Source organism: Pinus tabuliformis, chromosome Q (assembly GCF_031772625.1).
Source record: "Pinus tabuliformis cultivar Carrire ecotype Pingquan chromosome Q, CPIR1, whole genome shotgun sequence".
In the NCBI taxonomy this organism is placed as follows: domain Eukaryota; kingdom Viridiplantae; phylum Streptophyta; class Pinopsida; order Pinales; family Pinaceae; genus Pinus; species Pinus tabuliformis.
The window spans coordinates 489,731,682-489,875,860 of NC_142296.1; positions in this window are offsets into that span (position 1 = coordinate 489,731,682).

The window sequence follows — 144,179 nt, forward strand, 5'->3', positions numbered from 1 at the left end:
GGTGGAAGACTCACCGAGGCGTCCGAGGTAGGACTGATGTTCGTGTTGTCCGGTGGAGTGTTCTGCAGTTTTCTACTCATGGATTTGGGGTGGATGGTGGATCAAACTTCCTCAACAGTAGTCTCATCTTTTCTTGTGCTTCCCCAAGTGTACGGGGAGCCCCTTTACTCCTAGTATTTTAACTGTCATTTTGCTTTGGGGGATGTTTCTCGGTGTTCGTCTTCAGCATAGATTGCGAGCACTGATACATGTTCACAACATGCCCAGAACTTGATGTTTCATCAGGTGCAACATCTTTGTCATTATCTTTGTTTTCTGGCTACTCCTGCATACTGTTTTCTATGTTAAATGTATGACTGTATACAAATCTTGCAACTCGCTTCCATTCTGAACAAGAGTTCTCGGGGTGATGTTCTTCGTGGAATGAATATAAATAAGAATTTATGCACTGATCGAGGTGAAACATAGAGCTCTGTGTAGTTTTTGGAGTGTACCGGTTGCTGCCTGATGATGTGATTCCTTGTCTCTGTCTGGGCCGATGGTTTCTTGCATATGTGTCCGTTTTTCGTTGTTTAGGCTCAAACACTTTTTTTGTCAAGTTCTCGATAAGGTGAGTGAGGGTTTCAATATCATTTGTTTCCTTGTCTCTACCTTTGATCGCCATCGCCTAGGACTTTCTGTTTGCGTCTTTGGAGTCCTTTGCTAATTCATCATCTTTGATGACTCCAATCACGTGCAGGTCTTTCTCAACAATAATAGCCTCTTCGCAGTTTTCTAATAGAGTTGGTTTCGCAACTTTCTTGATGAACTGCGCAATGTTGGTTGACAGTGCGGACGTGTAGTAATCAACAGTGATGGAGTCATGAGGTTTGGTGATCGCTGCAAACTTGTTCAATATGCGTGTAAGCCTTTGATTGAAGTCTCTTACCTTTTCTTTCCCCTCCATCTTTAGGCTTCCCAATTCTTTGAGCAACATAGCTGGGGTCTTGTCATAAGCAAACTTTTCAAGAAACATGCATTTGAATGCACACTAGTTCTTTATGGAGTTTGGTGGAAGGCTGTGATACCATGCAATTGCACCACCGTCCAAGGTGCATGGAGACAATGTACATGGTACGTCGTCATATAGTGCCTCAAGCGTCTGCAGTTGCAGGTAGAAGTTGTCCAAATCATATTTTCCTTTTATCGTTTTGTTAGGGTTTAACTTGATGTTCATTCTCTCCGCTCACTTTGGCATCTTGTGCAAAGCACTCGGGAGAGCTAATAGTCCCTAAGTCATCCATTCTGGATTTTGGTCAGCCATCTCTTCTTCTTCTTCTTCGTCCTCCTTCTCTTTTTCAGAATCCGATGGTCATGAATCTGAGTCTATTGGTTCGTCTCCACCTCCGCATCCTCCACTGCCTTGACCTCCACCTCCTATACTGGAGTCTGATCTCGAGATCAAAAGGGTGTTTTGTTCCCCTTGTTGAAAGATCGGAGGTTCTCCATCTTCAATAGCTTCTTCCAGATCTTCAAGTGTGGAAAGAACTGCTTCTTCCACTGACGATACAACAACCCTTGTGGGAGTAGCTTTTGGCTTCCTTGATGTGTATGGAAGATGTTGTATTCCTGGAACCAATTTGACTACTTTCACGAACTGGCGAGTGATGGGATGAATGGAGCGAAGGTGATGATATGGAATTTCTTGTTTAGTCCTGGGAGGTGAGAAGTAACCAACTGCAGAGTTGCGCGTAGGTGAGAAGGAGTGTGAGTAACTACCTTAACTAGATGGTTGATGAGTGGGTGTGAGAGGACGTTCAACCATATACAACGAGAGGTTCAATCCCTCCTTCTAGCACCAGAAATGTTGATGGTTCTGGACCCACCAAAATTTAGGGAATCACCCAGGTATGAAATCCCAAATAGACCTCACATCGTTTGGTGTGGGAGTCCCATCCGGTATGATGGCCCAGTTTCCATTATCTTAAATATTTTCCTCAGCTCTTGCTTGTCAGCACAGGAGAGTGGTATTCTTTGTCTTCGAGTAGTGAGGTTCATGTGCTTGGTGATTGCCAGTGTTACTTGTGTCAAAGGTTCTTTCACTGTAGAGGGAGAGGGTGGGAGTGAGTCCCAAGTCAGATGGGAGGAAGCCCCAACTCTGTTAGGAACACACAACACAACATGACATGCGCAACTTCCATAAGAGCAGTCCACACAGATGTGACAGTCACAACACACAAGCAAAGATAACACTTACAACACACAATGGAAGAGTCTGCGTGAGTGTGATGGTTGTTATAGAAATTTTACATGAAAGGTCTGTCTGATGTCTGGGGAGGTAAGAAACACGGGAAAGACAATGTTAACAACCCATACAACACATTTTCGTTAATATATATGTATTACAACAAGTGAATGAGTTCAAGTGTTAAACACAGGTTAAAGCAACATGCATTACAAGTGTTCTGGATCAGTCTTACAACAGTTACAATACATGTTTGAAAATGTGTTGGCCTGTTAGTAGGCTTTTGAATTAAGTGAAAGTTACAAGACACATCGTTACACCATACATCACTAACCCCATGGGCGGGGCCTTGAAGCCACTACTTACTCCTCAAAGAAATTATTACAGTCTCTCAAGGATATGTTGGAGGAGCCGAGGTGAAAATTCCTTTACATGTACAAATGAGGGGGTATTTATAGCCAAGGGTGAAAGTGATCCTTGTGGCTGTTCGAATACCCTCATGATTGTTTGACTTCCATGGCCTTTCAATTTTACATGACTCTTCATATGAAAAGTGGGTCTCTTGGACTTCCACGTTACATTACATTGATTAACAGTATGGCCCATAGTAGAGATGTGGACGACATGACTCATGACAAGACTCGACATGATAGTGCTAGTACATTCATGCTACTGCTAGTGTGCATGTTGAGCTATAGTGTTGTTAGGTGTTGGATGCCCTATGGGGTGTCACAGCTTCACCTCCGCATGGAAAAGTGCACAAAGTCTTCGATGGTCATTGGGTTCACTTGATGTTTCCTTTGCAAGTTGCTCCTTGCTTGCATGTTGGCATGCTTGATAGGTTCTCCCATTTGTGAAAAATGCATGCTCATCTGCCCATCCATCTGTGAACACATCTTGCATTTTCACTCGTCCGTCCATCCATGAATACATCTTTGCATGATTTTCTATTTGCAAGCACATCTCTTTGCATGCATCATTTGTTAGTTTGTTGGCGAACATGTCCTTATGCATGTACTCCCTTCGTTGATCCCATCCGTCGTCGCGCCATGTTTGTTCGTGTACCTGTATTTACAGTCACTCATGACGAGACAACATCAAATCCATAAACCTCCTAGTCTACCATGATGCATGATCACTTTGGATGTAGGTGACAAGGAGAGGAGACAAGACTGTGAGGTGTGAGCTGGGATGGAGGCTCCGGGTACTACTGGTGAAAAGTGTGTAGCAGTCACTAGGTGATGGAGATGGGCAATTCGGATCGACGGTGACTTTCCACGGGGTCTGGTTGAGTTGTAGGGAAAAACTGCTTATTTTTTGAGAGGAGCAGTTTGGGCTACAAGAAGTCTTGGTAGACAAAATCTACACAATTTCTGGAAGGAGCAGGCAGCGGGAGCCTGGTAGCCAAAACTACGCAATTCCTGGAGGGAACTGGCAGTTGGTTGCTGGGACCTTGGTAGAAAAAACTATGCAATTCCTAGAGGGAACTGGTAGTCATCTTCTGGGACATTGGCAGCAAAAACTACTCAATTCCTGGAGGGAACTAACAGTCCGTTGCTGGAGCTTGGTAGCTAAAACTACGCAATTCCTGGAGGGAACTGAAAGTTGGCTCCTGGGAGCTGTTGGTGGGGAAAAATGCGTTGATGCTGGGAGGATGGGTTACTGATCACCTCTACACAATTTCTAAGTTGAGTGGACTGTTGGGCAGCAGGGGGCTTGCTCATGAAAACTACGCAATTTTCTGGGTGAGCAGCGAGTCGACTGGCTAGAGGGCTTGCTGGAAAAACTGCGCAAATTTTTGAGGGAGACAGGGATGGGCACTAGGTTTCTGTCCAGCCTGTCTTCGAAATTTTCTTAGTCATTGGAGTGGGCAAGGTTTGTAGCCTCTGCGCAATTTTTTGGGGCATCAGTCTCGGGGTGATTGCCGGATCAAATTATCTGGTTAACCAATAGGAAGGTTGATTGATATACTTGCAGGAAGCACAACTTGAAATGGATTGCTTGGTGCTTCTGCATTTTTCTGGGTGACATTTGATCATGTTGATGGTGGGGTGAAGGTCTGGCTATTAGAGGGGAATCCGGTCATCAGAACTTCAAAAAAATGACTAAGTGTGTGAATGAGTGAAAAGTTGCACATGTGATATTGCAAACACACACTTACATGACTTGATGATGAGATGACTCAAACCATGCAGACACATATGCTCAACATGACTAACCGACGGTGTGAGAGACAAGCGCGATGCTTGTGATTGATCATTGGTTGACCGTGACGGCGCTTGCGTGACAGTGTATTTGACTCTGTGTGTGAGAGCGAAGAATGTTTACATAGCAAACACAACATGTACACACGAAGCGAGGACCTTGTGTATGACCAAAACATGGTCGCAAGCATGACATTGACATAGAAATGAAAAAGTTTTTAGTGGAATGATCAAGCAAGGTGGGTGGGAAGGCTCACACGAGCTCTTGGAGTGAACTCAAGTGTGTGAAGTCATCAAGTAAAACTCTCAAAGGAGGCTTTGAAATTGGATGCAGGCCAAAATTTTGGAGGGTGTTGCAGCCAATACAATAGGAGATCACTCAGATTCCCATTCTTAGTTGTTAATGAGGTAGTAGTGGCCAAGTCAGACACAACAACAAGATGGAGAGCCATGTAGAGGTACACTCAGGAAGTGTGGAAACATGCAATAGAGGTAGAATCAAGCACACTGCATCAGAGGAAAAAAAATTAGGATTTCCATTGAGCAACTAGGGGTATGCAAAATTGTTTAGAGAGCAGTGTGGAGAGATCTATGTGTTAGTGCACTGATGGTGTAAGGCTAAGTGATCCAATTCTACAGAGAAGAGGTTGAGAGTGCCTATGTAGAGAAAAGATACCCTGAGAGAGAGTGTTACTGTGTGAGAAAAGACAAAGGTGTTTGTGTAGAGAGAGAAGGGCGAGAGAGCCTGTGCTATGGTGTAAGAGGCCAAGAGAGCTTGAGGAATAGAAGGCTGAGAGATAAGTGTATGCCGATGAAGAGTAGAGAATATAGTGTTGCGTGGGATGTGATGAGTGACTGGTGTTGACCAGATCAGTTGGCTGCTATAGAGTGAGAATAGAATAGAGTTGATATCAAGCAGAGTGGCTACCAATTACAGTGAACATTGAGTTCTTATTTGAGTGTGGGTTGGATCTTGCATACAGGAAGTTGGTGCTTCCATATCTAATGGGTTCTTGAGAAGGCTAGGGAGTTGGTGCCTCCTGCAAGTTGGTGCTTCACATGGTGCTTCCAATAAGTTGGAAATGTGTCTACAAAAGGAGGGAGTTGGTGCTTCCTACTAGTGGGTGCTAAAAAATAATCAAAGGGAGTTGGTGCTTCTTGTGAGTGGTGGTTCACAAACATATTGATGTAATAGAGTAGGTGCTCTTATTTTATATTAGTAACAACAACAAGATTTGGTGTTTTTCTTTTGAAAGGGTTTCCACTTAAACCCTCTGTGTCTCATGCGTATCCTACTCATGGTGTGTGCTTGTATGTTGATTCCATATTGCTGTCACTTGATGTGTTGTTGATGGCTATATGGATGGTTGCCAAGTTTGAATAAGAAATATAATTTGGCATAAAAATTTAAAATTAGTCTTAAGAAGAGAAAGAATAAGTCAAAGAAAGCATTCGAGAAAAGAGATGCTGAGAAGACTGATCATGTTCCTCTTAATGCTCAAGTTGCTTCTCATTGCTCTTAAGATGATGATGAAAAATCAAAAGAGAGGCTAGGTTGCTATAAAGGTAAGCTATTTATTTCTGATGAATTTAAAGAAATAGGTCTTTCATTATCTAGATGTTCATGTGAATCACTTGAAGATAGAGATATCCATTCATCTAGTAGTAGTAATATAGATAGACCCACTTAAGTAGCATGTTGACGGTGCTGGACCCGCCAACATGTAAGGGGATCTCCCCAGTAATAAGTCCCAATTACACCTCATCCTGTTTGGTGTAGGAGTCCTAGCAATGGGTCATATGGTAATGTTTTTACTGCGATTTCACATAGAGGCAAGTAAGATGTCTTTGTTGGTAGTAAGGGTGTGATAGCTGCAGCAAGCCAAGGAAGGTGCATGAGAGGTTCTAACACACTAAGAGTGAGGTGAGTGCACCCCTTGGAAACTTGTAATAGTATGCGTCTTGGAAGGGAACACACGAGCGAAGATGCATCACAAGATGGAAAGAAAGTTAGCGAGCAATACAAAGTGATGGTTAAACCAACAACACATTTCAGAAAGATTCATGCGTACTTATACAGAATAGTCCATACATGCATGCGTAAGAAAACAAATACATATATCATTTAGAGTAAACCAGATAGCATAGAATACAATACAACATATGCATGAAATGTGTTGGCTCTGTTATATTAAGTGTAAGTTCCAGTCATACAATACATCCATGTCCAACCACTAGTTCCAATAGTGGAACGTTACAGCCACAACCGCCTGCTCCTCCAAAGAGATGTACTAGCTTTGCGCAGTGGAGAAGCCAAGGCTCGTTACAATACTGTCCAAGATTTCTCTAAGATACTCCTATCAAAGCTTGGCTAACCAAAAGCCTTTAAAATGAGTTATGAGGTTCTATTTATAGCAAAGGGTGGGGTGACCCTTGACATTCCCCTTTGTGACAGTTCATCTACCCTCATGACTCTTCATCTATTCTATGATTGTTACATCCAACTATTGAGACTTGAACTTCCACTTGACACGAAGTTACATTACAGTGCACATGTGCTCATGTGAGACAAAATGGATTGAGCAAGCCATGCAAGACATCAATGACACTCAATCCGTTGTGGTGAGACAAACTCTTTGACATGCTTGTGATGGTGAAGGTGGTGAGATGATGCCAAGCTTGTTCATCCATGATGGTGTGCATGCACCCCATGGTGATATATTTATGAAGCGAACTATTGCCTTCGTTGCATTCGGGTGCATTGGTGTGGCTCCTTCATCCAACTCGTCTGCTAGCATGCGCATGATCTTCTTGGTGCAACCGAACCGGAAACACATTGATGCATAATGTCCATACCGATCTTCCAGTGTGTGCTGGTGGTCATGCGCATCAATCGTCAATTACATGCTTATCTCCAGTCAGACTTGCTTCTTGTATTTGCCTTGGTGAGTGTGATGAATGGGTTGGATCGCATGCATGCACACAATGACATGCATGCTGCTGAATCCCTTGCATGTGATCAACAACACTGCTCACCATGTTTGCTCCGTGCCAGCTACTGGGATGGATCTATAACTTGTACAATCGCAGTTTCATCCGTAAGTGCATGTTGTGCCCCCTGCTATTTTTGTTCCTACTGCAACTCATTCGCTTGTTTGTGCAGTTCATGTTCTTCCTTGAGTTGTTGCTTCAACACAGGCAACTACTTCTTTGTTCCATTCTCTGTCTTTGCATGATCGCATCGTCACCTCATAACCTAAGTCTCCAAAGTTGCTTTCATCATTAGTGGATCTGCTTGAGCTTGCAACTTTGTTCCATCTCCGTGTTGTCAACAACCTTCCTCTTGCATTCATTGCATCTGGTATCCTGCCTTCAGCTATTGTTCATGATGTTGCTTGTTGTGATGCTGCTGCCGTCATATCTTGATGTCCTTTTCAAAGAAAAACTTGATGTCTTCGTGAGTGGGAAAGCTTATAGACACTTGATCGACATCTTCGCCAAGTGTGATCTTAATGGTGTCTTCGACTCTACTTTCCTAGAAACCATTATACCTGTGCTGTTGAGAGGCAGATGAACACCTGCGATACCTGGAGACATGGAAACACTCATGGAAATCAACCTGTCAGTCGAAAACCAAAATGCACTTGAGAACTAACTTGAAACATACTTGTGTGACTGATCATGAAGGTCATGCAATTTTCACCGAGAGTTTAGGAGATTGACTGCCAAGATTGTGTAAGGAACAGTCTAAGCTTCTGGGAGGCTGACTGATTGCTGGAACTGTGCAATGCATAGTCTAGTCTGGTTGCTGACTACTAGAATGGATCAATGTACAATCTTAGCTGGCAATGGTTGCAGGCTCAATGACTTCATTGGGCAATTTTCTTGCCAACAGTCACTATCCCTCAGAATTGTGCAATGCAAGACTGGAGGACAGTCACTGGGTAGAAATGCACATTTCCTGAGAGGAAGAAAAAGCCTTCCCTCTCAGGATTGCGCAATGCTGTGTTGGTGAGGCGGAGTCCAGGCCAAGGCTGCCCAGACTCGCCGATGGGCAACTGAAAGCGAAAGTGAATGTAGATGCATGGTAATGCTGAGTGTAAGAATAAGTGAATTATTGTGCATGAAAATGGTGAATGACAGATTCAGAAAACAAAACAACATGCATGTGAATAAGGCGAGTCGTTGAACCAACAACCATTCGTGAAAAAAAGTTTCATGCATGTGACAACAATGAGATGTTAATGAAAACTGAAACGGTGCTAGTACAAGCTAGTATGTATCAAAATGACAACAACGCTCATTGAAATCAAGCAAACAATGCTCATACGAAGTGAAACACAAAAACTGCCAGAAATGCAACACAAGACATGGAAAGCAGGCTTACCCCAAAACAACTAAGATGAATGTGCCGATAGCTCTTAAATGCGATGTGGGATGTCAGAGCTACAAGGTTGATGTGAGGAATGAGCTCTGCAGCATCTGGTTGATGAGTTTTGATAAAATCAAGGTTGTGACGCACATGCCACAAATCTAGGGAAAGCGACACTTGGTGGGAGGTTTCTAAAATGATCCTTGCATGTAACCTCCAAATGCCAAAAATAGATCCCTGAAACAAGGGATGCCTTTGCATGCTACCTTGGGAGAAGAAGCCCATGCATGCAAGTCTGTTTTGCTTGGTCTCGGAGGGAACCTGTTAACTTAGCTACATATGCAAGAGGCTGCTCAATTTCTGGGAGAAAATACACATTTCTGGTTGGGAGCTGGGCTGGCTGCTTAGAATATTTGCATAATTCCTGGGTAGAGCAGCTGACTGTTGCCCAGATTTGTGCAAATTCTAGGCTGAGCAGCCCAGTTGGGAAGGATTGCACAATTTTTTGGGTGAAGCTTGCTCAACAGAATTGCACAATTCTGGGGCCCAACAGGCTGCCAGTCAGGATTACGCAATTTCTAGAGGGAAGGCTGGTTTCCCTCCAGATTTGCACAAATTCTTGAAGGAGCTATTCAGCTTGCTGTTGGACTAAGTCTGGATGAACAACCTGTGAGGGGAATGCATCAAGGTTTGATTGGCAGGCTGTCATTCTGCAAGAAAATCACTGAAGCTTGTGTACTTTATGAAGCAAGACATGCTACTGTGAAAGGTTGGTAGGGAGGATCCAAAACAAAGCTAAGGAAAAATTTTGGAGGGTGGTTGTAGCTGCTACAAGACTTGGTGACACACTAGTAGAACTCTAGCTCTCTAAATGGACTTTGTTCATGAAAAACAAGTCTAACACCTCCGGAAGTATTGTTTAGTCCTCAGTTCGTCTTGGTTTCCACACTTGCTTGATTGTAAGATGTAGTATCTACCATGATCTTGGTTGATTGACACACATTCCAAGCCAAGTCAACATAGTTGTTTCAATTGGGGTTGAGGGGTATATTGGTGCACAAGAAATATAGTCGTAAGAGTCTTAGTTTCATCTCTGGTGTTGCTCTGCTGCTAGCAGGCCTGGACAGTACCCCGACGGAGTCACATAGGAACCCAAACATGGCTTCACTGCCAATGAGCCTGGTCAGTACCCCGACAGAGTTACTTGTATCACCTATCTGTGCAGGAATCCTTTCTCTTCTTTTGTCTTATTCATTTTTCATATTTTCAAACTTTTTTCACTTTTTCATTTTTTTCATTTTTCATCTTCATAACTGTGCTTAACACTTATTTATTTCAGAGGTGAAAGAGGGATCCCGACTTATTGAGAGCAGAAGAAGTTGTTCCTGTAGAGAAGTAGTTTATTATGACTCTGATGTGCCTATTAAGGTTTTCCCCTTCACCTTACTCTACTTGACTGAGCTGACAAGGATTAACCCAAAAACAATCGACTAGAGTAGGTGATACTAGTGAGCGCGCAAGCATTGTGTTTTCACCAAGGTTCACTTCAAATAGGATGTAGTTTCCTTCGACGTATCATGGACTAAAAGTAACAAGTTATTCATAAAGAGGAAAGATGACAAATAACCAAGTAGTGATAGCTACACAAGGCCTCTTGTACTTTACCCAACTTGTTTCAAGAGTCATACATGGTTTCATGCGAAACTAACCTACGAAAAAAATAAGCAAACAAACAACAAAGAAAAGCAGAAGCATAATCAAAAGCAAAAGCAAAGCGAGTAAGCAAACAAGAAAGCAAGCGAACAAACCAACAAAGCAAGTAAGTAAACAAGCATGCAAGAAAATAGACTAAAAGCAAACACTACTCCTACTCCTAAGCTAATGGTGCATGGGCCATCTCACATGAAGTGATGCTTCCAATGCAGCCACCAACGCATTGGTTGACCCATGTTGGTGAAGGCATGGTTTGCGAACAAGATAGCTATGAAAACTAGAAAACAAGAAAGATATAACAGTGAAGACAAACACACTCCGAGTTTACAAATGACCATAGAACAAAGATGAGTGAAAGCGCATGACATGCACTTTGTGGAGATTCCATGGTGCTGTGCTACACTGCATTCAAATGTTGAGTATGTGCATTCTCTTGACTATGACATGCAAGAAAACATGAGAAAGGTAGACCACTTATGTTTTGCATGTCTACTTGTTGTGTAATATTCCTCCAACGCATGAGCGATGGGATCGTGTAGTTCGAGTGGAGGAAGTGAAATCTGGGTGTTTGGTTGATCTTTAATGCAAGCAGAGAGTAATGAGGAGCCTTGAGTGTTTTAACAATTTCCTGATCAGAAGTGAAACCAACCTTAGGACATTGATGACCTGACATAACCTTCAGCTCAGGCTGAAGTGCCTCGACAATCTGTAGTGTTTCGAATTTGTTAACAGATAGATCATTGTATACTAGTGTCTTAGATACATTAACAATGATTGAATCAACATCGTGATCAGATGAAGAAGTAGAGAGACCATGAAAACCAAGATCAGAAAATCTAGGATGTTTTTTGGCATCCTCATGATTTGATGAATCAGGAAGATGGGTAGATGAGAAGCAAATATGTTCACCCTCTATGTTTTTAGAAATGACAAATGACAGATTGAATGGATTTTCAGAGGAAGACGTGTCCTCTCCACACTGTGATGATAGACTAACATCCAACTGTTCCTATGAAAGATAGGAATTAGAAACATCTGGAAATGGGTTTTCACAAGGGAAATCAACAGTGGTAGAATCACAAGGGATGTCAGGATGAAGTGGATGAGGTGCGACTGGAAGGGAGTCATCCTTCACCATGGGTTCTTCTTTAGATTTCCACACACACTCATCATGAATGATGGCACAGATTGGATACATAACACCAAATTCGTCGACAACTTGATCCTCGTTCACAACAGGTGAGGAGTCCAGAATGGAAGAACACAAGAGAGTACAATCTGGAGGATCAACAGAACGTGAGGACAGAGGTCAAGGGAATGAATCTGCATGACAACCAACATGCTTGCAAGCTAAATCTGCGCAGCTATCAAGAGAAGGTGGGGTGGGAGGATGAGACAGTTCAACAAAGGTATGTGCATGATTTCCCACATCACTCTACGGTGGTGGACTTGTTTGATGAGGCGAAGGCAACAATCAATTGTGACAACGACTGTGCCTGCTCGTGATTGTGCAATCCCATTACTAGAGTATGAGCGGGATTCGCGCGATTTCAAGAATTGCAGATTTTCAGATATGTAAAGAAGATAATCAAATCTCCCATCGAGAAATTCCCAATTAATATCGTCTTCAGGGAATCGGTATGCATGATTACAAAAGTGTGTGTGAAACTTTTCAATGGATTCATCAGGTGCTTTTTGTAATTTCAGAATTTCTTTGTGGAGTGCTTCACAGTCAAAGTGACTGAAAGCACGATCTATCTTTGTGACCAGATGAGCAAGAGAATGAATAGATTTTTTGGGCAGCGTGGCACACCAGTGCATTGGGTGCCCTCGAAGCGTGTAGACGAACAACGCACAACTCATGTATTCTTCAAATAATCCATGTCTTTTGCATGAGCCTACAACACCGCCTGCATGCCTAACCAAGGCTACGTGGCCTCCACCATCACATGTTTTATGAGACAAGTTATCTGAGAGATTTTCCGAGATAATGAAGTTTTTTCCATAAGACATGCACTCCAGAAGATCAACTCGGTAGTTAATCATGATAGATATGTAGAGATTCAAAATAGATGTGAGGACTTAGCTTGCCATCTGGCCCTCCTTCTAGTGCCAAAATGTTGACGATATTTTACCCGCCAACATGTAAGGGGATCTCCTTGGTAAGAATTCCCAATTAGACCTCAAACCATTTGGTGTAGGAGTCCCAGCAGTGGGTCGTACGGTAATGCCTTGACCACGATTTCACACAGAGGAAAGTAAGATGTCTTTGTTGGTAGCAAGGGTGTGACAGCTACAGTGAGCCAAGGAAGGTGCACGAGAGGTTCTAACACTCTGAGAGTGAGGTGAGTGCGCCCCTTGGAAACCTGTAATAGTACGTGGCTTGGAAGGGAACACATGAGCGAAGACACATCACAAGATAGAAAGAAAGTTAGCGAGAAATCGAAAGTGATGGTTAGACCAACAACACATTTTAGAAAGATTCATACATACTTATACAAAATAGTCCATAAATGCAAGCGTAAGGAAACAAATACATATATCATTTAGAGTAAACCAGATAACATAGAATACAATACAACATATGCATGAAACGTGCTGGCTCTTGTATATTAAGTGTAAGTTCCAGTCATACAATACATCCATGTCCAACCACTAGTTCCAATAGTGGAATGATATAGCCACAACCACCTACTCCTCCAAAGAGATGTACTAGCTCTGTGCAGTGGAGAAGCCAAGGCTTGTCACAATACTGTCTAAGCTTTCTCTAAGATACTCCTATCGAAGCTTGGCTGACCAAAAGCTTTAAAATGAGTTATGAGGTTCTATTTATAGCAAAGGGTGGGGTAACCCTTGACATTCCCCTTTGTGACAGTTCATCTACCCTCATGACTCTTCATCTACTCTATGACTATTACATCTAACTATTGACACTTGAACTTCCACTTGACATGACATTACATTACAATGCACATGTTCTCATGTGAGACAAAATGGATTGAGCAAGCCATGCAAGACATCACTGACACTTGTTCCATTGTGGTGAGACCAAATCTTTGACATGCTTGTGATGGTGAAGGTGGTGAGTTGATGCCAAGCTTGGTCGTCCATGATGGTGTACATGCACCCCATGGTGACATCTTACTAAAGCGAACTCTTGCCTCCGTTGCATCCGGGTGCGTTGCATCTGGGTGCATTGGTGTGGCTCCTTCATCCAACTCATCTGCTAGCATGTGCATGGTCTTCTTCAGGCAACCGAACTAGAAACACATTGATGCATAGTGTCCGTGTTGATCTTCCAGTGTGTGCTGGTGGTCATGCACATCAACTGTCAACTACATGCTCAGCTCTAGTCGGACTTGCTTCTTGTCTTCACCTTGGTGAGTGTGCTGAATGGGTTGGATTGCAGAATGGGTTGGATTGCATGCATGCACACAATGACATGCATGTTGCTGAATCCATTGCATGCAATAAACAAAATTTCTGACCATGTTGGCTCCATGCCAGCTATTGGGATGGATCTATAACTTGTACGAGTGTAGTTTCATCTGTGAGTGCATGTTGCACCCCCTGCTATTCCTGTTCTTGCTCCAACTCATTCACTTGTCTGTGTAGCTCATATTATTCCTTGAGTTGCTGCTTCAGTACACACAACTCCTTCTTTGTTCCATTCTCTTTCTTCACGCGATCTCGTCGTCACCTCATAGTCTGAGTGTCCAAAGTTTCTTTCATCATCAGTGGATTTGCTTGAGCTTTCAACTTTGTTCTGCCTCTGTGTTTTCAACAACCTTCCTCTTGCATTCGTTGCATTTGGTATGCTTCATTTAGCTATTGTTCATGATGTTTCTCGCTGTGATGCTGCTGCCATCATATCTTGATGTCCTTGTCTATGAACAACTTGATGTCAATGTGAGTAGGCAAGCTCATAGACACTTGGTTGACTGCACCCCCAAGTGTGCTCTGAATGGTGTCTTCGACTCTGCTCTCCTGGAAACCATTGTACTTGTGCTGATGAGAGGCAGATGAAAACTTGCAATACCTGGAGACATGGAAACACTCATGGCAAGCAATCTATCAATCGGAAACCAAAATGAACTTGAGAACTGACTTGCAACATACCTGTGTGACTGATCATGAAGGTTGCGCAATTTTCGCCGGGAGGTCGGGACACTAACTTGCAAGACTGCGCAAGGCACAATATGGGTTTTTGGGAGGTTGAATGATTGCTAGAATTGCATAATGCATAGTCCAATATGGCTGCTAACTGTTGGAATTGCGCAATGAGAAATATTTGCTGGCAATGGTTGTAGGCTCACTGACTGCATTGCGCAATTTTCTGGGCCAGCAATCACTGTCCCTCAGAATTGCGCAATGAAAGACTGGAGGACAGTCACTGGGCATAAATGCGTATTTCCTGAGAGGAAGACAAAGGCTTCTGTTACACTAAAATTTGTCACCATGACTATTTGCAGTTAGTATGGCTCCATCAACTATCATACTATCCTCCTTGGCAAGCCTCATACCTCTGCTCTCCATGTCAAACTTCAAGAAAGAGAGAAAGTCATTAAAAATCTATATATCTCTGGGTGCGCAGTTTCTCTTAGCCTTACCTGCATGTACGCACTTCAAGTTCACAATACCTGCATACTTGTACGCTCTGTATGTAAAGCAATGGGTGCGTACTCCTGTAAAGGTCAAAAGGCGCAAGTTTCACTCCAAAAAAGTTACTTGTGGTTATTTCTAGAGCCTTTTAGAAGCTTGTTTGATGTGTATGAAGCGCCTCCAGATGGTTCATGTATCCCTATAGAAGAGGAACTTATCCCATCAAGAGGGGAGCTAACCCACCCAAAGAGGGGCTTATCCCATTGATGGTGGACCTAATTAAGTTCCTCTAGAGCACTATAAATACAGGCATTGGGCCAGAAGGAGGGGAGGTTGAAAGCTGAATATTCCTAAGGGTAGATGCTGCTGGAATTAGGACTCCCTTATAGAGCTTGAGAGGAGAGATTCCCATCCTTTCCTAGCCTTATTTGGAAGTGGGTGAGCTGATCAAAGTAAAGGAAAACTCTTGCTGGACCCTAGGAGGGACCTGCACAACACCAAGGCCCAGGTTGTAATGGTTTCTTTTGTTTCCACTTAATGCAAATAAACTCATTTTTCTCAACAGATTGTTATTCATGATTTGTTTCATATACTCCTTGGTCTGTATGATGAATATGTTTTATTTTATAAGTTTATCAGGTGCTATGTAATCTTTTGGCTTGTTAGTGAATGCAGGTTTCGAAGAGAAGGAGGAGCTCATCCGGATTGGCGAGGTTGGACTACTACAAAGCGTTGGACTAAAGGTATGTTATAAACACCTGATTACTTGTATTCTAAATGCATATTTAGAGAAAGGTAGTGTTTACTTGTCTTGTTTGTCACTAGAAAGCCTTAGCTTCTAGGGAGGTCGGTTTTGTCCGCAAAATTGACTCTTTCCGCATGACAACTTCCCTCTCAGGATTGCACAATGTTGTCTTGGTGAGGCAGAGTCTAGGCCAAGGCTGCCCAGACTCGCCGACGGGCAACTGAGAGCGAAAGTGAATACGGATGCATGGCGATGCTGAGTGTAAGAATAAGTGAATGATTGTGCATGCAAACGGTGAATGATAGATTCATAAAATAGAACAACATGCAGGTGAGTGAGGTGAGTCACCGAATCAGTGACTGTTCGTGAAAAATAGTTTCATGCACGTGACAGCAGTGAGATGTTAATGAAAATTGAAATGGTTTTAGTACAAGCTAGTATGTATCAAAATGACAGCAAGCGCTCACTAAAATCAAGAAGAATGTGCTCAAACGAAGCAAAACAAAAAAAGTGCCAGAAATGCAACACAAGACATGGAAAGCAGGTTGACCCCAAAACAACTGAGTTGAATGTGCTGAAAGCTCCTAGATGCAATGTGGGATGTCAGAGCTATAAGGTTGATGTTAGGAATGAGATCTATAGCGTTTGATTGATGATTTTTGATAAAATCAAGGTTGTGGCGCACATGCCACAAATCTAGGGAAATAAAAACTTGGTGGGAGGTTTATGAAATGATCCTTGCATGTAACCATCAACTGCTAAAAATAGATCCCTGAAACAAAGGATGCCTTTGCATCCTGCCTTGGGAGAAGCAACCCATGCATGCAAGTCTATTTTTCTCAGTCCCGGAGGGAATTGGTCAACTCAGATACATATGCAAGAGGTTGCTCAACTGTTGGGAGAAAATGCGCATTTATGGCTAGGAGATGGGCTGGCTACTCAAAAGATTTGCCTAATTTCTGGGTAGAGTAGCTGACTGCTACCCGAATTTTCACAAATTCTGGTCTGAGTAGCCCAACTGGGAAGGATTGCACAATTTTATGGGTGAAGCTTGCTCAGCAGAATTGTGAAATTCTAGGGCCCAATAGGCTGCCAGTCAAGATTGCACAATTTCTGGAGGGAAGGCTAGTTGCCCTCCAGATTTGCAAAAATTCTTGAAGGAGTTGTTCAGCCTGCTGCTGGACCAAGTCCAGATGAACAAACTGTGAGGGGAATGCATCAAGGTTTGATCGACAGGCTATCATTCTGCAAGAAAATCACTGAAGCTTGTATACTTGACGAAGCAAGACATATTACTATGAAAGGTTGGCAGGGAGGATCCAAAACAAAGGTAAGGCAAAATTTTGGAGGGTGGTTGTAGATGCTACAACATAGCAATAGAAAATGAGGGATCCTTTGAAGAAGAAGAGAGTATATCCCATGAAGCGAATAGGGGTAACACTAGAAGTGATGAAGATAGAATACCCCTTAGGCCCGTGGAAGCATCCATGGACATAGATATGGTTTTAGATCTCCGTGGTGACTTAGATAACACCATTGATAGTGAAGAGGAGGACCTGAATGAAAGGATCTAATTTAGGAAAAAAATGATCTCTGCTCTAAAGGAGATCAAGGACCTATTAGAGGAAAATATCAAGCAAAAGGAGCAACTTAAAATTTATGAGCTTGAGAATGAAAAGTTGAGAAAAACAATAGTAAATTTTAATGCTCAATAAGAAGAGGCTAGCAGGTTGAGTGGCATGTTGACTAATCAGTTGAGTAAGAAGGAAGGTTACTGTGAGAGACTACAAAATGAAGTAGTCTCATTGAGACATGAATTAAAAAAGTCAAATAAAGAGTTTTCTCAATATAAGAAGCTTGAGGAGACCACAAAATCCTTGGATGAGATGCTTGCTAAGCAAATATCCCCTCTCATTAAGGTTGGTTTGGGTTTCAAAGAAGAAACAAGCTCTAAGAAGGAAAAGGTTGAAGGGTCAGCTTTCCAAGTAAGGGTAGTTGAAGGTTCCAACAAAAACAAGGGAAAAGAGGTTGTTGGATAGCATCAAAAATAAGGAAAACGTCAACAATAAGAGAAGAAAAAGTAGCAACATAAGGATAAGAAGAAGCAACAAGTAGAGGAATAGAAGAGAGATAGGTAGCTGCAAGAAAGAGCACAAGGAAACAATGCAAACTATCATAGAAGGCACATGAAGAACCAACAAAGGTCCTTTCCTCCTCAAGGACAAAGCCCTCAAAGAAAATGTATCTTCAGTCCTCAAAAGCATTTTCATGGTTATTTTTGTTCTTGCAACAATTTTGGACATAAAGCCATAGATTATAGATGGCATGTAAGGAAACAAGTTGTGTTGGGTATAATCAACCCAAGAATGCAAAAAGAGGCCTAGAAAAGGTGTGTTTGGAGTAGTAGAGGAAGTGACAAGAATGCTGGTAGATATGGTAATTCCTCTACCCCACTAAGCCATATAAAATGCTACAATTGTTGCAATCTTGGGCACAAGAGAATAAGCTGCAAATATGAGAAGAAAAAACATGCATGAAAATATTTCAGCTTGGGATTTGAAGACAAAAATAAACAAAAGAGCAAAGGATTATGAGTTTGTATTCAACGCTTAGTATCAAAAGGACTTGCAAAATAAAGGAGGAAGAAATCCCTTTGTAATCACAAGTTATAATGAGCGCAAGCTTTAGGTAAGGAAAGGGAGCAGAAAGAGAATTTTGGTGAAGAAAGATGAATGAAAGGAGAAGATTCCCCTAGCCATGTGTAGCCAAGAGAAAGCCCAAACATGGGAAAAGAAGAAGATGGAAAAAAATGCTTCTGTCGGGCCTCGACTTTTAAAATTTGGAAGAAGAAGGAGGATGATCTGGTCAGGGGGAGTAGATCCTCTATTTCTCTTCAGTGAAAGAAGAGAATGGCCTTAAGGGAGGCTGAATGAGTCACATGATGGAAGCTAGAAGGCAAAGACAGAGAGGTGCATCTGATTGTTAAAGGTATGGTCGAGTCCCCTTGCTGATTACAATGATGAATTTGATTATTTTGAATATATCAATATTGCAAGAGAAGAAGAGAGTGCAACCAGTTTTGTTTCAGGGGGAGTACACAACAATATCTTATGTTGTGGAAAGAAGAAGGTAAGTTGCAGTAAAACAATGGAATGACAGGAGGCCCAAAGCCAAGTCAGGTCCACAGGATTAGTCCCCAAGTGGAAGCAAGGATGCAGATGCAAGAGATCATAGAGCATTGGCTTAGGGGGAGCTTCTTTCATTAGTAGTAGTAGGAAAAAATTGTCAACCCCAAGAAGAAATATTTTTGAGTAAATGAAAGGTTTGCACCTTGGGTGGAATACTCTTATTTCTTTTAAGTTGTTAATCTGATTATGCCTAGTAGTCTTATGTTCATAAACAAACTTGGTATAAGTTGTGCGGGTACATTAACTTTCAACTGGTATCGCTATGTCAGTTGATAGTTTGAGTTAATATGGAGTAACCTTTTGTGCAAATGGGCATTTCTTTTTGAGAAAAATATATTTGATTTTTCATGGTACATAACATCCAATTTGTATCAATTTCTTGGTGAAATTGGTATTATTGAAGCTACAATCCCTATTGTAGAAGTGATTGAGATGCTCAAGAGAAGTAAGCATAGTCTTGGCAGCAAAAAAAAAATGGAGAGGAAGCTCAATGCATCACTAATGATTGGTATTTGCAACAACAATAATACCATGAGCAATATAATTGGTATCAATTCCTTTTAAGTGATACAAATTATGCATAGGTGGAGAGAGTATGTAGCCAAAAAATTAAGGGATTTAGAAATGGAGGCATTCAAATTAGAGGCAATATATGTTCAGGGGGAGCATATCACATATGTCCAGTTTATAGAGAGGCATATAGATCCTCAATGATTGCATGGGGAAGAAAGAGGTAGCTTGTAGCCCTTTTCCATTGATGTCAAAGGGAGAGGGAATTTGTGGAGAAGTTGTGATGGTCCATGTTGAAAGAGAGAAAGCCATTAGTGGCTCATTCTTGGAGAAGTGTTGAAGCAACATGAGAATTTTCCATCAAAGTGAAGTGATGAGGTTGACGTGTTGCCATAAATACCAAAGGGGGAGATTGTTGGATAGTTGGCATTGTTTGGATGGCTAGTGGCTGCATGTGTTTTGGAATTGATGTCAACAACCATGCTAGGAGATGTGTTGAGTAGTTGGGTTTGTCTGAATGTTAGCAAGAGTGTTTCCATTGATGTAAACCATATTAGCATGGAGGTTTGTGGTAATAGATGTTGTCCTTGATGTCCCCTAGCCTAGCTGTGATGGTCATTGGGCTAGTTTGATGTACTTGATGTGTCAAGCTCAGGGGGATTCCTATGGTTGTTGCACTCTCTGGTAGAGAATCACCATAGTAGCAGGCTTACTGGAGAAGCCATAAAATTATGACTATGGTAGTTGTGAGTCCCATAATTCCTCTGAAGAATAGGTTCTAGGCACAAGAAGAAGGGTTAAGGTGCAAAGAAAAATAAAGATATTTCAGCCATTTTATAGGTAGAATATGGGATCAAATCCTACATTGGACCTTCCCCATTGAAATGTGCTATAAAAGAGCTTTCCAATGGTATGAGGAAGTCTTCAAATGGCCTCCTGGATTAGGAGTTATTCCCAGTCAAAGTTTGGTGACTTAAGCCAAGAAAGCAGAATTCAAAGGTACTTGGAGAAGTCTGGGCACATAGCCAAAGTTGGCAACACTACCAAATTTAGTGGAGATGGTGGTGAAACCTCGGAAATTTGGAAGGCTCCAAACCTCGGGACCTTGAAACTTTGTAATTGTAATGTAATTCCCCTTTAAGAAAGTTATGATCGATACCAGGGCAGTAGGGCAGTAGGGCAGGAAACACATCAGAGGTCAGAGCCTTAGGACCTCGGAAGGTTGAAACATCTGGACCTCGACAGTTTACTTAAAAGGGACTCAAGATGGCATGGAACCAGGGCAGAAGGAGAAATTTTGGAAGGCCGAAATATTAGAGGTCAAAATTTCGGAGGGTCGGAGAAAACTAGAACCTCGGAAGGACGAGATCATCAGAATCTCATAGTTTCATAAGTCCTTATAAATTGGATTCTTTAAATGTTGGTATCAGAGAAGGTTTATAACATTGAGACCTAATATCATAAGGATTGAGCATATCATATCAGAACCTTAGATCAACAAAATATCAGGAAGCAAGCAGAACTCGAAGGTTCAGAACTTCGAGCTTTCAGAACCTTGTAAGTTCTTATGAATGCAATTATTTGAAAGTGCCGAGGGATGAAAAGCATAGATTTATAAATACATTTGTGTGAAAAACAAAAGAAATAGGGACCCTATCTGTCTCCTCCAATAGGACACATGGAAGAAGGTGATTGGCCCTGAGAAGGAGAAGAGTCAGATGATGTCGTCATGACGTGGCAGTGCGAAGGACACATGGCAATAAATTTTGCATTTTGGGTGGACGAATGGAGAAAATCCATGTGACAAGTGTCCCCACTAAGGAGCTGCCATGAGGAGTTGATGACATCAAAATGAAGTCATTTCGGAATTTAGAATGTCGAAGGATGAATTTTTCATAACTCCTATCTAATTGTTTTATGGGAAATTTTTCATCCAGTGTGGAGCCCCTATGAGACTAGCACATGGTTGTGGGAGACCTAAAGGACCAAGGGAACAAAGTGGTGTTAGCACCTAAGTGCTATGAATAATTTCAGAGCTCATATTTCATAACTCTTGTGCAAATGATTTATGAAAAACTTCCAATGAAAGGGGTTCCGATGTATTGGCACCTGGACGAGGAAACCAATAGAAGCAAGGGTTTAAAGTAGGCATAACATCTAAGTGCTATGTGATGCCACATGGGAAGTACTTGGGAGGTAAGAATTTCGAAACTCCTCCATAATTGAAATTTGAGAAAAGTTACGAAATGAGCAGCTTTCGATGTGTAGGAATTTAATCTTGAAAGAGCCAAAAGAACCAAGGGAAAGAGAGAATATACAAGTAGATAGGCCCCCGATAGGATCCTAAAGGCCTTATCACCTAAGTGTTATGCCCTTGGTCACAACACCCAATCCTATGGAGGAAATGTGATAACGGGCTAAACAGAGGGAGCTAAAATCCAATCGGGACTTTGTGATGTCATAAGGTATTTTTAAATAAAAGTTATGATATGAAGGGGCTTCGATATAACACTACAATGGTATATGAAGCTTCCAGTCTGTTGAAGACCTGAAAATTGGGTCTACAACAAGGGGGATACCCATTTGGTTCGGACCTTGGTTAGCAGCTCCTTTTCTGTTTGGTGTAGTGGGTCCGACTGGGGATATGGGACTAGTTTCCCAATTTATGTGTGTGTGTGTGTTGAGAATTGATATTTCTTTCCTAATAACTTATAAGTAAAATTCTTTTATTCTAAATCTAATTTAACAACATGCAATTGTATTCTAATGAACATAAATATCTAATTCTAAACTAACCGAGGATTTAATCTTTCAGTTATGCGATCTAAAATAATTTCTAATGGCAATTGGTAATAAATATCATTCAATTGCTATGAGAAAAGAATTCAATAAAGATAAATTATTTAGTATAAAAAGTTAAACGAAATGATTGTGAAAAACATATCGCATAATAAGTCACTCACATATTAAACATAAATAAATGGCTATCACCATACAGAAGTGCCAAATGATAACTCAAGCATTCAAGCATTCATACATAAATAACTGAACATGAATATCACCTTAACACGTAAGCAAAAATTGTTAAGAGATAAAAGTACCATTTATAACGAGTTCTACTCATGAGCTCTAGCAATAATGATTTATCTCTTCTTAATTCAACGTCTACTAAGAGTACCAAAGTGCAATTTCAGTAGCAGATATTAAACACAGATGTCAATAAATCTTGTTCCATTCATTCATCAAAACCTCCTCGGAGGGTGCAGAAGTGCATGTTCTGAGGACAATTTTTTGATAAACTTCATGACCTTTCTCTAAATGCATGAGAAGGGTTTAAATACTACTAACTAAATCTAAAAAATAGTTTATTACAAAAATATAGGAGGCGGTTTAAATGTCCGTCCTCATTTCAGGCAAAAATAAAGCAAAACTAAAACTAAAATTGAATTTAAAAGTAAAACTGGCAATTAACTATCATGTATTTGTTCCTTGTAGTCGCAAGCATCCAGCATTGGATTGAGGAGAGTTGGCTCGCCGACCTCTGACTTTAGCTGTCCTACGAAAACGGAATCGACAAGTGCTGGCACCATCTTCTCGACAGAATTAGTGAGACATTTGAGAGTCATGCACTGACTGTGTGGTTTAACCAAGTACTACCAGTAAGAATCCCAATTTAACTTGGTTAACCTTTTGATGGATTTTTCTCTTTCTTGAGCCTTTTGTCTCCAGCTTGTTCGTAGATGCTGCACATTTGGTATAAATTTACATACCACTTGAAGATATCCCTGATAAATACCACTGGTTTTTATAGCTCGGTTTTTGCCTTTCGCCTTTGGTACTTTTTCCTACAATTTTCCGGGCTTATAGGTGACTGGGTGATTAGAGGCTTTCCTTTTCAAGAGGTTTTTCTTGGTAATGCATGATTAGTGCTAAGCGTTAATCACACATTGGAAACTGCCTCTGTTTCTTGATCCGAGCTTCCCTGGTGTTATTTTTTCGCCTCTTGCGCGCTTTTTGTTGGAGGATGTAAACCTTAAATTTTGTGGAAAGAATGACTTCATGAGTTCTTAGCTCTAAGTCTTTAAACTATCGATCTATTATCTCAGCACTATCCATTACCCATTTGACCATGTTTGTGTATGGAAGAATCTTGGGCCTCGCCGCTATCCGATGCAAAAACGAGCATGCTAGTTCTGTAGTTGATGCCTCAGACGACCCATGTGAGTCTGCAGTAGCTGTAACCTCCATTACTTTGGGATTTTCTTCCTCGAATAGAATGTGCATGCCTTCCCAAGTAGTAACACCAGCATCTCTGTTATAGGTGGTGTCTGTGTATAAGGGCATCATTTCTTTGTCTTCAAAACTTAGAGCCTTTCCTTTCTTTCCCATAATATTCTAAACACTGCTATGTATACCTCTCTGCTTTTCACTCCTGCAATTTGCAAATGAGGAAAGAGTAATGATAAGAAAAAGGTGATGGGAAAGCTTTAAATGCCGAAATCATATAAAATATATCATCTTATGTGAAATGGCTCTTTGATCAGATCGAAACCATTTTTCATTAATGATTACCAACTAACTCATTAAATTAACATTATCACGCATAATTGGGCATCAATTTGTGGAAAATCTTTTTTGAAAGACGAGCCCTGCAGATCTGCGATAAGGCGATTTTGCGATTTGTCTCACAATATCGCAGATTGCAATATTGTAGATCCGTTACGTGTGGCAATCATCCATTACCATATGTTTTCTGCGAAATACGATTTGCGAGACGCGCCATCACATATCAACGGTTTAAGGTGTTTCACTTTAAGTGATACTTGAAGCACATGAAAACTACGATGCGATGAATTTCTTTAGTATGTGCTCGCATCGTGATTTCACAATCTTAGGATTCTGTTTGTAGGAAAGAATCTTTTACCTTTTTGCGATGCGACGCTTTTTACTAAGAGAACGATTGTGTTTGAACTTATCATAAAACTTAAGTCTTTTTTAGATTTTCGGGTATTCTCTTAAGTTTATGATAGTAAGATTTATTCAAAAAGGGAATACAAGTCCTAATTTATTTTTTTAAATTTTATGGATAAGGGTCCCCACTTATTTAGTATTAGTGAGAAAAGTAAATAAGAAGGGGGGGTTGTTGTTGGCCACAACATAGTCACATCTCTCAATCCCATGGTGGAAGAACAAGTGATAAGGGCTAAGGATAAGAGGGGCTAAAGGCACTTCAAAATACTATGATTTCATAACATCTCTTTAATAAAAGTTACGATAAGTTGTGGCTTTGAAATTGCACTATGGTGTAAAATCTCTGAAATAGTAGCACAAAGTTGTATGGAAGATGGATGAGTCGGCAATAAGGACCGCAGTCTTACAAAGGAGTTGGTCATTGGAGTCAATGATGACTAATGAAGGTAGAAGATAGAGATAGAGATCTCTTAGTCAAGGAAGCGAGGACCACAATGTGTAGAGAAGCCATTCTAAAGTACCAGTTAAGCTCATTGAGCCATGAATAAGCATGGACATTGCCTGGTTGAAGTGAGTAGGTGGAATGATAATTAATTCTCAATATGGAGATCACTTAGATGCCCCTTCTCAATGGTTAATGACGAAGCAATGGCCAAGTCAAATGCAATAGCAGGATGGAGAGCCATGCAAAGGTACAATAAGGCAGTGTGGAAATAGGCAACAGAGGCAACATCAAGCTTAGTGAATCAGAGGAACAAAACTTAGGATTGCTATTCAGCAACTGAGGGTATGCAAAATTGTCGAGAGAGTAGTGTGGAGAGCTATATATGTTAGTGCACTATTGTGTGAGGCTGAGTGAGACAGTTCTGTAGAGAAGAGCCTGAGAGTTCGTATGCAAAGAAAAGAGACCTCGAGAGAGAGTGTTTTTGTGTGAGAAAGGACAAAGGTTCCTATGTAGAGGGAGAAAGCCGAGAGCTAAGTTTATGTGGATGAAGAGTAGAGAAAAGAGTTCTACGTGGGATGTGATGAGTGAATGTTGTTGATCAGATCAACGGGCTATTGTAGAGTGAGAAAAGTGAGCAGAGAATAGAGTTGATATCAGGCATAGTAACTACCAATTACAATGAACATTGAGTTCCTATTTGAGTGTGGGTTGGAGCTTACATACAGGAAGTTGGTTCTTCTATCTCTATTGGGTGCTTGAGAAGGCTTGGGGGTTGGTGCCTCTTGCAAGTTAGTTCTTTCATAAATCCAAGGAGTTGCAAGTTGGTGCTTTCAAGGAATACTTGAAGTTGGTGGTTCACATGGTGATTTTGGTAAGTTGGACAGGTGTCTACAAAAGGAGGGACTTAGTTCTTCCATCTATTGGGTGCTAGTAAAAAATTCAAAGGGAGTTGGTGCTTCTTGTGAGGGGTGTCTCACAAACAAATTGATGTAATAGAGTGAGTGCTCTTATTTTACATCAATAACAACAAGCTTTGGTGGTTTTTTCCTGAAAGGGTTTCCATGTAAAACCTCTGCGTCTCATATGTATACTGCCAATGGTGTATGTTTGTATGTTGATTTCATATTTTTGCCACTTGATATGTTGTTGATGGTTATATGGATGGTTTCCAAGTTTTGAAATATAAATTGGCATAAAAAGTTAAAATTAGCCTTAATACTAATTCACCCTCCCCTTTCTCAGTATTAACATTGTTTCCAACAATTCATAGATGAATTTTCTCACAAACGTTGGATACATTTCATGAAGAAGAAAGATGAGGTGTCTTGAAAGTTTTTTAAATTTAAAGCCTTAGCTGAAAATGAGTCTGGAAAGAAATTTAAATCCCTAATAAGCATTAATGGAGGAGTATGTGTCTAATTCCTTCAAAGAATTATGTGGCAAGGAGGGTGTTAGAAGGGAGTTGATTGCACCTCACAACCCACAACAAAATGGGGTTGTAGAGAGGAAAAATAGAAGTATTGTAGGAGATGATAAAGAAAAGTTGCATGACCAAGGATTGCCATAATGCATGTGGGAAGAAGCTTGCAATACAACTGTTTACTTGTAGAACAAAAGGCCTCACAAAATTCTTGGAATTATTACACTTGAAGAGGATTTCATTGGGAGGAATACAGATGTCTCCACTTTGGAATTTTTGGATCCATAATCTATTTTTATGTCTCCAAATATAGCTAGAAAAAGTTTGAGCCCACAATAGAGATGAGGATTTTTGTATGCTATTCTGAGACACCTCATGTTTACAGGGTGTACATGTCCTCACTTAGGATGATTTTTATGAGGAGGAATGTTAGATTCGATGAGGATAAAGCCATGAGGAGATCTCTAGAGTGAGAGTGTAGCATACCATCAAAGTAGGAGCTTCTAGCTCTAAAGAAGGAGCCTTAGTTAGATATTTTTCAAAGGAAAGAGGACATTTCAGGAGGATGATGTGGAGAACCACATGTGAAGGAGCAGAGAGAAGGCTGAGTGGAGGCACACATTCACACAAAACTTTGAGAGAAGGGAGGAGAAGGACTGGGATGGTGAAATATTGGTGTAGGAAGCTCAGTAGCATGTTGGAGTTCCTATCTCCTTGCAAAAAATGAGGAGGTCAACAAAAATATATACCAGATATATGACACTCATGTAAGATTTGATTGATTATGAGCCATTTTCTTTTGAATAGGTTTTTTCCTAGCAGGTGTGGGTAGATTCGATGGTGGAGGAGTATGAATCCATCATGAAGAATGATTACTGGGAGGTTGTGCCTAGATCTGAGAGAAAATATGCTATTAGCTCTAGGTGGGTGTACGGGTGAAACATGTAGTTGAGAGTAGTGTTGAGAAGAACAAGGCCATATTTGTGGCTAAAGGCTTCTCACAGGTGGAGGGGATTGATTATGAAGAGAAATTTGGCCCTGTGGCAAGATACTCATCTATCAGGAACATACTTGCATTGGAAACACAGTTTAGGTGGAGGATCCACCAAATGGATGTTAAGACTGCCTTACTCAACGAAGTGGTTGAGGAAGAGATCTACGTTGAGCAACCCGAGGGGTTAGATACATTTAGTAGAGAGAGACACTTGGCTCAAGAGAGACCTCTATGGTCTCAAGAAGTTACCTCATGCTTGGTACACTTGCATAGATTCTTATCTCAGTGGATTGGGCTTCACTAAGAGTGAAGCAAATACCAATCTCTACTAGAATATGGTGGATGGTTTTTAGCTCATCTTAGTCCTTTATGTGGATGATTCGATACTTATAGGAGATAACAAGTTGATCCATTCTTTCAAGGATGACCTTGCAAGAGAGTTTAAGATGAAGGACGTGGGTTTCATGCACTACTTCCTTGGCTTGGAGGTGTGGTGGGGAGATGGAGAGATATTTGTTGGACAGGGGAAGTACACCTCTGAAATCCTTTAGAGATTCCATATGCAAGATTACAAATCCATCGATACTCCTCTAGGCACTAACTAGAGGAAAGAGGATGCTTCTACAGGGGAGGTAGTAGATGGAACTATCTACAAACACTTGGTGGGGTCCTTGATGTACTTGGTGAACGCAAGGCCTGGTATTTGTTTTGTATGGAACCAACTTATTCAGTTCACGGTGTAGCCTACCAAGCTTCACCAGAAAGAGGAAAAACATGTTCTCAGATACCTCAAAGGCATAATACACTTTGGTTTATGGTATACGAAGACTGATGGAGTGAAGATCCAAGGCTTCACAGATGCAGATTGGGAAGGGAGTCCCTTAGATAACAAGAACACATTGTGAGTAGTCTTTAGTGTTGGGTCAGTAACAATTTCTTGGTACAACATGACGCAGAGATTTGTGGCACTCAACTCAACAGAGCCTGAGTATATGGATTCTAGTTAAGCATCATGCAAGGCTATTTGGATGAGGAAGACCTCGGTTGGTCTCTTAAATTAGGGAATGGAGCCTACATTGATCCATTGTGAAAATCAAAGTTGTATAAAACTCTCTAAAAATCTAGTGTTTCATGATAGGTCCAAGCATATAGACACAAGGTACCTGTTGGAAATAATACTGAGAGTTGCGGAGGGGGGGGGTGAATCAGTATTAGTTAAGTCAATAATATTTTTCTTTTCATACTCAAAATTTGTATATGCTACTTCCATGTGGGTAACCTGTGTGTACATGCAACCGTGCTTAAGGAAACAAGCGTATATCCAGGAGACTAATGATTCAGTTAATTCATCATATGTTGATCTTTAATCTATGCATTAGTATTTTATTAAACATTAAACAGTAACCATATGTAGTTAATAATAGAGTGAACCATCACACATAAGAAACACACATGAACACCAAGATTTAAGGTGGAAACCCAATGTGGGTGAAAACCACCTACTGCTGTCATCTCTGTCTTCTTTTAATAATAAGAAAATATGTTTAAAACATTGTATTGGTGCAAACTCATACCAGTACGTAGGCTTCTACCTGCAGAAGGCTACAACCTTCTTTTGTTTTCCAACTTCTACTGGAAGGGAGCTACAACCCCCTAGCTCTTGTACTAGCCGATAGGTTTACTAGTACATAGGCGCCGACCTACAGAAGGCTACGACCTTCTTACTTCCTCTAGGGACCTCATTTCATAAATTTTCATACGGGATACTCCTGGAACACAACATCACACTTTGCAGGCCACGTTTCATCCAATTTTCATACTGGACCCATCAACAACGTTGAAGCTCAAATCAATCACCACTGCAATATAACCATCAAATATATCTGCATCAACTAATCACTGAAAATTAATCATTACTTTCTGAATCAACCAAACTCAATCAATCATTGACAACCTCTGAACCTCTGACACAACTAAATCAACCATTCATTCATACTTTAATCAACTTCAACAAATCAACTGGAACAGAGAGATCACTGTAACCAGTACACAAATTTGTACCTAGAACACTGCATCATTAATCAGAACCAGCTATAACCTCAAAACCATGCATCAGAGTGTATACACAACTTTGAAGAGCTAAACTAGCATGTATACGCAACTTCATCAAAGCGAACCAGCATATAGATCTGCAAATACTTACTTATAACTTCGCTGCACTTCCCGACTTCAGACATACCCAGATCATCACATATAAAGGATAATACATGTGTTAGCAACCAGATCTAGCCCATCAGATCACATAATGATAAGTCATTATGATTCTGATCCATTATTAGATCTCATCCATCATTACTGAAGCAAATCACAATCAATCAATTTGAACACTGTTACCAGAATGCAGTCACTAGAACATAAAGCAAAACCCAGATCTCTGCATCAACAACAAGAACCAATTGCAACTTCAAAAATCATAGTTCACAAGGTATACGCTACTTCGATGTGTAGAACCTGTGTGTATATGCACTTTTACCAAGGTAAACTAGCATATACATATGTAAATATTCATTCATAATTTTGCAGCTATTCCAGACTTCAGTTATAACTAGATCATAATATTTACAGAACAACACATGCATCAGTATACAGATCTAGAATAAACATGATCAAACCATATAAATATTATTCATTCCAAGCCTTAAGATCCCGATCCATCATTAGATCTTGTCCTCCATCAACTGTTAAGGCTCCTCCTTGGTTCAGATCAAGCAGAGCATCATAAACCCATAACCTGCATACTGGATCTCACACTTCATCAGATATTAAAAAATGCTTGCCCACCTTGGTCTAATGATCTTCTCCTCCTTATATAGTTTTAGGCCTTTCTCAATACCATGGACCAAAACCACTTAGGACCAATACCTTGGACCAAATACTTAGGGTCAATACTTCCCATCAGATACCTTGGACCAATACCATGGATCAAAATACCATGGACCAAATACATCGGACCAGAAACTTAGTTTTCCAAGGTATACACACTTTTATTTCTGTGAAAGTGCGTGTGTACGCTATACGCTCCTTTTGTTCTGTTAACTTTCATGTATACACAGCTTGGTTAAGGTGAACCTATGTATACCTCTTTTTCTTCATTCTTTGTAGTCTAAAATGTTATTCTTTGTTGTTGTCATGCTGTATTCTGATCTTTCATTAGAGTGAGTTGCCTTTTGAACTGATTCCTTAAAACTACCCTGCATTTCATCACATTTGTAAACACTACTGTCATGCATTTTGTCACATTTGATATTTATTTTGTAGATTCATCTAGTTACCATATACAAGTAAGTTGTTCTGCTACAAGTAGGTTGCCATCAAGTACAACAAATGCATCATAATTCCAACAATCTCCCCCTTTGGACTTGATGGCAACTATGTTGGTGTTGATTACCACAAGCTGTAGAAACTGTTAGAGATAACAAGCAACACCAAAATACTCTCCCCCTTTGACATCAATGGAAAATGGTGGACCACGATATTCTCCCCCCTTTGATATCAAGGGAAAAGGGCTGACCAAAAAGAATACTTCCATATCTGAACAACTGAATATAAACATTGATCAATCTCCCCCTAAGGACATGCTGAATTTTCTGATTTAACTCCCCCTTTGTACATGATGAGATGCACTATATCATCCATGCCCCCCCTGAGTACATGCAGAGTCTGAAAATATTTTCAAGAAAAATAACATGACTCTATAACCCAACTATGTGAGTTTTACCTTCCTATAACTAATGGCTCATACATACATTCATTCTCCCAACCAAGTGGGGATATACCAAACTTGACTCATCCACCCAACCAAGTGGGGATATACCAATTGTTTATACATGACTAAAATATTACATCATCCTTCCCATGCATAGTGGGGGTACAAATTACATCTTATGACCAAAAGAGACTCATCAAAAAACTACAACAGACAGAGACAAATTAATACATCATGGGTCTTGATATGACCTTTACATCGAATGATATACATGACAATTATAACAGAGACCAAATATCTAAACAAGACCATGATAGTCATCAAAAACTATCATACACATGTATGATCTACTCCATAAGAATCTGTCAACAACATCTAAACCAGCAACCTGTATATGTCCATGACAGTGTAAATATCATCAACCTGTGAAAAAGTATATCCGCATATAGATATCAACTTATCCTCTTGATCTCATCAAGATCAAAAGATCCTTCCATAAATCAACTCAGCATATGTCATATCTCCAAGCAGTAACACAAAATTATTCACACCTTATCATACGTGAAAACACCATAGTCATCACATTATGATCTTTCACATCATCATCAAGAACTGTATGATCTTTCCACAAGAACCTTCAATATATCAACCATGTATCATCACTAGGGAACATCCCACATCTGATAAGCATCAACCATAATAGTCAACATATGTGAGTATCAACTTATCATCATAAGATAAGAGCTCATTATGTGATTAAGTAAGCCATGTCTTCGAATATCCATGTCTTCAAATAGCTATGTCTTCATGCGACCTGCAATAACACCATTCTCTTGGCCAACCAACAATGTGAAACTTAAGTAGTCATCCATGTATCCATCATACTATATATCCATCAAAGAGATATCAATATGTATCTAGCAAGCCATGAGCTCATGATCATTTGTCAAGCTTTCTTGATATCATCAACAACAACAATCCTCAACCATGTGAGAGCCAAGAACTATAGAAATCATAACTATACCATATGAACTTTATGCATCTTTGAAGGCATGATGACAGCAGCATAAAGGAAATGAGTGGCTCATCATCAAATAATGAAGTTGTGTACTCAAGCTATGTACTTCTCTTTGTCCTTATGAAGATAATAATGTAAGAAACATATATGTACTATATGCATCATCAAAGAGTCATCCACAATCATCCATAAATCTGATCTGAATACCAACTATGTGACCCCAAGAATCATATGAGATTTTCTCATGGGCAACTCATAACCGTAGTATAGAAAGATGTATCATTTAGCCATATAAACATCATTATCATTGATTAGGTACCAAAAACATAATGCCAACAATGCTTTATTAGAAGCATAGCATGTTCTCCCCCTGAACCTGTTCTGCCTGTTCACTGTCAGATCTGATCATTGCATATATTAGTAAAAATTATCAAGGCATCATCATCAATTAGATATACATCAAGTTATCAACAACTTGTGAGGATCACAAACACTTCTAAATGACATCCACAGACTGTAGTGATCTATCATCACGACAGAAAAGATAATTGATAATTGTCTGAACCATATCAAATTAGTTTTTCTGAGTCTGTCCCACTGCATTTTTCTCAAACCAAATATACGTGACTGTGCAGCTTTGAACTCGCGTATATATGTGACTTGTCTTCATGAAACTTGTGTATGAGATTTAGAACATTGAAGTTTCACACTTTCAGCTCCCCCTGAATCTGTTATGTCTGTACACTGTGTCATGGCACATTTTTCTGGCTATACTTCCTTCTTCTTCCATATCTTCGAGTGTGATGATGTTTTCTCCTTTTGGTATGGTGCCCAAAATTTTGTCTTGAATTCCTTTGCTATATGTCCAAACTTGTTACATGCATAACATCTTACATGTTTCATATTTCTTCTATAACAGTCAATGGCTTTGTGACCAAACATATTGCAAGAAAAACAATATCCCTTAAAGTACTTGGAAGCTGATGCTTTTTCTATGTGATGGTCTTGAACCATTGTACTTCCACATCTTGCTGCAACATGTCCAAGAATATGACATATAAAACATTCAACATTATTCATTTGAGGAAATAACTGACTATCACTTCCACATTTAGGAGTAAAATATTTTCTTTGAAGATTTTCTTTCCTTGGTTGTTGATGGGATTGACCTCTCATCTCCTTGTTGAGCATTTCAGGTTTTACAGTAGAGTTCCTTGCCTTAGCTTGTGAGCTAGATTCACCTTCAATAGATTCATGGAAACCAAGACTAGATTTGATGGCAGGAGACCTTTGGCTACTAAGAATATCATCCAAAATCTTAGTACTATCTTGAAATCGTAAAAGCTTATCCTTTTCTTCTACCTTTTAGGATATTTACCTCAACCTGATATTGCTCTTCCTTTTCAAGATACTGCTTCTTCATGATTTCTTTAGCTTTTCTTCCTTCTTCCACTTTTTGCCTTAGTTCAAGAACTTCGTTTTCTTGTTCTTCAAGAGCTTGGAGTAGTTATTCATTCTGCTTATTTGATTTTTCAAGATCTTCTTTTAGAGAGAGGATCTTAGCTTCAAGACTTTCATAGTAACTGGATCTATCTTTGAGTTTCTTGATTGTTGTGCTCCTTTTATTTACTTCATTTCTTAATGATGTTACTTCTTCCTGTAGCTTTTGACATTGATCTTCCTTTTCCTTGTTTCCTTCCTCTAGTTGAGCTTTTATATTGGTAGCTTCTTCTTTGAAGGCACATTCCCTTTTGTCCAATAGATCTTGTTGATCTCTAATTTTGTCTGTAGGCCTTTTAAATTATTCCTCTATTTGATATCTTTCTTTCTCACCCATAAGAGCAAATTTAGTTGTTTCGCTATCGCTTTCATCATCTTCAAATGGATGGAGAAATGTATCACCAGAGGATAACAAATTCATACCTAATAATTCTTTTGCTTGTTCATCTTCATTCTGAGGAGATTCTGAATCTGAAGAGTTGCTTCCACATAATCCCCAATCGATTATCCCACTGTCATAGTTCCTTTGAGATGTATTCTTCTTCTGAGGTGATTTTTTCTTTAAATTCTTTCCCATTGTTCTACGGATCTGCTTCAAGCAATCAAGCTTCTACCAAAGGACCTGCTCTGATACCAGTTGTTGGAAATAATACTGAGAGGGGGGGGGGGGGGGTGAATCAGTATTAGTTAATTCAATAATCTTTTTCTTTTCATACTCAAATTTGTATATGCTACTTCCATGTGGGTAACCTGCGTGTACACGCAACTGTGCTTAAGGAAACAAGCGTATGTCCAACAGACTAATGATTCAGTTAATTCATCATATGTTGATCTTTAATCTATGCATCAGTACTTTATTAAACATTAAACAGTAACCATATGTAGTTAATAATAGAGTGAACCATCACACATAAGCAACACACATGAACACCAAGATTTAAGGTGGAAACCCAATGTGGGTGAAAACCACCTGCTGCTGTTGTATCTATCTTCTTTTAATAATAAGAAAATCTATTTAAAACATTGTACTGCTGCAGACTAATACCAGTACGCAGGCTTCTACCTACAGAAGGCTACAACCTTCTCTCATTTTCCAGCTTCTACTGGAAGGGAGCTACAACCCCCTAGCTCTTGTACTAGCCAATATGTTTACTAGTACGTAGGCACTGTCCTATAGAAGGCTACGACCACCTTACTTCCTCCGAGGACCTCGTTTCATAAATTTTCATACTGGATCCTCCTGGAACACAACATCACACTTTGCAGGCCACGTTTCATCCAATTTTCATACTGGACCCATCAACAACATTGAAGCTCAAATCAATCACCACTGCAATACAACCATCAACTATATCTACATCAACCAATCACTGAAACTCAATCATTACTTTCTGAATCAACCAAACTCAATCAATCACTGACAACCTCTGAACCTCTAACACAACTGAATCAACCATTCATTCATACTTTAATCAACTTCAACAAATCAACTGGAATAGAGAGATCACTGTAACCAGTACACAAATTTGTACCCAGAACACTATATCATTAATCAGAACCAGCTGTAACCTCAAAAACATGCATCAGAGTGTATATGAAACTTTGAAGAGCTGAACTAGCATGTATACGCAACTTCATCAAAGCAAACCAACATATAGATCTGCAAATACTTACTTATAACTTTGCTGCACTTCTCGACTTCAGACATACCCAAATCATCACATATAAAGGATAATACATGTGTTAGCAACTAGAATTAGCCCATTAGGTCACATAATGATAAGTCATTATGATTCTAATCCATTATTAGATCTCATCCATCATTACTAAAGAAAATCAAAATCAATCAATCTGAACACTATTACAAGAATGCAGTCACTAGAACATAAAGCAAAACCCATATCTCTGCATCAACAACCAGAACCAATTGAAACTTCAAAAATCATAGTTCACAAGGTATACGCTACTTCGATGTGTCAAACCTGCGTGTATACACGCTTTTACCAAGGTCAACCAGCATATACATATGTAAATATTCATTCATAATTTTGTAGCTATTCCAGACTTTAGTTATAACCAGATCATAATATTTACAGAACAACACATGCATCAATATACAGATCTAGAATAAACATGATCAAACCATATAAATATTATTCATTCCAAGTCTTAAGATCCTGATCCATCATTAGATATTGTCCTCCATCAACCGTTAAGGCTCCTCATTGGTTTAGATCAAGCAGAGCATCATAAACCCATAACTTGCATACTGGATCTCACGCTTCATCAGATATTAAAAAATGCTTTTCCACCTTGGCCTAATGATCTTCTCCTCCTTATATAGTTTTAGGCCTTTCTCAATACCATGGACCAAAAACACTTAGGACCAATACCTCGGATCAAATACTTAGGGTCAATACTTTGGATCAGATACCTTGGAACAATACCATGGATCAAAATACCATGGACCAAATACCTCAGACCAGAAACTTAGTTTTCCAAGGTATACACACTTTTATTTCTGTGAAAGTGCGTGTGTATGCTATACGCTCCTTTTGTTCTGTTAACCTGCGTGTATACGCAACTTGGTCAAAGTGAACCTGCGTATACCTCTTTTTCTTCATTCTTTATAGTCTGAAATGTTATTCTTTGCTATTGTCATGCTGTACTATGATCTTTCATTTGAGTGAGTTGCCTTCTGAACTGATTCCTTGAAACTACCCTACATTTCATCACATCTGTAAACACTACTATCATGCATTCTGTCACATCTGATATTTCTTCTGTAGGTTCATCTAGTTACCATATACAAGTAAGTTGTTTTGCTACAAGTGGGTTGCCATCAAGTACAACACATGCATCATAATGCCAACAGTACCATAACTTGAGAGATTGTGTGCAGAGATGGATTGTTATGTTATAGTGCATTCCCACAGAGGAGCAAGATGTGGACATTTTGACAAAGGCCTTTGTTAAGAAGTAAGTTCGAGTTCCACAAAAACAGGATTGGGGTTGTTCATAAAATTTTTCTTGCAAAGAGGGAGTGTTAAATTGTAGCAAGAAAAGGATTCATTTGATTTGTGCCTTAATAAAATGGATAAATATGAATTTCCACCTCAGTAGGATGAGTTTGAAGGCAATTAGTAGAAGTGACATGGCCAAATCACTTAGTTAAGTTAGCCAATTCGAGTTTGCGGGCTAGAAGTAGAGTTGTGTGCAAGTTGGTGGCTAAAATCTAGCTATCTAGAGGTGTTATCTTTAGTGAAAGTCAGTTATTTGAGCTCTAATATATAATAGAGTCAAATGAGTTAAATTGAGTAATTGTGACTATTTTAAACTCAACTAACTCTTAGTTAACTATTCAATTTACTAAAAATATCCCTAGTCATGCATGCAATTCGAATCGCCTAGTGAAGTGGAGGAAAAAGGAATAATTTTAATCACTACTGTGTAATAGTGAGTGTACATAGTTTGCATGTAGTAGGTGATCCATTTCACTTTGGATATGCGCAAGGAAATATGATTTTCCCTATTATTTAGGAGAAGGAATTGCACAAGGAAATAGGATGAAGTAGGAGGCCTATTTTGGCTAAGTATTGGCCAGAGCAGACTCGGGAGGAGATCAATATTGCAGTGCAGGTTGAGCTTAAAGCATTCAAGTATTCATTTTAATAAATAATTGTTCTGAAGCAATTTAAGCCACTAGAATTAATGAATGATTAATTTGTAGTAAAATTAAAATTGTCCAACGGGAGGAAGCGATGGAGGCGGTGAGCGAAGCTAGGGTTTCAGAGTTTCTGATATGCGCCGTCGCGGATACAGCAGATTTGCATTGCTTTGGAATGGATGGATGCTGGATCGATGAAGACCCAAAACTCGAAGCCTCTCCTTGGTACTGGGCCAAACTGCTGCGTCAAAAGCTAATCGAGGTAGGCGATCTGAATATTCTCTCTGCCCTAGATCCAAGTACTGGTTATTGTTTCTGCAGAGCCCTGCTAGCAGCTGCAGTTGGCTCGGCGATTCATGCAAGGGCCGAAGGAAAACAAGGGTACGGAGTCTCAGTAAGAGAAGACATTTTCGATGCAGGAAAGGCTCACCTCGTGAAACGACGCAACAAATCGATCCAAAACTTTCCAGAACAATGTGGCAGCGCATCTGTGGAGTTTACAAGCTCAAGGATCTACGTTTTCTGTAAAAATGACACACTGCTCTTAGAGATCAGGACGATCAAGGTTCAGATCGAATGGAGCAAAGGTAGGAGGGGCCTGCAGGAGATAGATCTGCGCCCTCTCTCAGATCTGCGATTTCTCGTTGCAGATCACGTTGAAAATGTGTGCTGCCGCACAGATCGAGTTTTATCCTCTCTGATCCATGGCAATAAATTGAGATTCAGACATGGGACCTTAACCCTGAAGCTTGAGATCCCCTCTGCGCAGGAAGGATTTGGGGAACTTCAGAAGAGAGGGCAGAAGCAAAAGGAAGCTTCACAAAATAATACTTATTCAGATCCAGAGTACAAATCCGAAAATCGGGATTTGAGCAAGGCAGACACAGTAGATCTGAAACAAATCTTCATCAGATCTACAGAAGGAAAACACATTTGCCTGCAGATCTGGGAGCGGATGAGTATTTGGGAGCTAAAAAAAGAGATACAGGTCAGATTAGGCATTCCAGTGGCACTCCAAATCCTAATATTTTCTGGGGTATGCATGCAGGATCAACACACCCTCCAACATTACAGGGTTGCAAAAGATTCAACTGTTATCCTCAATCTTCGGCTGCGAGGTGGATCCAAGGGATCCACATCAAAATCTACAGGATCCTACAAAGACGCAGCAAAAGGGACAGAAATCCCAAAGGGGTAAGAACATGCAACTGTTAATATCCCTCCAGGGCAGTATATCGTGGATGAAGTACCAGAGAGCCCCTATCTTCAGTTGGATACCCCAGAGGTAAAGGGCATATTCACAGATCTACAAAAAAACGCCGTTATTTGTAGATTTAACGGCTTTTGGCCTAGATCGGATGCTTTGTATCAATGGATACACACGGCATGGACAAAAAACTGCCGGATCCACCTTTGCTCGAAAGGATTCTTCATAGTAGTCTTTCGCGTTGAAGAAGAGAAGGAAAGAGCTCTTACCGAAGGACCATGGTTTTGGGGCAGTGCGGGACTATTTGTTACTCCCTGGTTTCCGGAGTTTGATCCAAACACCATGGTGGTGTCAAAAATGCCGGTATGGGTAAGGTTACATAATCTTCCGATGCATTTTTGGCACTTTTTTTCCTTAGCAGCAATAGGGAATACCCTCGGAAGAATGTTAAAGATTGATACAGAGAGACATTTAAAAGAAATCTTTACCTTTGCTAGAATTTGCGTCGAGGTAGATCTCAGTCAGGGGTTACCAGAAAGCATCATCCTGAATTTCAACAATACTCAATGGAAACAACCTCTGGATTATGAGAACACAGCATTCAGATGCAGGGGATGTCAACAAACAGGCCATCTGTTCAATGCATGCAAAAGCCTTAACAAGAACAAGCCACAACAAAGGAAGCACAAAGGATGGCAGAATATAGACAATGTCATAAAGAAGAAGGTCGCGGAAAAGAAAGCCCCCACAGTATCAGAAGACGCAGAAACAGAAGCAGAGGAGGATGATACCACCATAGAGGAGGTTGATCTAGAGACCCAGAAGGAAAATACAGCAGCCAACAAGGAGATACAGCCTCATTCATCTCAGGCAGAGACCCAGCAAGACCAGACAGAGACGAGAAGCGTGGATCAAAGCATGGGAGGCATCAAACGGCAGCATCACTCAGATACTTCAGATTCAGATAAAGAAACAGGACAACAGAATGAAACAACCCAGTTAGTCATTGCCTCGACCGAGCCCACTGTGGGAGAGTGGCGCAAGGTTGAAAAGAAAAAGGGGCGAAAAACCTGAAGCGTGAGCTTCTCTCACTGCCGGAAGTCAGGTTTTTTCCCTTTTTTTCGTTCTCTTTTCTCTTCTCCTGCTTATTCTTGTTGCACGTTAGTTTACTAACGCTGCGAGCCCATGTGGCATCATACTGAATGCTTCATTGCATGTGCTAGTGTAACTTTTCATTAAATTTTTAATAAAAGGTTACCGTTTTTTTCCTTGGAAAAAAAAAAAAAAAAAAAAAAAAAAATAATTGTTCTCATTTGATATAATACAAAAAAAGGAGGGGTTTTTCCCAGTTGGGTTCCCCAGTAAAAACTTTGTTCATTGTGATTGAATGATTGCATGTTTTTATAGTGTATTTTTTCCCTTCTGCTGATTGAGTAGAAGGAATTTGTGTCTATTGTTTTCAGTCTGAATTTATTAGCAGTTGAAAATTTCAAGTTATTTCTACATGAAGTGGCTTACTATATAGTCATTGATCTATCTTTTGTTATGTTTCTATGTCATTTTGATATAGATACATAACATTTGGTATCTGAGCTCTTGATCCTAAGGTTTTTCTGCTTCAAATAGATCATTGTGGCATTTTCACTATATTTTTTTCCCGTGGAGCTTCAGATTGTGAAATTTTTACCATGTAGAGGTGAAACTTGATGAACATCTGTTTAAAATTTCATACCTTGGTTCACTATAGTTTCTAAGATATGGTCCAAGGAAGTTAGGGTTTCTGCATGCTCCAAAATTTAGTCTCAAACAAGTGTCCTTGTGAAAATAATCATAAATTTATCTTCGAGAATTAGATTTGAATTCTGTAAAAAGTGACTGAAATTGCATGGGCCGTAGTTTTTCAGGTACAAGTTTAAGGTTCGAAGGTTAAAAAAAACAACACGTGGCATCCCATACAAGTTCACTATACTGAACCAGTCGATAATTAGGCCATTGTAGGAGATTTGGCATAACTTTACCTTGAAAAATCCAATATTAGTCTAACTAGTGGGGTTGGAAGGAAGAAATATAGAGCTACCTAAAGATGAAATTTCAGATCTTGGGAGGCCAAAATCATAGAGATACAATAGTTCAAGGTTGGCCAAATCAACAAGCTCAAAATGAAGCTCTTAAAAACAAAAAAAGGTGCGTATTTTTAAAATTGTATAACTTTTGTTTGAAAAATGAGTTTGAAGTGATTAAAAGCTCATACAAAAGCATAGATATCACTATTTGGTTCCAAAATGACTGAAAAAAATAATTATACACCCATTAATCCCTCTAAAGCTCTACTATGATGCATGAAAAAGAGGAAGAAATGCAACATGATATATCAAAATTACAGGAATAAGTGAAACAATTTTCGCTCTCACAAAGAGAAACAAAAAATTAATTTGAAGCGATGACGAATGTTAATAAGGATGGTTTATAAGAAAAAATAAAAAGGGACATGGAAGGTTTGAAGGATTCTTTAAAATCAAAAATGGAAGGTTTGAAGGAATGTTTGACAAAGTTACCACAAGAAATGCTTCCTAATAGTGACAAGGTATTCCATGAAACTCATGATGAAAAAAAAGAGAACCTGAATCATGATTTTAGAGACTATAACTATTGGGTGAAGACAAACAATATTCCAAATATCAATATGAGGAAGTTTATGGAAAGGATCTAGTAAAATGGATACTACAAATGGAGCAGTTCTTTGATCTACATGATGTACAACACACATAAAATGTACAGATTGCATATTTATATTTAGAACCCAATTAATTTTTGTGGTATTGATGGCTTTGTTCTCTTAAATCACTTGTCGCTTGGACAATTTTTATGGACGAATTGATAGCACATTACGAGGATACAAGTAGAAATACCTTCTTTAGCCAATTTATAAATCTCAAACAAAAGGGTTCAATGGAAGATCACATTGAGTACTTCTAAAGATTGAATTTCAAGGTAACTAATATTATAGAGGAGAATCTCATTGATGTCTTAAAAAGGAATTTAAAGGATAACATCCAACATGAGGTTTTCCTTTGGAAACTAATTCATTGGAGAATGCATTTAAGGTGGCAGGAAAAACTGAAAGAAAAATTATGGCAACAAGGAGGTCTACCACTCATAACTATAAAGATGGAAGTGTTGTCACTTTTATCCTCCCACAACCTACAAGGTTGACACCAAAAAAACTTGAGGAAAAAATAACAAAAGGGATTTGTTACCGTTGTGATAGAAAATACGCTAAAGGTCATAAGTGTGTTGAGAAGGAAATATTTTACATAGATTGTGAAGAGGAGGAAGATAAGGAACACAAAACATAAGAAGAAGAATATATACACTAGTAACCGACCCTAAGAGTTGAAAAATAAGAAATGAATCTAACCATTTATTGTAATGCATTGGCTGGAATTAACACTCCCTAATCTCTCAAGGTAGAAGGATATATCAAGAAGAAAAAGGTAATAGCAATGATTGATTCAAGTAGTACCCATTATTTTATTCATTGTAAGATAGATAAGGATATGAATTGATTTCTATACCTAACAATAGAGTGTCAATTAATGGTTGTAGACGGAGGAACTATAAATTTCTTAGGGAAGTGCCATAATATCAATATAACCATGGGGAAATATGTATTGAATAGTCCAATTCTTTTGGGAGGTGTTGATGTTGTATTAGAAGTCCAATGGTTACAATCTTTAGGGAAAAAAACTTTTAATTTTCAAGAAATTTTCAAGAAATTTTTCTGGGAAGGAAAATAAATTGAATTAAGGGGTATTCCAAAGAAACCTAGGAATATAATCATCTCTAATTGCATGAAAAATCTTTTGAAGAAGGAACAATGAGGGGTAATTGCACAATTATGCTCACTAGATGTTCAAACACCCAGGTCATCCATTTCTCTAGATCTCCAAAGAGTTCTTGACAATCATTCCAAGGTATTTGAGACTCCCAAAGGTATCCCACCTATTTGCTATCATGACCATGTTATTCACTTAATTCCATGAATTTTTATTCCAAGCATCAGACGTTATAGAGATCCCTATCCCTAGAAGAGTGAAATTGAGCGTATGGTTGTAGAAATGCTAGAGCAAGTTGTATTAAACATAGCCAAAGTTCTTTCTCTTCTCTAGTAGTATTGGTGAACAAGTAGGATGGATCATGGTGTATGTGTTCAGATTCTAGAGAGATCAACGAGCTCACTATTAAAGATAAATTTTCCATTCCCGTCATTAATGAATTGTTTGATGAACTACATGGAATAATTTACTTCACCAAGTTGGATCTTCATTTAGGATATCATCAAATTAGAATGAAGAGAAAAGACATTTTGAAAACAACATCCATAACTCTTGAAGGCCATTATAAATTTTTGGTCATGCCTTTTGGCCTTACTAATGCACCTTCCACATTTCAAGGTTTGATGAATTCCACTTTCAAACCCTTAGAAAATTTGTCTTAGTATTTTTTGATGATATACTAATCTATAGCAAGTCTTGGGAAGATCATGTTCCACATCTTAATAGGGTGTTCAAACTATTGGGGGAGAAACAATTGTATGCAAATCCCTCCAAATGTTTCTTTGGAGTACAGGTTGTGGAATATTTGGGTCATATTGTATCTCATGATGGTGTTAAGGTAGACCCTAAGAAAATTAAAGCCATCAAGGAATGGAAAATCACCACAACCTTAAGAAATCTTCAAGGATTTCTTGGGTTGACAGGGTATTATTACAAGTTTGTTAAGAATTATAGGAAAATAGAAGCACCTTTAACAACATTGTTGAAGAAATATGCAATATTTTTTAACTCCAAAAGAAATTAAGGCCTTTTAACATCTTAAATAGGCAATGTGTTGAGCTCTAGTCTTAACTACACCAGAATTCACAAATTTTTTTTATTGTGGAATATGATGACTCAGTAAATGGCATTGATGTTTTTTCAATGCAAGAAGGAAGCCTCCATTTTTTTTGAAAAACATTCAATCAAGGGAAAGTATTTACACAAACCTATTTATGAGGAGGAAATGTTGGAAATAATACATTCCCTAAAGCAATGATGCCCTTAACTAATGGGAATACACTTCAAGGTAAAAACAAATTATGATATTCTTAAATACTTCGAACAAAGAATATCTTCAAAAGAGCAATAAGAATGGGTCACAAAGATGTTGGGTTATGAATTCGAAATCATTTACAAAAAAGGGAAGAAAAATGTCATTGCATATGCACTCTTAAGAAGGGATGAGGATGTGGAGACATTGCTATGTGCCATTTCTATTATCCAACTTGATTGGATAACTGAATCAAGGGATGGATGGAAGAATGATGAAGAGTTGTAGACACATTCAAAAGTTGCATCAAGATCCTAGTGCATTTGATACATTTATCTAGAAATTTGATTCATTGTGGTACAAAAATCGCTTATATCTAAGCAAGAACTCCCAAATAAAACAAAAGGTTCTTATGGAATTGCACACCTCTCCTATAGGAGGGCATTGCTGATTTTTAAAAACTTACCATAGGGTTAAGAAGATTTTTTTTAGGGATGGATTTAAATATGATATTCAGAAGTTTGTGGCAGAATGTTTGGTTTTCCAACAAAACAATGTTGAGACAGTTAAAACCCCACCACTTTTACAACCATTAGCCACTCCAAGTTAGCATTGGGAGGAGGTATCAATGGATTTTATCACAAATTTACGCAAGTCCAAAGAGAGAGTGTCAGCATGGTGGTATTTGATAGACTTACCATGTATGAACACTTTTGTGCATTATCTCATCCTTTCAAAGCTAATACAATCACTACTACATTTGTGGAAACAATTCAAAATATACATGGAAAGCAAAATATTATTGTAAGTTACAAATATCCCATTATCTTTGGAAATTTTTGGACAAAATTAGTGTTTTGTCTTGGTACTCAATTAGATCATAGCTGATCTTATCATCCTCAATCTGATCGGAAAACTAAGATAGTGAAAAAATGTTTGGAAGACCATCTTTGTTGCTTTGTATTTAATAAACAAACACAATGGTCAAGTGGTTACCTCTGGTAGAATGGTGGTATAACACTTCCTTTCATACCACAACAAAAATGACCCAATTTATGGTGCTTTATGAATATCATCCACCATATATCACATTGTCTTTAAGATAAAATTATAAGGTTAAAGAAGCAGAAGATCATAATGAGCATCAATAACAAGTTCTCCAACTATTAAAGGATAATCTGACTCAGGCACAAGATCAGATGAAACAATAGGCAAATCAACATCGTAGTAAAAGAAGTTTTGAAGTGGGAAACCGAGTATTTGAACGGCTACAACCATACAAAGAAATGTCCCTCAAGCAAGCTAAGAAGGATAATAAATTATCGCCCAAGTACTATGGTCCTTATATGGTGCTGCAAAATATTATAATACAAATTGGAGCTGCCTGCATCTTTGCAAGTACACCCAATTTTCCATGTTTCATGCTTAAAGAAGGTTATAGGTGAAAATCTCCCAATTGAAACTATATTTAGAAAACTTGATGAGTAAGGAAAAATCATATAAGAGCTCGAAGCAATCATGGAAACAAGATTTTGATAGCTATGAAATCAATCAATTTCAGAGTATCTCATTAAGTGGAAGAACTTACTTGTTGAAGATTCCACATGGGAGGATGAGTATTTTATACAGAAGCATCCAAAATACTCAAGCATTGAGGACAACACTTTTTTGAAGGAGAGGGGCATGTTAGGTTCCTATAATACTAGTGTAACCCCATATTGTTAACAATGTAAACTTTGAAATGGGCACTGATATGATTACCCGTTTCGTTGAGGTAGCAAAAAAGTCAACCGATTTTGAAAAGTGGTGATGCAAAATACATATATTTTTTTTCGGAGCATATTTTTGACACTTTAAATTTTCTTATGTATCAAATATAAATATTTGCTTTTAAATGTTAGTGATTTTCATGCTGATTTTGAAATGTGTTGATGCAACATCAACCCATTTTTTTAGAGGGCTTATTTTTGACACTTTATATTTTCTACTGTATTCACTGTGGATATTTTTTTTAATGTTACATTTTTTGGCACTTTAATTTTTTTTTTATGTCTAATTGTTTTTTAAATGTTGATTACTTAACAAATTTTCTAGTTGTCTTATTTCTCTTTTTTTAAATGTTGATTACTTAAAAAAACAAATACAAAAAAGATATAAAAAAAAAACAAAAAAAAACCATAAAAAATGTATTTTTTTTTTAATCTTGTAAACCATAAAAAATTGAAAAAAAACCAATATATATATATATATATATATATATATATATATATATATATATAAATAAATCAATATACAACCATTTTAAGAAACTATTAAAAAAAAAAACTAAAAACTAAAAGAAAAAAGTTAAAAACAAACCATTTAAAAAAAATAAAAAATTAGCCAAAAAAAAAAATCATAAATAATTTAAAAAACAAAATTAAAACCAAACATTTTTTTTTTAAACTCTTAAAACTAAATTTAAAATTTTAAAAAACATAAAAAATGTAATAAACCTAATAAGATATATATATATATATATATATATATATATATATATATATATATATATATATATATATATATATAATCCTTAAAAAATATTAAAATTTTTTTATTAACAAAATTAAAAAAAAAAATCGAGGTAGCCTCGCCCAAGGGCTTGGGGGTTGCGACCCTGGGCCCCTAGGTGGGGATGAGATGCACATGCAGCTCCACCCGCCCAGGGTTGCACCACCTCGGGCCCTTGTGCAGGACTGAGATCCGATTCTGAGAATTGGATTCAGCTCCGCCCAGGGGCTTGGGGGGGATGCGACCCTGGGCGTGGCTGCCTCGTTTTTATTTATTTATTTATTTAAAATTTGTTAATGATTTTTTGAAAGTTTTTTTTTTTTTTTAAGAGTTTAACATTGTAGTTTTAAAATTTTTAATTATATTGTTTTTTTTTTAAGGTTTATTACATTTTTTTGTTTGTTTGTTTGTTTTTTTTTTCTTTTTAAAATTTAGTTTTAATAGTTTTTTAATTATTTTTTTAAAATTATTTAAGATCTTTTTAATTTTTTTTGGTTAATTTTCAAGGTTTTTTTTTTTTTTTTTAAATGGTTTGTTTTATTTTATTTTTTGTTTTTTAAGATGGTTGTATTTTTATTTATTTATTTTTCTAGTTTTTATAATTTTTTGTTTTGTTTTCTTTTCAAATTTTTATAGTTTACCCGATAATTTTTTATGTTTAAACATCTTTTTTGTTATTATTTATTTCTTTCTATATATATATATATATATATATATATATATATATATATATTTATTTATTTTTTAATTCTTATTTATTTATTTATTTTTTATTTTTTAATTCTTATCATTATAGGTTAATTTTGTTTTACTTTTTTAACATTTTTATGATTGTTTGTTTGCTTTTTGTTTTTTAAGGTTAATTTTGTGTTTTTGTTTTTGTTTTGTTTTTTGTTTTTGGTTTTTTTTTGTTTTGTTTTTTGTTTTTATGTTTTTTCTTTAATATATATTTTTATTTACTTTTTGTTATTATTATTATTTTTTTTAACTCTTTTGTTTTTGTTTTTTTCATTGTTTTAATTTTTGTTTTTTTTTTTTAAATTTATGTTTTCATTATTCTTTTGAAATTTTTATGTTTTTTGGAGTCGTGATAAAATTTTTTACGCTATTTTTTCAAAATGTTGAATATTTACCCTGAAAAAAAAACAAATGTTATTTCAACATCAACACATCAACTGTTTCATTTTCAGGTTGTTTTTTGCACAATTTTTGCATAAAAAATCGGTTTTTACTGCCATTTTTAAAACATGTTGAAAATTTACCTTAGAAAAAAAATGTTATTATAGCATCAACACTTTTCATTTTTAGCACTGTTTTTTATGTTTTGTTGGGGTTTTTTTGGCTAGAGTTACCGTTTCAAAGTTTACATTGTTTGTTATTGTTGTGCCCCATAGAAGCCCACTATTGTTGTTGTTATGCCCTAATTATATTTTGACCCTTTAGACTCCTATATATACCAAGGAGGTCTTGTCATTTGAATTGTCCAATAATTGTTCATTCATGTGATGTAAAGGGATGTTTCCCCCTTGAAGTAGCTTATTATCTAGTTGTTGATCTACCTTTTCTTATGTTTCTATGCTATTTTGATATGGATACATAACATCTTCATAGTTGATCTATCTAAATATCTTGATCGGGTCAATTGGCTCTTTATTCATATTCTCCTTATCCATCTTGGTTTTGACCCTTCCTTTGTTTCATGGGTATATAACTGCATTAGTAATTTCTCCATGGCCCTCCTTATAAATGGATCTACCTCATTTTTTTCAATATTTATAGGAGACTTAGACACGACTATCCTCTATCGCCTCTTTTGTTCCTTCTTGTTGAAAATCTCTAAGTGTAGCTTGAATGGATGCTAAAAGGAGGAACCTTTTTCATGGAATAAAGGTGGAAAACAACTATTATCTCACTCACCTGTTTTTTTTGGATGATATCATCATTTTTTCAAATGGGCTTTAGAGGATTTTAGAATTTTAAGAGAAATCTTGAATATCTCCTTGGCAGCTACAAGGATGGTGATTAATTTGTCCAATTCACCTCTTTTTGAAAATGCGCTATCGAAGGAGGAAAGAATCACGATTTTCCAAAATTTCCAACTTCATACAGAAGCTATGGGAAACTCCTTCAAATATCTTGGCTTTTTAATAAATCCCAACAACTACTCTAAAGTAGATTGGAACTAGATGTTGGTCAAGATTGAGAAAATAATTCAAACATGGTGTAATAAGTTTCTCTCTAGAGTTGGTAGACTTGCCCTTTGCAAGGCAATTATAGGAGCCATCCCTGTATTTTGGGCATCTCTATCTTAGATTCCCTTAGGAACACTTCAAAAAAAAAAAATCATTGCGGTTCCCTTGGGATGGAAATAAGGAAAAAATACCTTTTTCTCTCATTGCTTGGTCCTTTATCACTTCTCCAAAGATCCAAGGCAGTTGGGGACTAGAATATTATTATGGTTTTCAAAAGCCCTAGCAACAAAAGGTGTCTAAAGAATTCTCCAAGGGGATGAACTCCAAGAAAAAATTATGTAGAATAAGTATATTTCTCCCTTGTCCACTAGAGATTGGTTCAAGAACCTGATTAAATCTCACAAAAATGGATCCATAATCTAGAAAGAAACCATCTATACATTCTCTATTATTTCTGAAGGACTCCAATGGAAAATCATCTCTAGTATTCAAGATATGAAAGGAAAGAATCCATGGATTGGATCTAAAAAAAACCATCTCTTATTATATCATTTGATTCATTTACTAAATGATCAAAGAATAATCAATCTACATCAAGCAATCATTGATCACCAATTTCATTTACAACAAGAATTGCTCTCCTTTGCTGATTTAAACTTGAAAGGTGAGAAAGTAGAGGAATGGGAAAGATATATCAATGCTTTGCACATATCTTTGGTCTATATAAATTAGGATGATGATTGTCCAATTTTGTCCCCAAGTCCATTTGGAGACTATTCTCCAAAATATGGTTACCTCTACTTGGCTCAGAAAAATGGGCCTTAAGATACTTCCATGGGGTAGGAAATTATGGAAAATGGGTTTCTCGCCAAAATCCATATTTTTCATGTGGCTTATGTTAAAGAAAAACACCCCTACTTGGGATGTGTTGCAAAAATGATCATTCATAGGTCCTAGCCACTGTGCATTGTGTCATAATCATACTAAATCTATCTTGCATATTTTGATCAACTTCCTTTTCACTCAAGATATTTGGAGGGAAATTTGTGATCTAAAGAGGCCATATTTACTTTGGAATGGGGATAGAATAGAGGATTTCCTAAAGAAGTGGACTAAGTTGAAGCATAAACCATATTTAAAATATCTTCCATTGACTGTTACCTAGGGCGTATGACTTGCACATAACAATGCAATTTTTGTAGATCAGGGTCACTCATACATTCAAGTAGCTCTTCAAAGTATGGGCATTCAAGGAGAAACTCCTTCCCTTTCCATAAAATATCCATCCCCTAGGAACTCTGAAACTTTAATCAAAATGGAGAAAAGTTGAGCCTTCATTGATGGTGTTGCACAACAACACTTGCCAAGAGGAAGAATTATTAATCTTATATTCATAAATGATTCCATTTTTTTTCATTCGATGGAAATATAGGCTCAGGCACAACAAATTTACTAAATTATTCACGTTGAATATTATTATAAGAGTTGTGAAAGAAAAACATCTCTCTACCCTTCATATCTATGGATATTCCAAAGTGGTTATAGATTGGATGAATGGATCCACTCATTGAGAAACTATACTTTGTTGCCTGTTTATAAAAAAATGATCTCAAATCTTACACTTCTCTAAAATTACATTTGATCACATTTATAGTGACATGAACTAAAGTAATGATGACCTCTCAAAGAGTGGATTGGAAATGGGTGAAGGTACAAAAAAACTCATTAAACGAAATGATGGTGACTCCATTGAACATATACTCAACCTTTGGAAATACATATAAATTAATGATCATATGTTTTTCGTTCTCTTGTGTGGAAAAATAGGTTGATAGAAATTAGGTAACTTCCTCTGCTAGTTGAGACATATTTAAGTCAAAACTTTAGAAGACATATCTATGGATCTTTACAGGACTCTTATACAATATATATTTTTGTTTTCACACAGGTATCACAATGGAAATATAAAAATATGAAAGGAACTACAAAGCCTAATAAAAGGCATGCACAATATGTTTTGTAAAATGGAAAATATGATGCTTGTAAACATCCTTTTTGGGTTTCTATAGTGATTAGAATGCCACATGCATCTATATATGTAAATTATTTTTCATAAATAATATTACAAGGTTTTTTTTCTTTGGATATATATATATATATATATATATATATATATATATATATATATATATATATATATAATGTTCTTTTTGCATGACTCATAAGTTAATCAAATGATACATTTGAATTATAAAGAAAGGGAAAGTGTATCTCATATTTATAGAGTGCAGTTGTATGAAGATCATTGTCTAAATATTAATTATTATGAAAAGATGATACAATTCATTCGTATCAGAGTAAGTTTCTTTGGGTATATTGTGGAATTTGTAGGGGATCTAGATTAGCTAAGATGAAAATCACAAAACCCCAGTCATGGCTGATGAATCGATTAATAACCCTTCTAATTACATAGGTTTTTGAAGATGGAAGTACAAGTTTTAGATATAAATCATAATGTGAGCCTCCTCATGGTAGCAATGATCAATAAAATCGAGCTATTTGAAGAATAAAGGGGTTATAATGTAGAGGAATAAATAGATGGAGTTCAAGAGATCAATAAGAAATAAATGAGGATTTGAAGAAATAACCCAAAAAAGATCGATGCATTTCGAGTTTCGTGAATCATTCACAGTACCTATTCAAAATGGAAGTGAAAGTTAACATCAAGTTGTATCAAGGTGATATTGATGCTCTAAAGCTAAATTACTGGTTGCAATAATTAGAAGTTTATTTTAGTGTGCATCACATTGAGGAAGAATGAAATATTTCATTTTCTTTGCTAAAATTCGAGGGTCATACCCTGACCTGGTGGGAAAGCCGCATGAAGACCTCAAAGTTTGAGGGAGATCCTTTAATAAGTGCGAGGATTTCAAACCCTCATAAAGTCTTAATTTTACCCCATTGGGTATGTAGAGGACTAGTGGATCCAATGACATTAATTCAGAGAGAAGCAGGGGTAGAGTGTATAAGAGGACGCCATAGAGTTCAGAAAGATGGCCATAATGTTCCGTATCTCCCAAAATAGCTTAAACATACTCCTTAAGTATCTGAGGGGTCTACATATCCATCTGTGAGAGTAAATGATGATGTTCAATCCTATATTAATGGATGAGGCTTGTGTATAGGCACAATGCCTAGAGAACATAGGCTATAAAAAAGGGAAATCAAGTGGGTCGAACTAGAAATAACATCGAGATTCTTATAAGGAGGGGAATAAGAAGTGGAAAGGGGGAAGAGAAAAAAATATGATAGTCACAAAGCACCAGTGAAAATATCCTGACGACCACTACAACCGCTGTTCATTTATGGTCATACAGAGGAGAAGTATTGGAAGTTGCATCTAGAGATTAACTCAATGAGAAATAAGAAAGATAATAAGAAGAAGAATCTCATGTCCACTAATTTGAGCAACCAGGTTGAAAGCAACTTGAAAGTGGATGAGAAGATCATATGTACATTAGTGCAGAAGGAGGTGAATCTAAGTAGATTTTATCAACAAGAGGAGAAAGAAAAAAACTAGACTCTTCCATATAAAGATACATGTTAAAAAGACCAATATTGATGTTTTGTTCGACTCTGGATCATAGGAAAATCTCATTATAGTGGTCAAAAAATTGGGATTGGAAGTTTGTGATCATCCAACCCACATCCATTGGGATGGATAAATAAGGATGCAAAAATAGAGGTAACAAAACAATGGAAAATAATATTTGCTATCAATGTTGATTTTATTGATGAATTATAACTAGATGTGGTTCCCTTAATGTATATGGAGTGGTGTTTGGGAGTCCCTATATGTACATGTGGGATGCAATATTCATGTATGGAAAATCATACATGATCAATGCACACAAAGGAAAGTCAAAAAATTTGTTGGTAAGATCCAACCAAGCCAAGAAACTGATTAGTTTTAGCAAGAAGTATGCTTTACTATTTTTAAGAGAAAACCAGCCTGTGCAAGAGTCAGTGAGAGTATAGGCATCCTTGTGGGGTGTACTAAGAAAGAAAAATAACAACTAGAAGATTTGTTACAGGAATATAGGGATGTCTTCTAGGATCCTAAATGGCTACCACCTAAGAGGTAAATAGAGCATGAGATCCAAATATTGTTGGAATCCCCATTGCCAAACATTGGGATGTATAGGCGATTTGTTATAGAAGAAAGTGAGGTGATGTAACAATTGTAAAAGCTACTAGAACATGGTTCCATTTAACTGAGTACATGACCACATGAGTAATCCATTATCATTATGCCCAAGAAGGATGGGACTTGGTGAATGTGTATAGATTACAGGGCATTGAAAAAAATTGCGCTCAAGAATAAGTATCCCCTACCCACAATAGATGATTTTCTATGATCAGTTGCAACAAGAAAAATATTGCACCATGTTGGACTTACAGTCTACATATCACCAGATTTGAGTAGAGGAATATACCTAGAGGACTACCTTGACAACTAGGAAAGGTTTGTATGAGTGGTTAATCATTCCATTTGGCCTATGTAATGCACCAACTATGCTTACGAGGTTAATGAATGAGATATTGTGACCTTTTATAGATTCATTTTTTATTGTCTATTTGGATGAATACCAGTATATAATGTTACCAGAGAGGAGCACTTCTCACATTTGATGCAAGTGTTGGAGTCATTAAATAAGCACCAACTGTTAGAAAATCTGAGGAAGTGTGAGTTTGCACAACAAAATTTGGTGTATCTATGGTATGTGATAGGTAGAGGAGAGTTGAAGATAGATCTTGCTAAGATGGAGACAATCATGAAATGAATAATTACTATTAATTTTTCTAAGGTTAGGAGTTTCATTGATGCAAAAAAGTACCTGAGGAAATTAATAGCCTCATTTTTAGTGGTAGAAACACCCCTCCATCCCATGAAAACAAGTTGCAAGAGTTTCTAGTGGATAAAGGATCAACAGAGAGACTTTGAGGATTTGAAGAAGGATATCAGTGAAGCACCAGTTCTGGGATTACCAAACTTGTAGGAGATAGATGCAACTGGGTATGTCATGGGAGCATTCTTATGCAGGGAGGAAGGCCTATATGGTACCATTATGAAGTATTTCATGGGGTAATTCTCCCATACCCCACCTAATAAAAGGATCTCTATTCCTTGGTGCAAGTTGTGAAGAAGTTGAAGCACTATATAATGGGGAATGAGATAGAAATACACATAATCATCAACCACTATAATATTTGCAGGCCCAAAGTAAGCTACAATAAGAAAGGAATTACAAGTAGATGAGGTTTTTATAGTAGTTTCGTTTAGTGATAAATAACAAGAAGGGTAGCAAAAGCAAGTTGGTTGAAATGCTTTCAAGGCCACACACATAAAAGATCACAACTTTGGGAACCCGTATGTGCATGGAGACATTCACCCATGATGGATATAAAGAGGCATATTCAAAGGATAAGGACTTCAAGGAGATGTTTGAACAGTTACAGAGCCAGAGTCATGTGCACGATGGTGACAATACAATTGACTACCATCTCTAGGATGTGTTACTCTATAGGTTGGGTAAGTTGTGTATTCCTAAAGGTGAGTGAATGTGGTTGATTAAAGAGGCTCACAACTCTAAGTTTACATGGCACTTTGGTTTAGGAAAGACAATGGCCAACTTGTAGAGGTATGTGTATTGGCCTAAGATGTAAGAACATGCATCTAGGTTCATACAAGGATGCATGCTTTGTTGTACCAACAAGCCTAGTAACATGAAATAGGTTCTATATCATCCCTTACCTATACCCACTTGTTGTTGATAAATAATTTCCATGGACTTTGTGGGAGGTTTTCCAACAACCAAAAAGGGACATGGTTGCCTATTCATGGTAGTTGACAGGTTCAACAAAATGTGAATTTTGATAACTTGTAAAAATACTATAAATAGACAATAAGAAATGAACTTGTTCTTTGGACATGTGTGGGTGCAATTTGGGATACCAAGAGAATCATTTTAGATAGGGACATAAGATGTTTTAGTGTATTCTAGACTACATCGTGGAAGAAGATGGACATGAAGTTGAAGAGGTCTATAACATTGTTATGCAACCAACTCACTAATAAATATATCATTGACTTAAAAATTCTCCTCTTCGAGGGGGAAACCTCCTTTACATTACATAAATGATAAATTCTTAGATGATTCAAATGAAAAGACCTCCTTTGTATATATAGGAGTCTAAGGGGTCACAATATAATTAGATTCTACATAACAATAATAATGTAATGGAACAACAATAATAATAAAGGGGCTACACTAACAATAAAAATAAGGGAGCTACACTAGTATTATAAGGACCTAACATGCCCCTCTCCTTCAAAAAAGTGTTTTCCTCAACACTTGAGTAGTTTTGTATGCTTCTATATAAAATTCTCATCCTCCCATGTGGAATCTTCAACGGGAAAGTTCTTCCATGTAACACCCTCCTCCCACATCTACCCAAGCAACCAACCAATTAGGGTAAACATGTGACGAGAGGCAAATATAATATGATTCAACCTCCTAAGTCATGTTAAGGAATTGGAACCAAAAAAAACACACCATACAAACCTTCAACATTAGCCTTAGGACCCTCAGGAACCAATCTAACACTTTAGGAAACTTGCCCTTGGGTCCCACTGAACTTTTGGAAAACTATAAATCTAGAGACTCTCATGCTATGGGCATCCCAACGTCCAAGGACCTCAGGATGCTCTCACAGGCTTGTTTGCCAGTGTCTAGGGACTCTTTTTGTCAGTTCTGTGCTAGTGTCCCTGGGAATTAAGCCACATTTTTAGGCCCAGAGACCAGGTCATTGCCAAGAATGGCATGACACCTTTAGAAAAATAAATTAATAAGGAATTTATAGTTTAAAAGAAATCACTTGAATGAGACCTTGACTAGACCTCTACTAGCTATGACACACATTTCATCAAACATATCATGAATATGTAATCTACAGGTGTAAATAACATATCTGGGCATAGGGGTCTCATACTTAGTTGAGAATCGCTAAGAAACATTGATGCCTCAACACATCAAATTCCATTTCATCTATTAGGTCATAGATACATTGATCATTCATTTACAAGTAAAAACATGATGAGATCCATACATAGCTACTGTCATAAAACATATAAATAACCAACATAATAGTAGCAAAAATACTCATGAAATCACAACCATATAAAACACATATAAGATAGTATAATACTCATATATTTACAAGGAGAAATAACCTCATATTGATGATGCAAAATCCAAACCTGGGATGGGATTTCCACGTTCCACTAGATAGTAGAATGGTTAGGCCAAATATCTCTTCAACCATTCACCCTCGTGCCATATTCCAAGCATGAATGTGGGATCTCATAGAACACATGAATCCAAAACCATCTAGGGCTTCTAAAGGCCAACCACCTCAACCCATCAAACAATGATTCCACCTCACAGTTGGACGTCACAAAACCATAATCAAATTGGCCTCTATTCAAGCCTTCCAGGGATCTAGAGCATTTGTCCAACCAAGGCTTGAGGACTAGTAACTCAACCCACAACTTTTACCAGGCTCCAGAGCATTTGTCCAATCAAGGCTCTAGGGCTAGTAGCTCATCCCACTAAGGGATCCAAATCATTTGTCCAACCAAGGCTACGTGACTAGTAATTCAACCCAATTTGTTACAGGTCTCCAAAGTATTTTTCTAACCAAGGCTACAGAACTAATAACTCAACCCAAGCTATGGAAACATGAGAACCAACCAAAACAAAACAATGAAAATAAACCCACAATATTAATGTCTATCTAGGAAATGGAAAGGCTAGGCAATCCACTGTCAATCTCAGCCATCCTCCATGGCAATGACAAATCAAAACCAACAAACCACATGCATATGCCATGCATGCCAAAAATAGTGAGGAAAACATACATGAAACTTGGTACCTGCAAGAAAATCCTGTTGTAGCTGCTGATATTAATGTCCTCTTGTGCTTTCCTGCTCTTCCTTTGCCTTCTTGCTCCAAAATTCCAAGTGTGCCACACCCTCCAAGAGTGCTCCAAGAAATCTATAAGTCTCCAAGAATGTGTGTGAGAGAGAGAATAATGAGACAACTCCAAAACTGAAATGAAGAAAGGTTACCAACTGATTGTCAGAAGCATTTTTATGAATGAGGCCTCTATTTTCCCAATTTTCCATTATTTTCCTCCTCACATGCAACCTGTGGCCTTTCACCTCCATTTTCTCCTAATTTCCCTTATTTTAATAAATAAATGTGTTAGAATTCCATTTTTCCTCTCCAAAGCCTTAGCCATTGCCTTTGCCAATTTCCTTAGCCATTAAACAATCATAAGTGATCCCCATCACTAGGATTTTTCCCAACATTTAGCTTGGAATAAGTGTCCCATCAACCATGGTTATTATTTTTCCTTTATTAACTTTTATTACATGTAATTTTCACCAGGGCTGTCACGGAAGCCTCCCCCTTGGGGGAACACTATCCTCAATGTTCAAAAACATCTATAACCACAAAAATGTTGTAAGAAAAGAATATTGCCGATGGAGCTTATAAATTAGCTCACAGTATTTATAATGAACATCCTATTGAGAAGCAAACCAAAATGAAAACATAACAACATAACATCCTAATTACATGACACCCATACCACTTGTTGGAGCTTTATAACACATCTCATGACGATATTTACATCCATATACATATGTACATATAACAAAATCACCAACTATATACCCAAAACACCATACCAAAACACCATGCCATAATTTCTTTCCCTCAACTAGCAAACAAGGAAGGATACATAGCCTGCATCTGATCTGCCATCTCCCATGTAGCTTCATTGGGGCCAAAGTGCTTCCATTGTACTTTAGCTTGCTCGATTTTTCTGTTTTGGAGCATGAGCACCTTTTTCTGTAATATACATTGAGGCTTCGACTGGAATTCTCCATTTGGTTCCACCTACAATACAGACTAGTCAATCACATGATCAACATCTTTAACATACTTCTTAAGTAATGACACATGGAAAACATCATGGACTTCCATTGTCGGAGGCAATGTAATTCGATAGGCTACTGGCCCAATCGTCTCAACAATATTGAATGGTCCACAAAACCATAGTTCTATCTTGGCACATGATTCAATCTGTAAGGAGCTCTTCTTCAGTTTGATGTGCAAGTACACTTGTTCCCTAAGATGGAACTCCTTGAACAACCTATTACGATATGCATAACTCTTCTACCTATCCTGTGTTGCCTTTAGATTTTTCTTGATCACCTCCATTTCTTATTCAATGTATACCAACATGTCTGGTGCAATCAACACCATGTTAACTGGATCACTCCAAATAATAGGAGTATTGCAACTCCTCCCATACAATGCCTCGAAAGGACTCATCCTCAATGACTCCTGATAACCATTGTTTTATGCAAACTCAACCAAGGGAAGATACTCCTCCCACTTCCACTGATGCTACATCACATACATCCTCAACATGTACTCCAATATCCTGTTGACCCTGTCTGTCTGTCAATCCATATGTGGATGATAAGATGTACTGAAGGCCAACTTTGTACCCAAACCTGCAAAAAAGTCCTTCAAAAACTTGGAATTGAAATTTGCATCCCTATCTAACACAATATTCTTTGGAACATGCAACCTGACCATATCTCTAATGAATACTTGTGCTACATCACTAGCTGATAATGTAGAATTCACTGGAATGAAGTGTGCAAACTTTGTCAACCTATCCACAATAGCCATGATGGAATCATGTTGTCTCACTTTCCTCAGAAACTGATCAGGAATTAAACAACAACGAAACAAATTACAGATATAACAATTCATACAGAGATGCAGTAGAAATAATACTTCATTTCATTACTGTAAAATACTGAAACATTCTTACAAACAAAAATGGAAATAAATTAGCTAGGGTGATGGTAGCTTATCTCTTTGAATAGATATGGCAGCTACATGCCTCTGAACTGTCTTACAATGAGGCTCGAAGGCCTATTTATTGTTGAGAAACAATGGAAAACCCTAAACATCCAAAAACCTAACCCTAGAACATGAAGCACCAAACTATGGGCCCCGTTTTGGGTAAATTGGTAGATCAACTTCCCGGGGTCGTAACTTTGGCATATGATCTCTATTTGACACGCACAATACCTTGTTAGAAAGATCTATCTGAGGAATAATACTGTGAGATGAGCAACCTTAGCCCAAGGAAAAATGTTGCTCCCAGTTATCCAAAAAAACATCGTTTAGGGCCTCAAAATGGCTCCAGAAGTTCAGGACTCGAAAAAATGCTAAAAATAGTAAACTATGCTACAAATAAGGAAACTGTAAAACTGAAAGAGACAGTTGTGGAGGTCCGAGTGGGGCAGGTGGGTGGCCACCAACATCCACCTGGATCATTCCTCCCCCCTTAGGAAGCAATGGTCCCCATTGCATTGAGTTCCTCCATGAGATGTGGAAACTTCTGTTGAACTTGGTCCCTGGTCAACCACTTGCCCTGGTGAAGGAGTTGGCCTGCTTTGACAACTCGATATAGTTGGATCTGTTGCTGGCGAGTGTGCTTGATCTACATGTCCATGATCCGATCAGTTGCAACTTGTTCCATGAAATATGGATTTAAATCTGTTGGTGTGAGCTATTTTGCAATGTCAGATGTGTCTAGTAATGGTGGAAAGTATGGCTGAAGGCGGTCCACATTGAACACTGCATGAAGGACAAGGAATGGGGGAATGTTGAGCTTAAATGCATTGTCTCCCATAGCCTTGGTAATGGTGTAAGGACCATATCAGAGTGGTATATGTTTCTGATAGGCTCCGGTAAGGCATTCCTTTTGCAAATGCAATCAAACCTTGTCACCCACCTTAAACTTGTGTGGCACCCTATGTTGATCATGTTGCTTCTTGTATTTGGCATTTGATTTCTCCATAATGTCATGGCCCTGCTGGAAGATATGTTGGATGTGCTCAATGAAGTTTTTTACCTTATCTATTTTAGACTGGACATGAGCTGAATCTGCTTGAGTTGCTGCAAATGGCATGGCCACATCAATGGAACATAGTGGCTGGAATCCCAAGCCCACTCGAAAAAGGTTGTGGCCAGTCGAGCTGTGGAGAGCCCAGTTATAGCTGTGCTAAACATAGGGGAGGCTCTCATCCCATATGCATGGATTATTTGAGTTATACATGCACAAAATGTGTATGATCATCCTGTTGACAACCTCTGTTTGGCCATCAGTTTGGGGATGGAAGGCTATGGACTTAGTGAGTTTGGTGTCTAGCATCGACCAGAGACTGGACCAAAATGTACTGAGGAACCTGCTATCCGAATCTAAGATGATAGACTATGGGATCCCAAAGTGTACCCACACTCATTCAAAGAAGAGTTTAGCAGTGGCTTCTGCTGTGATATTCTTCTTGCAAGCCGCCATAATGGCCATTTTCGAGAACTTGTCGACGACCACAAAAACACAGTCGTTTCCATGCTTAGTAGAAGGAAGGCTCGACATGTAATCCATGGAGATGGATTCCCAAGGTTGACTAGGGGTAGGCAGAGGGGTATAGAGGCATTACCTCTTGATGGTCAGTTTGGAAATGGCACAGACAATGTAGGATCTGATGTACTTCCTGACATCCTATCAAATATTTGGCAAATAGAAATACTTTTGCAGTACTGCCATCATTTTCTTGACCCTGAAATTCCCAACAGCCCGACTGTAGTGTGCTTCCCAAATCATCTTAGCACACTCACTTGATGGAACCCAAAGGTGACCTAGGTGGCATAACAGGGCATCTTGGAGGTGAAAATCTAGAACATGCTGACCCTCCAAGAGTGTCTGGTATGTGTGGCCAACTTCTGGGTTGCTTTTGTAGAGAAGTGGCCAATCAGAAGTCTCGCACTCACAAGAGTTGAGCACGGTGGTTAACGCTATGATCGGTGGTCAACTGAGGCAATTTGCAACATTATTGGTGCTACCCTTCTTATACTTGATATTCAAATGGAACTTTTGCAAGTATGTGGACCACTTTTGATGGTGATCATTTTGCAATTTCCTTGGGTCTCTATGAATTACAGGGGTCGGTGGTCTATGTGGATGACCGTTTCCTTCCGCAAAATGTAATGCTTCCATTGTCAGCAGACCTGCACAATGGAATATATCTCTTTGTCATAAGTGGGATACTTCAGGACTGTGTCTGAAAGTGTCTCACTATGATACGCCACTAGATGCCCATGCTGAGTAATGACTGCCCCAATAGCATAGCCAAAGGCATCTATCTTGATCTCAAATGGTTGTTGCAATTCTGGAAGCACGAGCACTGGTGCCGAGCAAAGGTGATGTTTCAACTCTGTAAATGCCTTTTGTTGAGATTTAGACCAAAATAGTTTTTCTTTCACTCCTCCCTTGGTGACTTGACTCAAGGGCCAAGTGATATGAGAAAATCCCAACACGAACCTGCGGTAGAAGTTGGCAAGACCTAGAAAGCTGTGGAGCTCTGTCAGAGTGGCTGGAGATGGCCAATCCCGAATGACTTGGATCTTGGTTGGGCCCACATTCACCCCACGTTCATCAATAATGTATCCTAGATACTGAACCTGGGTCATGCCAAAAGTGAATTTCTCCAAATTGGCACATAAATTGTGTTGCCACAATGTTTAGAGAACTTACTAGATGTGGTGGAGGTGCTCTTCCCAACTCTGGTTGAAGATTAGGATGTCATCCAGGTATAACACTAAAAATGAGTTGGTGAATTTCCATAAGATGTCATCCATTAGCCTCATGAAGGTTGCAGGAGCATTCGTCAACCCGAAAGGCATAACCAACCATTCAAAAAGGGCCTCCTTGGCTTTGAAGGCATCCTTCCACATTTGGTACTTGATGATATCCTGACTTCAAATCAATCTTGCAGAAATATTTTTCCCCCTTCAGTTGGTCCAAGAGGTCATCAATCTGTGGGATCGGGTACCTATTCTGGACAGTGATCTTGTTCAGTGCCTGATAGTCAATACAGAGTCTCCAAGTCCCATCCTTCTTCTGTATCAACACGATCGAGCTCCCACAGGGCGATGAACTCAGATGAATGTGACCTCTCTGCAGAAGCTCCTGAATCTACCTCTTGATTTTGTTGTTCTCCGGAATGGAGCATCGATAGATTGGTCCATTGGGTAGTGGCACACTTGGGGTCAGATCAATGGAGTGCTTGACCTGACTGTGCAGAGGAACCCTTGCGGGGGAGGTGAAGATGTCCTCGTACTCCTCCACAACCTTGTCCATCTATAGTTGTCATGTGGAGGGGCCCTGTCTGGAGGATGTGGCCACCATATTCTTCTTTCCTTGAGGGCATATCATCAGGAAAACAAATTTTCCAGTCTTGAAAATGAGCTTACTGCATGTTTTGCAATAACCAAAGAGATGGAGGTAGGTGGTGCTACCTCCGGTATCATGTAGAACTTATTTCCCAAAGTCACAATAACAACACGAGGCCTTTATTCATACACAACATGTCACTTCCACAAGTATGGTTGGCCTAATATTACATCACAAACATCAAGGGGGGCAACATCACACAATACCTTATCCGTGAAGGGCTTGATGTTGTATGGAAGGTGACACTACTGGCTCACGCGAAGATCCCATCCTTGGTGAAGCCACCCAATGGTGTACAGTTGTGGATGTGATGTGGTTGGTAAGCCCAGCCTCTTCACGACCTTTACTGAAATGAGGTTCTTTTAGCCCCTGCTGTCGACAATGAACTATAGCGGGGAGCCCTTTACTCACATCTGGGAGTGGAAGAGGTGCTCCTCCTCCTCTAGATATTCGAGTTCCTCCTTTTGGACCTTCATGGTGGCAACAATGGCGTTGGGCACCGCATCAATAATCTTCTTCCCTTTGTCATTCCCCCTGTCAGGTTTTGACTTAGAGTCAAAACTTGCATTTGATTTGGAAACCTTTAGCTCGGCCACTAGTGACTGCTTGGCCTGACACTCACTTGTGTTGTGAGTGGAGCTCTTATGGAACTCACACCACTTTCCTGTGTCCTTTTTCAGCTTTGTGGCATTGTTCTTTTCTTGTGACTTTGGCATGTTTCCTTGGGCCACCCTGCCTTGGCTTTGTCCTTTGTTCTGCGGTTTGGGGGCACCTTTCCCTTGCTTCGGATTCACAAATCCAAAGTTTCACTTCTTCTATTTAAACTTTTGTTCAATCTTGACGGCATATTGGTATGCCGTGCCGAGCGAGGGGATGTTCAAGAATTCTATTTCATCCTGGATGTACCTGTGCAGGCAACCACGATATTTGAGTACCAAATGATGCTTTGAATCTTTGATACCCAACTTTGTGCGAAGGGTATGGAAAATATTGGTAAACTCTGACATGTCTTGGTCCCTTCCTTACCGTAGCATGGTCCACTTTATGTATTGATCCTAATAGCTTTCGACAGCGTAGTATTTCTCCTTGATGGCAGCATGGAATGAATTCCAAGTGGGTGCAGCTAAAAACAATGATTCCATACTTTCACCCTTCTACTCGCAGTAGGTTTCCCACTAGTCCTTGACGTGGGGGGTAGCTTCGAGAAGAGCGAAAGTAATCTTTTCCCGGCTGGAAAAATCATGAACAAAAAAATACCCTTCGAGTAGATTTAACCATTTATCTATGACGTTTGCACCTATTTGACCCTCAAATATGGGAATGTCGAAGTTAACTTGTACCTTAAAGGGTGTGGCACTTCCAGAGTAGTTGCTAGAAGTAGATGTGTCGCCCTTGGTTAGCCGATGAAGGATCTGGGCAAAGTTGTCCATCATTGCGTTCCTTTGTTGCTCGAGGGCCTCTTTGAGCAAGATTTTGATAGGATATCTTGTCCCCTCGTCCTTGTTTTCATCTGCCATGGGAGGCCGCTAGGATTTGTGAGGTTGGTCTTGCAAAGGTTTGACCAGTTCAAGCCCTAACTCCTTATATCCTGACCTCGTTGCGGACATGGAAAGAAAGATAGAGAAAGAGCAGACTGCTCTGATACCACTGATGCAGATTTAAACAGGAACACAAAAAATTACAGATATAACCATTCATACAGAGATGTAGTAAAATAATACTTCATTTCATTACTGTAAAAAACTGAAATATGCTTACAAAAAGAAATGGAAATAAACTAGCTAGGGCGATGGTAGCTTATGTTTGAGAAGCGATGTGTTAGCTACATGCCTCTGAACTGTATTACAATGAGGTTCGAAGGCCTATTTATTGTTGAGAAACAATGGAAAACCCTAAACATCCAAAAACCTAATCCTAGAAGATGAAGCGACAAACTATGGGCCCCGTTTTGGGTAAATTGGTACGTCAACTTCCCGGGGTCGTAACTTTGGCATACGATCTCCGTTTGATGCACACAATACCTCGTTAGAAATATCTATCCAAGGAATAATACTTTGGGATGAGAAAAATCAATCCAGGGACCCATGTTGCTCCCAGGTTTCCCAAAAAATGTCATTTAATGCCTCAAAACAGCTTCAGAAGTCCAGGACCTGAAAAACTGCTAAAAATAGTAAATTGTGCTACAAATAAGGAAACTGAAAAACTGAAAGAGATAGTTGTGGAGGTCCAAGTGGGATAGGTGGGTGGCCACCAAAATCCACCTAGATCATTCCTCCCCCCTTAGGAAGTAATGGTCCCCATTGCATTGAGTTCCTCCATGAGATGAGGAAACTTCTGCTAAACTTGGTCCCTGGTGAACCACTTGCCCTGGTGAAGGAGTTGGACTGCTTTGAAAACTCGATATAGTTGGATATATTGCTGGTGAGTGTGCTTGATCTGTGTGTCCATGATCCGATCAGTTGCATGTTGTTCCCAGAAATTTGGATTTAACTCTGTTGGTGTGAGATGTTCTACAATGTCGGATGTGTCTAGTAATGGTGGAAAGTATGGCTAAAGGCAGTCCACATTGAACACTGGGTGTAGGCCAAGGAATGGGGGAATGCTGAGCTTAAATGCATTATCTCCCATAGCCTTGGTAATTGTGTAAGGACCATATCAGAGGGGTCTAAGTTTCTGATAGTCTCCGGTAAGGTGTTCCTTTTGCAAATGCAACCAGACCTTGTCGCCCACCTAAAAATTGTGTGGCACTCGATGTTGATCATGTTTCTGCTTGTATTTGGCATTTGATTTCTCTAGAATGTCATGGACCTGCTGGCGAATATCTTGGATGTGCTCAATTAATCTTTTTGCCTTATCTGTTTCATACTGGACATGAGACAAATTTGCCTGAGTAGCTGCAAATGGCATGACCACATCAATGGGACATAGTGGCTAGAATCCCAAGCTCACCTGAAAAGGGCTGTGGCTAGTCGAACTGTGGAGAGCCCGGTTATACCTGTGCCAAACATAGGGGAGGCTCTCATCCCATGTGTTTGGATTCTTTGAGTTGTACATGCACATAATGTGTATGATCATCCTGTTGACAACCTCTGTCTGGCCATCAGTTTGGGGATGGAAGGCTATGGACTTAGTGAGTTTGGTGTCCAACATCGACCAAAGACTAGACCAAAATGTACTGAGGAACCTGTTGTCCCAATATGAGATGATAAATTGTTGGATCCCAAAGTGTACCTACACTTGTTCAAAGAAGAGTTTAGCAGTGGCTTCTACTATGATATTCTTCTTGCAAGCACCCATAATGGCCATCTTCGAGAACCTGTCGACGACCACAAAAACACTGTCATTTCCATGCTTAGTAGAAGGAAGGCCCAACATGTAATCCATAGAGATGGATTCCCAAGGTCGACTAGGGGTAGGCAAAGGGGTATAGAGGCCTTAATTCTTGATGGTCAGTTTGGCAATGGCACAAGAAGTGCAAGATTTGATGTACTTCCCGACATCCTATCGAAGATTTGGCTAACAGAAATACTTTTTCAATACTGCCACTGTTTTCTCAACCTGAAATGCCCAACATCCTAACTATAGTGTGCTTCCCAAATAATCTTGGCACAATCGCTTGAAGGAACGCAAAGGTGACCTAGGTGGCATAACAGGGCATCCTGGAGGTGAAAATCTGGAACATGCTGACCGTCCAAGAGTGTTTGGTATGTGTGGCCAAATTCTGGGTCGCTTTTGTAGAGAAGTGGCCAATTAGAAGTCTCGTGCCCACAAGAGTTGAGCACGGTGGTTAATGCTATGATCGGTGGTCAACTAAGGCAATCTGTACCATTATTGGTGCTTCCCTTCTTATACTTGATATTCGAATGGAACTATTGCAGGTATGTGGACCACTTTTGATGGTGATCATTCTACTATTTACCTTGGTTCTGTATGAACTGCGGGGGCTAGTAGTTTGTGTGGATGACTACTTCCTTCCCCAAAATGTAATGCTTCCATTATCGGCAGGCTTTCACAATGGAATACATCTATTTGTCATAAGTGGGATACTTATGGACTGTGTCTAAAAGTGTCTCATTGTGATATGCCATCGGATGCCCATGTTGAGTAAGGACTGCCCCAATAGCATAGTGCATCTGTCTTGATCTCAAATGGTTGTTACAAGTCTGGAAGTGCGAGCACTAGTGTTGAGAAGAGGTGATGTTTCAACTTTGTAAATGCCTTCTGTTGAGATCCAGAGCAAAATAATTTTGCTTTCACTCTTCCCTTGGTGACTTAACTCAAGGGCCAAGTGATATGAGAAAATCCCAACACGAACCTGCGGTAGAAGTTGGCAAGACCCAAAAAGCTGCAGATCTCTGTCAAAGTGGTTGGAGATGGCCAATCCCAAATGAATTGGATCTTTGATGGCTCCACATGCACCCCATGTTCATCAATAATGTATCCTAGATACTGAACCTAGGTCATGCCAAAGTGCATTTCTCCAAATTGGCACATAACTTGTGTTGCCACAGTGTTTGGAGAACCTGCGAGATGTGGTGGAGGTCCTCTTCCCAACTCTAGCTGAAGATCAAGATGTCATCCAAGTATACCACTATAAATGACTTGGTGAACGGTCATAAGATGTCATCAATTAGCCTCATGAATGTTGTAGGAGCATTCGTCAACCTGAAAGGCATAATCAACCATTCAAAAAGGCCCTCCTTCGCTTTGAAGGCAGTCTTCCACACATTAGAGTGATCGATTGGTACCTGGTGATATCCTGACTTCAAATCGATCTTGTTGAAATATTCCCCCCCTTCAATTGGTCTAGGAGGTCATCAATCCGTGGGATCGGGTACCTATTTCAGACAGTGATCTTGTTTAGTGCCCAATAGTCAATACAGAGTCTCCAAGTCCAATTCTTTGTCTGTACCAACATGATCGGACTCCCACAGGGCATTGAACTTGGACGGGTGTGACCTCTCTGCAGCAGATTCTGAATCTGCCTCTTGATTTCGTCATTCTCTAGAATGGAGCATCGATAGATTGGTCCATTGGGCAGTGGTGCACCTGGGGTCAGATCGATGGAGTTCTTGACCTAACCATGCAGAGGAACCCCTACGGGGGAGGTGAATATGTCCTCGTACTCCTCTACAACCTTGTCCATCTGTAGTTGTCGTGCGGAGGGGCCCTGTCTAGAGGTCGTGGCCACCGTATTCTTCTTTCCTTGAGGGCATATCATCAGGAAAAAAATTTTCCCAGTCTTGGAAATGAGCTTACTACATTGTTTTTTAGTAACCAAAGAGATGGCAGTTGGTGGTGCTACCTTTGGTATCCTGTACAACTTATTTCCCAAAGTAACAATAACAACACGAGGCCTTGATTCATAGACATCATGTCACTTCCACAAGTATGGTTGGCCTAATAATACATCCCAAACATCAAGGGGGGAAACTTCACACAATACCTCATCCGTGAAGGGCTTGATGTTGTATGGAAGGCGACACTGTTGGCTCACGCGAAGATCCCGTCCTTGGTGCAGCCACCCGATAGTATATGGTTGTGGATGTGATGTGGTTGTTAAGCCCAACTACTTCACGACCTCTGCTGAAATGAGGTTCTTTTGGTTCTCAATGTCGATAATGAACTATAGCGGGGAGCCCTTTACCCAAATCTGGGATTGGAAGAGGTGCTCCTCCTCCTCTGGATCTTGGGGTTTCTCATTTTGGACCTTCGTGGTGGCAACAGTGGTGTTGGGCTCCGCATAGATAATCTACTTCCCTTTGTCATTCCCCCTATTGGGTTCTGACTCAGAGTCAGAAAATGCATTTGATTCAGAAACCTTTATCTTGGCCACGAGTGATTTCTTGGCCCGATACTCACTTGTGTTGTGAGTGGAGCTCTTATGGAGCTCACACCACGTTCCTGTGTCCTTTTTTGGCTTCGTGATTCTGTTCTTTGCTTGCAACTTTGACGGGTTGTCTTGGGCCACCTTGCCTTGGCTTTGTCCTTTGTTCTACGGTTTGGGGGCACCTTTCGCTTGATTCGGATTCGCAAATCCAAAGTCTCACTTCTTTTGTTTAAACTTTTTCTCAATATTGAGGGCATGTCGGTATGCCATGCTAAGCGAGGGGATTTCAGGAATTCTGTTTCGCCCTGGATGTACCTATGTAGGCAGTCACAATATTTGAGTTCCAAATGATGCTTTGAATCTTTGATACCCAACTTTGTGTGAAGGGTATGGAAAATATTGGTAAACTCCAGCGTGTCTTGGTCCCTTCCCTGCCGCAACATTGTCCACTTTATGTATTGATCCTCATGGCTTCCGACAGGGTAGTATTTCTCCTTGATGGTAGCATGGAATGAATTCCAAGTGGGTGCGGCTGAAAACAATGAGGCAATACTTTCATCCTTCTGCTCACAATAGGTTTCCCACCAGTCCTTGATGTGGGGGGCGACTTTGAGAAGAGAGAAAGTAATCTTTTCCTGGCCGGAAAAATCATGAACAAAAAAATACCCTTTGAGCAGATTTAACCATTTATCTACAGTGTCTACATCTATCAGTCCCTCAAATATGGGAATGTCAAAGTTAACTTGTACCTTAAAGGGTGTGGCGCTTCCAAAGTAGCTGTTGGAAGTAGATGTGTCGCCCCTGGGTAGCCGCTGAAGGATCTGGGCAATGTTGTCCATCATCGCGTTCCTTTATCACTCAAGGGCCTCTTTGAGCAAGATTTTGATAGGATCTCAAACCTCCTCATCCTTATTTTCATCCGCCATGGGAGGCCATCAGGGTTTGCGAGGCTGGTCTTGCAAAGGTTCGTCCAGTTCAAGCCCTAACTCCTTATATCTGGACCTCGTTGGGGACATGCAAAGAAAGACAGAGAAAGAGTAGACCGCTTTGATACCACTGATCTAGATTTAAATAGGAATGCAACAAATTACAGATATAACCATTCATACAGAGATGTAGTAGAAATAATACTTCATTTCATTACTGTAAAATACTAAAATATGATTACAAACATAAATGGAAATAAACTAGCTAGGGCAATGGTAGCTTATTTCTGAGAAGAGATGTGGTGGCTACATGCCTCTGAACTAACTTACAATGAGTCTCTAAGGCCTATTTATTGTTGAGAAATAATGAAAATCTCTAAACATCCAAAAACCTAACCCTAGAAGATGAAGTGCCAAACTATGGGCCCTGTTTTGGGTAAATTGGTACATCAACTTCCCAGGGTCGTAACTTTGGCATACGATCTTCGTTTGACACGCACAATACCTCGATAGAAAGATCTATTCAAGGACTAATACTTTGGGATGAACAACAATAGTCAAAGGAGCCATGTTGCTTCCATTTTTCCCAAAAAACATTGTTTAGGGCCTCAAAACGGCTCTGGAAGTTCAGGACCTGAAAAACTGCTAAAAATAGTAAACTGTGCTACAAATAAGGAAACTGAAAAACTAAAAGAGACAGTTGTGGAGATCCAAGTGGGATAGGTGGGTGGCCACCAACATCCACCTGGACCAAAACCCTGTGATGAAGTCTATCAGGCCAAGCAGTAACTCCATAAAGCAAAAATGATTCTACTGTTATTCCATCAGGTAGGTCTTTATTATATACATGAGGTAGAGACTGTTCAGTTCATCTCCCGATGACTGTTCATATTTATAATTTTTTTATTTACATAAATTCACCCAATCACAAGGATTAGGTGTCAACATTCCCCCCTTTAATCTGAAGGGATGTTGGTGAGTCCAAGCATCATTCTGAATCGTTCAAGCTTTTCTCTTCCAAGCGCTTTGGTGAAGATGTCTACAATTTTCTCATTTGTGGAACAATGACGGTGGCCTCAACATGATGTCGAATCAGATGATATTTAGTATTGATGTGCTTCGTTCGATCATGGAATTTTTTGTTCTTGGCCAAATTTATTGCAGAGGTATTGTCAATCATGAGTGGAGTTGATTGTACTTGTTTTACCTGCAAATCTTCAAGAATTTTCCTGAGCCACACAATTTCTTTTGTTGCTTTAGCTGCTGCCACATATTCTGCTTTTGTTGTGGAATCCGTTGGAATTGATTGTTTGCATGATCTCCAAGAGACAGCTCTTGATCCAAGACTCATAGCATATCCTGAAGTTGATACCCCAGTTTCTTTGTCTCCATCGAAGTCTGAATCAGAGTATCCAATCAAACTGAAGTTGGACACCTGTGTATACTTGATTCCAAAGTTTTGAGTTCCTTTCAAGTACCTTAGAACTCTTTTTGCAGTAGATCAATGTCCCCCATAAGGCTTTTGCATAAACCTAGAGAGGATTCCAACAGTAAACGAAATGTCTGGTCTGGTAGTAGTTAGGTAGTTAAGACTTCCTACAAGTTGTCTATACTTTGTTGCATCCTCAAATTCTTTTCCTTCAATAGATGTGAGCTTTAAGTTTTGTTCCATTGGAGTAGTAAGAGGATTGCACTATGTCATGCCAAACATGTTCAACAGATCTCCAATGTATTTCTTTTAAGAAAGAAATATGGACTTTGGATGTTGGGTTACTTCAATGCCAAGATAGTAATGAACATAGCCCAAATCAGTCATTTCAAAACTTTTCCCCAATTCCTTCTTTATGGATACAATGTAGCTTTCATTGTTCCCTATCATCCAAAGATCATCTACATATACCACAAGATATACAACTGTTTTTCCAACTTTCTTGACAAATAAAGTTGCATCATCAAGATCAAAATGTTTGAAATTGAGTTTTAGAAGATGCTCAGTTAATTTTTCATACCAGGCTTGTGGTGCTTGTTTGAGGCCATACAAGGACTTCACAAGTTTGCATACTTTATGTTCATGTCCTTTCACAGCAAATCCTTCAGGCTGGAACATAAAAACATTCTCTTTTAGATCTCCATTCAAGAAAGCAGTTTTTACATCCATTTGATGGACTTTCCAACCGTTTTGAGCTGCTAGTGCAAGGAGTGTCCGGATGGTAGCCCATTTTGTTGTGGGGGCAAAAGTCTCCTCATAATCTACCCCTTCCTCCTGTGCAAAACCTTTTGCCACAAGCCTAGCTTTGTGCTTGTCAAGTGAGCCATCAGCTTTATACTTGTCCTTGTAGACCCACTTGCAGCCAATTGGTTTGGTTCCTAATGGAGGATCAACCAGCTTCCAAGTGCAGTTCTTTATGAGGGTATCATACTCCTTTTGCATCGCTTCTTTCCATTCATCATGAGAAGCAGCTTCTTTGAAGGAAGTTGGTTCAAAATCTGTAGACAAGTTCAATTCACAATCATAAGAAACATCCATATCAACATGTGAATTAGAGTCATCTACATCACCTCCATTTTGCCGGTTTGAATTTCTAGTTCCTGTCTTTCCAACCTCATCAGGATGAACACTTTCAAGTGTCTTTGTCAGCCACTTTGGGGGACCTTTCTGAGATGTTATAGGCTGCTCCGTTGATTGAGTTGGGACTGAATCAAGATTGAGTCTCCCAATTCTATTAATTACATCACTTAAAGCATCATTTGTTGTTGGAGTTTCATGTGGGGGAGAGTGTTCTTCAGAAAAAGATTCCACATGTTGATCTAGTATAGGAATCCCCCCCTTCAAGATGTGGAATCTGATTATCAAATTCTTGAAATGATTTTGCTTTTGCAAATCTATCCAAGCGATCAAGTTTCCGCTAAACAACATTGTCAGTTTTGGATGATTTAAGAAAAAATTACATCTCTAGATACGACAAACTTCTTATTTACTTCATCATAGAGGCGGTATGCTTTGGAGGTGTTTGAGTACCCCAGGAAGATACACTTATGACTTCTAGCACCAAGTTTGTTTCTATGTACCTTTGGTATCAAGGCATAACAGGTAGAACCAAAGACCCTGAGATGCTTTATCGAAGGAACATGTCCATACCACATTTCATAAGGAGTCTTATTTCTAATAGAATTAGATGGACATCTATTCTTTATATATGTAGCACATAGAACAACATCAGCCCAAAAAATTATCTTTACATTCTTGAAGAAGAGCATGGATTGTACCATATTTAAGATTGTCCTGTTCATTCTTTCAGCTACACCATTCTGTTGGGGATTATAAGGCACAGTTGTTTGATGTTTGATCCCACGTTGGCGAAGATAGTTTTCAAATTCGTTTGATGTGTATTCTTTTCCATTATCAATGCGAATAGACCCAATATTAGATTGTGCATCATTTCCAATCCATTTATGAAAATTCTTGAATGTTTGAAAAGCATCATATTTGTTCTTCAATAAATAAACCCAATACATTCTGGTGTAGTCATCAATAAATGTCATGATATATTTATTTCCATTTGTAGAAGGAACAAGCATTGGACCACATAAATCTGAATGAATGAGTTCAAGTTTTCTATGTTCTCTTGAATGTGAATCATGAAAAGACTGTTTGCTATGCTTTACTAGAATGCAAGCATCACATTGCTTAGGTTTCCTAGGAATTGTAGGCAAACCAGCAACACCATTTTTCTTCAACAAGCAGAGGCTGTCATAGTTCAAATGTCCAAATCTAGCATGCCATAATAAACTTGATGGAAGTGTACCTTCTTCATGATGAGAATTGTATGAGAAATGTTGTGCATAAGCAGAGGTTCCTTGCAGCTTGAGAAGCCTTTCTTCTTCTATTCCCCTAATGACAAGTGAGTGGTCAGATGTTTTTCTTACCTCAAGCTTGCCATCAAACATATGAATGGAGTGACCTTGCTAGTGGATTTGGACCAAGGACAACAAGTTTCTCTTCAGCTGTGGGAGATATAGAACATGATGCAGAAGAAAGTCTGGAAGACCAGGTAGTTTAAGCCTGATTGTGCGATGGATTGATTTTTGATTGGTCTACAAAGTATACTACTCCATCAACATTGTCAGTGAAATCTTCAAAAAAATATTTTCTATGAGTCATGTGGCAAGTTTCTCTTGAATCAAGCAACCAATCATTTTTCCATGAAGCAAGTGAAACATTAAATAAATCTTCATTTACTCCAATGTTACATTGTGCCACAACATAGTGAGCGGATTCAGGTGCTTTACCTTTGTCTGTATCATCAGTTTTACCTTTTTGTTGGTTTCTTTTTTGCTCAATTTTGTCCCATGGTAGCTTGCATGTAGAGGCATCATGTGATCCATTTCTTTTGTAACGAATGCAGTACAAATATGCCTTTTCTCCTTGAGAATGTCTACCCCCTTGCCTCTGAAATATCTTTCTCTTCCTCTTCGACCACCTCTTCCTCTTGTAGAATCTTGAGCAGGATGCTTTTCTTTATGAGCAATGCACACAATCCCTTCAGAAGATTCAGGGGCTGTCTTCTTTCCAAAAGCTTTCTCTCTTTCAGAAAACTTTTTCACAAGAGAGTCAAAGGTTATATCTCTGAGATTTCCCTTTGCTTGCAATGACTCAAGATAATTGGAGTAAGTAGGATAAAGTGCCTTGAGAAAAGTGATAAGAGGAATATCCAATTCAACCTTAGTGGATTTGATATCATGCATTATAGACTTTACTTCAGATGCAAGAGCAAGAGGATCATTATTTTGCAGTTCAAGAGTGAAGAGTTTAATAATGAGTTGAACAACTTCAAGTGCAGAATGTGAGTCATAGAGTTCTTTCAGCTTTTGTAAGGCTTCAAAGGCAGTTGAATATGACAAAATATGGTGACTCACCTCTTCATTTATAGATGCTGTGATTAATGCATAAGCTTTGTTGTTCTTGTTTTCCCAAATGAAGAGCTCTTTGTATGAGGTAGGCTGTATTGGTTCATTGTCTCCATCTCCGACACACACTCCTTTCCACAACTCATTGAAAATGAGGGTGTGTTTTATCATCCGGGACCATTCAGGATAGTTCTCCTTGCCAGTGGGAACTATTCCCACCATGGATATGATTGAATGCATACTGTAGCAAAAACTTCTGCTGCAAAACTTTTACTCTTAATGGAAAAAAATATAGTTCTGATGTGACTGGATAGCAAACTCAAATATCAATTTGCATTCATTTGCACAATGTTAAAGTATAGAATATCGCAGTATACTCAGTCCAAAAAAATACCCTCAACAACATAAAGCACTTTGTCCACTAAAAGGCCGAAGAACGTAGTCCTGACATATTATATAATTCAATTGGATGATATTAATGATGGTAGCATTTGACAAAACCATAAGAACAATATCCTACACTTATCCGATGGTGTAAATGAAGAAATAACAAAGAGGATGCTTTGTATTGAAGCCGACACTTTTGTATTCGAACCGTCATAGCAGAGATGATGATTTCCCACGGGAGATAATGAACAACAGAGACAAAAAAATTGGAGGGGAATTAATAAACAAGCAGCCCGACACTAGTCATGATGCATACAAAAGACAATGAACAACAATGGAATTTGAATAATAAACAAGCAGCCCAACACCAGTCAAGATGCATACAAAATAAAATGAACAACAATGGTGTTCTAACACAAGTCTCCATAGACGCCGAATGTTGTGCGTTGCAGTGAATTTCGAGTTTGCAAAATCGTCAGTTCAAAGCACTCAGGGAGTGCTTGTTTCGGTGTACACTGACTGTGTGAAAACCGTAGCGAGAATAACCATGGAGAGGATGCTTTCTGAACAAAAAACTGTGGATGGACAGTGCTAAAATTACCATGTCAGGACAACGCTAAAATTACCATGTCAGGACAACGCTTCTTTTATGAAACCATGTCAGGACAGTGCTTCTTTTATGAAACGTTTATGGATAGTTAGGATAGCATGGACAGCGTTGGACAGTGTGGATAGTATGGAGGGGGCAGCTACCATGTCAGGAGCAACTAATTATATGGAGGAGCAGCTCAGCTATATGGAGAGCAGACTAGGGAGTTACAAGGGACATAAGAGCTAAGAAAGGAGCTAGTTCTGATACCATGTCAGGCCAGGAAATAACTCCATAAAGCAAAAATGATTCGACTGTATTATTCCATCAGGTAGGTCTTTATTATATACATCATGGAGATACTATTCAGTTCATCTCCCAATGACTGTTCATATTTCTAATTTATTTATTTACATAAATTCACCCAATCACAAGGATTAGGTGTCAACAAACTCCATGTAAATGAACTCCCATTTCCATTCTGGAATCGCAATCGGCTGAAGCAGTCCACCTGGATGCTTACACTCTACTTTCACACGCTGACAGTCAAAACACCTAGCCACATACTCTGCTACATCCTTTTTTAGATTCAACCAATAGTATAGTCTCTTCACTATTGTTAGTGTCTTCTGATAACCTGGGTGACCCGAATATGGTTTTGCATGAAGTTCCCTCAAGATCACCTTCTTGAGCTCACTGCTCTCCGGAACATATATCCCTTCTCTGAACCTGACCAATCCATCTATTGTAAGGAAATAATCCACATCCCGTGCACTTGCACCTATATTGTCACTTGTACCTGTGCCATCACCTGCACATGTTCTTGTACTATCACCTGTACCTGTACCTGTACTATCACATGTACCTGTACCCTGCTGCAGCTTATGCATAATCTCCATGTACCTAACATTCCGATGAATTTCCTGCAATATCCTAGCTTGTAAGTCTATCCCATAAGATCTCATAGATGCTAAGTGATTTACTTGCATCTTCCCACTAAGAGCATCTACCACTCTACTCTCTTTTCCTTTGATATACCTAATCTCAAAATCAAACTCACTGATCGTAGTCAACCATCTAGTCCGTCGGGCGTTCAGATTCGACTAGTCAAACAAATACCTCAACCCAATATGATTACTCATAAGTACAAACCTCCTTCTAGGAAGATCATGCCTCCACATCTTCAATGCTTATATGATCATTACTTAATCAAGATCATGTGTCCGGTAGTTTTTCTCATGCTCGTTTAGTTTTTGTGACTCATAGCATACCACCTATCCATCCTGCATAAGGACTCCACCAAGTCCTCTCTTGCAAGCATCTGTGTATACTACAAACTCTTTGTTTAGATCTAGAATATTTAGCACTAGTGCATGTGTCAATAACTACTTGAGCTACTCAAAAATAGCCTCACACTCCTCTGTCCATTCGAACTTCTTAGCTTTCCTTTGCAATGATGTGATAGGATAAGAAATCTGTGAGAAGTTCTTGATGAACCTCCTATAATAACCTGCCAACCCCATGAATGATCTCACCTCATCCACATTCTGAGGAGCTACCCACTCCAAGATTTCTCTTATCTTTTCTAGATATATTGCAATGCCCTAATTTGAAACAACATGTCCCAAGTAATGTACCTCAGTTTAAAAGAAACTACACTTGTTGAGCTTAGAATATAGCTGATGCTCTCTCAACAACCTCAATAGTGCTACTAAATTCTCAACATGCTCTTCCTCATTTTTAGAATATATACCAATATGTCATCAATGAACATAATAACTAATTTATCCAAGTACGAATGCAACACACTATTCATCAAGCACATAAACATAGATAGAGAATTAGTTAAGCCAAATGGAACTAAAACAAACTTAGTAATGCCCATACTTGATCTGAAAAGTTGTCTTGTAAATGTCCTCCTCTTTGATGCATACCTGGTGATATCCAGATCTTTGATATATCCTTGGAAATAGATACCTATTCTTGATGGTCACTTTGTTCAACTGCCTGTAATCAAAGCATAATCTGAGAGTTCCATCTTTCTTCTTCACAAACAATACCGGCGCGCCCCATGGTGAGACACTTGGTCTAATCTATCCCTTGTCCAACATTTCCTACTATAGCTTCAACTCAACCAACTCAAGTGTGCTCATCATGTAAGGTTCTTTTGATGCTGGAGCTTCCCCTCACACTAACTCAATAGAAAAGTCTACCTCTCTATGAGGTGGTAACTTTGTAATTTCCTTAGGAAAAATATCCTTGAACTACTGTAAAACTGGGTACCTTCTCAACACATCTGCATTCTCAAATTCCTTACCTTTATCACTAGAAATGTGCACTGCAAATAACTTACACCCTTTCCTACGACTATGCTTTGCTTACATAGTTGTCACCATCCTAACTAATGTGGCTTTCTTCTTTCCTTGTAAGACTCTTGGTTCTCCATTGTCATCCAAGCACTCGATAGATTTATCATAAAAATCCACCTTGGTTCCATGAAGATACAACCAATCCATGCCCAAAAACATACTGTATGATCCCAACAACAATACATTCAAATGTGTTGTGGTAGGCATACCATTCAAATCAAATGTACAAGCTCTTACCCAATGGTGAACTCACTTATTCATACCTGTAGCCAACTGCACTAACCAAGATTCCGCATGCAATTCCTTACTCAAACCACACTTATCCACCAAGTCAGGACTAACGTAGCTATAATTAGATCCAGGGTAAATCAAAATAGAAATAAATTGATCATAAAGCTTACCATCCATATCAATGATAGATTCCTGGTTCTCTACCTGTTTGTTGTCCGCGACTGCATAAATATGAGGAATACACTGCCCCACAACCCAAAAAGTTTGTGCCTCATGTGAACTGTATATCTTAGGCCTACCACCCTGGTATTGTGGAAAATCCCTCCTGCGATTATCTCCTCCACAAGTCCAACACTGCACGAGCTCCTTATTATGCTCCTCATATCGATGTCCTTATCCTCTATCTGATGCATTGAACCTCTTATTTGGTGTAACATTCTCTTTATTACCCGAATCATGTGGTCTTACTCGCTTCTTGTTCCATTTTCCTTTGTTCTTGGCACTAGCTTTCCAATCTAGTTTAGTCTCAGACTTGCGCTTCAATTGTTCATAGCAATGATTTAGTTTCAGATGGGCTCCTCCAATGATTTAGTCTCATCAAACTCAATCTTATCTTTGAATTCCATTGTTAACCCACTGGTGAATCTCTAAATATTGGTCTTCTCCTCCTTGAGGTAAGGTACATACCTCAGTAGCTCCAAGAACCTGCTAGTGTACTCATCATCTGTCAGAGATCCCATCTTTAGCTCCTAGAATTATTTTACCCTGTCATCAAAGTATCTCTCCGAAAAATACATCTTCTTGAATAATTGCTAAAAATCACTCCAAGTCAAATCATCCACATGTATACCTCTAACATTCTTCACATCTTCCCACCAAATGTCTGCTTTACCTTTGAGATTAAATGTAGCTACTCTGGCTTTCATGTTCTTTGAATAATCATGCAACCTGAATAACTTCTTCATACCAAGCAACCATGCCTCTGCATCCTACGATTTCTTCATCTCTCCATCAAAAGTAGGTGGCTTTGCTTTCTTAAACTCATCTGGAAAGTATCCCCTATCACTCCTCCTGTATGGATGATAACGATATCGATCATCATACCTATCAGAACCAAAACTAGAATGGTACCTGTGTCTATCCCTTCTCCTATCCAAAGTGTCCAACAATATGCCATCTCTGATCATGTCACCACCATCTGACCTATGAACACCATGTGACCTACTACCATATGTCCCATTAGTTCTTTTCTCATGCTCATGGCTGATTTGAAGTGGTCCCTATCACTGCAAATCTGATAAAATCTGAAATATCAGTGCATTTACCTCTACTAGCTTCCCTTGTGCCTGTATGACTATGTCATTTTCTACTTTACAACTCCTTATTTCTTCCTTTAAGCTTCTTGGTGTATCTACCAAATTGGAAGAGTTCCCAACACAATACTACTCTTATGATTGATAGGAAGAGTATTTGTAGTCTACCATCTTGCTAGCCATTCGATATTTCTTCCTGCAAGGTATATCATGTCAACTAAACAAAATCACAATAAACCAATGTACCTTAATATAGCTTAGGGAGGATACATTATCTGCAAGATCAGTAAATCAACGTGATACAAGTATAACATAATCATGACAACATATAGAAACATAACACATAAGCATACGACCATGCAACCATCATTCTAGCTAGGGTCTAGTCATCACTGCATGACCTTAACAACAACACACACCATGAACTCATGCATGACAACAACCGCTACATCATTTTACACTTGACCACATGAAAACATTATCATGCATAAGAAATGCGTAACCAACCACACACATGCATAAACACATGTAATCAAGCATAAACGAACAATACTTGTAACTAAACCTACAAGAATGATACATGTAACCAAACATACAAGAATGCAACCAAACATAAACAAATCTAACCAAGCGACATATAACAACATGTAACTAGTCATACTATTACACCAGAAAAATCCCACTTGCGGACAATAGCGATCTCCCGAGATCATTGACGAAAACTAGAAACAAGTAAGACAATTGAACTAACCCTTTCCCTAAGTTGAACTTGTTTGAATGATAAGAATTAAAGCTAATGGATGAGCCTCTTACCTATTTGATAAAATTCTCGATGAAGATCCCTTGTTTTGATTCGATGCATCTCCTCAATTCTTGATAATACTTGCAAACATGGACCATAAAAGGATCAAAAGCACATGCGATATAATAATCCAAACAACTTAACCTAGTGATCAAAGAAATTAGGAATTGAATTTCCATTAATAAACATTATAAACAATTATAAACCATTCATCATTCCAATAAGACAAATCAATGGGATAAAGTGTTCATTTGTATTAATCAAATATTAAGAGGAGCCTTACAACCTTCACCTTGATGCAATGAGGTCCCTCCCAAACGCCTTCAATCTCCTCAGATGACAAGCTTTCCAATCTCAAACTAACAACATAAGTTTATCTTCTCTAAGTTCTGACCTCCTCAACCCCTCTATCCTCTAGTCATTTTATAGGCCAAGAGGAAAAAGTTTCAAATCCAAAAGAGAAGGATGAGAATCCTTAATTGAGGGATTAGGTTTCCATGAGAAAATGGATTAAGATGCATCATCTGAGGGTTATATTTCGAATAGTCATCACCTGGAAGCTTTGGTTGGTAAATATTTGATCAACTATGTTTCTAGAATGTACTTTTTATTTTTACTTTCTTGAATTCACCTGCGTAGGTTTATAGTGGCAGACATAGCGAAACTTTGCATTGTTCTCAAAGTTAATTCCAACAAATGCGCAGGAAAATCCAGAAAAATCAGCGCAGGTGGAACTTAACAAGGCGTGACAATTATTTTCTCCAAATTTCTCATCTACTTCAAGATATTTTGGGTAGTTTGACTTATAAGGGAGTTCATTCAAACATGTTCACGAATGATAAAAAGACGCATAAAATGATTAAGTGTGATGGCGACAAATTGACATGTAACAGATTTCCCCCTAATGTGCAAAGTCTGTAAAATAAGTTTAAAAGATTGAAGCGATTTATCATTCCAAGGATCGGATCAGAGGCAGTGGTTGGAAACCTGTAGGGGACATTCAAGGATTACAATGCAAATGTATATCATCTTTGAGGTAGGCATTCCCATACTCAGAGTAAAGCAAACTCAATGAAAAATCATGGAAAAAATAAAATCATATAGATAGTAGACACAATATGGACACAACCATCTATCATAAATAGGTCTACATAATCTTGAATATATAATATCCTTGCAACCTGGATTGATGAAACTATATCCAGGGTCTTCATCTCCATCTCTTGATCCACAGTACGAACCTAACCATGCGAGTGAATGTTTCAAAGTCGAACATGGCAGAAACCACTTGATTATTGATCAATTATGTTAAATGTAACAAGCGCAAGAGAAGCCACCAATAACGACAATGGTTCTCAAGGTACTTCCAGTACAATATATGAAGTGTGAATAGCTGATCTAAAGTCGAACACTCATAGAATCATTCAATCAAAGGCCAATGATGAGAACTTGTCATCGAAAGAGAGAAACCTGCCATTAAGGCATGCAGGTCTCAAGGTATTGAAGGTTTCTAGATCAACTTCTTAGATAATTAACTGAAGTCGCTTGGAAGCAACTCGTCGTAGGAAAGCCTACAACATGAAACACAATGTCAAGTTTTGAAAATAGTTTGCAAGGACTGACTCAAGGATGGCCGATGTGATTGAAGGCTAGAATTTGCAAAGGGATTTTGAACTGAGGTTGAACTTCTCTTGAACACATAATGACACAACAATTGACTTGGTAGCATTTGACTTAACGATAATACCAAAAACCATGAAGACTTTCAATGAGGTTCGATTAATTGTAAGACAAATGGATTTCCCAACTCGGACATGAGTGTGACAAAGTGCCGTGTTCAAGAGCGACATGCTACCTTTAGAAATGATAATGTAAAATGGACACCTTCTCCCAATTCCCCCCCACCATTACTGGCAAGTACCTCTTTATTTTTTACAATTTTAAGGAGAATAACATATTCTTGGATTGTAAGCTCATCCTTTGGATGAGTCCATCGAAGTATTTTTAACGAACCCTAGAAAGGAATGGTTTAATCCCATTATGCTTAATGGGTCCTATACTATTTATTTTTTATGAGTCCAGTAAAGGAGTAGCTCGATGTCATTTTTTTAAAGAGTTTAAAAAAGACACAAAAAGGAAACTCATTTAGTTCTTTTACCGTAAAATTTTAACAAGCCTATAGAAAGTAAAGCTTGACATTTTTCAATTTTAGAGAGTCAGTAGAAAAACATAAGTAGACTCCATTAGGTATTTTCTCGTAAGTTCTAGCTTCTCAGGTCCGAAAAAGGATAAAATAATACAAGAGAGAACTATATTGACCATGCTCGGTCAACGTATACCTTTTTCATAAATATTCCTAATTCAGTCCATAAAAAGGGGTAAACTTATACTGAGTGGACGGTTGTTCACTTACGTTTACGAGTTCGAACAAGGAAGTACTCGAGAATATTTTGGTTTTGAAAGAGTTTGAAAAGAGCTTAAAAGAGGACTCCATGATTTTCACTTTTCGTAATTTTTTAAGAGCATGAAAAGTGATAAAAGTCTGCTCAATAGTCAAAATGATTCATCCTCACTTTTTAACCTATCCTACACATTCAAACTCAATAAGTCATCATAACTTCTCAAAAATATCATTTCCCTTCTCAAAAGGTTTTAAATATAAAAAATATTTTTTTCAGCTTCAAAAACCCTATAAAATTGGGAACAGTGAATTATTTTCACAATTTTCATTTTTACCATTTGAGAGTAGAGAGAGGAGTTTTTACCACCAAACTTCTAGGATTGATTTCGAGCTAACCGGTGGATGAAATCACACACCACTTCTTCTAGGTAGAAGATCTCTCCTTAACTTAGCTTTTCATTTGTTTAAAATTCCATTTTAAGCTTCCAGTTATTTTTTGGGGAAAAATTATGTTTAAAAATGTGCCCTTGGCCCTGCACTGACTCCTTTTAGTCGGGCTCACGTAGGCACGTAAAATTTTCCATATGGAAAATCATGGCTTGCATGGAATTTTTATGGAAAAATCCATGTAGCTGCACCATGTCTGTAAAACAATGGTTGTGCAGGCGACGAGGGTTTATTTTTAAACAAGATTTGGGCCTAAAAAACATGAGATGGCTTTCAAAAATGATTCTAATCCTTTTAAAATGGTCATTTCAGGCTATTTGATTGTTCAAAATGGAGTGGAGGGAAAGAGAGAATGAAGCCAATGATTTGGCAGTTTTGGCAGATCTAGCTACCATGCAGGCTTTAAGAACTTGTGGCCTCCTGAAATACTGGTTCATTCCTGGGATGAAAGCTCAGGTAGATCTGATGACATGGATGATAAGAACCTAGAATGTCTAGGAACAATGTTTTGTGATCGCACATCATCACGTTAACATTGACGTCGATGACATCTATTTCTTGATGGGGCTGTCTCATTGGGGAACCGACATTTCATTATTTAGATAGAGGATAGGAGGAGATACTACTGATGGGTATCTATGATGCTTTTGTAAGGGTGCACCACCCAAGGATGGTAGAATTGATATTCAGACCATCGAGATCTTACCCCTAAGGACCATTACTTTCACTGTTAGAAAACTGTGTCATAGCGCTGCCCTTCATTTAGCCACACGGGCACAGATGCAGACTGCCGTGGAATGCTAGGAATCCACAATGTTCAACTCGTGTGAGGCAGTGGTGTAAACATGAAGGGACAACTTACTAGATGCAAGAATGGGAAATTGAAGAATTTTGGTTACGATGCCATTCTTATTGCTTTCTCCCCTAGAGAGGATTCCTTTTCTCTGGCCACAACAGATTCTAGCAGAAGAGGGGGGGCCTATGGATCCACGCATTTTGAGGTGGGTTGCACTGATGGCACATCATGGAGTCGATGGACTAGTAGTGAGGTATATTCCAGAGTTTTCTTACTGGCTAGGCCAGCAGATTGTTTCGATCAAGGACTTTCCATATGCCGGGGTGGATTACAGAGGTGATCCTAATATCTCACTTCCAGCTGGAACTCAGTGGGGTGATCTAGGTGAGAATTTCTCATTTTGATATATTTCCAATTTTTTAAATTTTATGTTTTTTTGTCTTCAAAAGCTAATTATCCAAAATGCATGTGCAGATGTGGGCCCAAACCAACTAGCAGGGTTGAGATGATTTGAAAAATGAGGCGAGTAGCCTATAGTAGCTGCGGCAACTAACCTAGAGGTAAAAGTTATCTTGGCAGAGCTAGAACACAACCTTGAGAGGTTGACTTCGAATATCACAGAGACTGTGACAAACGACATTCCTCGCGCTTATCAGAGACATGTAGTTGGGGTTCCAGGGCCACTTAGAGATTTGCTGCATTGAGTTGCTCGTGTTTTCGTTTGCTATCATGAGCATCATCATGCTTAGTTGTTCTAGTTTTTAGGACCACATTTTGATTTTTGGTGTTAGCATATTTGGAAAATAAAAGGCCACGAGGCATTATGTCCTCAGACGACATATTTTGTAGACACACTTTAATACAAAATCTATTTTAATGAAAAAATACTAATTTTACATATTGTTTTTCTTGATCAATGTATGAATGAATATTGTTTTTAAGTTACAAATGTTGCATTTGTCTATTTAACACATGATTCACCAATGCATCTGTCAATGTGTTTAAATATCTCGAAATGTGTTGATATTCGATATAATCAAATTTCCTTTCGAAAAGATGGACCTATAAAAAAACTCTTAACATTTTTGGACTCCTTGCCGTATAGACAGCATTTAAATGTAATGGCACGAGCTGCGAATCTAACCTAATGATCAAACTTCAGATACCAAATGTGATGGCATCAGCTAATAGCTTAATGACTGTGCTATATTCTTCGATGTTATTTGTTGTTTGGCCGAGACATATTCCATGAATAGAGACTAGCTCATCACTAGGTGAATAGATAACCCAGGGTGCGGAAGATAAATTCAGAGTGTTATGACTAGCGCCATCAGCAAAGGAAATGTAAGTCTGAGAGAACATCAACATATTCAAATCAAGTGAAAAATGAGATAAGCATAATAAGTAGTAGAAAGTGCGAAAAAATTAACTATCACACATACATAAAAAAGGGTAAATAATGTACAGATCTCCACCAAAATTTTATGCATAATATTTCTTTAGGTAAAGACCATTTTTGGGCTTTCCCAAGGAATACCATCATAATCAACCAGCTCATAGGCTCCTTTAGCTAATATGTGTTTTATTATGTGAGGGCCATTCCACATGGGTTCAAACTTTCTTGCACCTACCTTTTCATGAGCTTGATCATAAACCAAGGCTAGGTCATCTTTTGAATATGAATGAGGATTAATGTTTTGATCAAACTGAGCTTTGCCACATTTTTTGTGAGCCTCGCTAGCTAGTGTGGCATCACAACAATTTTCATCTAAATTTGGTAATGTACAAAACGTTCTTCGTCTGCAGAGGTAGCAGGTATTAATTTGATAGCTAGTTTCATTGATGGGATTTCACATTCAATGGGTAACACTGCTTTCAAACCATAAACAAGTTGGGAAGGAGTAAAACCCATCAATGTTTTTGCAATAGTACATTAAGCCCACAGTGCTAAAAAGAGCATAGAATTCCAGTTTCCTTTATGAATACCAACTATCCATTTAATCATATTGGTTAAAACTTTATTAACAGCTTCGACCTGACCATTTTCTTGTGGATAGTAAGGAGTAGAGTTATCATGGCGTAGGCCGAGCTGCGTGGATAGTTAAACCATCACAAATTTACCAAAATGACTACCATGGTCTGTAATAATGGTTTGTGGGACACCAATCCGAGCAATCACATGATTGAAAAAGTAAATTGCTGCAGTTTTGCCATCTTCTCTATATGTAGGCATCACTTTAGTCCATTTCTTAAAGTAATCAACTACATGGATAATATACCTGTGCCCCCCGGCCAGGTGAGGGTTACAGGTGATGAAATCGATGCCCCATTTGGCAAAAGGACCGACAACTATGATAGGGTGAATAGGAGCTGGAGGTGCTCACATTTTGCGATTGTAGATTTGGCAATTATGGCATTTTGGGATCATAGTAATGCAATCTTTAAACATTGAAGGCCAAAAATAAGCAGCACGTAGTACCTTTTGGGTAGTATCATACCTAGTCACATGACCACCACATGCTCCAGAGTGGAAATCATTTAATGTTTTTTTAGCCTCTTGGAGAGTCAAACAACGTCGGAATATAGAATCGATATCGTGATGGTAAAAAGTGTCACCAATGATATTGTATTGTTGGGATTAGTATCAGATTTGACGACAATCAATTTTAGATAACTCGGACCTAAAAGTTTATGTTTGGAGATATATAATGATATCTCCATACCACAAATCTGACATACTAATAATAAAGAGAGATTTGTCAACAAAAGAATGTTCTGCTACAATATCTATATCATTATGAGGAAAGTCACACAACGATTTGACAAAAATCAAATATTTCTTTGATGTAGATTTTTCAAATTCCAAATCAAACTCTTGTAAGACAACTACCCACTCGGAGTATTTTCCCCTTAGCAATTTCTTAGTGAGAATATACATCATAGGGTTGCAATATGAAATGACAGTTGTTTTTGGAAGAAGTACATGGTGATAGAATCGTTGGATAGCTTGTACAACTTCCAAGGATAGCTTCTCCACATGTGCGTATTTAATCTTGGTTTTAGTGAGACTTCTACTCAAATAATAAATCACATGTTCGCTGCTATAATAATCCACTTGGACTAACACCATGCCAATAGTTTTTAGCCCTCTAATTTGCTCTCTTTTTGCCATTTTCTGCTTCCTAAATCATAACCATTTACCATTGTTTTACCTCTTTTATACACCCTCATCTTGCACCAGTACAAGAACGGTGACATATTTTGTATAAACATTATTTTTCATATTTTAAACTCAACTTAGCATTAATTAATCATTTATTACATGATTTATTACTTTTAATCACTCTTTGTAACTTATCAATATCTCCAATGTTTATTTGGTAGTTATAGTACTTACCGTGACTGCTAATCCTAGTGTAGGATCGTATCTTGCACCGTTGCCAGCACAACAAATCCTTGCATCAGATCCGAACCTCCTTGATCACTCCCTCGTTTTGAGTAGCTTCAACAATGATAGCAAGATCAATTCAAAGGTAGCCGAGATCGAATCGCCCCATTTTGAGCAACTTCAACCATGACAGCAAGATCGATCCAAAGGCATCCGAGATCAAAACTATCAAGAATGAAAGCTGGAGATTTGCTACGGCCAGTTTTGTTAACTGTCTAAGTTCAAAGGCCGAAAAGCTAAATTCTGTGGTTGGTTATGTAATCAATTGAATGATCTATTTTTGCCCTTGACCAAAGATCTATATAATGTAGAATGTGAATAGGACTAAGGGAGTTTTTTTGGGATAGAACAGAGAGACACAGCCAGAGAGGCGGTAACAGGTTGCTGTATTTCGTTATCCCCCGAATCTGGGCTGGACTATGTATTAACGCATGTACTTGCCTCAGTGAATTAATAAAAGGGAGCTCTACCTTATGTTTCACAAATTGTATTTTTGTATTTGAGCTGATGAATTGATTAAAGTACTGAGCAACGCTTTTATTTAAAAGGGAAACACGCTAGTTAGCTAGGGCCCAGCCAACCCAGCATGTTTACCCTATTTCCTGTTTCCTGTAATTTGTGTTTATATTGTCAAGTGTGATTTAATTTCAAGCACATGCATTCCTATCTGAGTGAAAATGGATCCGTTGTGTGAAGTAGCTAAATTTCCTTTTCCTGCACTTGATTTTAGATTGGTTTTCCCTCCAAGCAAGAGAAATAAACCTACACCAGTACACGTTGGTGTGATATTTCCTTTTCTGCAGTTCTGTTTGGTTGGTTTTCCCCACCTGGTCCAAGCAGGAGAAATGAACCTGCACTAGTGCACGTTGATGTGATGTAGCAAGCCTTCTTAGTCTACTTCCCGCAATCTTCTTTCTTTCATTAAATGCTTATGACAGGATAAATGTATATGGATTGTTTCTTTTTTCCTGCACTCTGTCAAGATCAGAAACATTCATTTTTATGTGTGCAATTTGATTTAACAATATAATAAAACTTGCAATAACTAAGCACTCATTTTAAGAATTAAATGCTAAGTGTAAGAAGCTCTGATCCGGTGCAAGAACTAGTTTCTTGCCACGGGATCTGAGTGCTTTTAACCTAGAAAAGGTCAAGCCTTTGCAGGAAGTAAAATGCCTTTAGCAAAGACACCATTAATACATTCTACATAAATCTCTTTTCCTGCACTAGTGCAAGCAGACTGCGATAGTACAAGATAGATTAGTGCAAGAAGGAAATCTCTAAAGGAGCAGGTTTAAGGGCCCATCTGATGAGATTGCTAAGTGTCTCTGCTAAAGAAAAACACACACTCAGTAGTTAAACAATAATTAGCTAGAGTGATTTCCCTTTATTTTTAATTCCCTCTTGCAAATGCATTCTTCCTTGTTCCAGTCTTAGATTATTTTGATGGTTCAAGTTGCCTTTTTCTCTTTTTAGTTTGATTATGCAATCTTTCCTTTAAAGAAAGTAGGGATTTATATTAGAAAGATTCATACCATCTTTGGCATTGCCTATGCTTCGTCTCTAAGTTTATGGATCCCCTGGGTTGACAAATTAAGTGTTGAGGAGTTTTCTTCAGTGTAATTCCAGCACCCAACATTTTGGCGTTGTTGCCAGGGAGGTGATTTGATTTGGTAAGAATTTTTTGATTATACAATAGAGGTAATTTTTCCTTTATTGTTTGGAAAAGCTTCTTTGAAGGAATTTTACTGGTGTTGATTGATTTCTGACAACATTTTTTATTAGAAGTTGTTTGTTATTTTTCTTTATTTTTTGAAATGAATGCCTAGAAAAGGTAAGGGTTCGAAGCCCACTAAGGGCTGAAAGAATTCTAAAAACAATTCTCATATTGAGTCTCCTTCTGTGAGTAGGAAGCCCAATCCAATTCAAACCCATCACGCAGGAACAGTCCACCTGGATTCTAGTGACAACAACTCAAGTGTGGTTCAGCTTGTTGGGAGAAAAAGGGAAATAATGGCGGACCATGAAGATTATGTGGAAGGGATTGGTGAAAACCAGGTAAGTGGAGAACAATCCACTTTTGTGTTGCCAATTGTGGATCCTAATACTATGGCGCAAATGAAGAATATTCCACTGTCAACTCTCCCTCATTTCCATGGTAAAATTCATGAAGATCCTGACTCTTTTTTATTCGAGTTTGATATTCTTTGTAGAAGTTATGATTATTCCACTGACACTCAGAAGTTAAGATTATTTCCTATTACTCTCAAGGACTTAGCTCTACGCTGGTTTATGGGGTTAGAAGGAAACACTATAACCTCTTGGGATCAGATGAAGAGAGTGTTTTTGTCTAAATATCAAGAATATTGCAAAACTTGGGACATGCAAGATAAGATTTTTACAATCATACAGGATGATGATGAAACTCTTGAAGATTACCTAGAAAGATTTTTGTATATTTTACAAAGTTCGAAACTTAAGCTTGATTCCAGTACTATTAGAACCTTGTTCTTAAGAGGACTTACTGATAATGGTATAAATAATTTAAATCTGTTAGGACGAGGTGATATTTCTTAGCAAACTTTTGAACAAATTTGTTAATTATGCAGGAAATTTTCAAGAAATCAGTATCGATCCAGTAGAGGAACTCGAAACAGAAATAGAAAAACCAAATCTACTGATGCTATGATTATTGGACTATAAAATAAAATGGAAAACATGAAAATTGATATAATGAATAATGTTACCAAACAGTTGGACTCTTTAAAATTTAAGCAAAAACTCATGAAGGAACAAGAGTCATTATGTATTTTCTATCCTAAATGTAGAGACAAGCATCCTCCCAAAGAGTGTCCTCTTAATTTGAAAGAAACTAATAAGTGTGCTATTTGTGTAGAATACCATGTCACAGAAAAATGTCCCTCTATACCAGGACTTAAAGCTATATTTACAGGGGGATAGCCTGAAGCTAAATACTTGTATGCTATGGGAGCAAGAATGAATTGGCCTCAGGTAGGTGCAGGTATGGATCCTAAATTTTCTCCACACTATTTTGGTTATAATTCACATGCATATTCTTATCCTAACACTAATCAACAGTGGAAATATGGGAATCAATATCAGCATGGGGAACCTTCTCAACCATGGTAACAAGGTTGGAGAGGGCCAACTCATTCTCCATATTCCTACCAGCTACCCATGTAGTCATATCCATCTACGCATACACCTTATTCAATGCCTCAACTTCCGAGTCAGTCTACTCCACCATTGCCTTTACCTCCACCTTTTTGACCTCCTTAGTTGCTTGCTCAACCTATTCCCAATCCTAACAATAATAAAGCAGTGAAAATGATTTATGTAATAAACCCACCTTTACCATTCGAGTACTAGTCTATTCCAGTTGGGGTTCATGATATTCAATTAAGATCGGGAAGGACTGTCACATCAGAAAATCAGAAGCAACCTAGAGTGATTGTTGAAGAGAAAGGAGAAGAGGAAACTCTTAACCATTCTCTGAAAACTATCACTAAGCAACCCTTACCCTCTGAATCCTTGCCATATTCTTCCAACCAACCTCCCTTCCCAGAGAGGCTAGTAATGGAAAGAAGTGAGCCTATTTTTGAGACTAGCTTGGCCTCAGAGCTTTAGAATCTTTTCATTAAGATACCTTTGCTTCAAGCCATCAAAGAGATCCACATTTGTACCAAGATTATTAAGGAACTCTATCTCAAGAAACCTGGGAGGAAGTGATTGGAATCCCAAACCATTCAATTTGTTGGTATAGTAGCAGAGTTGATGACGGGATGTGTGTCTATGGAAAAATATACTGATCCCGGAAACCCTATTGCCGCAGTTTAGATTGCTAATGTCCTTGTATCTAATGTTCTTATAGACCTGGGGGCAGCCATGAATGTCATGACTAAGCAAACCATGGATGAACTTCGGTTACCTCATCTTCACCTTACTCCCACTGTGCTTGAATTAGCGGATAGATCTAAAATTAAGCCAAAAGGAGTATTGGATGATGTGATAATCTCATTAGATTCTTGGGAATATCCTTCTCATTTCATTGTGCTTCAGCTAAAGAACCCAATAGGAGGACATCCCTTGCTCTTGGGTTGACCATGGCTTGCTACAGCTGATGCATATATTGAATGTCGTTCCGGTGATATGTATATCTCGCTTTCTAGGAAGAAAGTTACCTTATACCCCCTTTCTAGATCCATTCAGGACCTTCGAGATACTTTATGCTTGGATCAAAGCAGTGATGAGGAGACTCAGCCCATTTCCCTTATCCATCAGTATACTGGGTCTTCACAAGAAGATGAGATTCAAGATTTCCTTAATAATCTAGAGACTGCGCCTAATTTTGAGCTATTGCGCCAGATTTTCAGCCTAGATTTTCAAGATAATCATGATTCTCATTCTTCTGTACCGCTGGATTTGACCACCCCCTTGAGTACTCCTGAGCTTGATACTACTCTTTTTGAGATTAGCCCCCGTAAATCCTTGCATATTAGTTCATATTTAGACTCATCTCAGTAGGAGCAGCTTGTGAATTTGTTGTAAAACCATCTTAGTGCCTTTGCATGGGGCTATGAAGATATGAAGGGTATTCCTCCTAAAACTTGTACACATCATATCTATATTCAGGAAGGAACCTGGCCTGTCTAACAACCCCAAAGGCGAATGAATCCAGCTCTAAGAGATATTATGAAGGAAGAAGTACAGAAACTCTTGGATGCCGGTTTTATCTTTTCTATTTCCGACAGTCAGTGGGTCTCTCCATTAGTGCTAGTACTTAAGAAAGATGGAAGATGGCGTATTTGTATTGATTATCGAGATTTAAACAAAGCCACTCTCAAATATTATTTCCCTCTCCCTTTCATTGACCAGGTGCTTGATACCCTTGCAGGAAAGAAATATTTTTCCTTTTTGGATGGCTTTAGTGGTTATAACCAGATACAAATTGCACCCGAAGATCAGGATAAAACTGCTTTTACATGTCCATGGGGTACATTTTCTTATAGAGTGATTCCCTTTGGTTTATGTAATGCCCCAGCTACCTTTCAAAGGGCAGTCCTGGCCATTTTTGCTAATCTAGAATTTGTAGAAATTTATATGGATGACTTTTCTGTGTTTGGTGATTCTCTTTAAGAAGCTCTCGAAAATATGGAGAAAGTACTTCTTCATTGTCAGGAGGCCCATCTCGCCTTGAGTGACAAGAAATGTAGATTAATGTGCAAAGCAGGAGTGGTACTTGGCCATTTGATTTCTGGTAAAGGTATCCAGGTTGATCCAGCAAAGATTGAAATCATTTTGCATCTTCCTGCACCCACAATTGAAAGGGAAGTAAGAGGTTTTTTAAGACATGCTGGTTACTATAGGAGATTCATTGAAAATTTTTCTAAGATAGCCGCCCCTCTTTTCCGACTTCTAGTTAAGGATAGTGAATTTTCTTGGACCACAGCTTGCCAACAGTCTTTTGAAACATTGAAGGAAAAGTTAGTACATGCACCAGTTTTGAGAGGTCCTAATTGGTCCCTACCTTTTCACATTTCCTCTGATGCTTCAGATTTGGCTATTGGCGCAGCTTTAGGACAAGAGGAAAATAAACAATCCTATGCTATTTATTATATTAGTAAGAATTTGTCTTTCGCTGAATTAAATTATACAGTTACAGAGAAAGAGTTTTTAGCTGTAATTTTTGCAATTAATAAGTTCAGGAACTATATTATAGGATATGAAGTATTTGTACATACTAATCATTCTGCAATTAAATATTTGATGAACAAGCCATTGACTAGTGGTAGAGTGACTAGGTGGTTACTATTGTTGCAAGAATTTAATATTGCTATTCTTGATAGACCAGGAAAATCTAATGTTGTAGCAGATTTTCTTTCTAGATTAGATAATCCTAGTGAAGCAACTCCTATTAATGATGATTTTTTGGATGAACATCTTTTTTCTACGTCAACAGATTCTTCGTGGTTTGCTGACATTGCTAATTACTTGGTTACTGGGAAAACACCACCCCACTTGTCCGCTTGTGAAAATCGGAATATTATTTAGAAAAGTGTTGCATACTCCTAGATTCAAGGAGATCTCTTTTACATTGGTCCAATTTGTAGGTGTGTAAGAGAGGAGGAAGTGTTTGATGAACCTTGTGGCGGCCACTTCGCTGATAAGTGGACTGCATATAAAGTATTGTGTGTTGGTTACTTTTGGCCTTCCTTGTTTAAGGATGCCAAATAGTATGTCAGGTGATGTGATAGCTGTCAGCGAATGGGCCAACCTAATCAAACCAATGAAATGCCTTTGTGCCCCCAAATTATGATTGACCCATTTGAAAAATGGGCTATTGATTTTATAGGGCTAATAAATCCAACATCATTAAGTAAAAAACATATCTTGCTTTGTACAGATTTGTTACAAAATGGGTAGAAGCTAAAGCTGTTTCCTTTGCTACAGAAAAAGTTGTTGTTGATTTTCTTTTTACTGAAATCTTTACTAGATTTGGTGTGCCTAGAGAAATTGTTTTTGACAATGGTCTGCAGTTTATTTCTAATCTGGTACAGGGCATGATGGAGCAATACAAGATCTAGCATAGGAAATCCACGCCGTATCACCCACAAGAAAATGGCCAGGTGGAATCCACAAACAAAGTGATTGAGTCCATTCTTACAAAGACAGTAAATATGCATCAGAAAGACTGGGCTGAAAGATTACCAGAGGCTTTGTGGGCATACAAAACCACTTGGAGAAATAGCACAGGACATACACCATATGAGTTGGTATATGGCAAACAGGTTCTGTTACCAATTGAATTCCAGATCAAAACTTTCAGAACTACAATTTAGTTAGGACTAGATCTCTCCAAGGCACAAAAACATCGTCTTCTCCAATTAAATGAGTTAGATGAATTTCATAGGGATGTTGTTCAATAGAACATACTAATTCAACAACAACGCAAAAGGTGGCATGACAAGTCTATTCAGAAAAAGCAATTCCAACCAGGTGATTGGGTGCTCCTTTATGATTCTAGATTTAAATTTTTTAAAGGGAAATTCCATACACGTTGGATGGGACCTTATGAAGAGATCCGAGTATTCAAGAATGGAGCAGTAGAAGTTAAAAATATTGATGGACAAAACTTAGTATTCTTGGTGAATAGACACAAATTAAAGAAGTATTTTTAGCCACTTACCAGGAAATATTTTACACAGCAAGTCCAACAGCAATTCGGGACGGTAGTGGTGAATGGTAATACCAACCTTTTGAAAACATGAATTATTCTTCTTCTTAAAAATAAAATATAATACAAAAAAAAAGTAAAGAAAAAAAAACATTTTCCTGTAATTATGAAAATCAGTTCGCTGACATGATTGCAGAAGGATCAACCTGAAAACTAGCTTGCTGGCAGGAAGATCAAAAATTTCTAATAAAAAGAAAATGTTGCTTGATCTTTAGATATGATAGCGACCACCAAGTAAAAGTAGGTTTAGTGGAACCAACCTTTATACAGTTGGGGTAATTGGCATGGATATTTTTATTCAAGTAACGCTTAAGTTTCACTGCAGTTATTGTTTCTTGCACCAGTGCAAGCAAACCTTCTAGAATTTTTTTTCCTTTCTTGATATTCCGCTTTCATAATATTCCCTCAGTTTTCTTCTTCAATCCCAAAATGATTAACCTTCCCATATTCTTCTAAATTTACCCTCTCCTTTTCAGAAAAAAACCCCACTTTACCCTTGAATTTTTTTCCCTATCCCACTTTTGTTTATCCCCTCTTGTGGTACTATTCCTGGAATCCCTGTAATAGAATTCCTTCCCATTCTAAAAATTCCCTTTTCCCACTTCTTTGTTCCCTCATGAATTCATTGCAAGATCTCGCACACAAAGAGCAAAAGGATATGCTCTGAAGCATCAAGAAAGGGCGAATCAAATTTCCGGTATAAGTTGAGGAAGCCATGTTGGAAGTCCAGCCTAAAATTTATTTAAATTCCCTGTTCTTTTTTTTTTTTTTTCAGATATTATGCTTGCACTAGTGCAAGCATGTTGTCCTATATGATAATGCAAGCAGAATGGTACCAATAGAATAACATAATTTAGGTGGTGCAAGCAGACCAGTGGAAGCATGCACCCTGTCAGAAACATAGTACAATTTGTTCTTTTCATAGTATACGTCATAGGAAAGTGGTCATCATGAAAAATTTATAAGAAGTCCTTTCACTTACTCGATGAGTACTTGTGCTATCATATTAACTAGGAGAAAATTATTTAAAGTACAAGGTGTTTTAAGTTAAGAATCATGATCATTTTTAATGAATGCTAAGTTCTTTTTTTTTGAATTATGAAGGAATGCGGAAGTGTTTAACCATTTCTTGGACATAATTGCCCCTTTTCGCCATAATCCTAAATGTCCTTCACTCATAATGATTACCTCACCTAGCCATTAAAACGCCATTGCAAGTACCAATCCGGCCTAATCTCAAAGATGCCGTGCGTCCATGGCTATTTCAGTGGAATGAATGGGTGATAAGATGGAAAGGATGGTGGACAGTTGGATCCCTATCTATAAGAACCAATTTCTCTATGTTGCATGTAAAATTATCGACTATTCATAGTCGTTAAGTAGCGATGCTACCTGTTGAAGCAAACCCTCATCTCTTAGTAGGGTAGAACAGACTGCAGAGTATCGCAATAGTCTTGCACTATTGCGAGACTCAGGATTTCTTCAGTTCTTGCAAAAGTTTGACGGGCATGACAGAGAAGTGGCCTTACAGTTTGCTATAAGTTTAAAAAATGGCCGAGTAAAAATTGGGCCTCTAAAATTTCAAGTTATAGAAGAGTTTTTAGCAACAACGATAGGCTTGGAAAATATTGGTGAGTAGTGGTTTCAAAATCAAAACTAGAAAGAAAGCGATGGCAGCGTTTCGTCGTCGACAAGAAGATGAAGGTAGATTGGAAGGAAGGAGTTCTGCATAGTTCCGTACTGGGACAGTGGCAGGACCTCCTTTTCATCCTATAGAAATTCGTAACCTGTGAGGGAAGGTACTCTTGCACTTTTGTATATCATTTTAGGATGTTGCAGCATTTTGAAGCCACCCAGCACATCCGGTGGAGGATGAATTTCCCCTATTTTTTGCTTAAGAGCTTGGAAAAAATGGACAAAGGTGTGCGGGATGGATAGGCAGATCAGGCCGATAAGAAGTTATATCACCATGGCCTGATAAAGATTTTTGTCCGAAAACAACTAGAAGTTAAAGGCATGACCTGGGAAGTGTTGTTAAAATAGCTACATAAAAAGACAGTTGCTAAAAAGGAGATAGAGGACCTCGCCAGCGCAAGCAAGGGCCCGAGTAAGAATGAAAAGGGGAGTCCTTCTTGCACCAATGCAAAAAGGAAATGACCTAAAAAATCAAAAGAAGGAAGGGCCCCATCTCCAAATAAGAAGACAGCTAGTGCACCTATTGAAGAGACTCCTTCTATGCCACCAGTACAGGCACAGACCCCCAAAGAAGACAAAATGTCAGTCCTTGAGGACGCAACAAAATTTGTAGAGGTTGAAGATGACACTCTGTTGGCAGATTTCATTAAAAAGCCCTGGAAAAAGAATAAATAATTTGATGCAGGTAAAGAACCACAGTCCCCACAAGGTGTTGAATCCCCTCCTGCACTAGTACAAGAAGAAGCACTAGAACAAGAAGAAGAACCGCAAGAAGAAGAGGAAGCAGTAGAAGAAGAAGAAGAAGAAGAAGAAGCAAAAGAAGAAGAAGTAGGAGAAGAAGAACCAGAAGAAGAAGAAGCAGGAGAAGAAGAACCAGAAGAAGAAGAAGCAGGAGAAGAAGAACCAGAAGAAGAAGAACCAGAGGAAGAAGAATTTCCTGATGTAACCATGAGGGATATTGAGGTCCCTGAGGAAGACACAGCCCCTGTCGAGACAGAAAAAGAAAAATATTTGGTAACTCCTGCTGCTTGGGTAGTTGAAATAGAGCTTCAAGAGTAGAACTTAGAACAGCTCATAGCTAAAGCGCAAGAGGATAAAGAATAGAGTAGAGAAGAATTAACTGCAGAGATCCAAAAAAAGAAAAGAGAAGTTAAAGTCTGGAAGAACCGAGCTGTGCAATGTTTCAAGCGACTTAAAAAGGTGACAAAGAAACTAAAGAACATTAGAAAGAAGAAGTCTGGAAAATTGCAGGCTGATGTCAATATGCCAAAGAAGGATTGAGCTGGAAAGCTCAAAGTTTTGAAGGTTTTTTTTTTTGCAAAGGTAAAGAGTTGTGTGAGGACACACAATAGTTTAGGGATGGGAGGATGTTAGCCCCCTAATTTGCTCTCTTTTTTCCATTTCCCCCTTCCTAAATCATAACCATTTACCGCTATTTTACGTCTTTTATACACCCTCATCTTGCACCAGTACAAGTGTTGGGCACCAAATCGAGCTATCTTTCTGTTGCATTTCCATCCCTCTTTTTGACCTTTTTGCACTTATTCACCTATGTTTACTATGATAAATCCGCAAGGTAATTACCCCTTTCCTGTCTATTGGAATATTTTATTAATGAAGTAAAGTTGCGGGGTTTTACCTATTCACAGCACTAAAACATATGTTTGACCGCAACTTCAGGAGCACAAGTACCAATCTTGCAGCTTTACACAGCAGATCCACAATTCACAGCAATGGCCAGCCATGGGGAAAGCTGTGTAGCTGGAGTCGCTGATCCCTGAACCATTCTTGGACCTTTCGCTGATCTTATTTATCTGATATTGGTGCTGTTCCAAACTAATGTATATTTCTGGGTATACGGTTACCAGGTTTTGGGGAAAGATGTTGTTCTCCCTTGCTGTGTATAAAAGATAGGTTATTCTTGTAATTGGGGGATGCCCCATTGAGATTGTAATAGTTCTTTCCAGATTAATAAAATATCATCTCTTTTGTTGCTCCAATCTTTGCTGTGATTAACGCAGCCCTGATCAGAGAGTTGGGCCCACTCTTCTGATCAGGTGCTGTGTATTTCTGTGTGTGTTGTTTATTATTTCATAGTTGCTGTTACAACTTGTTAATTCCTGTAATTTCTTTTCTGAAGTACTGTAGTTAGTTCAGTTTTACAACAATGTTTTGAATATTAATCACGAGCCCTTGGTTGGAACGGATGGTAACCTCGCCCCTACATATACCTTGCGCGTTTCCTTGAAAGGATACGCACCCAGATTGATAAATTAATGTAGGAAAAAGGGTGAATAGATTGTTCATACTTGGACACCAACATTTTGGCACCATTTCCGGGGAGGCTAACAAGGTGCAAGATATGATTTGGACCAACCAGAGGGTCAATCTCTCATCCTGGGGAGAGAATGAGTTTTCTCACTCTGCTCTAGGTCCTAAGTGTAGGTGTTCTTTCTACTTGTTTTTTTTGCTTTCTTGTTTTTATTGGGCCAACCTCTTGTCCTGGGGAGGGAGGAGTCTTTTGACGCCCTACTCCAGGCCTTGAGTTAGATTTATTTCTTTCAAACCCTTGTGTGTTTTAATTTCAGGAAACCCTAGCTTTTACCCTGGGGAGGGAGGAGTCTTTTGATGCCCTGCTTCAGATCTGGAAGTAGTAGGTCTTCTTAGAGGTGTGTGTTTGTTCCTGGTTCTTGTCCTGGGGAGGGAGGAGTCCTTTGATGCCATGCTCTGGGCCTTGAACCCTAGATTCTTGTTTTTTTGCTATCTCTCTTTTTGTAAGCTCTTTCGTCTTGGGGAAGGAATGGTCCTTTGACACCTTACTTCAAGACTAGAGCATTGTAGGTTGATACCTAGACCTTCTGTCATATCAACATTTGTATGAACAAAGAACCTAATAAGAGGGGCAGAGGGAGAGCCCCAAAGATGGGAGGACCAGACTTGGGAAGAAAGACTTACATCCAACAGATTGTAGGAAAAGCTGAATCAGAAGCATCCTCTCACGTAGCTGTGAGACCAGGTGCACGGAGAGTAAAATCTGAGGGACAATCAGTAGATCAACCAGTGCTATCTACAACATTATTTGGCAATTCGACATAGCAGGCCCCTCCAGCAGTATACCTGACCACAGGAACCTTACGCTGGTAATAGAAGGGGAAGAGGTTACAAGCAGAACATCAATAGGGTCAGGACACTCCAACAAAGGAAAGGAGGTTGTAGCCAAGGGATCAAGTCATCAGGATGCAGGAGAAGGAAACGAAGGGGCACTTGCATCACCAAGGGACCGGGGAAGTGCTGTCAAAGCAACTTGAAACCAAGTGGTAAGGAACCCTCAGCCATCTTCCACAGAGCCTGTTGAAATACCCAGTAGTTATTGGAGGATATCTATGGCTCCTAAAATCTCCACCATTGAGTTTCCGATCAAGGATCTGGGAGCTGGTGCACCCACAAAACCTATTCCATTAGCAGCCTTTCCAAGCTTTCATGGGCTCGTTTCAGAAGACCCTGACATGTTTTTATTCGAATTTGACATAGTGTGCTAGGGGTATGACTACATGACAGACGCCCAGAAGTTAAAAATTTTCCTTGCTACATTAAAAGGGACCGCTCTACGATGGTTCATGGGCCTTGGAGGAAGCTCTATTTCCACATGGGATGATATGCAGAGAGCTTTTCTGGAAAAATACCAGGATTACTGCAAATCCCGGAACATCAAAGAGGAACTTTTTAAGTTCACCCAAAAAGAAGACGAGAGCTTAGAAGACTGTGTGGAACGATTTAAGTACACATTATAGAGGTCAGGTCACTCTGACCTAGATAAGGAGATTTTAAAAATTATCCTCCTTCGGGCTTTTCGTGAGGACTCTTTGGAACTGTTGAACATCATAGGAGAGGGAGACATCTCTAAACAAAGCTTTGAGGTTACCTGCGAACTATGCATTTAGTGCTCGAGGGGGCTCGCAAGGAACATATAAGAGATTTGCTTAGCAAAGGTGTCTGGTGGGGGTGTTACGAAGGCATAAATTGGAAACCTGCTAGACAAATTGAGAACGGATATCCTTAGTACTCTGTCGGCACAGATGGATCCACTACAAGTAAAATAGAAGCAGCTGGAATTAGATAGGACCATGGCTATATCCTACCTAAAGTTTAGAAAGAAACACCTAGAGAGGGAATGCCCATTGAACTCCATAGAGGAATGTGCAATCTGTGAATTGAATCATGCAACAAGATCATGCCCCTCCTTGCCAGGCTTGAAAGCAATGTTTCAAGGGACAAGGGAAGACACAGAGCAACTATACCTCATGGGGTCTAGAAAGCCATGGCAGCCTGGACAATCAATGGGAAATCAAGGTATACTTAGACCCATCTCAATATTTCAGTAATTTCAATATGAATCCTCAATCCATGCCCTATCCTCCCATGTCACCACAATACCAGTTTCGACCTTGGCAGCAGTAGAACCCTCAAGCCAGTTCGAGCTCCCCATGGGCTCCAACTTGGCGAGGATCCCCTCCTGGGCAGTTTCCTCAGCCAATGCCACAGTAGCAACTCCAATTGCCCTGTAATGTGCCTCCTGGTAGTCAACCTGCCCATTCGTAGCTTCCAATCCAACATAACTCGAATCTTAATAAGAAACTGACACTCTTAACCTACCTTCATATAGCATTTCCACTGCAGAGTTGTATGAAATGAATTTGTGACCAGGGTGGACAGTCAATGTTCAACCTCCTCTAGTTATCATTAAACAACTTGATAGTGAAGGTAAGGAATCAAAATTAATTAATAAAGAACCAAAACAAATTGGTAGAAACCAGACACCTCCTGCAAAACAAAATCAAGCGAACCACCTTATCTAGAGAGATTGACTTTGAGTAAATCAAGCCCTCAAGATGAATTCGACTTATTACGTGAATTACAAAACTTATTTGTCAAAATTCCCCTGTTACAAGCTATGAAGTATGCACTGATATATGCAAAGACTCTTAGGGAATATTGTTCAAAGAATCCTGCAAAGAAATCCAAAGATACCCTTACTATTCATGTCATGGGAAAGTTATCAGATTTTATGATGGTAAAGTCAATGCCTGTAAAGTATAGAGATCCAGGGAACCCAATTCTGACGGTACAAATTAATACGGTAGAAATTCTGAATGTGTTGGTAGATTTGGGGGCTGCCATTAACATTATTACCATTGAAACTATGCATATATTAGGTCTTCATAATTTGAAACATACACCTACAGTGCTAGAACTGGCAGATCGATCTACAGTAAAACCAGTAGGGAAGTTAGAAGATGTAACAATTTCAGTGGATTCATGGCACTATCCCATAGATTTCCTTGTCTTACATACGCAATCTTCAGTTGGCGGCCATCCCTTGATTTTAGGGAGGCCATGGCTAGCTACTGCAGATGCTTACATTGGGTGTCGTTCAGGGCATATGGTTATTTCAAATGGACACAACACTAAGAATTTAGTGTTATACCCACCTGTAGGACCAAACCCATCCACAAAACCAACAGGTAGTAAGAAAGTTTTATCCAGGAAGGAGCTTGAAACGGAAAATGAGGAATTGAGACCAGTCCTTACTATTGGGTAGCCCCTCCAGTTAAAAATGGATTTGGAGGATGATGTAATCACCTCCTTTATGGATGATCCTTGCTCCATTTCAGAGTCAAATCAACAAATACTAGAATCCATCCTAAGCTGTGAAACACAGGAAACTATTGGAACAACAGAAGGATTACAGGAGCTACTTGTAGATGCACCCCATGGAAGTATCCCAGTGGAATTAGAATCAGGAAAGATCCTGAACATTAACCCTCACCTGTCAGAATCCCAGAAGAAGCAACTTGTAGATGTTCTTCGGAAACATAAAGAAACCTTCGTCTGGGATTACTCAAACATGAAGGGGGTTCTTGATAATTTATGTACCCATCATATATATATTAAGGAAGATTGCCATCCTGTAAGACAACCTCAGAGGAGGATGAACGCTGCATTGAGAAATGTTGTGAAAGAAGAACTTTAGAAATTACTGGACGTAGGTTTTATTTACCCCATTTCAGATAGCCAATGGGTTTCTCCATTAGTAATGGTCCCTAAGAAAAGTGGTAAATGGTGGATATGCGTGGATTATATAGAGTTAAATAAGGAAATGCAGAAAGATCATTTTCCTTTACCATTTATTGACTAAGTTTTGGACACATTGGCTGGCAAAAAGTTCTTCTCCTTCCTAGATGGATTTAGTGGGTATAACCAGATCCAGATAGCTCCAGAAGATCAGGACAAAACCACTTTCACATGCCCCTAGGGAACATTCGCATACCAAGTCCTTCCTTTTGGCCTATGTAATGCACCTGGAATGTTCCAGAGGGAAATGTTTGGGATATTCTCCGATTTGGTGGATGATAGTGTTGAAATTTATATGGATGACTTTACTCCATACGGGGATTCATTTGTAGAAGGGCCGAAAAATTTAGAGAAAGTTCTTGAAAGGTGTACACAGGCGCGTGTCTCTTTGACTACAGTAAAATTCCATATGATGATGGAGGAGGGAATTGTTCCGGGACATTTGCTCTCGGCTAAAGGAATCCAGATAGACCCAGCTAAAATAAAGGTAATTCTACACTTTCCGATGCCCAAAACACCCACGTAGGAACGCAACTTTATTAGTTGTGCTGGTTATTACAGGTGCTTTATAGAAAATTTTGCTAAAGTAGCACATCCACTTTTTCAATTGTGTGGACAGGTGACTGTGATGCAACCTTTACAAAAATGAAAGAATTGGTCTGTAGCGCTCCAATCCTTAGAGGGTCAGACTGGGCATTACCTTTCCATATTCACACGGATGCTTCCTAGACAACAGTTGGTGTAGTATTAGGATAGAAAGAGGATAGGATACCATATACAGTTTACTAGGTTAGTAAGAATTTGTCTCCTACTGAATTAAATTACATAGTGACTGAAAAAGAGTTCCTTGCTGTCATCTACGCCATAAAAAAATTCCGGCACTACATTACTGGGTATCCTACCTTTGTACATACTGATCATGCAGCTATCAGGTATTTAATGAATAAACCTGTTACCCTTGGTCGCATTACAAGATGGCTTTTGCTACTACAAGAATTTGACATTACTATAGTAGATAAACCAGGGAAGGACAATGTGCTTGTAGATTTACTGTCTAGGATAGAAAATGATGGTAAGAATACACCATTTGAAGATAATTTTCCAGATGAACATCTTTTTGTAGTTTCTGCTAACACTCTGTGGTATGCAGATATTGCTAATTATATTGCTACAGGGAAGGTGCCTCGTCATTTGTCATATAAGGATCAAAGGAATATTATTCATCATAGTACTTGATATTGATGGATGGTAGGGTATCTCTTTCATACAGGGGTTGATCAACAGATTCGACATTTTGTGGCAGAGGATGACATCTATGAGATATTAAAGGCTACCCATGATGGACCCTGTGGAGGACAATTTGCAGATAAGAGAACATGCCACAAAGTGCTGCAAATGGGATACTACTGGCCTTCCATATTTTGTGATGCTCGAGATTATGTTCGTAGGTGTTATAGTTTCCAACGGATGGGACAACCTGGGAAAGCAGATGAAATGCCTCTACAGCCCCAGATAGTCCTTGAACTGTTCGAGAATTGGGCCATCGATTTTGTCAAACCTTTCAACCCACCTTCTCATAAGAAAGCTTACATCTTGGTCTGCACTAATTATGTGATTAAATGGGTGGAAGCCAGAGCAGTCACAAGAGCAACAGAGCAAGTAGTGGTAGACTTTCTTTTTGAAGAAATCTTTGCTTGATATGGTACCCCAAGGGAAATTATGTCAGATGGAGGAGAACAGTTCACATCTCACATGATAAGGAAGTTGATGCAGAAATATGGGGTTAACACAGAGTGACAACCCCTTATCACCTACAGGCGAATGGACAGGTAGAAAGTACGAATAATATATTGGAAAATAGCTTGAAAAAAACAATATCAAGTCATCACTGGGACTGGGCACAGAAAATTCCAAAAGCTTTATGGGCATACAGAACAACGTGGTGGAACGCAACCAGGTTTTCACCATTTGAGTTAGTCTATGGGAAATACCCCTTGTTTCCGGTAGAATTTGAGATCAGTACGCTCAAAACAACTTTAAAAGTAGGTCTAGACCTATCACAAGCACAAAAACACTGACTAGAATAGCTAAATGAGTTGGACGAGATTCGATTAGTAGCTGTATAAAAAACTACTGCTGTTCAACAACAGAGAATGAAATGGCATGATAAATTTATCAAGAGCAAGGCGTTTCATGTGGGGGATTGGGCATTACTTTATGACTCTCGATTTAAGGATTTCAAAGGCAAGCTTCACACTCACTGGATGGGACTGTATGAAGTGGACGTAGTGTTCTACAATGGAACGGTTAGATTATTACAATAGATGATAATCATAATTCATTTTTAGAAAATGGACACCGTCTAAAGCTATACCACCATCCAGCCTCTAGAGATGCCTTTGTCAAACATCTTTTTGATTCATCTGGTTTAATGATTGTTGGTATAAAGGACACTCTCACTTTGCTCTAAAAAAATTATATATATATATATATATTGTTATTACTTACTTGTTTGTATTTTGCAGGAATAACAAAGGAATATGGCCAGGAGAAATGTAACACTAGGCACTATTACTCCACTAGTGTGTGTTGTTACTCCATTAGTGATGTTACTCCACTCGTGCTGTTACTCCACTGGTGTTGTTACTCCACTAGTGCTGTTACTCCACTGGTGCTGTTCCTCCGCAATTGTCGTTACTCTGTTGGTGCTGTTACTCGGTACTGCTATTAGTCCGCCGGTGTTGTTACTCCGCAATTGTCGTTACTCCGCCAATGCTGTTACTCCACAACTGCTGTTACTCCACAACTGCTATTACTTCGTAACTGCTGTTACTCTGTAACTATTGTTACTCCGCAACTGCTGGTGTTGTTACTCCGCTGGTGTTGTTACTCCGTAACTATTGTTACTCTGCCGATGTTGTTACTCCATAATTGCCATTACATCGTTGTTGCCATTACTCCACCATTTCTATTACTCCCTATTGTTGTTACTCCATCAGACATTTTGTTGTTACTCCACCACAAGGTAGGCCCCCAGGTACATCTCTGCTGACTTTTATGGATTTAATCAAAATATTCCAAAAAGACACCAATACGCATTGCGGGCGGCCGTAATTAAATTGGGGGGGGGGGGGGGAACCGTCATAATAAATGACGGCGTACCATTCATGCCACATGATCTTCACCAAATGAAATTTAATGATTACGGTACTTCGTAATCATAACCTTGACACATTGGAGTGCGTATTCGTATGCAAAGAGTCATAAATAGCCAACTCCCCAACATGCTCCATTAAACCACTAAAAATATCTAACCGTACCGCAATAACTCGCCATCATTCTTTGAGATTTCTCAAATGTACCAGTACCATTACATCCTTTTTCCCCGAGGCAACCATGACGTTGTTATTGTTGCCAACAGTTTGGGTCCCTGTCATTCTCCCCTACCAGCTAACTACATTCGTCGTGGTGATTACTCCCCTACAATGATGGGTGGGCAGTCTATGCAACATGAGCTAGAAGATATGACAGGAATTCGAAACAATCAGGACGTATGGCAAGTCTTTGAGAATGTAGGTTGGAATGTCTACTTTGACAGGTTGAGGGGGTCGAATGAGGAAATTGCAGCAGAATTCGCACTCAACCTGGTGTTAGGTTCCTATACCAATAGGTTTCATTTTTCATGATTGACTATGGAAGTGCCAAAATTTTCATCCTTGCATTCTGCAAAGGTTCCATATTTTGTAAAAAAAGCAAGAAAATTAAAAAATGAAAAGAGGGTATGCCCTAAAAGAATAATCAAAGGGCAAGAAAAATGATTTGGTTAGATAAAATAATAGAAATGAACCCAAACCAAAAGACCAGGAAAGTGGCCAGTCAAAATGCCACTGCTATCTTGTCTGCAAGTTCACAATGTGAAAATATTGTTGCTTATCACACTTGATGGATGGCCCAACAGTTCAATCTGGACCATTCCATATTTAAATTTGCTGTTGTAGAATAGAGAAAGAATATCTGTCCAAACAGTTCAAGCTTGGCAGATAAGTAGATAGATAGAGAAAATAAGGAGCCCAACTGCTTAATCTGGGCCCTCAGAAGAAATAAGGGTATATTTAGATAGGAGGGCAGTCAAAAGAAAAGAGGAATTTTAGGGTTTGCTAGTTCAAGTGCACCCAATCAAAAGGAAGAAAATATGTTAGGTGTATTAAGCTGGGTAGGTAGTTGGAGGTTGCAGAAACAAGGTTATGATCACTTTTTCTTGTCAAGAAAAACTCATTTCATCAATGACACAAGTACCAAGGCAGTTCTTTGGTTGCAGAATAGTGGAATCATGACTAATTTCCCCCTTCATTCCCCCAGAAATTTATTACTAACATCCCCTCAAGGACCTTGGGATCTGCCCAATAGTCCTGCTTCACTTCATTCTATGAGAAATACTAAGTTAAACTCTGAGTTTACTTAGTGAAAAGAAGCCACATTTCTTGTGTAAAAATCATCATTCCATACTCCTTACATTTTCTTATGCCTAAGTTTTCACTTTACAAACTTAGCATCTGTGCATGCAATTTCATTCCATAAAGCCATATTAACATTTAACTCTATTATGTAGCTCCCTAAATCATTTTCCCACCCCTATTCTACAAAAAACTATATAAAACCCCAAAAAACACTAAATACCCTTTCCCTTGGCAAATATATCCATACAATATAGTTTTCGGGAAATATTAAGTCCATCTGGGACTTTATATTAACCCTTCCGCGTATAAACCGTCAGATTTATTTAACCTCTCATTTAATAAATAACCACAGTTGACCCCCCCACACATAAACCATACATAAGAACCACCCGCACATATCTTTATTTTGGGATTAGTTTAATATTTGATTAAACCAATAACCATGCCCGCACTATATAAACCATATAAACCCACAATCCAAAGTTTTATGCCCCGGATATATTATAAAATGTTTGAATATTGCGCGGGCCCCCCTCATTCCAAACCCCGCAGCGTTAACTTCCCGTCCACCGTCCGATCCAGAGCCCTTAATCCAACGGTTGGCGGCAATATCACATGCCCTGATCCGCTGAAGGTTAGCGTCCATGGGATGGGCAGTATTTCTGCCGTACCCCTGCCACGCGTCAATCTCCCGGCGTGATCGGAGCCCCCCTCTACAAAACCACCTTGGGGCAAAGGCGGTGCGGGGAAAACCGCTTACTGCCCGCCACCTGCCCCCTGACGTCAGGCCCACGTCACCCGGTGACGTCGCGTCCACTTCACCCGCCGCTGCTCTGTACCACTGCCACATCACCTGCTGACATCACCGCCACGCTAACGTGTTGTCTGCCATGTCACCATACACGTCAACTGCCACGTCACCCTCCATACCCACTACGCGCCAAAAATACATCATGCTGACGTCATCCTCGAAAAGCGCCAAAAGCGCTAAAAATGTCCAAAATTCATTAAAAGGTCGTGAAAATGACTTTTTTTTTATTTCTATTGGTCGCCCGCGGACAACATGCATGTCGTTTTATGATGAATTTGCCGCCACCACTCCAGATTATGCAACCAAGCGAGTTCCTCCTACAAATACGGCCCCTCAGCTCAGCATTGTACCTGCTAATTGCCCTCTGCACCATCAAAAACAGGTATTTACCCGTTGTTTACCCATAAACCCTATTTTTCAATAGTTTCTCCATTGAAATTGATTGAGCATCTGCAAATTCAAACTAAAATGCACTCCAGCCCCTGAAATTCCACCTGTAAATTCACTAGGTGACCCTTTGTTCAAAAGCAACCCAGCAAACTGGCCCTCCTCTGCAAATTCTGCCATTAAAATACATTTTAAAATCGTTTCCGCCGACAGAGTCTCCAAACTGCCCATCAACTAAGTGCATTTGTCGAAATCTCCTTTCAAGATTTCCATCTCCCCTGTATATCCAGTCTCTCAGTTTGCCTCTGCACGGTTTGTTCTCCCTGTGAATTTTACCCGGTAAACCCATTTCATATCAAAGCTCAATCTGCAAATTCCCTGGGAAAAGTTTCATAGCCCCTGTTCTATTGACAGTTGTTGCACACAAGATAGAGTTTCAAATTGCAAGCACTCAGAATTTTAAAATGACCACTCCAGCAGCACTGAATATCACTCCTCTCAATGCACCTCACAAGGAACTTGAAGCATTGCCTTTGGCTGATAGGGACCACCTAATTCAAGATTTGGTTGGTGACAGAAACCACTTGCAGACCTTCTGTCAGCTGAGGAATAATTATTTGAATAGCAGTGAAATTTATGGCGTTTGGGAATCAAACTTGCCTATCTACTTCCTCCCTTCTGTCAATATATTCCTTGAAATTATTCGCCTCTGCTGTGAAAACTATGACCCAACTCAAAGAGCAGTCAAGTCTCCATCTGGGAGCACCCTCTTCCAAATAACTCCTGCCTCAATCAACCAAATGCTAAACTTCAAGCAAACTCAGCTTCTAGTCCCTTTTTTTATGAAATTCCTGCTTGATGAAGGTCCTAAACTCTCCAGCTCAGAGATAACCAGAATTGCCAAAACATTCATGAGAGCAGACCACCATCCTACAGGGCCACCTCCTTTTCTCTATGTATGTTTCAATGAAGTGGGCAAACTACTAGTAGATATGATATCTTATGTACTGGGTTTCAAGACAAGTGAACATATCGATCATCCTATATTGGTCTTGTTGTCTGCATTTTCCCTAGGATAGCCCCTGCTGTCAAATACAACTATGCCAAATTTATTGCCAATAAGATACATGACCAACTGTTGAAGCTGGATAGGGAGGGAGTCTTCAAATATTCATCCTATATCTATCATTTGTTCATGTATTATCAGCCAGACTGTTTTCAATGCCCCATCAAAAGATTGGACTCTAAAGGAGAAAAGAGGTCTGTGATTTTTTGGACCTCAGTCTTTCATGAAGTCCACAACTCCCCCTACTCTTACTGTGAGTTCATTGACCTATTTTTCTATCCAGTCTCTGCTCTCCTAATGAGAACTCATCCTGCTAGGCTATCCTATGACATGCAGAAAATATTGCATCTTTTAAAGAACTACAAAATTGGTGACTGGTACTTTTACCAGAATCACATTGTCATTACGATATATGGCTATGAGCTCTGTCCCTACAAGCTGCCAAGATATGTACCAATAAGACTGTTTGCCTTGGAGTATTACAGGCAACTCATCAATTCAGATTTAACTCATTTTCACAGTGGCAAGAAAAAGGCTCGCCTGAAATTCAAAGACAAACTAGGCCCCTTTGTTATGAACAAAAAATAAGGATGGCAAGATGCTGACCAAATATTGGGGGAGAAACTCAAGTTGAAAAGGAGTCTTTGGTGGGTCCCTTATGACCCAGATGGCTTTATCAATGCCAGAAAAATAAAATATAGGCTGTTAGCCTATGAACTTTGTAAAATCCCATAGATTGAAAAATTTGCTAATCAAGATGAGTGGGTGCAAGGGTCTCTAGTTGAAGAGTTCACCCAAGAAGAAATAATGGAGCAAAATGTAAAATATTTCGAAAAGACTCTTGACTTGGATTCTTTTGAGCAGGTAACATTCAAACTGCCACAACAAGTCGGAGAAGGCACATCAATTGCTGCAGCTTCACAAGCTGCCCAAGAAAGATTTACACCAGCAACAGGTACAACAAAAGGAAAGGAGGTAATGGATGCAGAGCAAGAAACAGTGGCAAAACAGCCTACTACCTCAAAGGAGCAGAATCAGGGGCAAGCCCCTCCACAGCAGATTGAGGCACCACAAGTGCCATCTTTATAGACTCCTCTTAATGAGGAAAGAGGCAAGAAGCGGGACAAGGAAGAGACCACACCTCCAAGTGTGTCAACACAACAACCAGAAGCCAAAAGACAGAGAGTTGATCCTCAAGTTGAGGACGAAATTAGTGAAGAAGTCATAGACAGTCCGAGGAGGGGAAGAGAAACTAGCCAACAAACACCTACTAGCTCATTCTAGAACGAACAAGAGAGACAACATGGTATGGAGGTGTCTTCCTCAAGACAACAAAGCAAGCAACCGCCTGGTATTAAAGGAAGTTTCATGAAAATCAAGGCTCAAAATGAGTTGTTAAGAGTTCAACTATATGATCAATTCCTCAAGACAACACCCTCCAAATAACAGAGATTAGTGGCAGCTTATGACTTTAAGGAAGAGAAAATGATTCTAAGTCATTTGAAGCCTAAGATACCACAGCCCCAGACAACTGCAGATTATATAAAGACAAACTTAGAGGTCCTCTCCAAGGACATACACCCGATGGAACAAATTGAGCTACACAAGCAGACAGGTGAAATGGTCTATGCTACTCTAGTAGACAAGGCAATGCTGGCTCATCAACTGAAGGAATCATTGAAAAATACAAACACTCAATTGGATTTGGAGAGAATGTCTTCCTCAGCCAAAGACAACAGAATAAAGACATTTGAGGAAATTATTGTGGAACTAGGGCATGATCCTAAGAAGGATGCTAAAGGCATCTAGGCCCTCCTAAAGAAAAAAGAGGAAGATATTGCTGCACTCAGAAAACAATTGAGACTGCCCGCAACCATGCACCCTAAAACGATAGAACTTGTACAAGAAAAGGAAGGTGAAGATATGATGGATCTGCTGATGAAGATGAACCAAAGGATAATTCAGATGGAGCAAGAACTAGAGAAAGCATTGCAAGGTAAGCAGGGAGAGTCGACCTCCCAGCCACCTCAAACAGCTCCAACTGTTGCCACTGTTCCTCCCACACAAGCAGCAACAATCCCTCCTGTCATTCTAGCATCCACAACAACTACATCAACTACAGATGCTACAGCAGCAGCCGCAACAACAATAGCACCAGAATCTAGCATGAGTATGGAAGAAATGATGAAAGCAGTCAAAGAACTAGAAGTTCAGGTGACAGAGGTGAAAGAGGCCAAAGAAAAGTTGGCCAAGCTGGAGGCAAGCTATGACAAGTCCAAGATGACAGTGGCTGAGAAACAAAGGGAGATAAAAGCCTTGGACAACAAAATAAAAGCCTTAGAGAAGGAGCTTACTTTAGACAAGACTCTAACTGAAATCAAGAAGATTTTGTGGGCCAAAATTGGCCAGTCAATCACTGACCAATGGCAATCAATTCAGACCATACATGAACAAATAGAATTGATAGGCTTAGCTCAATTTGAAACTCAAAGGGCCAGAGCATCATTGGGAAATATGTCTGAGCAAGCCAATAGAATGATTCAGTTCCTGAACACTCATACCAAAGAGCAGATGGTAGCATTAGATATCAGCAGCAAGACTGATACTATTCTGACAGTGAAAAAGGTGCTGACCTTGAGAAATTTTGTGCAGACTCTAGAAAGAAAGTGCCAGGAAATGCAGGCAGAAATAAATGACTTCAAGCTAAAAATGGCAGCATTACAGAGCAGAGGGTTGCCCAGCCTATTGACCAGTAGTGGCAGACTGCTGACCCGTGAACAGTATACTACCAGGATAAATAATTATGTTTCTAATCAAATTACAGCATCCTCAAGTACCTCAGAAGAAACAGGGCCTCCCTCTGGACATAATCTTTATGAAAAATTAGAGAATCTGTTCTATATTGAATATGAGCTAAACCACCTATTTGAGGTTAAGCCCAACTTTTATAGATATACTGAAGCTGATGAAACACTGATTAAAATACAAAGACATCAGCTTCCTACAGAGGATTGGTGGCAGGCAATGCTGGAAATTCTACCCAGGTGATTTGATTTCTGTCCCATTTTGAGTCAGCTACAGGTCAGCAACTCCACATACGCAGGCCACTTGCCAAAGTGTAAAAAACAGCTAAAAAAGGAGGTCATATTGAAACTACAACTTATTAAAGACAAGACCGAGCACCGAGGACAGCAAAACAACAAAACAACAGACATAGGAGCGCAAAGTAAAGACGCAGCTCCAGCCGTCTCACTCAGTCTCAAAAAATTCAAAAATATCTGACAGACTAAACCGCTAGCACACGAACATTTACTGTGCTATTTATTTCTCTTATTTACTTCTTTTTTAAGAGTTGGTGAAGAAAGTTATTGCATGAAGACTTATCTACAAGATATTTTGTATATCATTTTTGTATAAATACCTCCCCATAGAATGTATTTGAGGTTGGTGATTTTCTCTCTGGGCTACGTTGTAAATTCTGAGACTGTTCTAATACAAAACCTATTGAAGTTCACTGTTGCTGACCGTCTGGATGTGGATTTGATGTTCTGGGACCTGCTACAGAATTCCTGTGTCATTCTATGGATCAATAAGTTATTCTAAACTATGTTTTATGTTTTCTGTGTTTGCAAATTTCACATATGTTTCATAATCTTGGTAATAGAGAAGAAGAATAGCCCAGGATTTGTTTAAATGCACCCTGTGTTCAATCTCTGCTATTAATTATGTTTTCTTCAGAATTAGTCATAAATATGAATTCTTAGTTGCTCATGTTTGCACTAATTCTTTCACTTTGAATATTACCCAGGAATCCCTTATTGCTCCTTGATAATATTCATGCACTTTCCCTCTGCCAACATAATGAAAGATTCTTGAGTGCCTTTCATTCCCTGACTTCATTCCATCAATTTCCAGATTTGAAAATTGTTCCAAAACTGCCTATCTTGCTCTGTAGCATCACCATTTACCCAAGAAACACTTTTAGCAGTACACCATCATTGACTCCATTGCCCAATAGTATAGACTGTTTTTGGACTTGTTTCACAGCTCTGCCTGAAATCACCATCCAACAAACTTAAAACAAAACCCTGTACATCATAACTAGCCTAAAATATTTCAAAACAAAGCTAAATTACAAAGAGAGAGCCCTCTCTGGTTGTAGATTGGCTAGAATCTGCAGCTAAAAGATTGGTTAGTGGTTGCCTCGGCTGTATTCCCTTTAGGAGGTAGGGAATAACCTGAGTGATAACATCATTGGCGACTCAACTGTGAAACTTTCTGAATGACTGTTTGTAACTGCTGTCTATTTTCCAAAGCTACAGATGGAGCCTGAAGTTAGCCAGGTAGCCTTTGAAATTGTCTTTTCTCTGCATTTACAGGAGTAAATAAAAGCTGCTTCAGTCAATCTCCAGTATAGTTTTAGGCTTTAAACAGCTGTTCCAAAGATTTGCTCAGTTTCCTCTGTTTCAACACATTCAAAGGAAAGCCTAAAGCCTCCTATATTTTAAAGAAACTCTTGTAGAATATTGTGAAAAAACTATGATTTAAAAAAAAAAACATTTCCAGAAAATACCAAAAACAAATTCAGAAGCTGGCTCCAAAGAAGAAAACTCGTTACACCAGGTCAAACCCTGACCCAGATCCTCCAACTGTTTTTGAAAATCCTAACTTGATCCCTAAGACCCTTAGGAAACAAGAAGCTCAAGAAAATTCTACTGGTTTAGACCTTGAAACAGTTCAGCAGAGCTATATCCCAACTCCTTCTAAAGCATCAGTCCGTCCTCACATTACTGTTGCTTCTCCTAGTTCTTCATCCACCTCTCAAAGCACCTTCTCTGCACCTCCATCCACTGCACATATTTCCGCCGTAGTCCCTGCTGTTTCAGCTGTCCCATTTCTTCCTGTTGCCCCATTTATCCCTGTAAATATGGCAAACCGTTATGCTCCTCTACAGTTACCTGGAAATCTAGGGGCTATGCCTTAGGATTATCAGAGTAAAATCACATATTTTGATGGTACTGGCTCCTATACAGCCCAGAAACACACTAAGAAAATGCAAGATTATTTTGAGAATTATGAAATAGATGATGATGATGTGAGAATGAAGATTTTTGTCCAAAGTCTAACTGGTGATGTAAGGATTTGGTTTAGAGCACTTGCTGCAAACTCTATAGCTGATTCAGAAGCTCTTTATCAATCCTTCTTAAACAGATGGGAAAAGAAGAAAGACCCTCTACACATCTTAACAGAATATGACAATTTGAAAAGAGGCCCACAGGAAACCGTCCAGGACTATTGTGCTAGGTTCAACAATGTTTATAATGCTATTCCTCAAAACCTTAGACCTCCACCTGATTTAGCTTTGATCAAATTCCCTGATGGATTTGATTCTGACATGGCATACCAACTGAGGGAAAGAGCCCCTCCAAGCTTAGAAGACATGCAAAATATAGCTGTTAGTGTGGAGGCAAACCTAATTGCTAAGTGAAATCGGGCAAGAGCTGAAAGAAGAACAACTTTCAAAGAAGAGCCTTCAACATTGGAACAAAAACTGGATGCAATCATCAAAGGTATGGACAGACTTGGGGATAGGGTGGAAACTATTGAAAGGAAATCATCATGGGAAGGTCAACCAAGTAACACTCCAAGAAACCCAAAATTTAGAAAAAATCAAAATCCAAATGTTGGAAGGGCTAGCCCTGACCAGAACATCAGACCTCCATTTCAAGAGAACTATGCCGAAGCCTCAACCTCTAGTGAGCTAATAGAGGACACCCAAATCAACCTAATGGGGTTAAACAATGAGCAACAAATTTTTCTAACACAAGATGACCAAGAGGCTCACAATTTCAATCAATTTCATACCAACTTCGGAGAGTCATTTGATTTCAGGGAAGGCTATGATGCAGCAGTCAATGAGGTTCATAAACAATACAAATTAAGAAGTAGAACCATAGATGTGCCTGAACCTACTAAGCTGAAGGATACCAAGAAGCCAAAGAAAACAAAGGATAAAGCTGTCTTGATAGAACCCTCCGCTAAAACAGACCCAGACCCAAAGGAAGTCACTGTGGAAGATATATCAGACTCACAGCCTTTAAAAAATCAGCCATACACATCCCATTCTTAAGAAAAAAATCTAAACTGTTCTCCTGAAAATAATTTCAAATCAGATGTACCTCAAAACAGAACTCATAATCAAGAGAAGATCACTGAAAATCCAGCTGAAAAGGAAAAGTTTGTTGTCCACAACACAAAAATGCAGATAGAAAAACCTTTTAACTTAGAAACAGAAATAGGTAAGCTAAAAATAGCTATTCCTCTCTCTGAATTGGCCAAACATGAAGTTTACAGACAACAAATCAATAGGTCACTGCAGATACCAGAGAACAGGGATGCAGTCAATGTTCTAGATGATCAACCAGAACTGATTTTTGGTCCTGAAGTCAATGGTAAAATGGTAGATGGAGGGGTTCCTCCATTCTATGTGAGCTTAAACATTCATGACAAGGTGCTGCATAATGCTATGTTTGATTCGGGAGCTTCCCATAATCTAATGCCAAAATCTGTGATGGAAAGACTAGATCTAGACATCACAAGGCCCTACAAAGACTTGTTCTCATTTGATTCCAGCCAAGTCAGGTGTCTAGGCCTAATCAAAGATCTTTCTGTATCCTTGGTCCAATATCCAGCCAAGACAATCTTGATGGATGTGGTGGTGGCTGACATTCCACCTAAGTATTGTATGCTTTTGTCCAGATCTTGGGGTGCAAAACTCCAAGGATCTTTGCAACTAGACATGTCCTATGCCACTATTTCAGTCTTTGGACAACCAAAGAGATTATACCATGAAACATTAATGAAATATGTGGTTAGCAGTCAAGAAAAACCCCAAAACTTCCCCATCTATTCTAGGCATTCCGATATGGATTCATTCATTTTATATAATGCTGGGATGTGTCCCAAAATTGATGTCAAACTCTTAGAAATAGCACAAACAGAGAGTATGAATGAACAATCTAGAGCTCAAGATCATAAAATTGTTGATGTGATTGACACAATAAAGGAGAATGACATATCATATGAGTCACAAGAGTCAAATCTACCCATTGAACAAGCTTCTAAAACTCTTAAGGCTAGTCATAACCAAGAAATCTTATGGTACTTGGAGTTTGATGGCTCGGTAAACAAATTAGGAGCAGGGGCAGGGGTTTGGACACACAACATACAAAATAACCATGCTGAAGGTCATGCTTATAGGTTAAATTTCAGATGCACAAACAATATGGCCGAGTATGAAGCCCTTTTGTTAGGACTCAAGTTCATTAAACGTCTAGGTGCAACCAAGGTTTTAATTCTAGGGGATTTAGATTTGATATACAGCAGATGAAGGGAAATTTTGTTACAAATGATCTTAGGTTGAGAGCTTACAGAGGGGTAGCCATTGAAATACTTAACACCTTCTCAGAATCGCAGCTCACCAAAATCCCTAGAAAGCATAATTTACATGCACACAGCTTGGCAACTTTTGCCAACACTTGCAAGTTACCATTTGAACCCAACCACCATTTCATTGCTGAAATCAAACACAGACCTGCTGTCCCAGATAATGTCAAAAATTGGCAGGTCTTTGAAAATGATACACAGATAAATAACTTCCCGACTTTGAAAGAGGAATTCTCAAGTATAAACATTGATACTAGCACCATTGATGATCAACAATAGATGCACAAAATTGAGCAAAGTATATCAGCTGAAACAACAAATCTAATTTTGCACCCAACCACTTTTGATGACAAGAATTTACAAGAGCTGAAGCAAACAGACCTTGATGAAATAGCTGAGGCAAAGTCTGAAGTAATTGAACTAAAAGATAATTTTCTGCCCACGGGATTAACTCCTTTAGAGGACATATTTGATTCAAATGACATTCCTAGAAAGCCAAAGATGCAACCTCTCAATGCAGAAATTGAGGACTGTAACATTGGAACCACAAAAAATCCCAAAATGGTAAAACTCTCCAAGACATTGATTGTTGATCAAAAGTTGAAATATATTGAGTTGTTTAAGGAGTTCCAAGATGTCTTTTTTCTGGAGTTATGAGGACCTCAAGTCCCATGATATTTCAGTCATCCAACACACTATACCTCTGAAAGAGAATCAAAAACCTTTTAAACAAAAGCTTAGAAGGGTCAATCCTGTCCTCCTTGTTATAGACATTTTTGTGCCTTACAGCTCTAAGCATGAAATGTCCATAAACCAAGGGATCCTAAGTCCCTAAAGGTGTTGTTCCAGCTCCTAAAGAAACAAGGTCAACAAATTACAGCTTCTCCCAGAAGTTCTCCACCAGAAACTGCTCAGAACTAGTCAAATTAGGATCATTTCAGCTGCTCCACTGGCTAGTTGCGTTGCAAAGCACCCAAGTACACTGGCTAGGTGCATTGCAACGCACTTGAATGCACTACCAGGGTGCGTTGAGCAGAAAATGACAAGTGGCTGAGTCATTCCACGAGGTGGAGAGACAATGGAAGCTTCCAGGATCTTCTCCAATGACACTTGCCTCACTGAATTCGACTAGTGATGAGTAAGAGGCTCTCAGTCTCCAAGTGGAAGCAAGAACTGATAGAGAGAGGCCACTAATCAATTCATGAGCTGACTCATCCTCTTTGCATACATCTATATATGGATCCCCCACCAAGAGATCCAGAGGCTGGAATTTTGTACATTGCAGAGAATTGCTGTTGGTTTTGAGATAGATATCAGAGTATTGGGTGATTTATGCTTTGTTGGAGGTGAAGAGGGGATTCTATGCTGGGAGGTTGATGCTGGATCAGAATCATCAGTTGTAACTCCTCCTGGATCTTCTTGTTTTATCAATAAAACTATTTGAGTTTCTCCTACATGCTTGTATATCATTGATGTTGTTATATTTGTATGTTTAGCTTAAATATGATCCTAAGCTTTTTATGAACATAAATCCAAGTCTTTGTGTAGTTTCCTTCTTCTGTGATCTTGCAGGAACTTGGTGACGCTGGGCAAGTAATGGAGCAGGTAGCTGGAAGCTGTCAAAGAGAAGAGAGATTGGATCAAAGGACTAGTGCAAGACACAGGTTGGTCCATCCTATTCCTCTTCGTTTATAGTTCATAAAGGAGAATACAAGAGTAGTTTTCCCTGTTTGTTTATGAGGTCACTGTCACAACCCAGTGGGATAGGGTCATTCTGAATAGACACTTTTCCCGATAACAAATGGCGACTCCACTGGGGATTGTGTCTAGTTAATTTGTTTGTGTTTCTCTTGTTGTTTGTTTCATAAACTTAGAAGTAGCGAATCGAACTGCATTTGCCATTAACAAATGCAAAGTAGACACCTGCTGCTTCAATCCATTCGCTGGATCTGTTTATGATTTGAACAGCTGATTCACAAATGATCTGATTACCCTTTGTGATAGCTCTTAAACCTCTTTTAAATCAACCCTCTGATTGTGCATTACTGATTTCTTTTACCCGGACAAAAACCATAGATGAAACTGCAAACCGTGACCCAGAACCCGGATAGAATTCTCGTTTCTGCCCCAGCGCAGGTGCTGTGAAGAGTTCCTACATTTCAGCGTAGTTCCCGAGAGGGCAACCTGCATTGCAATCCAGTTTCTCTGTGTACCAGGTGCGTTGATCAGATTAGCCCTGTGCAGCTGAGGTTCTTTGCTCATTTTTTCCAGTTTTACCTCTGATTTTTGCAGCCTGTGATCAGTGTGTGTGTCTGTTTAGAAGCCCCTTTTCTTTGCCTTAATTCCGCCTCAGTTGTATAAAAGAAACTGTATTTGTTTTTGTGTGTTTGTTACGTCATTTACAGTTTCCCATTGCAAAAGTAGACTAGTCATACTGTCGTCCTTGGATTTAGATCTGTCGTAAGTGTCGATTTTGATCTTAGGAGAAAGTTTATTTGTTGTTGACAGTCGATTATGCTTTTACTTTTTCCTTTGGCTTGAATTCGTGAATTTCTAGTGTCGAAACAAGTGTTTACTTCAAAATCATAAAGTGTCGTAATCGTCTCTACCTTTTGATTTCGAAAAGAAGCTTGTTTGTGTTTTTCACTTGAAAGCGAATTCAAATTTGTACAACAACTTTCTTTTTAGGCATCAATATTAAGAAAGTGAAAAACAAATACATGCACATGTGCATTTGCATATTGACAATCTGTTTGGCTTGATTTAGGAAAAGTGCATTTACAGTGTGCTCTTTGCTCTTTGAGAAAAGATTGTGTCTTTCTTTTCCCCTTGTAGCTAGGATTTTCATTGCTGAAAAGAGATAAAAGCTTGCTTATCATCTTTCGATTGCATTTTAGGAATTACATATACATCTCATGGTGATCCCAAAAGGCAAACTTCATAAGAAAGATCAACTTAAAATAAATTCAATGAACTTAACAACGCTTTGTAACTTAACGCACAACATTTAGAGGTCTAGGCTAGAGACGTATTCTGGCGTCGTAAAGCCTGGTAACTGTTGTCTTCACTGATGGTTGGGTGATTCCTCCACTTTGAAACGATAAGTGCCAGTACGGACTTGTGCTCCCACGTACCATCGAGTATATAGTGGGAGACCCCTATAGGCATAAAACCTTTCTCCATAGGAAGCCGTGTCGGCCGCCCTACTGATCGCAATGCACCGAACACAGCATTCGGGAAGATTGACTGCCATACTGTAAAAAGTATTCTGCAGTTTTGCGATTGGTTTGGTACTCCCTCTACCTAGACCTCCAGAGCAGTCCCTTTCGTTCCTTTTCAGACTCCTTAACGGAAAAGGTCCATCTGAGCACTTGTCACTTCAGGCTCATTAAAAATCGAAGGAGACTAGAGTCATCTTTTGTTTTTTCTCGACTCTTAAAAACTGAAAAAACAAGTTGTGTCAAAGCGTGTTAAAATTTATTTTAAACGGAATATTCATCCCCTTTTCCTACGTTGATCTTTGGGTTGAGAAAATGGAATCTACCAACCAAGGAATTCCCCTTGGTGGAAATCCTAGTCCCTTCTCCTCTTGGGGAGATGTTGGTGCGCCCTATATGGCCACATTGTCGCTTCCAGGACTAACAATTGGCCTGCCAGTGTGGCTCTTCTCAACCGATGTCGTTCAGAACACCATCATTCCTGAACAATCGAATCAGCAATTAGATGAGTCCAGAGTTGCCCACCAACCTTCTACTTCCTCAAATTCTTCCTCTCCTCCTTCCTCTTCGCTTGATGGGGATGGAAAAGTCAAAAGTCAAGTTCCTAAGGAGAAGAAGGAAAAGAAGAAGAAAGAGAAGAAGAAGAAGGAGCCAAAGGCGAATGGGGGAAAACGAATGTCATCTAACGAAAATCCACACACTGCACCGACCAGGCCTAAATCGCCATGTGTCATTTGCAAAGGAGGCCAATTTCACAGAGATTGTCCTTGCATCCCTCGGATACTAAGGGACTGGTCTCCTCGTTTGCACAATCCGGTGTCATCAACCTCTGATGATCATGTTGAAAGCACACCGTCAACTAGTGAAAGTGAAGCCCCAGGACAAAAAGGGAAAGCTAGATTTCCTTGTAAACTGTGCGAAGGCGACCATGCCCTCCACCGTTGTCCCTTCTTAGATGAAGCTAAAAGAGTTTTGGATGATCGTTCGTTGTCACCGTTACGACTTCCTCCTGGATATAAAAAACTCTTGCCGAGTCCGTCGCTAGTTGAGAATCCAGCTGGCTCGCTCAAGTGGTCAGCTGAAGCGCCTATCATTGAAGATAAACCATCTGAATCAATACCAGACGAAAGTCAAAAGGTCGAGGCAGCAGTTGACCCGGTCTTGCCTTCAGAGGTTTTATCTTCGGATGATACAGTCACTGAAGAGAACAAGGATGACACCGTCCAAATTCTCTTCATCAACACAGACTCCGACGAACATGGGGGCAATCTACCCATTCCTTTACCGCAGGAAGGAAGTTCGTCAGAGCCATACCCGGCCGTCTACTCGGTCCCACCTCCAAGAAACCTAGTTGTCTCCTTCGACTGGAATCAACTAGGCAGACCCCGTTTGCCAGCAAGCATACCCTTCCGAATTATCGTTCAAATATATAGAATGGTCATGGCTGGTACCATCATAGATGAGGGGGCTTCTGTGAGTATCCTTTCCTCTATTGCTTGGAATGCGCTTGGTTCGCCATCGCTGTTGCCTGAGATGAGAAATCTGACAGGCTTTGATAAAGGAACAAGTCGACCTTTAGGGATCCTTCCCGATGTGCCCATAACATTGAGAAGGAAGACAGTTCAAATGAACGTAATGGTTGTTCAAGGACCCTTGGATTATAACCTACTCCTTGGACGAGACTATATTTATTGCATGGGAGCCATCATCTCCTCACTCTTTAGAGTAATGAGTTTTCCGCACGAAGGAAGAGTGGTCAAGCTCATGGACCAGCTTTCATTTCCCGGATCACACATAGCAAATAGTCATATACCATCCCTAAATGGTCTCTTCACGCAAGAAATGTCTCAATCTCCAGTCCGTTCTCCCGATGAGCGCGAGTAATTCGGAGGGATATGACTGAAACCTAGGGGGCATGCATCCTGGTCTGCTTCGGCAGGAAAACTTCGGGTATAGAGTAGGTTTCTGCGGGAGAATATGACTAGTCTGTACCCCGTCCGTGATTGGAAGAGGGGTTATTCTAGAATAAGATTCTTTTGTCAAAGTTATGTGAGTTGACAGATGGAGTCACTCACCTTTGTTTATCTCGGTAGACATCGCCGAAGAAGTGTTTTGTTTGCACCGCGAATAGAGCAATCTTTGGGTAACCTGTAAGAGGTGGGCCTCTCCCGATAGAACAAATGTTCTATCTGCAAATTGAGGGGTAACTTTGAAACCATATTTTATACCTGGGGGCATGCAAACCTTTTGGCATGCAAGCGAAAGAGCGATTATTTATCTGTTTTTTGGATTAGTCGTTTCCTAACTTGCATAAAGAAAGGATGTGGGAAAAAATCTCAAAGTTTCCGTTTTCATATGAGACTTTCTTATCATATGACTGGATTAATCGAGCAGTTTTAGCACATAGTCCAAGCTCGTTAAAAAATAAACATAAGATCGAGCAAGTGTTTCCACCTGCGTTTAAGCTCGTTAAAAAATGAACTATCCCCTGGTAAATAACCACCGTGAATGTAGTACTTCAGCCATTAAAGCCTTGGTTGTGTTTGCACCGTCACCTCCACTTTTCCATTGGCCGATCATTCACCTCCATTTGATTGTTTACCCATTTTGAGGAACAGTTGCGAAGAGTGATTTCACTAGCCATCCTTGTGACACTGCTGTTTGGTCAATTTAGTGTGATCTAAATTGCTATTTATAATGTCAACCCGGGGTTCGTAAACTGACGAAGTGAAGTGTACTATATGTACTAGATAACCATTTCTTTAATCTTTTGTCGTTTTTGAGTTTTTTTAAGTTTATTTTTGGATTTATCTTTCCCTAATGTGTGATGGTGAGAGTGAAAGTGAAGTATGAAGTATGGACAGTGATGGTGGTTTCTACAATGATTTCCTCAAACTTGAAAGTGCTCAAGAAGAAAGCTAAACTGAAATCAATTCTTAAGAGAAAGTAAATGCATCAAAAAGTGAACTAATGACAATGGCCCAGTATCCTTGCTGCTGAATGAAAAGAAAGTAAAAACTGAACTGAAAGCAACTCAAACCAAAAGCAAAGCAACTAATTCACACTACTCAAACTCTTCAGATCCTTTACCCTTCAGCTCAATCTACCTTGTGGGAAGTAATCATGAATAAGTCAAGCAATATGCTATCTAAATGACAAGAAATTAAATTGCATGAAAGAAACTAGTCACACTACTTTAACTCTTCTGGTCCTTTACCCTTCAGTTCAATCTACCTTGTGGGAAGCAACCAAGAATAAGTTTAAGCAATATGAGAACTAAATTGCAAGAAATTAAATTGCAGAAAAGAAACTAATCACACTACTTCAACTCTTCTGATCCTTTACCCTTCAACTCAATATACCTTGTGGGAAGCAATCATGAATAAGTTTAAGCAATATGATAACTAAACCACACTACAGTTAGTGATATTCTGATTTCTTGCTAATAGAGACACTTTACTATAGAAAGAAACCATAAATTGATGAGCAGTATGATATCCAAATAACAAAGAAAGTAAGTAAGCAAATCACAACTTGGAAAAGACAGTGCTGAAATTAAACTTCAGAAAATGAAAGAACTTCAGAAAATGAAAGTTAGCAGGAAGGACAAGATGATCTCATATGCCAACAGTTATCAAAAAGATGAAAAGTTGCCCGGGCTGCCTAAGAAAACCTGCAGAAAAGCACTGATCAGTTGACAATTACAAGAAAACAGAGATGAAAATCTAAACAGCAGTGAACTAAGAAACATCAAAAGTATGTTATGTACAAGCTAATGAAAAAAAACATAATAAAACCAAATGACAACTTTATAAGGCTTCAGCGCGCAGGGGCCCTCTGCCACTTCGGCCGGTCACAAGGAATCACACGAATAAGCTCAGAAAAGTCTCCTCATATATTAAAACAACAATATGTATAAACAGTGGGGTGACAACACGATAGTTTCAGAAATTACATATCAAGAAAAAAACTTCTTTACAGCATTCATCGACGCGTTATTTATAATGCCAAAATGCTGAGACTAGCTAACTAACTCCTACGCTAATGACTGTATTGACAAAGACATGTAGATCCCTTCAGCCGAGATCTAGCGTAACTGTCATCATGTTTATTAAATCTCTGGAGTGGTTGCTGTTAGATTCCGGTTGCAGAAGTGATCTCCAGGTGTGCTGGTGTCTTCGTGAGCTGAGGACTGTGCCACGTAACGTTCACGTGCTCAAAATAGAGCCGTGCCACCGCTGGAATTTTTGGTTGGCTCTACCTTTGACCTTCGTTGACCGTGACCTTCCATGGATGATTTGGCTGCTTCGAAGGGACACGTTCCATGTATTCGTCGCCTGGAGCTTGCCCATGTGGCTCGTTTCTTCATAGGACACCTGTAGCGCAGCTTTTAACAAAATGGCTGTGGAATTCTGTGCTGGCTACGGAAACCTGTGCTGGCTGCGGAAATTGACAAGTTTCCGCAGCTGCATGAACAAAAAAATAAACCAAACAACAGTCATAAGTATAGTCAGAAAACCATGTAAAGAACTCTTTTTAAACTATAATTCAATGATTTAGCAGCTGGGTGGATGCAATAAGTGGAAAAGGAAGGCTGAGAGGGTGTATATGAAGGTGTAGGTTTGAGGCTCAACATACCCCCACTGTGAAGGTGTTGCATGTCCTCATGCAACCAAAATTGAGTTATTTCCCTCTAATCCATGTGTTCTGATGCTTCTGCAAGGACATCTAGCCCTCTTTTCTTCTTCCTTGATGCTAACATCATCCTTGGCTTCCTGACTAGGCATTTGAACTTGAGGTTAATCAATGCTCTGCTTAACTTTCTGCACTTCTTCTTTAGTTTTCTGTTTTTCTTTTGCCACAGTCCTAAATGGAGCATAGTATTATCATGGACAATCTTGTCTACTTTACTTTGCCCTTTGAGTGCTTCATTTTCTTGTATAATATGCCTATTTAGGACTTCTAACTCAAATATTTCCTGTTTCAAAGACTGAACTTGTGCATTAGGTGGCAGAGAGGTACTTGGTCCTGCAGCTATTTGTTCTAAGGTTTCCAGGTAATTGTATGCTTCTTGCTGATTAGAATCTACCTCAGGTGTCTTTCTCGGCCTGAACTCAAATTCTGGTGAAGGAGGACTGCTTTCTCTTTCCGGCCGAAAAGGGCTTTCCTCACGTGGAGGACTTGACTCAATGCTTGGCTGAGTTGGAGATTTCTCAAGTGTCTCTTTTTCTAAATCAATAAAGTGAGACTATTTTTCTTTGGTTTTATTCCCCTTCCCTTTTAGCCTAGTGCTCCTTCTTAAGTATGAACTAGTACTCTTTTCTTGTGCAGTCTGTTTTCCTCTTTGTTTTTTCTTGGTTATGGTAGCAGCTTGAAGATCTATTAATCTCTCTGACAGAGGTTGATAATCTTCTTCTATGGATTGCTCAGGGGATGGATAGACTTCTTGGATAGTCCTTTTGCCTTTTTCCTTTTTCTGTTCCTTACTTCTAGCTCTATCTTCTGTTTCTTTTTGGACTGTTTCTTGAATTTCTATTGTAGGGGAGTCTTGGATTGTAATGCTTTTTTCTTTCCTCCTACTTTTCCTTGGAATTTTTGGTGGACTGCTTCCAGAGGCCTCAGACGGCTCTTGGAAGTAGTTCCTTGTTAAGAATTGCCCCCAAGTATCCTTAGTTTTCTTCAAGTGTTCCTCAATAAGAATTTTGATGAATCCATGGTGGTAAAGATGAGGTTCAATATTGCCTACATGTTTTTGAACTGTAAAACTCATCTTTTTCAAACTTGATAGCAGAAAATGAGGCAAATTAAGAGTGTGACCGTCCATGAAATTCATCATCAGTCTGACATGATACATATACATAGAGCCAAAACGACCTTCACATGTGATAAATTTCTGAATGACTAACAATAGACTAGACCATTCCTCTTTTAATACATTAACAGGGATGCCTCTTGTGAATACAGTGGTATCCATACCTTGGTTTTGTAGCATTGTTCTCCATATTTGATCTTCCACACTTCTATTTTTAAACCACCTTTCACCTTCTTGAGGTAGGCTCGTGGCAGCTGCTATTGTGGCCTCGGTCACTGTAAATTTCAAGTCTCCAACCTCCACTGTTTGTCCATTAAAGGACCTTGCAAAAGCTTTGGTCACTTCCTTGTTATAGCCCTTAAACTTCTGGATAAACCGTAGCCATCTAACTTTCTTCAGTAGTTCCTTAACTTGCGGATAACCCTCCAAGTATTTCGATCCTTCCGGCTCAGCTCTCAGTAATTTTCCCATTTTTTTGTTTTAAATTCCACTGAGAGTTCTTTTGCGTGTGAGGGTTAAGAGGAAAAAATAGCTCTGTTCAGGGTTTCGGATAGACTGTAATGATAGTAGTCAGGGTTTAGAGCAAACTGTAGTGACGGCAGTTGGAAATAGAGAACAGTGAGTGAACAGTAAACGGTGAGTGAACAGCGGTAAACGATTTCATAAAATGAAATGTGGACGCATGCAAAGAGTATGATATAAGTGGAGTATGAGTGGAGTGATAAGCGGTGGAGTAACACAAGATTCCTTCGAGTCGAATGACTGTGTATGAGATCTTACACGTCTCAACAGACGGCTGCGGAATTACAGCTGGGAAGAGCCATAGTACAATAGGTCACGTCTCAAGAGTACGGGTAATAACTAGAAGTGCAGTCATATTTGAGTTCAAACTCGGAGTAATCATGAGACCGTTAGGGAGATAAATGCGAGGTGTGTGGAGTGACATTGCGGAATAAGAGTGATAGTGGGCTAATATATCAAATCATTGCACATAGGAGAGCCTGTTATGGTTTAATAACTATACGTAATTATGACTTGAATCGTTATTTGATAAAGATTTTTGATCATACCTTTGGAAGCTTTGTCAATTCTTGCTCAAGGCTTCTAACCAGTTGCTCTTCTTTGATATCTTGAGATGCCCCATGTCTTTAGCTCAATTACACCTGCATTTCATGATTATGGCATTAACGGTTGATTGTATTTTTGAAAACAGAGTGATGCTGGCTGCGGAAATCGTTTCTGGCTGCGGAAACTGATTCTGGCTGCGGAAACGGTTCCCAGCTGCGGAAACTGAGACAGCACCCCCTTGTCTGCACAAAGATAGTTAGAAAAAGAACTAACTGAATGAAAATAGTCCTGAAGGGGACTTTTATTGATGGAGTGAAATGGAATGAGTGAAAGTGAAAATGAAGTGGAATGGAGATGAAAATGAGATGGAGGTGAAGTGAAATGACAAGTGAGATGAAGTGAAGATGGAAAGAGAAGGAGAGGAGATTTTTTTTTGGAAAATATAGAGTGTCAAGTATCTCTGATTTTCACTCTATATTTTCTGCATAAGACCGCCAATCTGGGATTGGTTTTCAGGCTTATACACATTTATTTATTTATTTATTTATTTATTTTTTAAGCTCAGAAACTGAAAGAAACAAAGATTAGGCTGGTGGAAGAGAAGGATTCTTCTCCACCAACCTTATTGCAGAATTCTCTTGGAACATTTTGACAAACTCCTCTTTTGAAAGTGGCTTATGATAAATTTTCAATCGGTGGCCATTCACAATAAGAGGAGTCTGATGTTCATCAATGGTCTTGATTCTTACTGCTCCATTGTTAAAGACTTTATCAATCTCATATGGCCCAAGCCAATGAGTCTGAAACTTCCCTTTGAAGTCTTTAAATTTGGAATCAAACAGTAAAGCCCAATCTCCTTCTTGAAACTTTCTCTCTTTAATATATCTGTCATGCCACTTAGTTCTTTGATGTTGAACTAGATCAGTCCTTAAAATTGCATCTTGTCTGATCTCATCTAGGTCATTCAGCTGTTCCATTCTATGCTTTTGGGCTTCTGATAGATTCATCCACAACTGGACTGCCATCTTGAAAGTCTTGACTTGAAACTCAATGGGGAGCAGGACTTCTTTCCCATAAACAAGTTCATAGGGAGAATGTCCTGTTGTGTTCCTCCATGTAGTTCTGTAGGCCCATAAGGCTTCAGGAAGCCTTTCTGCCCAATCCCTTCTGTGGAGATGAACAGTTTTGGTGATGATGCTCTCAAGAACTTTGTTTGTGGATTCCACTTGACCATTTGCTTGAGGATGGTAAGGGGTAGATTTTCTGTGCTTGATTTTGTATTCTTCCATCAGCTTCTCCATCAAGTTAGATGTAAATTGACTTCCCTGATCTGTCACAATTTCTCTTGGGACACCAAAACGAGTAAAAATATCCTCAAAAAGAAATTGAACAACTGAATTTTCAGTGGCAGAAGGCAATGCCTTGGCTTCTACCCATTTAGTGACATAATCAGTGCAAACCAATATATATTTCTTTTGTCTAGATGGTGGATTAATGGGTCCAATGAAATCTAAAGCCCATTTTTCAAAGGGTTCGATGAGTACCTGTGGCTGTAATGGCATTTCATTTGAAAGAGTCGGTCTCCCAACTCTCTGGCAGCTGTCACACCTTCTAACATATTGTTTTGCATCTTTAAAGAGAGAAGGCCAATAATATCCTAAAGAAAGGATTTTATAGGCCGTCCTCTTGTCAGCAAAGTGTCCACCGCATGGTTCATCATGACATGCCTTGAGGATGTCAGGCATTTCATCTTCCCGAACACATCTTCTAATCACACAATCTAGCCCTGTTTTAAACAATTCATTAGAAATCCATGAATAATTTGAACTCTCCTGAATAATTTTCCTTTTCTCATTAGGAAATAAGTGTAGAGGTAGCTTCCCTGTAACCAAATAGTTAGCAATATCTGCATACCAAGGAGTTTTAGTAGTTACTGCAAACAAATATTCATCTGGAAACTTATCCTCTACAGGAGAATCTTCGTTAGTATTTTGGATTCTAGACAAGAAATCAGCTACTGCATTTTGTTTCCCTGGTCTATCTAACACAGTAATATTGAATTCTTGTAAAAGTAAAAGCCATCTTGTAACTCTGCCATTAGTAACAGGTTTGTTCATGAGATATCTAATTACAGAATGATCAGTATGGACAAAAGTTTCATAGCCTGTTATATAATGTCTAAACTTGTTGATTGCATGAACAACAGCTAAGAACTCTTTTTCAGTCACAGTATAATTTAACTCAGTGGGAGTCAAATTTTTACTGGTGTAGTAAATGGCATAAGGAACTAAATCCTTTTGACCCAACACAGCTTCTAGAGCTGTATCTGAAGCATCTGTAGAAATATGGAAAGGAAGTTTCCAATTTGGCCCTCTCAAAATGGGTGCTTCAGATATTCTTGTTTTCAAAGTTTCAAATGCAGATTGACAATCAGGATCCCACTTGAATTCACAGTCTTTTGTAAGTAATTTGAAGAGTGGAGATGCTATTTTGGTGAAGTTTTCAATAAATCTTCGATAATATCCAATAAATCCAAGAAAACTTCTAACATCTTTTTGACAATTTGGAATAGGCAACTTGGAGATGACTTCAACTTTCGATCTATCAACTTTAATCCCATCTCCTGAAATATGATGTCCTAAAACAATCCCTTCAGTAAAAATCATAAAGCATTTCTCATGACTTAATGAAAGGTTTGTTTCTTTACATCTTATAAGGACTCTTTCCAAATTCTCTAATGCCTCTTCAAATGAATTACCATAAACTGTAAAATCATCCATATAAACCTCTACACAATCATGAATTAGATCAGAAAAGATTCCTAGTACTGCCCTTTGAAATGTTGCGGGTGCATTACATAATCCAAAAGGAAGTACTCGGTAAGCAAAAGTTCCCCATGGACAAGTAAATGTGGTCTTGTCCTGATCTTCAGGTGCTACCTGAATCTGATTGTAACCACTAAAACCATCCAAAAATGAGAAATACTTTTTGCCTGCTAAAGTATCTAATACCTGATCAATAAAGGGTAAAGGAAAGTGATCCTTCAAAGTTGCTTTGTTTAATTCTCTGTAATCAATGCAAACCCTCCATTTACCATTCTTTTTAGGTACTATAACCAAAGGAGAAACCCACCGGCTATCTGAAATGGGGTAAATGAAGTTTACATTAAGTAACTTTTGGAGCTCTTCTTTCACTATCTCCCTAAGGTTTGGATTCATCCTTCTTTGAGGTTGTCTGATTGGTCTACTGTTTTCCTCAATGTAGATGTGATGAATGCAAGTCTTAGGGTCAATACCTTTCATATCGGTATACTCCCATGCAAATGCAGTAGAATGTTTTTGCAAGATTTTGGTTAGCTCTTCCTGTTGTGATTTTTCCAAGTTTTTGTTGATATTCAACGTTTTTCCTGGAAAAATCTCAATGGCAGAACTACCAAACTCTTCCATAGAGAAAAGAGACATTTGTCTAGATGATAGACACTCAATGTCAGAATCCAACTGAAATTGTGTGTGGTCATATTCTGAAGATGGTTCAAAGTTTTCTAATGTGTTCAGAATTTGACTATCTTCACTGATCTCAGAAATGGTAAAGACAGGTTGTATAGTATCTTCATCATCAACCCACTCATTATCTCCTATTTCTGTAATTGCTTTTGCTGGAGGATACATATTGAACTTCTTTGTCGAATTACCATCAGAAATATACATATCCCCAGACCTACAACTGATGAAAGCATCAGCTGTGGCTAGCCAAGGTCTTCCTAAGATGAGAGGATGTCCTCCTAGATTACTCTTGGGAGTTAAAATCATGAAATCCACTGGATATTCCCACGAGTCTAAGGAGACTGAAATATCTTCTAATACACCATCTGGTTTAATAATTGATTGATCTGCAAGTTGCAATAAAGTAGGTGTAAAAAGAAGATTAGGAAGTTTTAGCTGTTCCATAGTCTGTCTACTCATGATGTTGATAGAAGCCCCTAAATCAATCAAAGTATTTGGTATTTCTACCCCATTGATATGTGTTTTGACAATTGGACTATCGGGATCTACATATTTCTGCATAGTAATTTTTCCCATCATGATATCTGCAATTTTCCCTACCAGGTGGATTCTTCTTGTATCTCTTGGTTTCCTTCCTGGTCTTTTAAGACTCAACTCCTTTATTGTTTTTGCTAGAATAGGAATCTCTTTAATGGCTTGTAACAAGGGAATCTTGATACAGACATTCTTCAATTCATCTAGAAAATCATAGTCAGGCAACAAAATTTGTTTTTCCACCCCTTTGTCAATTTGTAATCTTTCAGGAAAAGGAGGTGTGGATGATGATGCAGGTTGCTCAACTATAGGAGTTTTGGGGGTTAACTCTTTTTCTTTTTCTTTTTGAGTACTTGGGTTTTGAAGAGATGCTTCAGAACCCTTATTGGCTTCAAGAGAATCTTCCTCAAAAATGCTTTGCTTTTGAGCATTTATAGAAGGCTTATCTAGGACTCTACCTGATCTGAGTTGTACATCATTGAGAGGAACAATCATATAGGCAGGAAATTGTTGACCTTCCATCATGTAAGAATTTTGAGGGTTTTTGTTATTGGGGTTTGGCAATGGCTGAGAAGGAAGTTGATTTGACTTTTGTTGGAATGGAAGCAAGAGTTGAGAATTTGGATTCTGTTGAGAAGGTTGTTGTTGTTGTGGAAATGGCAATGATAGTTGTGGATTTTGATTTGGAAGTTGTGGAGCTTGTTGGTTTTGAAAAGATGGGGGATATTGATAAAATTGAGCAAATCTCCCATAAGGATTTTGCATACCTTGTACCCATGATTGAAAAGGATTTTGAGGTTGGGACCAAGGTTGTTGCCAAGGATTCCAATTTGGTGGGGGTTGAAAATTCATAGAGTTGTTAAACCCTTGATTTTGTTGCCCCTGCCAAGGTCTCCTTGCAACAAAACAGAGAGATTCGATTGTATTTGGATCTTCTTGAAAGACAGCTTTGAGCCCAAGAATTGAAGGACAATCCTTGGTCTCATGATTCTCTGAACAAATTACACATGTTTCTACAACTTTTGCATCCAAGGGACATTCCCTTAGAGCATGTTTCTTCCTACACTTTGGGCAAAAGATGGCCAAAGCCTCAGCTTCTGCTTTCTGCTTATTGTGAATCTTAAGGGTGTCTAGTTGCTCACTAAGACTCCCTAAGATGTCAGTTTTGAATTCATCAAGCATGTTGCCAATCTCAGCCCTACTTACTGATCCAGTTGCAGATTTGTTTGCTCTGATGAGAGAAGGATCTCTAGGCCCTTTTTGAGTTTTAGATTTCCCCCTTGAGAGATGGACACATAGCTCTGCTATATCATGAAGTGGATGTTGAGATATGTCTCCTTTTCCCATCATGTTCAAAATATCTATCCATTCATCTCTAATGGCTTTTAATAGAAGGGCTTTCAAGGTATCCTCATCTAAGTTACTCATTTTTGCTCTTTTCAGGTTGTATTGAAATCTTTCAAGTAAATCCTCCAAGTTTTCATCTTCTCTTTGCACCATTTTGAATACCTCATCCTTGTGATTGGTGGGCATACAATAGTCCAGGTACCTATCCAAAAATGTTTGTTTCATATCATTCCAAGTCCTAATGGATTGAGTGAGTAATCCCATGAACCATTTCAAGGCTGCTCCTTTCAATGTTGAAGGAAACAGTTTGAGTTTTTGAGAGTCTTCCAGATAATCATAAGTTCGACACACGACCTCAAACTCAAATAGAAATGTTTCAGGGTCCTCATTCCTTAACCCATGGAAGTTTGGGAGGACAGATGGTGAGATGTTTTTCATTGTGGCTTGGGAGTCCTCATCGACTATAGGAAATCCGAATGAGTTATCTCCATCCCTTTTTCCCCCAATGTTACCTCTACCTCCTCCATTGTTTCCTCCTCCTCCTCTACCTCTACCTCTACCAAATCTAGTTGCTCCTTCCTATGTCATGGTAGTTTCCCTGGAGACTTCAGAGTCTTCTGGTTCTTCTACTAAGGGTGAACGAGAAGGAATTTCTCCCTCTTCTTCTCAGATGATTCTACTTCTTCAATTACAATTCGTCTCTCTATAGAAGGAAGGAAAGGATCTCTTTCTAATTCAGATTCGATGGAAGGTGTGGGAGAGTCGACTCCTGCCTCTTGAATTCCAGGAATCCTAGGGCTAGGAGTGTAAGTTGGAGATGATGGAGGTGTCTCTTGTCTATTCCTTGAAGTAGATGGAGTTGTAAAAATCGAACTCTTGGCTCTAGCTAAAAACCTTCCCCTAGAATCTCTTGCTCTATGCATGTCATTTTTTTTTTTTTTCTTCAAGTCGGGCTAATAATTCTCTTTTTGATCTTCCAGGTCACTCTAGGTGCAAGAAGAGAGCATACTCAAGAAACTATTAAACCAATAACTTTCTCTTTTCTGATCCTCCAGATCACACTAAGTGCAAGAGGAGAGCATACTTTGAGAGGTTATCAATTTTCCTTCCTTGAAATTTTCTTGTTTTTTTTTTAGAAATTGGCTACCTAATTTCACTTCCCTGGCAACGGCGCCAAAATGTTTGGTCAATTTAGTGTGATCTAAATTGCTATTTATAATGTCAACCCGAGGTTCGTAAACTGACGAAGTGAAGTGTACTATATGTACTAGATAACCATTTCTTTAATCTTTTGTTGTTTTTGAGTTTTTTTTTGGATTTATCTTTCCCTAATGTCTGATGGTGAGAGTGAAAGTGAAGTATGAAGTATGGACAGTGATGGTGGTTTCTACAATGATTTCCTCAAACTTGAAAGTGCTCAAGAAGAAAGCTAAACTGAAATCAATTCTTAAGAGAAAGTAAATGCATCAAAAAGTGAACTAATGACAATGAACCAGTATCCTTGCTGCTGAATGAAAAGAAAGTAAAAACTGAACTGAAAGCAACTCAAACCAAAAGCAAAGCAACTAATTCAAACTACTCAAACTCTTCAGATCCTTTACCCTTCAGCTCAATCTACCTTGTGGGAAGTAATCATGAATAAGTCAAGCAATATGCTATCTAAATGACAAGAAATTAAATTGCATGAAAGAAACTAGTCACACTACTTTAACTCTTCTGGTCCTTTACCCTTCAGCTCAATCTACCTTGTGGGAAGCAACCAAGAATAAGTTTAAGCAATATGAGAATAAAATTGCAAGAAATTAAATTGCAGAAAAGAAACTAATCACACTACTTCAACTCTTCTGATCCTTTACCCTTCAACTCAATCTACCTTGTGGGAAGAAATCATGAATAAGTTTAAGCAATATGATAACTAAACCACACTACAGTTAGTGATATTCTGATTTCTTGCTAATAGAGACACTTCACTATAGAAAGAAACCATAAATTGATGAGCAGTATGATATCCAAATAACAAAGAAATTAAGTAAGCAAATCACAACTTGGAAAAGACAGTGCTGAAATTAAACTTCAGAAAATGAAAGAACTTCAGAAAATGAAAGTTAGCAGGAAGGACAAGATGATCTCATATGCCAACAGTTATCAAAAAGATGAAAAGTTGCCCGGGCTGCCTAAGAAAACCTGCAGAAAAGCACTGATCAATTGACAATTACAAGAAAACAGAGATGAAAATCTAAACAGCAGTGAACTAAGAAACATCAAAAGTATGTTATGTACAAGCTAATGAAAAAAAACATAATAAAACCAAATTACAACTTTACAAGGCTTCAGCGCGCAGGGGCCCTCTGCCACTTCGGCCGGTCACAAGGAATCACACGAATAAGCTCAGAAAAGTCTCCTCATATATTAAAACAACAATATGTATAAACAGTGGGGTGACAACACGATAGTTTCAGAAATTACATATCAAGAAAAAAACTTCTTTACAGCATTCATCGATGCGTTATTTATAATGCCAAAATGTTGAGACTAGCTAACTAACTCCTACGCTAATGACTGTATTGACAAAGACACGTAGATCCCTTCAGCCGAGATCTAGCGTAACTGTCATCATGTTTATTAAATCTCTGGAGTGGTTGCTGTTAGATTCCGGTTGCAGAAGTGATCTCCAGGTGTGCTGGTGTCTTCGTGAGCTGAGGACTGTGCCACGTAACGTTCACGTGCTCAAAACAGAGCCGTGCCACCGCTGGACTCTTTGGTTGTCTCTACCTTTGACCTTCGTTGACCGTGACCTTCCATGGATGATTTGGCTGCTTCGAAGGGACACGTTCCATGTATTCATCGCCTGGAGCTTGCCCATGTGGCTCGTTTCTTCATAGGACACCTATAGCACAAATTTTAACAAAATGGCTGTGGAATCCTGTGCTGGCTGCGGAAACCTGTGCTGGCTGCGGAAATTGACAAGTTTCCGCAGTTGCATGAACAAAAAACTAAACCAAACAACAGTCATAAGTATAGTCAGAAAACCATGTAAAGAACTCTTTTTAAACTATAATGCAATGATTTAGCAGCTGGGTGGATGCAATAAGTGGAAAAGGAAGGCTAAGAGGGTGTATATGAAGGTGCAGGTTTGAGGCTCAACAACTGCCGTGATTGGAAAATTCCAAACCTTACCTGGAATCAGCTGCTACCCATTTTATCACTCGTTCCTCAAAAGACGAGTCTTCTTTAAGCTCTTTTCATCTGACTCGTAAAATATGAAAAGATTGCCGAGTTTTGGCCTTCCAGCTCGTTAAAGCGACCGAAAGTGCTATCCCTCCTCTAGATTTTAATCTTTTTGGACCTGAGGGATTATTGCACAAAAAGATCGAGCGCTTGTTTTGTTCGGCTCATTAAAACTATTGAAAACTCATCCCTTCTGTATTGTTTTATACTTTTTCGGACTTAAGGGATTAGATGACGAAAAAGGAATTTTAGAGTTGCCTTTACATACCTTTTCAGACTCTCTAAAAATGAAAAGGACCGAGTTATCTTTGTCGTTAAACTCGTTAAAAATATTAATAGCGACAAACTTGTCTTTAGGCGAGAACGAGTTTCACTATCTCTAGGCTCGTTAAAACATAGCGATGGGTTTGCCCGAAGGGCAAATTATAGAACAAGCATATGTTATCCTCCTCAAGCTTGACAAAAATAAAGAGGTACTGGTCAGCAATGACTGGGGAGAAATTGGGAAGAAAACTCAAAGAAACTTTATTGGTAGCAAGTCGCTCTTAAACATGACACTTCCACTCTGTGCTTGAGTCGGGTTGGGTTGTTTCATTCACCGGTCACATCACCATGGTCACGCCATACCATCCACATTTGGGGTAAATGCTACCAATCCATCACATAAAGTGTCGCCGACATGTTCAAGAGAAGTCATCCAGAGAAGTCACCCGTGTCCCATCCACTACCATACATTATACTTCATTCCTTCATGACCGCCACCCTGAACCATATATCATCAGATCATTTTCACCTCCATCAAAATCATTTGCTCCGTTCGTGTCATTGATGTGGGATTCATTAAGGCCCTCCTTTGACGGATCGCTTCTTGTCGACATCAGCTCATTATCCAAGAAGTTGATCTAGGAACACCCCATTCAGTACTTTGAAGCTTGCATGCCTCAATGGCAAGTTTTTCACTTCCGGTGACAGGTATACATCAATGACCTTCGACCGAAAGATTTTGCGTGGTGTTCGACGCCAAGTCCTTTATTCACACCACGTGAATTGTACTGCAGTACCTTGAGGATCATTATCATTATCGGTGATTCCTCTCGCGCTTGTTAAAAGTTTACATCATTGACTAGTAATCAAGCGATGTCTTTCCATGTTCGACTTCAAAACATTTCTCACATGGATCGACTTGTACTTCGAGTGAAAATTGGACGAGATTGAAGACCCCGGATCTAGTTTCATCCATCTGGGCTGCGATATATATTCAGGAAAAATAAAGACATTGAAATGTACATCATTGCAGCACAGATAATCATCCTACCAAAAGGATGATGACTTCATCAGAATCATCAATCTACCATCAGACGTCCTATGTACATGAAAATGAATTTATAAAGCTGAGCATGGGAATGCCCGCCTCAGCTAGATCATGAAAACAGTATGAAGATAATGTATTGTATTGTATCTTATTACAGGTCTCCTCCCAACATTGAAAGAACTTTGGATCCTCCTAATAAAGCATTTCACCCGATAAACGGCCTCATACTTTAGGGGGCAACTGTTATAGACATTTTTGTGCCTTACAGCTCTAAGCATGAAATGTCCATAAACCAAGGGATCCTAAGTCCCTAAAGGTGTTGTTCCAGCTCCTAAAGAAACAAGGTCAACAAATTACAGCTTCTCCTAGAAGTTCTCCACCAGAAACTGCTCAGAACTAGTCAAATCAGGATCATTTCAGCTGCTCCACTGGCTAGCTGCGTTGCAAAGCACCCAAATACATTGGCTAGGTGCGTTGCAACGCACTTGAATGCACTACCAGGGTGCGTTGAGCGGGAAATGACAAGTGGCAGAGTCATTCCACGAGGTGGAGAGACAATGGAAGCTTCCATAATCTTCTCCAATGACACTTGCCTCACTGAATTCGACCAGTGATGAGTAAGAGGCTCTCAGTCTCCAAGTGGAAGCAAGAACTGACAGAGAGAGGCCACTAATCAATTCATGAGCTGACTCATCCTCTTTGCATACATCTATATATGGATCCCCCACCAAGAGATCCAGAGGCTGGAATTTTGTACATTGCAGAGAATTGCTGTTGGTTTTGAGATAGATATCAGAGTATTGGGTGATTTATGCTTTGTTGGAGGTGAAGAGGGGATTCTATGCTGGGAGGTTGATGCTGGATCAGGAATCATTGGTTGTAACTCCTCCTGGATCTTCTTGTTTTATCAATAAAACTATTTGAGTTTCTCCTACATGCTTGTATATCATTGATGTTGTTGTATTTGTATGTTTAGCTTAAATATGATCCTAAGCTTTTTATGAACATAAATCCATGTCTTTGTGTAGTTTCCTTCTTCTGTGATCTTGCAGGAACTTGGTGACGCTGGGCAAGTAAGGGAGCAGGTAGCTAGAAGCTGTCAAAGAGAAGAGAGATTGGATCAAAGGACTAGCACAAGACACAGGTTGGTCCATCCCATTCCTCTTCGTTTATAGTTCATAAAGGATAGTACAAGAGTAGTTTTCCCTATTTGTTTCAGAGGTCATTGTCACAACCCAGTGGGATAGGGTCATTCTGAATAGACACTTTTCCCGATAACACTCCTTCCCCTAATTGAAAAAGAAGTTAAATGAATGTATGAAGCTGGAATCATTGCACTAATCAGGTTCTCAGAATGGATTTCAAATCTAGTGCCTACTAGGAAGAAAACCGGGGAGATAAGACTATGCGTTGACTTGAGAAATTTGAATAAAGTCTCTCTCAAAGACCACTACCCCTTACCAAAAATGGATCATATCCTACAAAGGGTAGTGGGAGCTTCTAGGGTCTCATTGTTAGATGGATTCTCAGGATTCAATCAGATTTTGGTCCACCCGGATGATCAAGACAAAACTGCCTTTACAACACCTTGGGGAACCTTCAAATATGTCAAAATGCCTTTTGGACTCAAGAATGCAGGGGCCACTTTTCAAAGAGCAATGGACATAGCCTTTGCCAAAGAGATCCATGATTTCTTAGTCATATATCTTGATGATCTCACTACTTTCTCAAAATCAGACCATGAACACTTAGAACATTTAAGACAAGTGTTCCTAATTTGCAGAAGATATGGCATATCATTGAACCCAAAGAAATCACTGTTTGGCCTGGAAGAAGGAAAACTCCTAGGTCATATAATTTCAAGAGATGGCATTAGGATTGATCCGGACAAAATTCAAGCTATTCTCCAAGTGCCCCATCCAAGAAACATCAAAGAACTGCAAGCTTTTTTAGGAAAGATCAACTTCCTAAGAAGGTTCATTCCCAATTTAGCCGAGCTGATAAGACTGTTGAATAATATGCTGAAGAAATATTCTAAAGTCAAATTGACAATGGAAGCTAAGCAAGCTTTGAGAACATCAAAACAACCCTAACAAAAACACCAGTCCTCACAAGTCCCAAATTTGATAAAGATTTCATCATTTTTTCCTTTGCATCTGAGCATACTATTGCAACTGTCCTATTGCAAAAAGATGACCAAGGGTGTGAGAAGCCCATTGCTTTCTTCAAAAAATCCCTTAAAGATGCTCCCTTAAAATATGAGATCATGGAAAAGCAAGCTTATGCCCTTGTAAAAGCCATCAAGGATTTCAAAGTTTATATCCTGTACTCACACGTGATAGCCTATGTTCCAAATGCTGTGGTTAAGGATATTTTAACTCAAGAAGGTATTGAAGGTAAAAGGGGCAAATGGATAGCCAATATTTTAGAATATGACATTGAAATCAAGCCTACAAAACTGATAAAAGGACAAGGGTTAGCCAAATTAATGACTGAAACCAATTTCCGATCCCTTGACATCAATGAACTGGATAACGAACAGGAGATGACGACTCCATAGATCAATCAAGCATTTTTACAATCACCTTGGTAGGCTAACATATGTTTTGTATTGTTAAACCTGCAAGCTTCTTTAGGGTTGTCCAGGACTAAAAAGAGATTCTTGAAAATGAAAGCATCAAAGTTCTGTATTATAGATAATGTGTTGTTTTGGAAAAATCATGAAGGTATTTTGCTTAATTGCCTAACATTGGATGAAACTGACAAAGTGCTCAAGGAATTTCATGTAGGGCACTGTGGAGGACATTTGTATTGGAAATCAGTAGCTGATAAGATTCTAAGAGCTGGTTTTTATTGGCCTTCCCTGTTTGTTGATGTGAAAAGATTTGTAATGACCTCCCATAAATGCCAGATCTTTGAAGGCAAGAGAAAGCTATTACCTTTACCCCTCAAACCTATTTCAACTGAAAAACCATTTCAGCAATGGGGATTAGACTTTATTGGTGAAATTCACCCTTCCTCCTCTGGCCAACACAAGTGGATTTTGACTGCCAAAGACTATTTTACCAAATGGATAGAAGCCATCCCTTGTAAGCAAGACAATGACTCAATAATCATGCAATTCTTAGAAACCAACATCTTGTCTAGATTTGGCTGTCCAGAAAAAATTATTACAGACAATGCTGCTGCATTCAAATCCAAAAGAATGATCAACTTTTGCCATAAATACCACATTACCTTGGGCCACTCCACAACCTACTACTCTCAAGGTAATGGCCTAGCTGAGTCATCCAACAAAAGCCTCATCAACATCATTAAAAAGGTATTGGAGGAGAATAAAAAGAATTGGCATAAGAAACTGGTAAATGCTCTATGGGCAGATAGATTGACCACCAAAAGATCTATTGGAACAAGTCCATATGAATTGGTATATGGTTTAGAGGCCATTTTTCCCTCCTCCTTAGGTATCCCTGTGATCAAGTTGCTGCAAGAAATACAAGCACAGCCTAATGATATTCAGAGAAGGATCAATCAAACTATTCACTTGCAGTAGACAAGAGAGTAAGTATATCAGAGAACCCAGATTCTATAAGATAAACTCAAGAAGATCTTTGACAAAAGAACAAAAGCTGAAGATTTCTTCATGGGAAACAAAGTGTTGAGATGGGACTCTAGGAGGGAAGACAAAGGAAAACATGGCAAATTTGATTTCCTGTGGAAGGGACCTTATGTTATTCATGCTATACAAGGTAACAACACTTATTTTTTGAAGAGTTTGGATGGCACAGATACTAAAGAAGGCCCAGTCAATGGGCGAATGCTTAAGAATTATTTTGATTCTCTTTGATCAACACAACACAACTGTATATTGTACATAAATAATTGTATTTCCACCAGTTTTCATTTACAGCAATTAGGTAAGGAACAAGATGCAACAGATTTTGAGGAAAAAGTCAGGGAATTACACCACTTTGGGTGTATATTTTGAATTTACCAGAAGAGATTAAGAAGAAGACTTGGGAACTATAAAGATGATGACAAGCACTCAGAAAATCCAGCAAAAGACAGAGCTGTAATTTTACACAGATCAGCTCATGAGGAGTGCACACATGCTACAAAGGTGCAGATCATTGGTTCCCAGGAGAAGGAAGTTTTGAAATTACAGCAGCCAACTAAAAATAAGGCAATCTGGCCTGCTGCTCTTGACTTTTCACTAGGAAAAGCCATCCTCAAGTGGAGCCACTGTTAGGTTCCTATACCAATAGGTTTCATTTTTCATGATTGACTATGGAAGTGCCAAATATGTTCATCCTTGCATTCTGCAAAGGTTCCATATTTTGTAAACAAAGCAAGAAAATTAAAAAATGAAAAGAGGGTATGCCCTAAAAGAATAATCAAAGGGCAAGAAAAATGAATTGGTTAGAGAAAATAATAGAAATGAACCCCAAACCAAAAGACCAGGAAAGTGGCCAGTCAAAATGCCACTGCTATCTTGTTTGCAAGTTCACAATGTGCAAATATTGTTGCTTATCACACTTGATGGATGGCCCAACAGTTCAATCTGGACCATTCCATATTTAAATTTGCTGTTGTAGAATAGAGAAAGAATATCTGTCCAAACAGTTCAAGCTTGGCAGATAAGTAGATAGATAGAGAAAATAAGGAGCCCAACTGCTTAATTTGGGCCCTTGGAAGAAATAAGGGTAGATTTAGATAGGAGGGCAATCAAAAGAAAAGAGGAATTTTAGGGTTTGCTAGTTCAAGTGCACCCAATCAAAAGGAAGAAAATATGTTAGGTGTATTAAGTTGGGTAGGTAGTTGGAGGTTGCAGAAACAAGGTTATGATCACTTTTTCTTGTCAAGAAAAACTCATTTCATCAATGACACAAGTACCAAGGTAGTTGTTTGGTTGCAGAACAGTGGAAGCATGACTAATTTCCCCCTTCATTCCCCCAGAAATATTTTACTAACATCCCCTCAAGGACCTTGGGATCTGCCCAATAGTCCTGCTTCACTTAATTCTATGAGAAATACTAAGTTAAACTCTGAGTTTAATTAGTGTAAAGAAGACACATTTCTTGTGTAAAAATCATCATTCCATACTCCTTACATTTTCTTATGCCTAAGTTTTCACTTTACAAACTTAGCATCTATGCATGCAATTTCATTCCATAAAGCCATATTAACATTTAACTCTATTATGTAGCTCCCTAAATCATTTTCCCACCCCTATTCTACAAAAAACTATATAAAAACCCAAAAAATACTAAATACCCTTTCCCTTGGCAAATATATCCATACAATATAGTTTTTGGGAAATATTAAGTCCATCCGGGACTTTATATTAACCCTTCCGCATATAAACCGTCAGATTTATTTAACCTCTCGTTTAATAAATAGCCATAGTTGACCCCCCCACACATAAACCATACATAAGAACCACGCGCACATATCTTTATTTTGGGATTAGTTTAATATTTAATTAAACCAATAACCATGCCCGCACTGTATAAACCATATAAACCCACAATCCAAAGTTTTATGCCCTGGATATATTATAAAATGTATGAATATTACGCCGGCCCCGTCATTCCAAACCCCGTAGCGTTAACTTCCCGTCCGCCGTCCGATCCAGAGCCCTTAATCCAACGGTTGGCAGCAATATCGCATGCCCTGATCCGCCGAAGGTTAGCGTCCGGGGAATGGGCGGTATTGCTGCCGTACCCCTGCTACGCGTCAATCTCCTGGTGTGATCGGAGCCCCCCTTTGCAAAACCACCCTGGGGCAAAGGCGGTGCAGGGAAAACCGCTTACTGCCCACCACCTGCCCCCTGACGTCAGGCCCACGTCACCCGGTGACATTGCGTCCACTTCACTCGCTGCTGCTCTGTACCATTGCCACATCACCTACTGACATCACTGCCCTGCCAACGTGTTGTCCGCCACGTCACCATACACGTCAATTGCCACGTCACCCTCCGTACCCACTACGCGCCAAAAATACGTCATGCTGACGTCATCCCCAAAAAGTGCCAAAAGCACTAAAAATGTCCAAAATTCATTAAAAAGTCGTGAAAACGACTATTTTGTTTATTTCTATTGGTCGCCCACAGACAACGTGCATGCCATTTTACGACGAATTTGCCGCCACCACTCCAGATTACCCAACCAAGTGAGTTCCTCCTGCAAATCCGGCCCCTCAGCTCAGCATTGTACCTGCTAATTGCCCTCTGCACCATCAAAAACAGGTATTTACCCGTTGTTTACCCATAAACCCTATTTTTCAATAGTTTCTCCATTGAAATTGATTGAGCATCTGCAAATTCAAACTAAAATGCACTCCAGCCCCTGAAATTCCACCTGTAAATTCACTAGGTGACCCTTTGTTCAAAAGAAACCTGGCAAACTGGCCCTCCTCTGCAAATTCCACCATTAAAATACATTTTAAACTCGTTTCCGCTGACATAGTCTCCAAACTACCCATCAACTAAGTGCATTTGTCAAAATCTCCTGCCAAGATTTCCATCTCCCCTGTATATCCAATCTCTCAGTTTGCATCTGCACGGTTTGTTCTCCCTATGAATTTTATCCGGTAAACCCGTTTCATATCAAAGCTCAATCTGAAAATTCCTTGGGAAAAGTTTCATAGCCCCTATTCTATTGACAGTTGTTGCACACAAGATAGAGTTTCAAATTGCAAGCACTCAGAATTTTAAAATGACCACTCCAGCAGCACTGAATATCATTCCTCTCAATGCACCTCACAAGGAACTTGAAGCATTGCCTTTGGCTGATAGGGACCACCTAATTCAAGATTTGGTTGGTGACAAAAACCACTTGCAGACCTTCAGTCACCTGAGGAACAGTTATTTGAATAGCAGTGACATTTATGGCATTTGGGAATCAAACTTGCCTATCTACTTCCTCCCTTCTGTCAATATCTTCCCTGAAATTATTCGCCTTTGCTGTGAAAACTATGACCCAACTCAAAGAGCAGTCAAGTCTCCATCTGGGAGTACCCTCTTCCAAATAATTCCTGACTCAATCAACCAAATGCTAAACTTCAAGCAAATTCAACTTCTGGTCCCTTTTTCTATGAAATTCCTGCTTGATGAAGGTCCTAAACTCTCCAACTCAGAGATAACCAGAATTGCCAAAACATTCATGAGAGTAGACCGCCAGCCTACAGGGCCACCTCCTTTTCTCTATGTATGTTTCAATGAAGTGGGCAAACTACTAGTAGATATGATATCTTATGTACTGGGCTTCAAGACAAGTGAACATATTGATCATACTATATTGGTCTTGCTGTCTGCATTTTCCCCAGGACAGTCCCCTGCTGTCAAATACAACTATGCCAAATTTATTGCCAATAAGATACATGACCAACTGTTGAAGCTGGATAGGGAGGGAGTCTTCAAATATTCATCCTATATCTATCATTTGTTCATGTATTATCAGCCAGACTGTTTTCAATGCCCCATCAAAATATTGGACTCTAAAGAAGAAAAGAGGTCTGTGATTTTTTGGACCTCAGTCTTTCATGAAGTCCACAATTCCCCCTACTCTTACTGTGAGTTCATTGACCTGTTTGTCTATCCAGTCTCTGGTCTCCTAATGAGAACTCCTCCTGCTAGGCTATCTTATGACATGCAGAAAATATTGTAGCTTTCAAAGAACTACAAAATAGGTGACTGGTACTTTTACCAGAATCACACTATCATTAGGATATATGGATGTGAGCTCTGTCCCTACAGGCTGCCAATATATGTACCATTGAGACTGTTTGCCTTGGAGTATTACAGGAAACTCATCAATTCAGATTTGACTCATTTTCACTGTGCCAAGAAAAAGGCTCACCTGAAATTCAAAGATCAACTAGGCCCCTTTGTTATGAACAAAAAAGAAGGATGGCAAGATGTTGACCAAATATTGGGGGAGAAACTCAAGTTGAAAAGGAGTTTTTGGTGGGTCCCTTATGACCCAGATGGCTTTATCAATGCCAGAAAAATAAAATATAGGCTATCAGCCTATGAACATTGTAAAATCCCACAGATTGAACAATTTTCTAATCAAGATGAGTGGGTGCAAGGGACTCTAGTTGAAGAGTTCACCCAAGAAGAAATAATGGAGCAAAATGTAAAAGATTTGGAAAAGACTCTTGACTTGGATTATTTTGAGCAGGTAACATTCAAATTGCCACAACAAGTCGGAGAAGGCACATCAACTGCTGTAGCTTCACAAGCTGCCCAAGAAAGATCTACACCAACAACAGGTACAACAAAAGGAAAGGAGGTAATGGATGCAAAGCAAGAAACAATGACAGAACAACCTACTACCTCAAAGGAACAGAATTAGGGGCAAGCCCCTCCACAGCAGACAGAGGCACCACAAGTGCCAGCTTTACAGACTCCTCTTAATGAGGAAAGAGGCAAGAAGCGGGACAGGGAAGAGACCACACCTCCAAGTGTGTCAACACAGCAACCAGAAGCCAAAAGACAGAGAGTTGATCCTCAAGTTGAGGAAGAAATTATTGAAGAAGTCATAGAGAGTCTGAGGAGGGGAAGAGAAACTAGCCAGCAAACACCTACTAGCTCATTCCAACAAGAGCAAGAGAGAATGCATGGTATGGAGGTG